The sequence below is a fragment of the Hyalella azteca genome, unplaced genomic scaffold (assembly GCF_000764305.2).
Source record: "Hyalella azteca isolate HAZT.00-mixed unplaced genomic scaffold, Hazt_2.0.2 contig6555, whole genome shotgun sequence".
Taxonomy (NCBI): domain Eukaryota; kingdom Metazoa; phylum Arthropoda; class Malacostraca; order Amphipoda; family Hyalellidae; genus Hyalella; species Hyalella azteca.
In genome coordinates, this window is record NW_025936713.1 from 10,476 (window position 1) to 154,654 (window position 144,179).

Consider the following 144,179-nt stretch of genomic DNA (forward strand, 5'->3'; position numbering starts at 1 on the left):
GAGTTCTCGTGCCATAATTACTTGAGTAAAGAGATAAATCATTAACATTGGTTCGTAGAGATTGTTGATCACTAATGGGAGTGACATCTTCTTTGGGAGATGACAGAAAAATATTCATGAGATCTCCTACACTAGCACTGTGTTGTAGGCTTCTTTTCCCCTTATCAGTATTATTATCAGAAAATAAACCCGAAGGCTGAATAACCATGTTGAAGCTTTTGTGGCTAAGAGACGGAGAGAGAGACTTTGAGACTAATCGTTGAGGGGATTGGGAGAGCGACTGAGAGTTTGATCGCGTATGACATGGTGAGCGAGAACAGCTCAAATTTTTGGGTTGCTGGCCTTGGAGAGATTGAGGAGCATTCTTGTTGGCACTCAAGTTCGGTTGCGGAGGGCCGTTGGAGTTCATGAAAGGAGTTAAGATATCTGTCAAGAGCCCAGGGTTGTTGCTGTTGAGCAGCGGCTGACATCTCGCATCAGGCAGAGATTTAGTTGCTGGCTCATCTTTCCTGAAAATACAAGCATAGAAGTTCAACTGAAGCACAAGGACAGATTGAATCGAGGCTTGGCAAGTACACTACAAGCTCTGCCCACGTCAAAGAAAATACCTACTTGAATGCATCCAAAAGTCACACTAATGCATCCATTTTAATGGCAGGCAAGAAAGGACGGATATGATCGAAATTAAATAATGATTCAGTGAAACTGCTCGCGTTCTTTGTCACGGGCGCCACAAGTGTACAATGGAAGTCTGTACGTAAAAAATATCATGTACCAGGAATCCAGAATGGACAGGGAGCGTAATGTACCAGGAGAGCGTGATGGACAGGGTGGAGGATGCCGTACCTGGAGAGCGTGATCCAGATACTTTCGTACCTGGATAGCATGATGAGGGCGCTATGGAGGTTGGGGAGCGTGGCCGCTGTGGAGGACAGCTTGGAGCGCCCCAGGTAGTGGAGCAGCTCCACGATGTTCTTGTTGAGGAGGAAAACAGCGTAGCTGAAGTGCAGCCGCTCGCGCTCCTTGTCGCGGGTGCCGCGAGTGTACAATGGAAGTCTGGATAGAGTATCAGATATTAGGTATAAATGCAGAATGACGACAAGAAAGTTTGATAAAGCTCTAGTGGGATGGATGTTGAATTCGTAACAAAGAGTTCCACCGTAAAGCAAGCGTCAACACTAAACGCAAGTAGCTTCAACTATTAAATCAAACTTCGATACCATAAATTATGCTATATGTATATTTTTCCGACATTTGTTTAAATAAAGTTTCTTCCTAAAGTTTGGACTGCCATTTATTTTTTTTTTTTGTCGTGATAACCTTATCTCTTATACTGATCATAAAGATCTTATCTACTTATACTGATCATAACGATCTTATCTATTATACTGATCATGATCTTATCTCTTGTACTAATCTTAAATAAAATGTTGCGCACTTCCTGGAATCCTCTGGCAGTTGCGTGGAAGCCAAGTCAGTGATGGTGGCCATGGATCCAGAAGGCGTGATGGGGTAGCGCAGGGGCAACTGCAGCAAACCTGACACAAGACACAGCAGGTGCGCAGTAAGACCAAGTCCTGCACTGAGGCTCTCAGGCGTGTGCGGTAGCGCCTCCATTGATTGCGTTAAAATATTCGGGTTTGGGTGGAATGGCGGATGCACTTGCAATGAACGCGAGGACTCAGGAAGCTTCTTTGATGAAGAAGACCTGGCTGCATTTAACTGTTGGGGCACGGTGATGGGAGATGATGAAGAGAGAATTGCTTGCTTGGGGCTTGCCTTTGAACTGCCGTCACCTTCAGATGTGTTACCAAGAAGAGGACTTGACTCCCGACTGTTATTTTTGGTGGTAGAGGCTCGGGTGGTCTTGTTGCATGAGCTGTTGCTAGCAGGTTTGTGAGGAGGTTTATTACGGTGGTGAATTGACTGGAAACTTGGCGTGCACAAGTTGTTGTCTTTTAGAAGTGTAGCATCAGGCACCCAAATGTCGCAGATTGAAAAGTCATCTTTTGCACTTATCTGGGATCAAAATTAAATATGAGATTAAATAAACATACAAAATGAAATAAATGTGAGAATTTTTTCTGCTCTGGATTATTCGCTTGAAACAAAAAAAAATTATTTCATTCAAGTGAGAAAGAATTAAAGCATTGAAAATGGGGAAAAACTTATTCCGGAATTTAAGCAAGATGATAGCAGCAGTAACACTCTACCAACCCTAAGAATTTCTGTATAAGATAAAGTTGGACATTTCAAAAAAACGAAATTGGAAGTGAATTAAAAATGGAATTTTCCCGATGCGTGACATAATTATTATGAAAAGCGAATCATACAGTAAGCTGTGCTGGGAAGTATTTGGTAAAGGGGCGTTCAACAACCCCAACATCTACCTACATCTGCATGAATGCAGCCAAAGATCCTACACAAAAAAAAAACAATATCCAAGCATTCTGCTACTGTAACTCCCACAATTGAATAAACGCGGGCTGAGATACCACACAAAATTATATAAATATTCCCAATCGTTCAAGAGAAATTACCTGTACAATTGGGTAGACTTGGGCAAGTTCCCTGATGAGGCAGGACCGCCTGTGCGCCAGCAAAGACTTGGTTTTCTCGAGCTGCTGCAGCTGATGCTCGCTCTGACTGCACACGCTGCGTAGGTGCTGTCTCTCCCGCCCCAGCTGCTGCAGCAGCGTCAGCAGCTGCATGCCTGTCGTGAAGTTTGCAGCTAACTGACAAGGCTTGTAACCAGTACAAAATGCCACGAGTTAACTGTACATGGTCATGTGATTGGAAGTTAGCATTTTTCTTCAGTGCTAATAACGTAACATTGGCACATAAGTAGCAAATAAATAATATAGCCGTTGTCAAAATAGCGCTCGAAGAAAAACCAGTTTCTTCTACTTGACAATTTTTTCTGCTAATATATCATAGAAATAAACGATCTGAAATACGAGAGTTTAGTTAGTAGAGTATTCATTTTTCGAATTGTCTTCTTCATCAACAATGGTAACCCAATTTCAAAGGACTATCTCAAAGCAATAATTCAATAAATAACTCATGAAGACTGGCTCATAACATGAAAATTGGCAGTCAATGGGCACAAATTCAGTAATCAATTTATCATAAAGACTTGGTCCAGGTTAACAATCTCACCCTTCTCCTGGTTGGAGCTCTCAGCTTGCTCCACTTTGCGCTGCAATTTCTCCAGCTTGTGACGCTCTCGCTGCACCACAGCGCGAGTCACAGCGAGGCGTGACTTAAGAGCCTGCACCTGTGAAAGCAACAAGGATGACCATAACCTCGTAATTGACTGATATTGATCAAAGTATGGTAGAAGTTAATTACTACGTATCAGAGTCAACAACTAGTAGGTAATTATTATAAAAACGCTGGAGCAAGTGAAAGCAGTTGGGGAATAAGAATAATTAGCATATTACTATAGATATTGTATGGAAATCGACAGCAGCTGTAAAAGAAACATAGTGTCCATGAACACCCACAGCACCACACCTGATTATTGAGGAGCCTCTCTCGGGAGTCTGCAGAAAGTTTGCCAACATACCGCAAGCTCACTTTCCGCTGCTCACACTCCTCTTCAAAGGAACTGATGTCTCGCTCGTACTGGTGCAGTCTGCAGGACAAGAAATCTTGAATAACAACTTTCAGGGGCACATTTTGTCGTATGTTACAGCCGTTTTCTTAGATACGTTTAGGTCAACCCTTTGAAAACTGCCTACTATTGGACAGAAATACAGGCACGAGCTAAGAGACAACGAGCTTCTATTAAACATGCATAACAAATTTTTAAAAAGTAGTAATCACTATATTTGGTACCTACTTATATTCATAATTTTTTAAATCCATGGTAGAAAAGAACATCAGTTGATCAACTTAAGTTAGAGAACATCAAGACTCAATTAATACAAATAAAAATGAACTTCAGACACAGCAAGACTTACTTGTTGAGGACATTAGGGGAGTAGCTACGTTTGGTTTGAGACATGGGCAAACTGATGTCATGCCACACTTGTCTCAAGCTCGGGTTATCGTCTCCAGGCAACGGTGAAATAATGGCGTCAGCAGAAGAATAAAGCATAGAGCCTGACATGAATTGGAAAACCAAAGTGTTCTTGGCAAGGCTAGTAGAAGTTTGAGATAAATTTGTTCCTATAGGAACAAGACCAGATAATCGGACAGCCCAAGAACATAAAAGAATTGCAGGGGTTTTGTTCGCACAGTCTGGGGGTTCAGGTGGTAGAATACAAACTTTATTTGAATTACTGGCCACAATTTGCGGAGGTAATTTAGACGAGGAAGAAGAGTTGTTCTTAATATGAGTAATTGAATCAGGATTATGACTAGACTCATCATCTTTGGTGGTGCTGGTAGATGAGGAAATAACCGTATCACTTTGTAACTGGGAACTGGTGGACTCCGATGTGCTCAGAGTTCCCATGTTTGGTGATGCACAGGGTGTTGAATGAAATACATGCCTGTCATTTCTTTCACTTGAGCAGTAACTGGCAGGAGGTTTGTACCACACACGTACCACCAAGCCTGCAATGAGAATCTAATTCAAAACATGCAAAATACATAGGTAGCATTGAATGATGCCAAGTTAACAATGAGCATTTCTGCTAATGAGAAAAAATCAGAGCTTGATAAATTGCACAAACTTGTGAAGTTAATTTACACTTCAAAACTCAACTGTGAATTCTAAGATGAGTTCAATAATCCATGTGCTGTTTGAATGTCATCCAATCAGGTTTTCCCTCCCAATAACCAAGTCATCACAGACACATAATGCAACTATTTGCAGATACATTGTAAATTCTCAGTTAATGAGGGCCAATTACGGTACCAGGTTAAAATACCTTTAGCAGTTTGCAGTGTCTTTGGAATGGAGCTGACAAGATTTAGCTCTTGCCACTGAGGATGTGACAAGCAACTGAGCTCTGAAACCAGGAATGCTGGCACATTTGGATGCCAAGACAGGTGCAGGCTCAAAAAGTACCTGTAGAAGAAGAAATTAAATTGAAATTTAATGAAATAATATTAATTATTTAGGAAATAAATACACATAAGAAAGGAAGTATCATAGAGTAAATTATCAAATAAATAAATGTATAAAAGAAACATAAATGGCATGAAGTGATAATTGCAATGCCTTTATTAACAAAATGAGGATTGATAGCATCAGCAAAGAAAGCTGATCTATACTATACTAAAATGCTCGAATGGTCACAGAGATAAATGTTTCAAGCTAACCCTTGTTGTAGAGGAGGATGCCTCAGGATAGTAGGGAGACATGGCGGGGGCACAGGGCAAGGGAAGTCACTAGGGGGCTGAAAATTGCATCCCATAATTCGCTTCAGGTGTCGCAGCTTCAACACGCTCAGCTGGTGCAGGAGCATGGCATTGCCACCACTGCCACTGAAATTCAGGGTTTTGATTAAGGCAAAGTGTAATTTATTGAGCTATTTTATACAAATCTTGTGCACATCAATCATGTTCTTAGAGCCACATGTAAAGTTCTTTTTGAATAAAATATTGTGTATAATGTTGTTTAGCTTCAAAGCAACATATGAATTACAATATTTTGAAGAAACTTGGGACCATATAATATCATAGATATTATATGGACCCAGCGATTATATATATATACTACGTATCAGAGACACGGGCTAACTGATGTCATGCAATACAATAAAATTAAATATCTATAATATCATAGATATTATTTCTATACTGGTACCTGCATTCACAAAAATGCTCACCTCATTTCAGAAGAAGAATATAATCTTTATTAAAGCAAGATGATAAGGGGATCAACAGTCCATCAGATATATGTATACATTCATACATGCAACATTTAAGTTATTTGAGAAATTTCTTCTTGATCCTAGAGGGATAAGAATGAACAATTTCTTAGTAAATAGTAATTTCCACATTCATGATGAATCACATCAATTAAAATAACAGTTAAAGAAAATGCAAAGGTCTAACCAAGGACAATTTAAATGCAAATGATTTTTATTACCATTATAATGGTTCTTAAAAAAATGAATAACATTGCACTATGAATTGAATGACAATGCTTCTTTGTTTAAGTTTGCTCAAGCAACTAATGCAGGGATGCTAAAGTGTTCAGTAGTAGTAGTGTACGTCTGATAACAATGAGATTATAGATAATATATGCATACATCTAGTGCCAATTGGGAAATATTCATTTTTCATGCTACTGCTGGATTTGTGAAACCGTAAGAATATTGATTAGGTACCATAACTGAGAAAGCAAACATTTCTTGTACCATGATTTCATTATTAAGTACCTAATGCATCTCATGTCATATTTGCATTCAGGAAAATCCTGCTAAAGCTCCCCATGAATGAGATAAAATGCTTGGGCTTGCAGTCAAATTCACAGTGTTTAGGCCTTATTTATTGCATAGAAAATAAAAAAAAAGAGCATATTTCTGCCTAAAGTTTCAGAAAATTAGTAATAGAATGATGATAGTTTTTATTGGCAATTTTAGGAATGTCTGATAATCCAGATTGAATATGTCCCTAATTTTATGCTTGTTGAGGCAATTTAGCATGTGATATTGTATCATTTTGGCTATCATCAGATACATGTTGAAGTTGATATTAATATGTACCTTGAATTGCTCTTTGATATCAGAAACATGACTACAATCCAATTTGGAATAATGGCAGAAGTTTCCCAAAATCAGTAAATATGATTGTTTCACTAATGAGTTTCAAAAATTGCAATTTTTCTTGTTTTTCAGTAAAGAAAGTTTGAAATGGTCATTAGGAATGGGTAAATTTACCAGATTTACGATTTGATTTTTTTGTCTAATTTGCTAGTTGCTTCCACCCAATTTGATAGTTTGGACTAATACAACAGGGAATGACAAGGCAAAATATTTTGGATGCTGGAAATTTGGCAAATGTGTGATACCAAACTGCTGGCTTTTTAAGTGTCATGAAATGGCATGTTTGTTGACAGGCAAAGAATAAATATATGCATCTTATACGCTTCAACAAGAGCCATCACACCATTTTTAAGGCTATGAGGTTCCCCCTAGATGGAATAAATATCTCCTTTCAAATGGTAGTAAACAAAAATGAACAATAGGGCTACAATATTCCAAATGTATTGAAAATTTGGCACTTGAGAACCACGACTGATATTAGGTCAAAATGAATGAAAATTCTAATCCTGTTTAATCCATTGCCTGTATAATTCTTATGATCTCATTCTCAACCATAGTCTGTATCTATAATTTTTATCCATTACCTGTAAATCTGGCTAATTTAACCATCCCTGTCAACCACTAACCAGGAATTTCTAAATCTTCTATAAGCAGACTATTTTATTTTCACCCATGACTTTAGAAACATCTTCCCAATATCCCAAAATGAAATTTCTAGCAGTTGCCAACTTTTGGAAAATTCTGCCCAAAATTTTACTTACTTCTTAGTTTAATTTAGGCCAAAGTTACCTATGATTTTGCAAAAAAAATACCCAGAAATCTGGCCAATTTCATTTGTTTTTATTTGGTTTTCCCATTGTTAATTTATCGTCAATGAATGACAAAAAAACAGTACCTATTTTTACCTGCAATCATTACTTTTAACCACAATTTATGCTTTGAAATGGAAAAAATTGGCCAGGATAAAGGACATTTTAGTCCTATTCATGGGCTTAGGGCATACCCGGCATAGTGTAGTAAGTGTACTGTTGTATAATCAGATTTTTTAGATTCAGTTCATTTTTACTGTCTTCTACTCAAAAGTCATAATTTGAGCCAATTTCTTATGTATGATAATGCTAGTAGGGTAGTAGCCTACTAAGCCTAGTACTGGTATCCACTATCCATGACCATGACACCAGATACTATACTGGTCTTAGTAAGTTAGTGGTCTACTTATTATAGCTTATAGGACATACTGACATAGGACTCAAAAACAAACTTATGGTTGAGTATACAAAAAGCTCTGCTTGGCCCACACTCAGGAAGATGTATATAAACGGGGAAATTTCTTGCGTAAATCAATCTAATTATATTTTTTTCGCGCAGACGTTCGTGCAAATCACGGTCATCGATTCCGCGCCGCGCAGCACTCGGCGCGGGCCGCGGAGCCGTCCGACACAGTTCTGATTTAGACACAGTTTTCATCTGAATGGAATGGCAACATCATCTGTAGATGATTTCAAGTAAGGCTGAACCAGCATTGCCAGATGGTATATTTCTATACCAGATTTCACAAATCTGGTATTTTCAAAAGGTGTCTGGTATGAATATTTTAGATCTGGTATATATGCCTAAATCTGGTATTTTCTGACTTACTGCAAATTTACTGCATTTAGTTCCACCTCTGAAGTTTGAACTTCCTCCAGCGTAGGCGTGCATTAGATTATTATTTATATGAATTGCCTTCAGAGCGGCGCGATTAGAGCTTTCCCGCCATTTTTGGAACCGCAAGTTTACCGCAAGTTTTCATGTCAACCGGAACTGGAACACCACAGCAGAGAGTATTTTCTGCAGCTAATGAATTTTGCAAACTTTGCTGGAAGAGAGATTATTGAATTTTAGAAAAAGGCGGTATAATTCAATGAAGGCTGGTGGCAGAGCTGCAATCTTGATACTCTATTGTGATTTGTGCTATAATAACCTACGTAACAATTTTCATATGATAGTTATAATTTTTGCACATTCAAAGTACACATGACATAACATAACCATAACGCATCCAGATTTGGAAACCATTATTGCTCAAATGAAGCAAAAATAAACGACAGACCATTGACTTATCTTGCAAATATATATATATTCATATTATGTATCACTATCACATAGCATAATTACGCTCTGTAATTATGCCATATTGACCTAATTTGTATAGTCCATTTACGCGCATTGTTATTAGGTATTCATCGTGTCAATTTTGCCGGCCGGGAGGATGTCGGGACTCGGGAATGTAGTCCCAGCAATCATTGGCATGCAGGTTCGTACTGTTGACATACAGGTTCATACCCTACTTGCCGCAAGTCCGCAACCAGTCCAGTCATTCATTAGAAGGCACCAATGGCACATCTAAAGCCATGTTGCCTTCTTTAGTTCTGTAATTCATGTCCGATTGAATTGTGATCTATGAATGAATATTCATTACTGTGCTGACTCTTAGAACCTGAGTCCTGAGTTGACGCGTTAGCTGGTTCCTGGTTAGCAATCTAGTTAACTCGTTACTCGTATGATCCATAGTGGCAAAGCAGAGGGTTTTTTAGACTCTACCTCAAGTTCATTTTTGAGTCCTATTGGTAGACTAGTCTGGAAAAGTCCTATTTTTGTCTGAAATATCGCGGCTCTAATATCATATAATTTCAGTAGGTATGAAATCTCGTGGCTACTCGTAGAAATGGAATCGCGGCTGGCAAATCCATAAAACCACGGCTCGAAAAATTCAGTCGCGGCTCGCCAAGTAGATATATTCCATACTAGTTGGTAGACCAGTAAAGTATCCTGGATACCAGCATTATCACACTTAAGAAATTGTTTTAAATCTTGAGTAAATGAGGAAATTAAAAATGAACTGATTCTAAAAAAGCTCTGGTTTGCCACTATGCTTGTATCCAACCACAACACAATGCGGATACACGTTTGTCAGTTTGTGTGTACGGTCAGTGTGATTACGTAATTTGCATTGCCGCGCGTCCATATTTAAACTATTTTAGCTTTCTAAAAGTACGGCGCTGTCGGCGCACGGCGCATTTTTTTTACCGGCATAGTACGGCGCACCGCGCAGGTTGCTAAAATGACAATATAAATTCCCGCACACCTGGCACATCTTCCTGACCATGGTGCTTGGCTAGATACCAACATACCATGTTAAATCATTGGTGGTTTTTGCTTAATTTTCTAATTAGATTTGCCAGGGTTCAAAATAGGTATGGCAAGCGGCAACTGGCAAGACAAGCAAGTGAGTTGATGTTGAACTTTGAAGTTTGAAGTGACAACAAATCCTCTTTTGATGAGTGGGTGTCTGAGACTCTGAGTGATCTGTGTCCTGTGATGACATTTTGAGAATGTTTTCAAGTTCATGAATTGTTTAAACATAATTTTCAATTTCTTATACCTCCATACTATTACTCTGTCAGTCGGTCCGTTTGAATAAAATAAAATTCATATCTATAATCTACTAATTTGTGAAAGGTAAAGCAGGTTCATTGGTTCAACAACAGAAATCCGTATAAAAAGGCTAGGTGGAGAAATTGAGAATGAAGTCAAGCCATGCATACATCGTTTAAGATAAAATTTTGTATGAAAGTTATGTAGCTCTTCGTCGTCTCTTTAAACTGTAGAGTTCTGCCGTGACTCGGGGTCAACAGCCAACAAACAGCGACGCTTTTCTAATGTCTACCGTAGGCGTAAGAGTAGCATCTGATCTCGGATTCTGAATGACACTACGGTTAATCCAATATTTTACGCCTATAAGCCGGATAGAAAAAATAATTGACAAAGAAAATTAAAATTTCAACTATGCTTTTCAAATTGATCAAGGAGTTGGATAATATAATTTTTGGAAAGTCTTAAAAGCTAGCAACGAATTTGATACCGCAGTGTATTCCAAAAGATTATACCTTATCAGTGATCAATGCAATAAATTTTAAGTGACAAATATTTACTTGAAGTAATTAAAGGAGTAGACGAATAAAATTAAATGTATTTTTTTGCTCATCACATGATGTTCCATGATTTAATAATTTTAATAATTAAAATTTAATAATTAATAGCGGTTTCAGCGTCTATTAGACTGTAAACGCGACGCCCATTCTAAACATTGAAGAACATCCATGTGGAGGTCTCGGACAAATTTACGGCCGGACCCTCGGCCGGTCTTGCGGCCGGAAAGGTTTTCTTAGTATTTTTACGGGTTTTTCTAGTTTTTTTTTGTGTTTTTAATGGAGCCTGTTCCTAACTGAACCTAACCTGTGAGGTTTTCGTTGATTGGCTAGGTTTTTTCTATGTTTGGAGTCCGGCAGCCGCGAGACCGGCCGCGGGTCCGGCCGTAAATTTTTCCGAGACGTGCTTGTTGCGGGCTTGAACTCGCAATTCACTGTTTCACATTTTCTTTGCTTAACCGATCGGATTATTTGCCGATTCTGACCAGATACTGGCGCACAGAGCTGGGATCTAACCATCACCAATCTTGGTACTATGAACTTTAACCACTTGGTCACCCTCAATATTAAAATTGATTGAAACAAATTGTTCGTTCTACCACACACGTTCTACCACACAGTTCGTTCTCAGCCCTTTCGATCACATAATTTCGATTATGCGACCTTAACTTCGGAACACAATACGTGATTACAATATCGGACAGAATCTGTAATATATTTCTCATAACAATTAGTCATAGTAAAAGTGAATACGGAGGCATTCAGTTTAAATCATTCGAGCTAGTAACTGTCTGTATTGAACTTTATGATTCATGAACAGTATATTTCGAAATTAAATTTCATCTAATTCCACAAAATTCATATTCAATTATTCGATCAAGAGCAAGTGGACTATCTAATTCTGCTAAATTATATAAAATAGTAATCTAAACTGTTCATTGCGAATTCCAAAATTCACGAAGATTGTGTCATTTATCGACAACAATGAAGCGGACGCTTGAATTATCGTATGACATTGCTGTCACAACTCGGCAGCTACTGCATTTAACCCACCGCTCGTCAGTAGAAACCTTATAATATTGGTATAATGATTTAATAAAGCAATAACTGACAGAGTATCTCTGCTTAGTAACTCACGCAGTAACTGACAGAGTATCTCTGCTTAGTAACTAACGCAACAACTGACAGAGTAACTCTGCTTAGTAACTCACGCAGTAACTGGCAGAGTAACTCTGCTTAGTAACTCACGCAGTAACTGACAGAGTAACTCTGCTTAGTAACTCACGCAGTAACTGGCAGAGTAACTCTGCTTAGTAACTAACGCAGCGACTGACAGAGTAACTCTGCTTAGTAAATCACCCAGCAACAGAACTTGAATTCGATATTGACACTCTTAATTACTGAGAAAAATTTATGTGTCATGTTGTCCAAATTGTGATACACTTTCTAACCCACAGCAAGAACAGGGAGCGAATGTAGCACTGATACGCTCTTCTGATGTCCTAATTGTGTCAGGATGCCCCAAACATAGGCAAAAAGTGCATGGCTATTTAGAAGAAAGCATTAATAAAAGTCATTTAATCATTTCCCATTCGCACACATCCGCTCTTATTCTCAGTCACATACATTTAATCATATCTCATTCACACACATTCACTCATTTCCTCATTCACACACATTCACTCATATTCTCATTCACACATATTCACTCATATTCTCATTCAAACACATTAACTCATTTCTCAGTCGCACACATTCACTCATATTCTCATACACACATATTCACTCATTTCTCAGTCGCACACATTCACTCATATTCTCATTCACACACACACTCACCCATATATCTCTAAGTGAAGTGAAGATGAGGAGGTCGAAGCAACACCAGCAACCATTTTCCGTGTCTACATTTGCTGGCGCAACACGACTCCTTTTAAAGGCAACGCGATCCTGTATAAAATATCCTTGAGTGAAGGAAGGGATGATGGACAAGACGAGGGAGACTCGGGATGCGAGTGGTGAGTGGCATTGAAAGTAAATTACGTGACGCACTCACAGAAATTAAGAGAACTTGTTCAAATAGTTATGTAATTTCCTCCCTTGTGTGAGTCATCCTGACTCATTTTTGTAATTTAAAAGAGTGCAGAAATAATAATTATAATAATAATAATAATAATAAAAATAATAATAATTTTTAGTCATTTAAAAGGTAGAAGTGCTGCGTGCAGAAAGTGTGTCTTAATATGGAAGTTATAGCATTTTTTTAAGAATCTTGATTTTTTTAGCGCGAAGGCAGCGTAGTAATGCGCTTAATTCCAGTGACGGTTCAGAAATGCGCTCCTAGTAGTTCTAGGACGCGAGTAGAATAAGTGTTTAGTGAATAAAAGTGATAATTAAATAGCAAATATACCTTTAAGACGATATTCAGAGTAGAATTTATATACTGATTTGAAGTATATTAAATTACTATGAAGTAATTATAAAAGTAAATAAAAGCGCGTGTAATTGTATTTAATTGTAATAGTATTTGTAATTTTCGAGCCTCGCTGTCAGCGATGCAATCAGTGAATATAAGTATAAACAATTTTGTGATGTCGATGAAAAATTGCTGTCCAAGAAACGCAGCTTCTGGCGATATTAATAATTTTAGTTGTTAACCAGTCAATAAAGTAGAAAGGCGTAGTTCACCTACGTCAACACGTACGTCAAACACGTATGTCACACACGTATGTCACACTCGTACGTCACACACGTATGTCACACATGTATGTCACTCATCTTTAAATAGCTCCATGATAGAAAGAGCGTTTAATCCAACATCTCATTACCCTTTCATGTAAATGAGCATGTAAATGACTTGCTTCTAGCGCTTTTTAGTTCCTTGTCCGACAGTTTTTTTTCCCAAGCTATGCCTAAAAATATATGATCTTAGCCTCGTAATATACTTAATTTTAACCTCTTAATAGCCTCGTAAAATTACGTAAAAATATACGTAATTTCAGCCTCGGCAATAGGCCACGGCCATTGCGCTTCGATGTTTGCATTTAATTTATAGTCAAATGATAAGCGACGAGAATTATTGTTTGTCTAAAGTGCCGCCATATCAAGATATTTGAAATCATTCTTCATTAAATATTTGAATAGCCTTTTTCAACACCTCAGGAGTTTGAGTCAACTTTGTAAAATTCAGCGATGAGGTGGAGAAAATTGCGAGCTGAAAAAGAACTCATTTGCAATTTTTCCCTTAATTATGTCATTTATTCCTATGTCTACTTAGATATGACCAAGAATATTTAGCATCATTTATTCCCATGTCTACTTCAATATGAAAAAGAATATCAAACATCATTTATTCCCATGTCTACTTCAATATGACCAAGAATATCAAACATCATTTATTCCCATGTCTACTTCAATATGAACAAGAATGTCGGGCATCATTTTTTCCCATGTCTACTTCAATATGATCAAGAATATCGAGCATCATTTATTCCCATGTCTACTTCAATATGACCAAGAATATTTAGCATCATTTTTTCCCATGTCTACTTCAATATAATCAAGAATATCGAGCATCATTTTTTCCCATGTCTACTTCAATATGACCAAGAATATTTAGCATCATTTATTCCAATATCTACTTCAATTTGGCTATTACCAACGTTGGCTTTCACGCGGTATAAATTTTTAAATAGTTTATAGCGAGCATTACACGTAAATAAATAATGTCTGTCATAAGAGAACTTCACAATCATTAAGGATAATAAAACAGTAATGGCGATGTAATTAAGTAATGACTTTAATTTTTTCTAAGATAAAGCATACCGTTCAAGCGTGTACATAGAAGCAACGCGGTATATAAGGTATACATGTTTCAGGTTTCCATGGACATGCATGCTAATGAACTTTCTTTAAACCTCTTATTTCATCATTGCAGGAAATAGTTTATATAATGTGTCGCAATACACTGGGCTTAAAACATGAATAACAATTTATAACTTTGCATGGAACATTATTCAAGTGCATCCTCGTGTAAAGTATATGCTCAGTCCCATTCTTGACTTGCACAACATCAGAAGATCGGGTTCATATTGATCGCGAATCAGTTCTGTACGTAAGCACATTACTCAATCACTAGAAATTTAAAAGCGAAGAAAACACCACAAAAATTTAGCATATTTCTTTTGAAAACGTTATGGAAATCATGGATATTTACTCATGAGACGAACCCCGTGAAGCAATGAAGAAGGCAAGTGATCACGGTCTCGATTTTAAACCTATAATAAACCTTTTCTTGGATAAATCTGGCAAATCTTGGTTCCGCAACTGCTGCGTGTGATCCGCTCATTAGGTCACGATAATTAATTTACCATTATTATCATTAAATTAATTTAGGACACCAATAGCAAACACATGGCAATCCCTTTTAACTTTTCCTAAAGTTAAAAAGGTAAAGTTTTTTTCCACGCCTTTTAACCACATGGCAATCCCTTATAACTTTTCCTGAAGGCGTGGCGAAAGCATCAGATATTAATTTCCTGATAGCTTGTCTTCTGAAATAATTTCTAGATTATCCATTAAAATACATCCAATGCTTCGATTTTTAGACAAGCTTTACAAAGCCATTGAATGAGCTCCAGCATGAAACCGTCTTTAATATTTGGCCGTTCCTTTTGCTTAGTTTGTATTAATTTAATTATTTTAATCTCGGCAAATAAAACAACTTAGATCTTACAATATAAGCTTAGATTTCCTATAATAAAAAGCATAACAACAAAAGCTAACGAAAAACTGCAGCGTAAAGAGGACTTATTAAATATAATGCAATGATATGATGAGCCACAACTGCCACTACTTAATTAGACGCGCGGCCACTGGGAGAACTGGTCCTATGCTTTCAAAAAAAGTTAAGAGATCGTAAGTTCATCCGCCAATCATTGACGGCCTTTCAAGCCAAATCCACCAATCATAGACAAGAAAATAGAGCGTAAGTACTTACGTTCACTTAGCGAGTTTTGAAAGTATGGCCCCTGTCAGCAAAAGAACGCCTACAAAAGAATTTAATTAAGAAGTCACGAGCTATGTAGCAATTAGAGGAGCTACTTTTTCCTAATGAGACTCAGAATGATACTCGATCTCCTTAATAAGATTAACATGAACAGACAAATAACTAGAAAATTTCAAGCTACCGACAAACGCTATAAATGTCTTCTTACGCCCGATATTACACATATAAAAATTTTATACCATTCATTGCTTACATTCAGGAAATAACATATAACCGCAATGCTTCTTAAATTCTTAAATTTAGATATCAAATTTTAAGACAAATTCTGGACGTTATTTGCAACAGTGCGTTGCTATACCAAGAGAAAATAGCGGGACTTTGTCCAAATAGCGAAGAACTTTTTAGCTCATTTTCTCATTTATGGAAAAATGCACTATTGTGCTCGCCATGTCCGTCCCTCCGTCTGTCTGTCTGTCTGTCTGTCCGTCTGTCCGTCCGTGACCTCAAGTTTTCGTCGACGAGAAAATGCGCTCTCTGTCACTCACTGCAGTGAGTACCGAGTTATATTTTCTCATTTATGGAAAAAATGCACTATTGTGCTAGCCATGTCCGTCCGTCCGTCTGTCTGTCTGTCTGTCCGTCCGTCCGTCCGTCCGTGACCTCAAGTTTCTGTCGACGAGAAAATGCGCTCTCTGTCACTCACTGCAGTGAGTACTGAGTTATATTTTTTGTCCTTGTCTAGATGTCATCATGGTCGAGTTTGTCGCAGCGACGAGCGTATCATTGCTACGTGCAGAGAGTGCGTCACGACTTGGACAAAATGAAGTATTTATTTCTCAAACTGTATGCTATCAAGTGTTCAGTCCCTATTATTCAATTATGGTCACTGGAAACTGTAGGTTTTCGATGCCGGCAGGCCAAATAGAACTCAATGCAAGTTTTTTACCAGGCTGCAACACAGTCAGTAGGAAAAAACTAGACCCGTATATTATTTTAATAATCAATAGTCTCTTTAATTTACACTGTTCATTGGAATTTATAGTAGAACTTTCGTCTGAAGAGTAAACTTTTACATTATTTCGTTTTCGACAATAATATCTTGGATAGGTGTTATGTGCTGAAACATGATCAAATTCATCGAAAGAAAAATATTAGTATTTCCTTTAAGTACAATTAAACAAGGCATTTTAAAACGATTTGTGGTTGTATTCAATGTATAATTGTTGACGTAGTAACGTTTTCCTTGATTTTTTTGTGTATCTCTATTGGATTTAATCAGATTAGATGCAAGTTGATTTGGTTATGTTGATTGTTACTAACTCTACTTTAGCTATTGCCAACTCTAATTCTACTTCAGTGACTAAATTTAATTTACCGAATAATCATAAATAATTATGCTCATGCTACGAGGTTACAATAACTCCTTAGCATTCAATGCCCAATGCTTCAATCACGAATATTATGCTAATATTATATTCTTTATTAAAAAATGCATCGAGTAAAATGATAATATTCACATCGCACGCATCGACTCAAGTCACGAAAATATATTTTTATTTTTTGCTCTAGCTTCTAAGCTTATACGAAATAAATTCCGGATGGTGTGAATATTAAATATCAATAACATGTTTGAAACTTGTTAACAAACTGCACGTGTTTTGATTTTTTTTGGATGACTAACGGAGCTCGTATATCTGGGTTCATATCTTAATAATTTCGATTGTTCTATTTGTGCTTGAAGTGATAAGCTACGCCAAGGGAACATAAGACGATCACTTAAAAGTTACAAAAATGATATGTGGGAAGCTTCCTTGCATTAACTTTCTCTTGTCTAGAAGAGTAATAAAAAATGTCTAAACTCGCAATTACTACTGTTACAAAACTACAAGTATACCTTCAAACTATTTAATACAATTGTTTCAAGAGTCTATTTGCTTTAATGTTAACGTTCGTTCGACAATGTTTGAATCTTTTAAAATTTTGATAATTGCGTTTCGTGCGGAAAAGCACGTCACGCTGGGCTAAGCAGTTCCAAGAAAATAATTTATTCCTTATTTGAAGAATTAAACATCAAATAGTTTATAGCTTTGCCTCGATGAAAACCCAAACAATATTTTTGTAACATAATTGTCATCTGTAAATTGTTTCACACAGATTTTTATGCCACCGCACAGATTAGATTTTAATTTACAATGTCAAAGATGACAGTGATCCAGGGCAGAAAGTGAGTCATCATGACCTAGAACTTATTGACGACGTCAGTGATCCAAGGCAGGAAGTGAGTCATCCTGCTGTACACGCCAGGATACTCGCCCTTGCCACACCCGATGCCCCAGGACACAAGTCCAACCTGCGTCCACACGCCATCGATGCGCCGCACTATCGGACCTCCGCTGTCGCCCTGGCAAGTGTAGTCATAATACAGCCTTCATGTCTAGGTTTTGTACTATCAAAAATAGTGAAAATAGTTTCATAATACAGCCTTCATGTCTAGGTTCTGTACTATCGTAAATAGTAAAAATAGTTTCATAATACAGCCTTCATGTCTAGGCTCTGTACTATCAAAATAGTTTCATAATACAGCCTTCATGTCTAGGTTCTGTATATCAACAAAAAAAATAGTTTCATAATACAGCCTTCATGTCTAGGTTTTGTATCATCAAAAATAGTTTTGTAATACAGCCTCCATGTCTAGGTTCTGTACCATCAAAAATAGTTTCGTAATACAGCCTTCATGTTTAGGTGCCGTACTATCAAAAATAGTTACAAGTTCGTAACACAGTCAGCCTATCACTGACGGCAATAGGCATTAAATCAGCTCCTATGTTTCCAAAGGATGCTACATGTGCCTAAGCGAGTTTAGACTGTACGGCCTCTGCTCTATTATTATTTTCATTAATGTATTCACAAAATTTCTCGCAAAACTTTATTAAGAAATTAATAAATTTCATTTCATTTATTTTTAAATGCTATAATATATTTCTTTAATTACTGTAGCTTTTGTTGTTAGAATAATTTAATAACTTTATTGAGCATAACTCACTGAGCAGGAGTCTTTGCCGCCCCTGCCGGCACAGAGGTAGGAAGGCACGATACCGCCAGGCGCCGCGGGGCCATACTTCTGAGCACAGTTGTTGTTGTTCCAGAACTGGAGCTTCACTTCCCACAAGCTGCCTTGTTGTGGTCCACCTGTTCAGCGTAGAAAAAATCATGAGTTTTTTATGAAGAATGGGAACTTGTAATCTATTTTTTATATATAAGATGATCTTTTTCTCTCGATGTGGCTTGTTGCGGTCCACCTGCTCAGCGTAGAAAAAAATCATGAGTTTTTTATAAAGAATGGGAACTTGTAGTCTATTTTTTATATATAAGATGATCTTTTTTCTCTCAACAGTTGTGGTCCACCTGCTCAGCGTAGAAAAAATCATGAGTTATTTATAAGGCATTGTAACTAGTAGACTATTTTTTATATTATAGATGATCTTTTTCTCTCAATGTGCCTTGTTGTGGCCCACCTGCTCAGCGTAGAAAAAAATCATGAGTTATTTATGAAGAATGGGAACTTGTAGTCTATTTTTTATATATTAGATGATCTTTTTCTCTCAACGTGGCTTGTTGTGGTCCACCTGTTCAGCGTGGAAAAAATCATGAGTTATTTATAAAGAATGGGAACTTGTAGTCTAGTTTTTATATATAAGATGATCTTTTTCTCTCAACTTGGCTTGTTGCGGTCCACCTGTTCAGCGTGGAAAAAATCATGAGTTATTTATAAAGAATGGGAACTAGTATTCTATTTTTTATATATAAGATGATCTTTTTCTCTCGACGTGGCTTGTTGCGGTCCACCTGCTCAGCGTAGAAAAAATCATGAGTTATTTATAAAGAATGGGAACTTGAAGTCTATTTTTATATATAAGATGATCTTTTTCTCTCAACGTGGCTTGTTGTGGCACACCTGCTCAGCGTAGAAAAAATCATGAGTTATTTATAAAGAATGGCAACTTGTAGTCTATTTTTACCGCACTTCTCTTTAACTTCACTTCTATTTGTTAGTTTGTCTAATACAAATCTTATAATCGGTATTTAACATACTTCTACCTGTCCAATCGATCTGAAATTGTGCGCACTTGCGTAAAGTTGGAAACAATGCATGAATCAATTGACAGAATTACTAATTTTGAAAATTTAAAATTTGTTATTTATAAAAAAAGGAATTTTTTTTTATATTTGAAATTACGATTAGAAATTCATTGTACGTGTGTAACATCGGAGGCAATGGTTTCTTTAGAAGTGTTGTCTTTAAAAATGAATTTTTAAACGCATATCATTTATATTAAAGATGATCTCTTACTCTCAACGTGCCTTGTTGCGGCCCTACAGAATGTAGTAGTTTCTGCCCTAATATGTCCTGGGTATTAATGCACCTCAGCCTCCATGTAGTTCTGGGCCCATACTTTCAAAAAAAGTTAAGAGATCGTAAGTTCATCAGCCAATCATTGACGGCCACGCGAGCAAAATCCACCAATCATAGACAAGAAAATAGAGCGTAAGTACTTACGTTCACTTGGCGAATTTTGAAAGTATGGCCCCTGTGCTTTAATATATCCCAGCCCCGATACGGTGAGTGGCTGGTCAATAATCTAATTTCCCTAATATGAACATCACTGTGGGAGGTTGAAGACAAGCTGATCTTATTACCTTCCGCTTAAAGCCCAGCAATAAAGGCATTATTATTATTATTACCTTCCGCATAAAGCCCAGCAATAAAGGCATTATTATTATTATTACCTTCCGCTTAAAGCCCAGCAATAAAGGCATTATTGTTATTATTACCTTCCGCTTAAAGCCCAGCAATAAACACATTATTATTATTATTACCTTCCGCTTAAAGCCCAGCAATAAAGGCATTATTGTTATTATTACCTTCCGCTTAAAGCCCAGCAATAAAGACATTATTATTATTATTACCTTCCGCTTAAAGACCAGCAATAAAGACATTATTATTATTATTATTACCTTCCGCTTAAAGCCCAGCAATAAAGGCACTATGCCTAAAGTGTGTGAAGTTTTATCTAGAAAAAATTATGTTTACGGAGTATAAGCTGTTTCTCTGTTGATGGGTATTGTACAATGTACAACTCAACAGTTAAAAAGCATAATAAACAGGTTTTAACGAAGAAACGAAAACAATTCTGAATTTCGTCTATTGGAAAGTACTTTAAATATTTCCTACTTTAAATTTTCTATTGAAAAATAATTCAAACACAATTCTGATGCCTCTTTTCTTCTTTGCTAAAGCTTTTCTTATTATTATTATTATTATTAACTAAGCTGCACTAATGCTTCTAAATATGCTAATTAAGGGCAATGTGGCGGCCTCTCACAACTTTATTATATAGAATTATATTTATGTGATATGTCAAACTGCAGTCTGGGCGTGCAATGTGGCTACAAAATGCAACTTATATCTTGTATAGAATTCTTTTATAAAGAGGTATTCATGCGATCACAGTTTGTACAAAGTTCAGTAATAGTTCTTTGTTTTAATAAGTGCTTATAGCAAAAAATGAAAACTTTTTCAAGAATGGTACATTATTATTTCAAGAATAATTAACTCAAACAGACTTTTGTAGGATGATAAAAATACTCAGGGACTGCAGTAATTAGGGTAACAATTAACAATTAATAATTTACTAATTAATAAATACTAATTGTTAATTACTAATTAATTAGTAATTAACAATTAGACCTCGTCAAGAGGGCCCAACATGGTGATCAATCTCGTGGCTGATGAGGCCTTCAGAGGCCTCGTCTATTTTCACTCAGAAAAAGAAGTGAGACTTTGTCGAAATAGCCTCGCATATTTTGCCTTTGTATGGGTTTTTTTGCAAGCTTGGTCTGGCAAAAAGGCATATAAGTGCGACGTGCAAAAAGTGCGTCATTTAGTATATGTAAAATTGAGGCATATCATGATCCTTATTGTAATGCTTCATATCATGATGTATACTAATTAAAATTCGATGCAGGTATATTATTAATGATAAGCCAGCTGAAGTGCTAATAATGACTCTGCAATATCATTCTCATCATTTAGCATTTTCAAATAGTTGATGAGTGAATCGAACTTTGAGTAATTCAATCAAAGTATTTATTTATTTTGAATTTTTACAGTGTCCATTGCAATATTTCGTTATTTGAAGCAATAACAAAGGTATGATTTGTATTGCTTGGTCGTTTTTTATGTTATTTTAATCCTGCCGTCGTGTCGAAAAAATGTTCATGTCGTTATTGCATGTTCAACATCGTTGCAACTTGTGCCCAGTATTCGAGTAAGTAATATATTGTTGAAGAAAAATAAAAATTACATTTTTAAAAGTTCCCCTGAAATCTAATTGGTAGCGATAAGATTTTGCTGTGATTATATTCTATCTATTCATGTTCTATCTTTTCGCCAACAATAGTATTTTATCTTTATTCTGATATATTCGCTTGCAGCTGGCCGGAAATTCGTGAATTTCATCGTTATTTCCTGACGTCCGGAACCTCAAAATTTCCAGAAATTTTTTATTTCCTATTTTGCTTGCATGACGTCTTGTCGTTTACATAAAATCCTCAGAGAAATATTCGAGTAGCGAGGCCAAAAATATCTTTTTGATATTGAGCCGCGGCTGCGACGGCCAATATGGAGAACATGCACCGCATTTTGCTTGCTATGCTCGAGACGTAAATGCATTTTAGTTTTTAACTCCGCAACAATGAAATTTTTACTGGAATTTCAAAATAAATAATGTTACCTTGCAGAGCATGATGTGAAGGAAGACAAATATATACATATTTATTGCAGCAAATCGTGTTTACATGGTAAGTGAGGTTAGGGTGATGATTATAATGTAAAAAAAAAAAACTTTTTTTATCGCTAGGAAGGTAATATTAAAGATTATGACGTGCACAGACTAATTTTTAGCAATAGTAGAGGGCCATAACACATAACACGTTCGGTTGCAAATATGTTGTTTCTCATTGACAAATGTGAAAGATTTAAAATTGATGTTAAATATTTTGAATATCTACAAGAATTCTGTTTTACGGTTGTTGAGAAATATACGGACAAACCGACTAGTTTGGCTATGTCAACGTGAGGATACTTAGCAGCTCCAACAAAACTCTCGGGATATTGCACCCCAAATTTAACTTACTCTAAGTGCCTTTCACTGTCGCTATTTCGGTTCTAACGCATTCTCCGTAATAATACATAATACGACCGTTTTTACAGTGGGACAAACTTTCATTAAATTAAATAAGATATTGACAAAATTATAACTATTCTCCTGAATTATTCACCTTCTGAAATTCGAATAAAAATGGTATGTGCGATCCAATTAAATGAGAAGTGGTTTGAGCTGACTGTAATGTAGTCAAGTTTAGAAAGATTTACAATCGCCAGAAATGCCAGTCAGTCCAAAACTCACATATTTTCGACAAAATCACATTATCAGAAGAATTTAAATGGTAAACTTGCTTGAAATGTCATAGAGCAGTTCATCAAAGACCAGATGGACGTGTATTGTCGTAGCATACCATAAGATTACCCTTTGCAATATTTTTCTGACCATCAGATATTTATGAATAAGCCTTTGAAAATCATAAAATGTCAACAAAAATACGTCCTGCATGCTTGTCACCAGCATCCTATAGCTCACGGTGTCAAGTTTGTAGGGTTAGGGGTGTTAAGTTATTGTTCAAGTTAGTTTTCCTGATCAGTTAAATAAGTCTTGACTCCTCTCTTCGAGTGAGGCGAGTTTAATGCATTGTTTAGGTTAGTTCTGTAAACCAGTTAGATAAGTTTAGACTCCAACCTTCGAATGAGGCGAGTTTAATGCATGTTTAGGTTTTTTTTGTATGCCAGTTAGATTAGTTTAGACTCGAACCTTCAAGTTCGGCTAGTTTAATGCATCGTTTAGGTTAGTTTTAAAAGCCAGTTACATTAATTTAGAGTCCAACCTTCGAATTAGGCGAGTTAATGCATTGTTTAGGTTTATTTTGTATGCCAGTTTGATTAGTTTAGACTTGAACCTTCAAGTTCGGCTAGTTTAATGCATCGTTTAGGTTAGTTTTAAAAGCCAGTTAGATAAGTTTAGACTCCAAACTTCGAGTTAGGCGAGTTTAATGCATCGTTTAGGTTTATTTTATAAGCCAGTTACATTAATTTAGACTCCAACCTTCGAAAAGCGACCCCCAGCCTGCGACTGTGCCTATGCTTTCCTCGAGAGGCACAGGGTTAGAGTTGAGGCAGATGGGACGCACGAACTGCGTGATCTCGGCAGGCTGATCCAGCGTGATCACCGCAACGTCGTTCATCTGAAAAAAAAATATAACTCAGTACTCACTGCAGTGAGTGACAGAGAGCGCATTTTCTCGTCGACGAAAACTTGAGGTCACGGACAGACGGACAGACAGACAGACAGACAGACAGACAGATAGACAGACAGACTGACAGACAGACAGACGGACATGGCGAGCACAATAGTACATTTTTTCCATAAATGAGAAAATACGCTAAATGACAAATGGGCAAATATCTTCTGCACTCGCTCTGGAAATGTGGATTAGTGTGGAATATCTGTTTCTGTTAAAAAATTGTGATAATTTTGATGATTTTGTGATAAAACTTAGCCGATTTGTAGAGATTATATTATAACAATTCGTCTAATCGGACAGCGGAAAATGTCGTACGTCTGTTAATCTTAATAGAACTTGAAACTTACGTTTAATTGTTTACAAGATTGATCCCATTCGAGATATCAACAAATTTCAACGACACCGTCACTCATGTGAAAACAGGGCACATTTCTGGTAACAGTGACAGTTCGAATATCGAAATGATAAGATGAAACTTATGTGCTCGATATGGAAAAGAAGATTAGATCAAGATTGCAAATTTATTTGGAAGCAAGTCCAAAATGCATATATAAATAAATGCAATCATATATACATAAATATATATGATTGCATACATATATATGACACATATATAATGCGAATAAGGCTATAGCTGCAACGAAAATGTATGCCCAAAAGGGGATAATATATATCCCGTTCATTAAAATGCAGTGCTGAAATATTAAAAAACTAACTACAATGCAAGTTCCTCAGGCCTCAAGATAGATTTTGATTCAAATATTTGCTTTGATTGTCGGCATAGGCGTATTGAACACATAGAAGCCGTTTGATTTGCTCGTTGAATGTCAGCCTTTCATATAAAGAGATCATCACTCTCGAAATGCATTCACCTTTCAATAATTCTGTCATTTTTAAGAATTGGAATTTATGCAGTTTTACAGGGATCTGAACATACGTCAGACATGATGCCTCTCCCTGGTACGTTATGGGTGAACAGCGCTGAAAAAACATCATGAAAGCTAATAATCTTTACGCTGGAATTTTTGTTCTCATTTTGTCACCGAGTGCAAACAGAGGGTATCAGCTTGTGTGTGCTTCCATACGTGACCGATTTTAATAAAAAATTCAAATTTCCATTGTTTGTTTTGTCACCTCAATTTCCCCATTGTATTTACTTCTAAACAAAGACCCAATTTTAGTAAAAAAATCAAATTTTCATTGGGTGTTTTGTCACCTCAATTTCCCAATTGTACTTATTTCCAAACAAAGGCGCATTCTTAGCATGGTCGAATTTATCTGAGCTATTGGCGATTTTTGTGGACCTTGCATTAGTAGAAGATTGAATGGTAACTGAACTAAAATTTTTGTACCTTCTTGTGTCTGCAGTTGCAGTTCGGTCATTTTACCAAAGATCACTTGAGGTTTATTAGTAATTTTTACGAATTTGATATTATTACTAACTTACAATAGAATAAACTGCAAGTTCATCAACCGAATTGTTCTTCGACAGAAGCTGGTGAGCAATACCGTTGGGCTGCTGCAAATCTGTAAAGTTGAAACAACTCGATCTTGCCGAGCTGTCCCGCATGTCGAAAAAATGCGTTCCCGGAAACTTTTGCAGACTGTGTGATACGCTTGGCTATTTTCCTGCTGATTTAGTGCCAACGTTTTTCACTTTATGGTCGAATTTCAGAAAAAGGTTAAAGAAAGCACTGCTGTGATAAACGATAATAATCGTATTTAAATTTCGTGTTCAAGCAGAGAAAATTCTTAAGTAACTTCATAAATATTTATTTTTTCTAAGACAAGTTCCATCTTGACGTTAAAAAATTTATATTCTGAATGCTCTTCGCCATAAAATCTTTTGAATATAATCCAAGTTTCACGACGAGAGAAAAATGAAGCGTGTTGCATATTAGCGTTCAATTAACTGAGTATTTTTTTATTCAGAATTGCATGGATTAATTTCTATTAACAATGCAGGACAACGTGCTGATTTCACCTTACATATGTTATCGTGCATAAGTCTCCACAAGTAACTACTTCCATTTAGTTTGCAAATGATACAAATATCATCGAAATAGTGAGTGAGAAGCCATCAATGTCATCAATTACATTATATCACTACTCTTATTTCATATCACAATAATTAAATCGCTCTAATTATATCGTTACTCCATTCATATCCTCACCAGCCTGACAGGATCGTAGTTTCTGTGCCGCACGACCTTCTTGGCACTGAAACTTTGAGACGAGCTTTCGCGCTGAAAAATGTTGTGCGCTCCCAGCACGATACGCAGCCGGGACAGCTCTGCTTGTCCCAGCCTGTGGACAAATGCATTGTAATGTTGTGACAGCTCTGCTTGTCCCAGCCTGTGGACAAATGCATTGTAATATTGTGGGCTCCCAGCACGATATGCAGCCGGGACAACTCTGCTTGGCCCAGCCTGTAGACAAAGGCATTGTCAAGAAGATGTTAAAGAAATTTTTTTACTTCTATTCAAATATCACTACAAAAGAGTCCCAAAGTAGCGGACCAGACTGCTGCTCATGTAAGGTGAAACAATAATATGAGCAACGATAAAAACAATCTGATAAACTAATTAGACTTAAAAATTATTTTGTTTTTAGTGATCAGTTCTCATAAAATATTGCTAAACATGATGAATCGAAACTTTAAGCTTAAGTTTTTGGATGGGAGATTCATTTTCATTTATTTCATGACACGTAGCAACTAACGTATTTTCTTGCATCATATTATTTATTGCACTCATATCCGTGCTTTTCAGCTTTGAAGTTCAAAATAAATTGGCATTCTCAGTTTATGCGTCGTTGTGCCATCAATATCCGGAAAAACATGTCGGATTCGTATTGATTGTTTTCCGAATTATGAAGCTTCGAGCCGTGCAAAATATTTATTACGCATTTCTATTCTAAATTATTTCAGAATTTCAGTTGCTGTTGATGAGCGTAAATCTTCACTGGCCCGTCGATCAAAGATTTGCTGCAGGACGCTTGCGATGCTTCTTGAATTGGCCCAGTTTGTACCCAAGGGCTTTGATCCGACATCTCCTTCAGCTCACACTTTGACTCCAGGGTCTTGCAATACTCTGCGGGTCTCTAAATATAGCCATTCTTTACAGGTAGCTCAATAATTCAAAGCACCAGGGGCCATACTTTCAAAACTCGCTGAGTGAACGTAAGTACTTACGCTCTATTTTCTTGTCCATGATTGGTAGATTTTGCTTGAAAGGCCGTCAATGATTGGTTCATGGACATACGATCTCCTAACTTTTTTTGAAAGTATAGGCCCGGGTCTCTAAATATAGCCATTCTTAACAAAGAGCTCAATAATTCAATGCTCCAGAACGTCTTTTTCAGCAACATTTTTCTACAGAACTGCACGGTACCTGATATACGATTCTTAGATACCTGATCCATCGGGCCTTAGTCGTGATACTGCAATTAATAATTACGGGATTCCTATGGGATACCTTGTTCATTCGGCTTTGCCTGAGGAAATTCGTCATTTGTGTTCAAAGAAGTTATCGTAATTGTTCTTTGTAAGGACACGGCTACCATGTGCGCTAAAAACGACCCGTTTTGCTGAAGAGCTAATAAGAAGATTTTATTTGAACGTTGAAAAATGAGCGCGCACTTTCCTTTACTTTCGCAATTGTCAGAAATTTTCAATTATACTGAACACTTTATAGAGCCTAAAAGTGTATATTCTTTTGAGGCTTTTATAGTTAAAAGTTTGTTGGCGACTATGTTTTCTAACGATTTTTAAAAATAGACCTAAATCCCGATATTCAATTAAAAAGTAGACATAAGCCAAAATTTAATTATGTATTTTACATTATTATGTCTAGGGAACTTATTGATAATATTAAATTAAGGAAATTCACGGATGCATACTTACGTAGCAACGCAGTGGGCGGCCGTGAGCACGTGTGTAGAGTCTATCAGTGAGCCTCCGCAGAACTGCTTGGGACCGTTGAATAGAACTGCCTGCACGTTAACAGAGTGAAGAAAAAGTAAATTTAATGAGGAATATTGCCGGCAGCCATTAAATGTGTTGATAAGATTATTTTTGGGGCCGTTGAATAGAACTGCCTGCACGTTAACAGAGTGAAGAAAAAGTAAATTTAATGAGGAATATTGCCGGCAGGCATTTAAATGTGTTGATAAGATTATATACAAGACTGGATTTCGCTAACAAATATAATATACAAAGAAGACTTCAATGGTGACTTTAAGCTCACTATGAAAGATTAGCTATACTGACTGACGCCATGTACACTGTTAGAAAAATTACCGTTAACTGTATTACCGGCGTTTCAGTGGCCGGTCGGCACGTGAAAAGAAACACCGTGTCGCCGTTTTTTTATTCTAATTTAACACTAGAAATCCGAAAAACATCTGATAAAAACGGCGAAACAGTTTATTTTCACGGGGCGACCGGCCACTAGAATGCCAGTGGGACCGTTTTTTCACCGTTTTTTCACCGTTTTTTCTAACAGTGTAGCACAGTACTCAATCTCCCGCCTCACCAGCCAAGGGTACGCGTGGGGAGCAGCGGGCTTTCCCCCCACAACTCTACCGTCCTCGTTAGCATTAGGAACTTGTTGGCCTTGTTCGGGCGACTTCTGCACCAACGGGACTCTGTTCTGCTCATTGGCGCGATCATAGTACGTGTTGCTTGGGTAAATCGTCTTGGGATCACTGACGTCGTAGGTCATTCTTCTCCCAATACCGTACGTATATGGTAATTTGGAATCGCTGTTCCCGATCCTGATATTTCTGTAACTCGGCGACATGTATTCACTTCCGTGATGCTTAATCCTGTTTATACCCAAGTGAGCGTTTATCCTGTCTCGATCGATGACATCTTCATGCACTCCATCTTCAGCAATGCTATTGAAGTCATGTGCCCTGAAACTGCCTGGAGAATAGCTGGCACTGCAGGCGGACTGGAAGGTGCCTGGGTCGCTGGTCTGGGGTGGCGTTGTTGAGGGCGACGGGGAAGTGGTCGCTGGAAAACAAATAATCATTCAGTGAGAATTTTAGTTGGTCATAACCGGTGTGATTCGCGTACAATTTGGTAGTATATTAGTTTAATTAAAACTGTTTGATCTCAAAACTGTAGGACATTTACGAAGCACACCAGGAATTATAAAAGTTTTATGTTTGAATATAGTTCGATGTTTAATAATGTGTTTAATTAGTTGTTTTTAACTGTGTAGGCAAGTTTTAAAGTCACTTTAAGATAAAATATCGCGTTTTTCAATGGAAAACTTATAAATTTATGAATAATTAAGGAGTTTCAAGCTTTACTCGTGGTTGGAGCGGCAGGAATTGGAGGCTCTGGTGTCCACCACTGGAATGGACCCGCGGGCTGGTGTTGCGGCAACCACCAAGACGAGGTAGTTGGGGGTGTAACCACTGGGGTTTGTTGAGGCCACCAAGGGTTAACAAAAGGTGGCGGGGTGCTTGGTGGTGTCCACCAAGGACTGGTTGTTGTTGGTGTATCAGGAGTTGGCTGAGGCCACGACGGTTCCGTTGTACGCTGAGGAGGAAGGGTTGTTGTCACCCACCAAGGTTTGTTAGTGTGGCTAGGAGGGTGAGTAGGGATAGGCGGAGGCCAGTCACGCAGGTTTTCCCAGCTTCCCCTGAAGTGTACGGAGGATTTCTTGTCACTGCCTTCAGAAGCCACTGGATGGGACGACCTGCTGTCGTCGAAGAGACCTGACTGAAAGAGATTGCCGTCGAGTCGCTCGTCATACGCGGGACGACTCATCACGTGACTGCGGTCCAAAACGCCGTCGTGATCCTCAGCTGCGTATAAAATAACCTCAGGTACTGACAAACCAGGAGTGTACCCAGCCGAAATTGGGGTTTGTCCCTCGTGATTGGGGCCACGTCTGGCAGCGCCCCAATAATTAAAGTCCGATTCACTTGGTCCAGCGTACATGTCGTCATAATTAATTCCATTTGAATTAATGTCTTTATAGCGATTTGCTGAAGACGAGTTCAGTGACCGAGGATCAGCGGGGAGGCAGCAATCTCTGAGGTACTGTTCAGAGAGATATAGAATAACTTTAGTTTATACAAGCTGAAAATCAACAATTTATTGTTATTTACTGTGCACGTGTTCCATGGATGGAAAACCTTAGATATTTTAATTTGAATTTGTAGATATTTGAACACCTCATGGCTGAAAAATCATGTAAACTTTGCACGAATTCAAATAAAATTTTCCGTAGACCAGTACATTCATGCATCAAATTTGAAAAATATATCATATTATTCCACAATTGAATGAATGAACTTCATAATAATTCTGTATTCTTTGAAGAGTATATCTGTTTTGAAACAAGTTTTATAGCTAAATCATTTAAAAAATTTCTCACCAAGTTGTCATCATAGACGTAAGCGCATCCAGTAGGCATATACTTAGGCAGGGGAGCCGTGAAGTCGTGAAGCGTGGAGATCGAACCTGGAGTAGGTGCCACGTGATACCCGCTTGCTGGGCCCACAGAAACTCCAGGGTTAGGGTACGAGTTAAGAACTTTCAGGGGATCAATCATATTGCTCGACGACCGTCCATGGATGGCGTCATTGGAAACTCTGAAGGAACTAGGGAATTTGCCCGAGTTTGAGGGGAAATTCGAAGCTTGTGAAGGAACTATCGAGTTTCTGGATGACCAGCCAGGGGCAGCGTCATTAGAAACTCTGAAGGAACTACCGAATTTGCCCGAGTTTGAGTAGAAATTCGAAGCTTGTGAAGGAACTATCGAGTTTCTGGATGACCGGTCAAGGGGACTGTGAGCAACTCGATATGCGAACTTATGAGGATCAGAGCCTGTGGACATGCGGGTTGAGCCCTGTGCGACGGAACCTTTGATGAATTCTGGTGCAGCGGCTGGGCATTCCATGGAGTAGCTGCATTCACCAATGGTTCTGTAAAATTTTTGAATGTGTTTGTTAATGAAATATTTATATCAAATTCTCATATGAATGAAAAATTTAAGGGTTCAATTTTTAATTGGTGTAGGAAATTTTGCAGAACTAATTTACAGTGAACCTCGTGGGATTGAAAACTCTTCTAATAATTTCAATATTCAAAGTTTTTTTTCCTTCCGGTGTCGTATTAGTTTATATTCAATTTACTACCGAGTCCTCCGCTATTTTATTACCTTGGCTTTAAACAACAGTTGCCTTATTTTGGTTCCTGTTATGAAAACTTTTAATTGAAGCTGTTAGTTGATGTTACATTCTCTGAAATTATTGAAAGCTTGATATCAGTTATCGACAGGGTGATATTGAGGTCTGAATTTTTGAATGACCGTTCGTTTCATTGCCCAACAAATATCAAAGTGGTTAGGACATTAGTTCCCTAATTCAAGCGCGGTTATTTTTTGCACAGTAAATAAATTATTTAGGACATTAAGTCCGTGATTTAAGTGCAGCATTTTCCACACAATAAATATTTGACTGATTAAGACTTTCAGTCTGCGATTCAAGCGCCGAATTTTCCATTTAATAAATATTTGAATGATTAGGAAATTAATTCGGTGATTCAAGCGCCAAAAATTTTCTCGCAATATATATCTGATGGAAAAAGATATTAAATCCACGATTTAAACGTCGCATTTTCCACATAATACATGTTTGAATGACTAGGACATTCAATCCGTGATTCAAGCGCCGAATTTTCCAGTTAATAAATATTTGAATGATTAGGACATTCAGTCCGTGATTCAAGCGCCGAATTTTCCAGTTAATAATGAATGATTAGGACATTCAGTCCGTGATTCAAGCGCCGAATTTTCCAGTTAATAAATATTTGAATGATTAGGACATTCATTCCGTGATTCAAGCGCCGTGTTTTTCATGGAAAGTCAAGCGGCGACCCTCGGCAATTTAGGTGCTGAGATTCCATAGACGACGAGAACTTCATCTGATTAATGGCGGCTCGTATGGATGATGTATAAGCGGCCACCTCCGCCACAAACATAGACGAAATTAAGTTGTTATTACACCTCGACGCACGCAGAGGATGTTTGTTAACTTCATAGGCCTGGATAGGCGTTTTGTTAGATAATTTGTTCATTGTTCTTCTTTGGTGAATTTATATAGAACTTTTACATAGAAACGCTATCGAAGGAATTTGTTTTGGAATATGATTTGTATAATGACATTGTATTCTTTACCAAATGAATATAACATCATAGTTCAGTTCTGCTCAGCTATTCAACAAAGCATCCTAAATTATTTTGGCATGGTTAACGTTAGGTTTCTATTTATAATTATATTCAAAAGATCAGCTACGAAAAATTTGCTATGCGAACGAAAATATTTTTCTTCGATAAAAAGACAAGCGTTGCTTTCATCGATTATGTTAAATGCAGGGGCTTGAATTTTTGAGATTACGCTCGGTTAGTTTTGCTTCTTATATTTTAGCAGCCAATATACCTAAAATTATTTTTAAATTTTACATGATTCAGGAAACGAAACAGTTGTGCGATATGCATAAACTAGATTTTCATTGGCTATTTCTTCAAACCTCCACAAATCGCCCCATTATATGACCACACACATCTAATTATACGAGTAGCGAATAGTTCACCTGGAGCTTGTAATACAATAGTAGTTTAAGCTGCTCGTCGCAGTACCTCAACGTTATTATTGACATAGTCAATAAATAACCACAAATTGTGATATTAAATGACCATAAACCTCTCATTCAGTAGTTTAAGCTGCTGGTCACATTTTGATAAGGACCTCAACATGGTCTATAAATAACCACAAATCTCCCATAATATGAGGACAATATTTTCTGTACAAGAGCAGAGAATCTCTCACCTGAAATTCGTATTCCAGCAATAATTGAAGCTGCTCGTCGCAATACCTTAACATTATCATACATTATCATTTACATGGTCTACACATAACCACAAATCTCCCTATATATGACCACAACATTATGAGCAGAGAATCTCTCACCTGAAGTTCGTATTCCAGCAATAGTTGAAGCTGCTCGTCGAAATACCTCAACATTATCATACGTTATCATTGGCGTGGTCTACAGATAACCACAAATCTCCCGATATATGACGACAATATTACGAGCTGAGAATCACTTACCTGAAGTTCGTGTTCCAGCAATAGTTGAAGCTGCTCGTCGTAGTACCTCAACTTTATCATTGGCATGATCAACAAATAACCACAAATCTCCCTATATATGACCACAATATTATGAGCAGAGAATTTCTCACCTGAAGTTCGTGTTCCAGCAATAGTTTAAACTGCTCGTCGTCGTACCTCAATATTATCATTGGCGTGGTCTATAAATAACCACAAATCTCCCTATATAAATGACCACAATATTATAAGTAGAGAATCTCTCACCTAAAGTTCGTATTCCAGCAATAGTTGAAGCGGTTGGTGGCAGGACCAGCTTGCAGCAGAGCTCTGTACTTAGGATCCTGCAGAGCCTGCGGGTGTAGCTGTGTGGGCGAGCCCCGCAGGTGGGGCGAGGGCTCAGTGTGCAGCACCTGCAGCAGCGAGTGGTGGGGCGCCCACCGCAGACTTGAGAGCTTCTGGAGTGTGCTCAGGTGGTGGTGGCGGGAGGGAGACGCAGGTGAAGTGTGCTCAGTGTTGCGGAAGTCTTCTGTTGACAAAAGATTCTTGTCAGTGACAAGCCACAATGAAGTATTGGTTCGGCCTCTCCAGGCGACCGAGTCCGTGTTCCAGTCTCTGTCTCGAATGCGAATGCGTTGTATTCAAGGCTTTTATGATAAATATTCAAATTGTTGTACAGTTTGTTAGTTAAAATTCTAATAATTAAGTTAATATCATATTTGCATGTGCTTAAATTACAGGGGAAGGTTCAATGCTGGTAAAAATGCGTCAATGCTTTTCAATTTCTATTCAAAATCAAGCGATGGATGACCGGTCACGTATTGCAAGCGTATACTCTATATGTTAATTATGTTGATAACAGCTATAAAATTTATTTATATTATTCACTTTCAGTTATACAAATGATTTTAAGTCGTACACGCTTCGTTAATTTTAATCGAAAACATGAAAAGCTGCATATTTTTATTCATTAGCAATCCATATGTTGGCGTTGCGTTGCAAACAAAGATATTCTCATACCAGATATTTGTTTTATCGTGTGCAGGAAGGCCAGTGTTGGAATTTATTTACATGTAAATTGAAATTTTTTATTGTTGAGGATTACACTTATATATACAGAAAGGACATATATATATATGTAATCTCTATGTATTTAATATATGTAATTTCCGGTTTGACGCCAACAACACATTCACTTTACGTGTTGCGCATGTAATTTCACTTGATTAACATTGAAACATATTCACTTGAATAACATTTTGCGATGTATGTAATTGGCGGCGAAGACACGATATATAAAACTGTCTAGCTGCAGAAGGTTATCATTACTAAGATGAATTTCTTATTCACTGGCCTAAGTTTGGGCTCTTTCATGAGTGGTCTCATGTTTGTAGAAGGAGAAAGCATCCTCCTTGTTGCCGACCTGCAAGAACCTGTTATGTACGTGGGTTGAACCTCAATAAACCTGCGCAATTCCGTTTCTTATTAAAAAAGTTACGAGAGCGATGACCTCTGCCTCATTGCCTTCCATTCATCTTCTCATTCATTAAATGAATGATCACGGTGATACACAAAACCAGGATAGAGAGTCGGACTCATTTAACCTATTGGTGTCGAGGAATTTGCAATCATGTGTTTCAGTGTGTCATACTTCTATGGTTTACTCGAACTTTTAAGTGGGATTTTTCTATGATTGATATTATATCAGGACAAACTTCCTCGGTCCTCAATAGTAATTCAGTCCCCGCTTCATAGTCGTTATTTGTACTTACATTGATCTTAAGAAAAGCGGTGATGCTTTCTCCGCTTAATAAAAATCAGAAGTTGGTCAGCGCAATTTATATTTATTTAGTTATAGGGAAGATTTAAATTTTAGTCTCTAATATTTTAGCATAGATTAGATATGAGAAAAAGGTTATCCTATTTATATTGGTAATTTTATGCACCGAGAAGTTCAAATAATTGCATAAATAATGACTGTTGATGCTGATCAATAATTAGACTCTTATGCTAAACCCTGCCGTCCTGGCATATAATGTTGAAATAACGTTTAAACCTAATTTAAACGTTTAGAAATTAAATTATCGGATGTCTGGCGGGAAAGATTATTTTATAATAGTGTTGTGTGATACTGTGATCCATCAGACTTATACCAGCATCTAATCGACTAACCTTCACAGCATCTCTTTACAAATAGCAACTTATACCAGCTCATTCTAATATTCACTTCAATGCTCTCATTAGATTGAATATTATCAAAAAAATTTTTAACCTTCCAGTTCCAGCAGAATTATTTATTTCTTATTTCCATAATAATTTCTCCCAATATAAAATATTAAATATTGTATCATTTACTATCACTATTTTGAGAAAATTATAGCCCAATTTCAACAGAAGTTCCAGCAGAATTAATTATTTCTTATTTCCATAATAATTTCTCCCAATATAAAATATTAAATATTGTATCATTTACTATCATTATTTTGAGAAAATTACAGCTCAATTTCAAGTGAAGAATATAATATATCTATATTATATTCTTCACAATATATTCTGAGATATATTGTGTATAATTATATATATTATATACAATATATCTCAATTTCGACCCTGCGAAACTGCCAGCGTCGTCTGGTGCCCGCGTGTCTGCCGTGGACACAACCCAACAAAAAGTGTGCGCTAAAAAAGCGCCCGCCCTGACCGGCGGAACAGTTCTTACTGAATGTCGATGAACTGCGGTTATTGTGTCCTTAAAAAAGCAAGGCCCTCAGAGAAAATACCTGCATCGGCCTGGAACGTCGACCTGTTACGCTTAAGTGGTTTCTTTTTTTTATGCAGTGCCCTACGAATGCTCACTGAATATTGAAAAATGTATGGGCCAGATAGTTCAAATAGTATCACATTTTCCGCACGTTTTTTTTTTGCCGGGTCAAACTGTGGTGACCCAAAAAATGGCAAAAAGTACATCACGATTTGGAAAAAATCTCACTCATTTTCTGAATGCATGCGGCAACCTACATATGCATTTAGAAGAAGAGGTGCATTCATGCACTTTATTCTTCCACTTTATTCTTCCACTTTATTCATCCACTTAATTATTCCACTTAATTCTTACACTTTATTCTTCCACTTTGTTCTTCCACTTTATTCTTCCACTTTATTCTTCCACTTTATTCTTCCACTTTATTCTTCTACTTTAATCTTCCACTTTTTTCTTCCACTTAATTCTTCCACTTTATTCTTCCACTTTTTTCTTCCTCTTTTGTCTTCCACTTTGTTCTTCCACTTAATTCTTCCACTTTATTCATACACTTTATACTTCCACTTTATTCTTACACTTTATTCTTTCACTTTATACTTCCACTTTATTCTTACACTTTATTCTTATACTTTACTCCTACGCTTTATTCTAGCACATTACCTACAGGCATTTCGATCGCCGCCTGTGCTACGGGTGTCTATATGCCTGGGCCCATACTTTCAAAAAAAGTTAAGAGATCGTAAGTTCATCAGCCAATCATTGACGGCCTTTCAAAAGTTAAGAGATCGTAAGTTCATCAGCCAATCATTGACGGCCTTTCAAGCAAAATCCACCAATCATAGACAAGAAAATAGAGCGTAAGTACTTACGTTCACTTAGCGAGTTTTTAAAGTATGGCCCCTGGTAACGAGCGATACCGTTCACAACTTTATAGACAAGAGGTGCTGAATCGGATGAGGTCTAGTATATGTGGATGAGTAATAAAGTCTATTTTCAGGCCTATGCACTTATGCGTAATTTTTTTCTTCTAAAAATAAAGATAAATAAATCAAAATAAAAAACTTAATGTTCTCATTCTGTACTCATAGTCGTTTTTGAACGAATGACGTACGTACTATGACTCACAATTAATTTATTTAGAATTTTTATCTTCCTAAATTTTATGGATTTACCCTAAATTTTCTTTTAAGTTATATTTGCTGCATCATGTCATTTGTAGGGGGAGATAAGATGCACTTATGCGTACATAGGCCTGATAAAAATACAGAAATGATAATAATAAAAGATATTTATTATAATATTTTCTGTTAAAGATACAGAAATTATAATTAATAAATAATAAAAAAAGATACAGAAATTAAAATTTAAAAACAAATAATCTCACTGTGTACTCATATTCGTTTTCAACGGATGGCGTACGATGATTCACATATGATTTATTTAGAAGTTTTTCCCTTTTAGATCTTATTGAAATAACCTAAATTTTCTTTTAAGTTATAGTTGCTTCATCATATCATTTGTAGGGGGAGACATGACTAGCCACTAAACCGTAACGGAATAACTGAACTTGGAGATCGTCGTGTTGGAGCATCATTATGTTCTTCAAACGAACAATTAGTTGCTTAGTCCACATTTTCTGCCGAGCCAGTGCGTGCATGGAATGCTGCTGACTTTCAAATCCACTAAATAGTGCGATTTTGTATGGAACGAGTTTTTTGTTTCAGTTATTAAACTTTATGATTAAACTTCAGTGACCATTGTTATGAGATTGAGTTGCTTGATTGATTTTTTTCGTGATAGTCTCATTGCAATGTGTAATGATACATTGCATTATACAATGTATGTATAATTACACATTGTATTTACAATGTAATTATACATTGTAAATCTATCTCTTTCGAGCTTGAAGTGTCTCGATGGCAAACAGTAAATTTATAAATGATATACAGTTACTGTAGTTTGAAATAATTACATTGATTATTAAAGTGGAAATTCGCATGCATTTTTACATAGATACAGAAATGAAAAAATGGTTTGTTCGTTTAATTTTGAAAAATAATTTTGAGGATGTCATTGAAAGCTCGAATGGTTTTACTTCTTATCCTACTTTCATTATAAAATCGCATTCAAATTTTTACTTTCATGCTTGAACTGGTGATGAAATATCCCGGTTTAAGACTAGCATAATTTATTTTGACCTCGTCAGACATAGATGAGCAAGAGCCTAACTTCGAACAAAGTATGCTAACAATAGCTATCATAGATACGGTCCTGGGGCCATACTTTCAAAACTCGCTAAGTGAACGTAAGTACTTACGCTCTATTTTCTTGTCTATGATTGGTGGATTTGGCTTGAAAGGCCGTCAATGATTGGCTGATGAACTTACGATCTCTTAACTTTTTTTGGAAGTATAGGCTCTGATCATAACCTTTAGTAAATATTTTATAGGGTGCAGTCCTGAGATTATTTTATAGGGTGTGTCTTCTTATTTTGTATAGGGTGTCTTCTCATTACTAGCATCGGATGAGTGTGGCTTTTAATTATTAAATTTCACCTCTTAACATCCAATTTTAATTTGTTATTTAAAATTGGTTAAATTAACACTTGAGATAACTTTATACAAGTTACATTCATATTTAATGTTAAATACATCACTTTATTATAGAGTTCGCCTTTCCCGCTGTCGCCTCCATCGGATAGCTTGCACGCTGGTTGAATAATCAAATAGGTTACTCAAAATTAATGAATTCACTAGACACGCAAATGCACTTAACAGCAAGAGAATTTTTTTCTTCGACTCTGAGCTTAAATATCAAACTCTGAAGGGAATTTTTGCACCAACTTTTATATTATTTTATACCAACTTACTTGTCTGAGTGCACGGGAGCTCAGCTCTTGGTAACAATTGCCATTTGGCAATTTATTTATTTTAAATTTAAATGTTAGTGTCTTTTTACCACTGAAGTATCCCCGATCTGATCACAGGAGATAATCAAGTCTAAGCTGAAGTTGCAAGCAAAATTTGAACCCGTTTTTATCTTGTTTCTGGTCATCTCATTATGCTGCAGCGACGAAATTTTGTTCTCTTCACCTAACAAAAGTTTTGTGCAGATTTCAGACTGAAAATTTTCAACTTGTCGTTCAGGTGTATGGGCAGATATTGCCGTGTGCACGAAAAATCATGATTGTCAATATTTTTGTCTATTCTGGTAACTTTCTCACTGATGACGATGATAAATTAACACTGTTTTTGAAATGACGAAAATTAATGCTGTATTGCTAAAGTGCCGAAAAAGCAGATTCCTCATTTTTTTCTGCCATGCATTACAGAGCGCTAGTTTGATTCCTATTCGTCAGAAGAATGCTTACTCGTCTCTTTTTGGCCATAGATTTATAAATGAATGTTTGTTCCATATCTTTACTATTCGTTTCCAACCTGGCAATCCTCATGTCTCTTCAACCATGCATGAGCTTCAGGCAAGCGGTACTACGGCATGTGGCTGTTTGTAAGACAGCTCATGTAACAGTAACATGGCATGGGGCTGTTTGTTAGACAGAGCACGTAGCAATAACATGGCATGGAGCTGTTTATTTGACAGACCATGTAGCAGTAACAAGGCATGGAGCTGTTTGTAAGACAGCCCATGTAGCAGTTACATGGCATGGAGCTGTTTGTAAGACAGCCCTTGTAGCAGTTACATGGCATGGAGCTGTTTATTTGACAGACCATGTAGCAGTAACATGGCATGGAGCTGTTTGTCAGATAACCCTTGTAGCAGTTACATGGCATGGAGCTGTTTATTAGACAGCCCAGCTAAGGGCTATAACATGGTACTGGGTTTGTTTATAAGACAGCCCAGCTAAGGGCTATAACATGGCACTGGAGCAGTTTATAAGACAGCCCAGCTAAGGGCTATAACACGGCACTGGAGCAGTTTATAAGACAGCCCAGCTAAGGGCTATAACATGACATTGGGGCTGTTCAAAAGACTAAGTCAGCAGACTATGTCAGAGACAGACAGCAGACCCAGTATTCAGCCCAGCAAAGGGCTGGAACATGGCACTCGGGCTGTATATAAGACAGTCCAGCTAAGGGCTATACCATGACATTAGGGCTGTTCATAAGACTAAGTCAGCAGACTAAGTCAGAGACAGACAAGCAGACCCAGTATTCAGCCCAGAAAAGGGCTGGAACAGCCCTATGCTTGATTATAGATCGATTGCCCGGGGCACTTGGGGGTTGGCCGCAGCGCCAGTCCTGCAAATGAGGAACAAGTTCCTCAAGTAACCTTTACGGAAAGAGGACGAGCTGCAAATATTTCAGGTTCCGCTGAACACTCCTGCAGAAATTCCTGCAAGTTGTTCATCGTTATTCCATGCCCGGTCTGCTCTCTTTGTAGGTATGGCGTGCTTAAAGAAAATACCTTTTCGCTATGCGTGGACTACGGTTAGCTGGAATAATGGACTCGCTACAATGCTGGTATAGTAAAGGAGTCACTACATGCAACGCCGGTCTAATTAATGCAGGTAGTAGTAATCTTAACTAGAGTGATCCAATATGAACTGAAATAAATCTTGAACCCTTCGCTGAGGAAATCCCGCCGGTGTTCGTAATTATTTAAGAAATCTGTAAGTATATATTCCTGAAACCAATATCGATGAATGTATTATGTCCCCGAATCTACATGTCCCCGAATCTACATGAATTATGTCCCCGAATTAATTGAATGTACGTGTCCCCGAATCTACATTAGTGCTAAACCACTGCCAGAGTAAGAGGGGCACAGAAGCCCTGTCATTGCAAGGAAGCATGCATGCCCTCCATGGAACGTACAAAAGAGGATATAGTGACGAAAAGAGGATTGTCCAAATAGTGACATACTCTCTGCACATTGCACTGTTACGCCTATTTTCGCAGGGCACAATAGTTTTCTGAATGACTCACACTAGGGGAGGGAGAGAATCGCTATTTGGACAAAGTCTCCCTTATTTCTCTGAGTGGACGCTGGATAACAATCGGTTGAATCTGGATCCGTGTGCATTTAAACGGGTAGCCCCTGTGAATTTCCTTCCTTGATTATAAAGATAATTTTTAGATGTTTTGAGTTGGCTACCATCAATTTAAAGTATCAGCATTTCATTATACTGATTAACAATTCAAATGCTTTTGAGCTTTTTTCTCCCTTGAGAATGTACTCGTACTTCTTTAACTAACTTGTAGGTCTTTTTTTCTGATTGAATTGTTCCGAAAATATCGATACCACAGAAATTCCCCACTAACTCAGATCTTTTATTAAATAACTCGAAATTTTTACACTACTGTTCGCTTCGCAGATTATTTAATTCTGAGCAGCCGTGACTACATTATATTGGTGCACCTAATAAACAATCAAGCAACCGACAACTATTCCATTTACTAACTTAACTAATCGGTGGTGAGCATCTGTATTACTAATTAACCCAGTATTCCAAGATGAACATGGGATGATATAGTCGATACTTCATGACGCTGAAATGGAAAAAGGTCGCAGACTAAGTCAGAGACAGACAAGCTCGTTGCAGCAGACAGGACTCTGCAGTTACCAGAGGCAGCAGACTAAGTCAGAGACAGACAAGCTCGCTGCGGCAGACAGGACTCTGCAGTGATCAGAGGCAGCAGACTAAGTCAGAGATAGACAAACTCGCTGCGGCAGACAGGACTCTGCAGTTATCAGAGGCAGCAGACTAAGTCAGAGACAGACAAGCTCGCAGCGGCAGACAGGACTCTGCAGTTATCAGAGGTAGCCGACTAAGTCAGAGACAGACAAGCCCGCTTAAGCAGACAGGACTCTGCAGTTATCAGAGGTAGCAGACTAAGTCAGAGAAGACAAGCCCGCTTAAGCAGACAGGACTCTGCAGTGATCAGAGGTAGCAGACTAAGTCAGAGACAGACAAGCTCGCAGCGGCAGACAGGACTCTGCAGTGATCAGAGGTAGCAGACTAAGTCAGAGACAGACAAGCTCGCAGCGGCAGACAAGACTCTGCAGTGATCAAAGGAAGCAGACTAAGTCAGAGATAGAGGACAGACAATGATAAACAGCATCCTCTGTATCCTCGGAGCGGTTGCTGAAAGGAAATTCCTTTTGAATCAGGATTCTGCCGCAATCTGCATCGGGCTGGCAACCCCCCTACCCTTTATGGCCGTGCTGCGATCATCATTTCTTATCATCGTATCATCACCGTGATGATACGATGTGCGGGTGATTGGTGATGGTAGTGTGTGCTGTGTGAGTGATTGGCGAAGATTCTGCGTGATGGGTGAGAGATTACTCGCTCGCAAATTGTTCTTCGCTCTTCTTGTTAATTCCACAAAAAGCAACTTTTTGCTTGACAGATTTTGCAATCATTCATTCACAATGATTTCTTCATGTCATCACAATAGTTGCTGCATGCAATCACGAAAATTTTGACATTACCTGCCGCATGTTCAATGTAGAAATTAATTACTATTATCTGCTGTAAGTGTCAGCTTTAGCGTCGCGGCTTTATTTTCGCATCACTTTCAGGGATTTTTAGTATGAAAACTTAAATACTCTAAATCTCTGCTCTCCGTACCTCCTCTAAATCTCTGGTCTTTGTACCTCCTCTAAATCTCTGCACTCCGTACCTCATCTAAATCTCTGCTCTCCGTATCTCCTCTAAATCCCTGCTCTCCGTACCTCCTCTAAATCTCTGGTCTTTGTACCTCCTCTAAATCTCTGCACTCCGTACCTCATCTAAATCTCTGCTCTACGTACCTCCTCTAAATCTCTGGTCTCCGTACCTCTTCTATATCTCTGCTCTTCGTACTTCCTTCAAATCTCTGTTCTCCATACCTCCTTTAAATCTCTATTCTCTGCATCTCCTCTAAATCTCTGCTCTCCATACCTCCTCTAAATCTCTGGTCTCCGTACCTCCTCTAAATCTCTGCTCTGCGTACCTCCTCTAAATCTCTGCTCTCCGTACCTCCTCTAAATCTCGGCTTTTCGTACCTCCTCTAAATTGACCGAAAGAAGCTGATATCCTAGCCTTTCTTGGTGCGTACATCTCCATTCTTCTCAATGAAAATGTCATTCGTGGCCATGAATTTTGCCGCAATTGCTTCGTCTGAGCATATTTCCAAGAAGATATTCATTGGGTTTTTGTTGTTTTATTTTCCCTCTATAATCGTTTTTGTATAATATTATCAAAAGCTAGAGCTACTTTCAAACAACCAAGAAACGTGTTTTTTTGGTTGTAATAAAAAAATAAATAAATAAAACAAAGGCAAACGACTGCATAGATGTCCGGTTTATCTGATGATATTACCTGCCAAATACAGTGAGCGATAAAAAAGCTACTGTTTTTATTACTAAAAGAACACTCAATAATTCCAGCCACTGGCGTCAACAGGTCGTAAGAGCTTAGTGAACAGGAGCGTCGAAAGTTTTTCTTCTTTTAGAAGATAACCAAGAAAATTGGGGTCTCAGCCTATGCAAAATTTTGGTGTCAACTCAACTACCAATTTATGGATATACACTCATAGATATGAGTGAGGCTTTGTCCAAATTGCGATGCACTTTATTCACTTAAGTGGGTCTTTCTGACCTAGTTTGGCCCGGTAAAAGAACGGATCATGCGCAGAAAATGAGCCACTATTTATGACATATTGGCCATCGTTTTATTTATTTTTTATTTGTTTACACAGATTCACAATTCCTCCCATTACGTCATGTTCCGTTGTTTTAACTCGGATTTTTAGTTAGAATTTATAGAATCTCCACTTCAGAGATTTCAACTGACAAGTGCGCAGAAACACGAGGACGATTCGAGCAAATGGAAGGGTTTGAATAATACTTTAAAGTGATTTATAATACATTAAAGTCCACTGCAAATTATTCTCTATTTCAATATATCTGGTAAGAAAATTCCTGGTCAATCTGATGTGCGATTAATTTTTAACAGAATTTGGACTGGGTCGAAACTTACTATGATTAAGCCAGAAGAAAAGCTAAATTTGCCTTTCATGATTCGATCGCACCGGCAGAAATAACGAAGTTCATAACACTATTTCATGCCGACATGGCGGGGCTTTCCCATGGGGCTACCATGCAATACATTCAAATTTAAACTTTTGTGAGTTAATTCATTAGCGAAAATTTATACTCAATAATTTTAATAATAATAATTTTACTTACGCGGGTTACAGCGGCCGGAGTGCAGCATGACGATGGGCAGCTCGTACGTCAGCGAGACGAAAGCTAAGTCGCACTCGTTCCTGTGTACATATTAAATACATTTCACCATACAGAGAGACGATTCATACAAATACACGTTACCACACAGGGAGACGGAGTACTCAGATACACGTTACCATGCAGGTGAACGAAGTATACAAATACGCGCCATCACACAGGGAGACGAAGTATACAAATACACGCTACCATACAGGGAGACGAATTATACAAATACACGCTACCATACAGTGGGACGAATTATACAAATACACGCTACCATACAGTGGGACGAATTATACAAATACACGCTACCATACAGGGAGACGAATTATACAAAAAACACGCTACCATACAGGGGGACGAATTATACAAATACACGCTATCATACAGTGGGACGAGGTATTCAAGTACACATCACCTTACATTATTCATAAAACCTTTATGTTGCTGTTAATGAGTCCGAGGTAATGTGCTCTATGAATTTCTTCAGTTAATGATAAGTAATCTCAAATTAGTTCTGCTCGTTTAATATAAAAGAAATTTATCATCTGCTTATTGTTATATAATTAATAATATACGTTGGTGCTCGGAATGCACTTTATGATGGCGATAGCGTGCTAATGAGAAATTCCTACAATAATGAGCATCATGCTGAATATATTTCCGTATATTCTATACCGTTGTGGACTGTGCAGTACGAAAGCTGTAATAATTTAAATAGAGTTTAAAAATAATACCCTACTCGTTATATCACAGAATAAAATAAAGAACAATTCTATCTCGAAATTCTTAACAAATTAAATGAAAATCGACGAAATTTATCTATAGGTAGAATGTACAAGAAGAAAAACATAATAATAAAATGAAATGAAATTTTGAGCAATTTTTAGCGCATTTTCTCATTTATGGAATAAATGCACTATTGTGCTCGCCATGTCCGTCCGTCCGTCCGTGACTTCACGCTGGCGTAGACAAGAAAATGCGCGCTCTGTCACTCACTGCAGTGAGTACTGAGTTATATTTATAATAGTTTACAATGTATAAATGTTATGATTCAGTGCAGCAGACTAGAAATAATTCACAAGAGCTAAAAAATTCGGCAGAATCAAAGCAACTGGCGGGGAAGATAAGAAAGAACCTGTCCGTTGACCTCGTGTGGGAGCCCTGCTAATTAAAGTGTCATCGCAGGGCTGATTGCGACTTAGAAAAAGTTCAGAGGCTCACTTCCTTCTCAAGTTTGTGTAACTTATTTCACAGGAACTTCAGTTGTTCAAATCAAAGAACGCTTCAACTTGGGAAAGAATGTGAACCCTTCTGATACCTGCGCTTGTAAAAGAACGGAAAATTTTAAGGCCTGTGTTGCTCACAGAATTTATGAATTTTTTATTGTGAGAAGGAATGTGTCATGATAATTATTTTATTATCGTGACCTCATGTTCCGTTCCTGAACTCATATTTCATCCGTTGCCTCATTTTTTTCGTTCCTAACGACTTCATATTTCGTTTGTGATCTCATGTTCCATTCTTGACCTCATGTTCCCTTGGTGATCTCAAGTTTCGTTCGCAAACTAAAGTTTCGTTCGTGACTTAAAGATTCGTTCGTAACCTAAAGTTTCGTTCGTAACCTAAAGTTTCTTTCGTAACTTAAAGATTCGTTCGTAACCTAAAGTTTCGTTCGGAACCTAAGGTTTCTTTCAGAACCTAAAGTTTCGTTCGTAACCTAAGGTTTCGTTCTTGACCTAAAAACTCGTTCGGGACCTAAAGTTCCATTCGTAACAAAAAGTTTCGTTCGTGACCTAAAGTTTCATTCGTAACCTAAAGTTTCGTTCGTAACCTTAAGTTTCGTTCGTGACCTAAAGTTTCGTTCGTAACCTAAAGTTTCGTTCGTAACCTAAAGTTTCTTTCGTAACTTAAAGTTTCGTTCGTGACCTGAAGTTTCGTTCGTAACCTAAAGTTTCGTTCGTGACCTATAGTTTAGTTCGTAACCTAAAGTTTCGTTCGTAACCTAAAGTTTCGTTCGTAACCTAAAATCTAATTCGTAACCTAAAGTTTCATTCGTGACCTATAGTTTCGTTCGTGACCTATAGTTTCGTTCGTGACCTATAGCTTCGGTCGTAACTTAAGGGGACCGACCTAGCATACGGAAAACTTCTACAGTTATTATCCGATTGTCATGAAACTTCACATACATACGTAAAATGTAAAAAAACATTTTGCTCCTATGAATTTTTCGAAAAAATTGATAGAAAACGTGAAATTCATAGAAAACGGCTAAAAAGGGGTACTTCAGAAAATCTATCTCCTCCCACAAATATCATCCTACAACATCGAGACACGTATCATTCGATTCGTAAAGACCATATCTATCGACTCTAACATCACTTTTTTCATTTTCCACCTAGTTTTTTTTTTATGACGTTTTTTCCCATTTATTACATTTTTCACCCTTCCCCCCCCTTCTTCCCCATATAAAAAACGAACCAGACCGAAATTCAAAAAAGTGATGTTAGAGTCGATAGGCCTGGTCTTTACGAATCGAACGGTATATGTCTCATTGCTGTAGCTTAAAAACTGTAGGAGGAGATAGGTTTTCCGTGACAGTAAGTTGAACTTTTAAAATTTTTCAGGACGGCGCGACAAAGTCCCGTGCGCCTCGAAATAGGCATTCAATGTAGCATGGATACCAAAGTACAGGCTTCTGTAGCTTAGTCCACTCAAGGATGCAAGCAGCAACTTGTAGCGCACCTCTCCGTTCAAAGCTAGGAGGGTAACTGAGCTCAGATGACAGATGCACCCAGATATGTAGTCTTGCTGATGTAATTATCTCTCGTCTATTTACTTGAGAACTTCACCCCCCGCCCCCAAATAAAGGCGGGCCATCTGCGTCAATATTGCCGTATATAGATGGCAGTAGTATCGTTGGAAAGCTCAGAATGTCAGCTTTAAGATGAGACTAAGCATGTAACTGCAGCACAACTCAAGTAGAAACTATATTCAAAGATTTCAGCAGCTAATTAATTTATATCTAATTTCTTAAAGAACTCTCCCTTCCGCTTCCCTTTAAAGAGACGTCATTAACGTAAATATTGGCGTACAGCGATGGCAGTGGTACCATTGGAAAGAGCAGAATTCCAGCTTTCAGATGAGCACAAAAACCGAAAAACGTCAAAATTGAAAATTTTAGCTAGGTCGGTCCCCTTAAAGTTTCGTTCCTAACCTAAATTTTCGTTCGTAACCTAAAGTTTTGTTCATAACCTAAAGTTTCGTTCGTGACCTAAAGTTTCCTTCGTAATCTAAAGTTTCGTTCGTGAACTAAAGTTCCGTGCGTAACCTAAAGTTTCGTTCCTAACCTAAACTTTCGTTCGTAACCTAAAGTTTCGTTTTTAACATAAAGTTTAGTTCGTAACCCAAAGCTTCGTTCGTAATCTAAAGTTTCGTTCGTAACCTAAAGTTTCGTTCGAAACCTAAAGTTTCGTTCGTGACCTACACTTTCGTTCTTGACCTATAGTCTCGTTTTTGACCTAAAGTCTCGTTCGTAACCCAAACTTTCGTTCGTAACCTAAGCTTTCGTTCGTAACCTAAAGTTTCGTTCGTGACCTCACTCAATGACTATGTTTTCACCGATATTTGGTGAGTAAACAAGTGTCGCTCTCGGGGAAGACGCTTTTGTTTACGACGGAACCACGCGCTTAGGAAACGATCGCTCTGCGGCCGCGGACTCAACTACCCTGACTCGTCGATAGCGAGCGTCAACGTAAAATAAGGATTTCTTTTCGCAATGATGATTATCATGGTTGAATCGACTGAGTTTTCCATTTTGAGAGTAGGTTGTCATAGTTGAGTCACCTACATTTTCCAGGTTGCGGTTTAGTTGGCATGGCATGGTCGGTCAGGTTCTCCATGTTGAGAGAAGGTTGTCATGGTTGAGTCACCTAGATTTTCCAGGTTGCGGTTTAGTTGGCATGGCAGTGCCGGTCAGCTTTTCCATGTTGAAGGATGATTGCACTGGTTAAGACGTCTAGGTTTTCCATGTTGAGGTTTATTTGCAATAGCTTAGTCACCTATATGTTTCAATCAATACACAATAGGCTAATAGCTAGTCACCTTAGTCACCTATATATATGTTTCCAGGTTTTGAGTTCGTAAATCTATAAATCAGCAGTTGAGTTAACTCTTAATCAGTAACTGACGTGCCTCCAAATCAGCAGCTGGGTGACTTTAAATCAGCGGCTTGGTGGATTTAATTCAGCGACTTTAAATCTTAAGCAGCGCCTCCAAATCAGCAGCTGTAGGCGTCGTTAAATCAGCTGCTAGAAGCGACTCTAAATCAGCAACTAGGGCAGCTCTAAAGTAACAGCTTGGGCAGCTTTAAAGTAGCAGCTCGTGCAGCTTTAAAGTAGCAGCTTGGGCAACTTTAAAGTAGCAGCTGGGGCGACTCTAAATCAGCAGCTCAGCGGCCTTCTGTTTTGGTGGAGGGTGAAATCTGTCGACCCTCATTTACGAGACATTACGAGGCGAAATTCCATTCCAAACAAATCCCGGCCGCTTTCCTAAGTCATTTTGTGAATTTTTTGTTGATTCTTCGCTAGGCTACTTTCTTTCATTCATGGGATATAATTTTTTTAATTCATACGATATTCAAGCTTCTTTATAATTTTTTACATCCTATGTCTTTTTAGTCCTGTTCGGGGAAATGCGGCGGCTAATAACTTATTGCATGCAGAGCATTATAAGCGCGACCATAAGTTTTCCATCTACACAATCTCATTTTATCAGTTCTCTCAAGCAAGCTGAGATCATTCTCAGAATAATTCCCGAGATTTTTAGCGCATTTTCTCATTTATGGAAAAAAGGCGCTATTGTGCTCGTCATGTCCGTCCGTCAGTGACTTCACTTCACGGACGGACGAGAAAATGCGCTCTCTGTCACTCACTGCATTGAGTACTGATCTAATTTTTTTAACCCTCAGTGGTCTATTCCGTACTTAGTTGAGGCTACTGCATTAAGGATTAAATTTAGAGATTAACATTATAAATAAAGTTATTAGCCACGGAATATTTATTTAGCATGGCAAGGCAGATGCCAGCGCTCACGCACATGCTGTTATGACTGTCGTAATTGCTTGCAGGCTTCCAAATTAGAGACGACAGATTCTCCAAAACAATTTATAACAGCCCCTATGAATCGCAAAAAAATGAGCTGTCATGTGATTTCAGAAGAATTGAATATTTTTTACATATGGTTCCCGTTCTATGTATTTGAATAAATTTTTATCATTTATTCTGTAGTTTTTAGAAAGAAACTTTCCACAATCAACAAATTTATCTTATGTACAACAGTTCATATATAAATTTTTATTGAAAACATGCAAACTCAAAATTTATTAAATTCCTTGGCCAAGTTCTGAGTAATCAACGGAAGGTGAGTAAGCAACGGAATCAGGATCTTTTATCCAATCTCTAACCTTAGATTCATCCTTTATTCCTTCCTACACAGCAGTTTTGTATAATAATCTAAACACTTTCAATATGGTTTGTAAATCATTATATATTAAATACAGGATTATTTCACTGTAGAGGAGGGAAATACACCGTTTATTGATATATTTTATAATAATCCGTTGTAATCAAAACGAGTCGTAATTCCGTGCGATGTTGCCGGATCGCCTCTGTAGTGCGGAATAGTGGCTCTCTATAATCACTATGTATAATCACTATTTATCTATGGCGTAGATCACTCGATCTACGTCACCATACGGGAAATGTGCGTACTGCGCACTGTATCATTTGATATTTATTAATAGGACCAATATCGTTGTGATTTATTGTAACCTGTAATATATTAGTGTGATGTTGACCTGTATGGCTATAGATGTGAAGAGGTTCGTTTTAGTTTTCATGATATCATTTTATGCATGAACCAGTGTTCAAGTTTGGTGTCTGTAATGGCTTTATCACTCGTACAGTGAGACCTCCGAAGCTTGACCTGACGTCAACCCAATCTCTGTTCACCTTGTCGTTGTTAAATGAATGAAAAATTCGTATTAATTGCCTTTATTCTCCTGTCACGCGGTGTTGAACTGCAAGTAGTGTGAGGAACCTTTGTTGGGTTAATGTATATTGCACAAAGTTTCACAGTATGCCCAGTGGATACTGGCCCCTGTAAAAACACAAACCATTCATGCGCGTCCCACTATACTTTTCACTATATTTTCGCTAAAGATTTATTTCGTTTCAGATATCAGCTGGGTTTTGGTACACGAGTTCATAATTTCTCTCAGTAATTTGTGACCAACAACCTGGAAAAATTTATCAGCTAGAATTCGTTACATATATAAGAATTCAATTTTTCTCGATATATTGCGTAATCCAGTCTTGGAAAATATCTATCTTCTATCTGCTGAATTAAAGAGAATTGGAAAAATGGAGTCATTCACAGTTACTCCTCTAGAATTTATTTGACTAGCGCCAAGCAGGGCATTGTCCGGTCCTGGTAAATTGCGACCACCTGAGCAAATGACTTCCATTTGCGACTCAAGTCATACTCCCTCAAGCGGAAAATTCAAAGTGGGGCAATTCAAATTCGAAATTCAAATATATATATATTTTTGAATCGCTGCATGGCTATCTTTTTAGCGCATTTTCTCATTTATGGAAAAAGGCGCTATTGTGCTCGTCATGTCTGTCCGTCTGTCTGTCCGTCTGTCCGTGACCACGTTTTCATCGACGAAAAAATGCGCTCTCTGTCACTCACTGCAGTGAGTACTGAGTTATATTTTTTCTGTTCTCGTGAGTTGAATATGATCTATATTTTTCAATTATATCATCGTTTTATATTTAATTTACACGTCTAATTAGTTTATTTCCTTGAATGTCCTTTATTCATTCATTTAGGATATTTGTTCCTTTAATTCATTTGATGAAAGATATTGGATATTGCAGTTGCTGTCGTCCGCTGATGTCTTGCAGCAATAATTGTCGTAATATAAAAAATTCTTCGTGTAGATTAATTTTAAGTGATGTCTAGGAATTTTGTATTGGAGCAAATCCCAATCTCTTCGTGTTTATCAAAAATCACAAAATTTATAGTAGAAGAACTTGTCATTTATGAAAATGAACTACGAGCGTACAGGGATAACTGTAATATTTCGACTTTAGTCCGAATCCTGCACCGATTACATCATTGTGTAGATAAGACTTATCCTCAATCCCTGCCAACAATTTATAAAGCCTCTATTTATAAAGCAAAGGAAATTAAGGAAATCTAGTTTATACTTCACCATCAGAAGTTTGATAATATTATAATTATAATTACCCAGAAGCACATGTGTAAAACATGTGTGCACTCACATGTACGTACGGCCGTCGGAGCCACACACGTCACCAACACGACTGCACGCCCCGAGGTTGTCTGTTGGACAAGAAGTCAATTATTTTTATTTTTAAAGTCTGTTTTATCCCTAATTTTAGAGATACTAATCACCAAAAAATTAGTAACTTAAGATCGTTCTAATCGAGCTTGTAATTTGAAACGTCTATATTTCAAATCTTGAGCTTGCATAATCGATGTTACATAACCTTATGGGTCGAACCATATTAATTCTCAGTCAATAATTGAATCGTGTAATTTTCACGTTTTGCGAACATAATTTCACAAGTGAGGTGATTTGGGATATTTCATTTTAATTTGCACTTTTCGATTCCACTTCATGGGTTGCCTTGAATTAACGCTCACTACCCAATTAATTTCTCAATCTACTTCGAAACATTTTGATTTTTAAAGTTATAACAAACATAATTATAGTTGATCGTGCCGCTAATTCCTATGTCTAAATGCCTAATCAAGGGTTTAGTTATGACAATGATGAAAGGGTTAAACAGCAATGCTGAAAGGGTTAAATATAACAATGATGAAAGGGTTAAATATGGCAATGATGAATGGGTTAAACAGCAATGCTGAAAGGGTTAAATATGGCAATGATGAAAGTGTTAAAAGATTCTTCTAATAGTTTTGGGAGGAAAATTATTGTACCTTCAGTGAACGGATGCGATTTGTGCATTCAAATTTCACTTCTGTAATAATAAAAGCATGAATAATTTGAATTAAAACGTTGACTTCAAAAATTAAGTATATATATGTGGCTGGCCTTTCATTATTTTAATAAAAAACTCAAGAGAAAGCGGTAGATCTGCCGTTCAAACCTATTAAATTTAACTATTTATAAACTTTATTTAGTGAAAGTACACTTGCATCATTTTCCTTAGCCTATCTTCTTGGTTTTTCCAGTTTGTACGTCAGACTTGAATTTTAATTCCATTCAAATCCGATTTGTTTTGATAATTAAATACAATGTTTAAATTGTTAGACCTATAATTGTTGAAGAATGAATTACTTGCCATCATTCCAGAGGCTCCAATCACTGAATTAACAACTTCTCAACAACATGAAGCTTCGAATTTAGAACTAAAATCCAAACGTCCGCTCATCTCATTACAAACTTCCCTAAAGTTCGCTAAATCTGAACTCGTTAGAACTCCAGACTCATATGCAGGCTGGTAAGTTTATTCGTTATGGAAGATGTCTCGTCTGTCTTCGAGAACGGCATAGTAAATCTCGGTTATTTGTGATTGCAAATGTTTGTGATTGCGAATCTCTACAGCGATTCGCAATCACAAACATTTCATTGAGTTCGAATTTTGTGTGTGTGTGTCTCCACGATATGCTCTATACACGTGCTCTAGTCTTATTTTAATATTCTAAACTGTTTTTAGTATAGGGCATTAATGTATGCATATGAAGAGCATTAACTTATAGAGCATCGCTTTAAAGAGTACTGTGGTATTGAATATAGCTGTATAAAACATTAATATACAGAGGATGCATAGCTAGACTATTGATGTGTAATAGGCTAAAGGTTCGGCTCCGTTATGAGCAAAATCTAACGCTATTTGAACGAGAATATTAGCCGAGGAGACGCTTGTGAGTAAAATGTGTATTGAGCGTGTACGTAAGTTGCATGCTTAAGTTGCACCTGTAGAATGAATGAAATACTGTAGTACTATATAATTGTAGAATAGTACGATATACAAGGAGATATTACACATCAGAGGAACAATTAAAAGAGCTATGATAGTCTTACCCCAAACATCGGTGGATAAGGCTGAAGTGAGTTTACAGTTAACTGAACAAACAAGGAGAAAAAAACAATTTAAAGGCAGTTCGGGTGGTTTAAATAACGTTCGATGTTTCAGAAAAATTGAAAAAATTTTCTTTTTGCTATACTTATAACAAAGTTGAATATTGGATATACCTTTATCAGTAGATCAATTGTGATTGGGACATTCATATGAAAATCATTAATGTATAGACCATTGATGTATAGAGCATTCTAATCCATTATCTAGTCCATAATCTTATATCCATCCTTTATTCTACCATGCAACGCAGTTTCAAATAATAATCAATATATTTTATTATTGTTCGGCATCATTTTCATTCAATACAGGATTATTACTCAAACCAATCATACACGCTCCACTGAATTGTTCACTACATTTGTTCTACGTTTGCGCTAAGTGATCTTTGGTTCTCGGTTGGCCGTATGGTTGCCGTATGGTATAATTGGCCGGGTAGTTGCCGTATGGTTGGCCGGGTGGTTGCCGTATTTATTTTCATCATACGAAAAATATCGATCAGTAATTTGTATGGATGTCCATTACGATCGTCACCTGGGCCTATACTTTTAAAAAAAGTTAAGAGATCGTAAGTTCATCAGCCAATCATTGTCGGCCTTTCAAGCAAAATCCACCAATCATAGACAAGAAAATAGAGCGTAAGTACTTACGTTCACTTAGCGAGTTTTGAAAGTATGGCCCCTGCATTGCTGTTCTGTCACTAACATTAGCATGCAATGCCTAGTGTTAAATTGAATTTTGATATTCAGATTAGACGAGTCTGGCAGTTAGCAGTAAAGTGTATATAGATATATAAAGAGAGCATAAATAATATGCATAAATGCTGGTAGTTACATTCACAATTTTTACTATATTTAGTCAGCCTGAAAGTTGAATAATGTTACTGAGCAGGTTAAATAATGAGCGAGTAAACGTTGGTAAAACATTATTTTGTCCCAATGATTAAACGATCAGCAGCTAACGAATGTTACAGCAACATTATTTGGTCCCAATGATCAAATGATGCAAAAGCTAATGCTGCAGCAACATTAGCTTACTAATTAATTGATCTTTGGGACAAAATAATGCTATTAATATTATATTGTTATTAGTTATTATGTGTTATATTATATTATTATATTACATTACTATTATTTTTAACGACATTATTTTGTCCCATGTTCCAGCAACACTAGCTTGCTCATTCTTTGATCATTGGGACAAAATAATATTATTATTATTATATTTTTATTATTATTCATTATATTATTATATTATATTATTATTATTATTTTTAACAACATTATTCTGTCCCAATGATCAAATGACGAGGAAGCTGCAACATTAGCAGCTTTGCAGCAACATTATAAGCTGGGTTGTCACAGGAGGCTCAAGAAGCAGGTTGCCAGCTTAAAAAAGGCGTTGGCCTTGGCAGTCAAGCTCTGCTCCTGGACGTTACCCTGAGTCGCCACCACGCCCTATGATATTATATTTATTTCTTGCTACTTTCAGGGTAATAGATTTTTTCATTGTTAAATCTCGGGTAATATTTTCATTTCTTGCTACTTTCAGGGTAATTTTTTTCATTGTAAAATCTCGGGTAATATTTTCATTTCTTGCTACTTCTTGGGTTATATCTTTATTTCTTGCTACTTTCAGGGTAATTTTTTTATTGTTAAATTTCTCGGGTAATATTTTAATTTTTGGTACTTTTAGGGTGATGTCTTTATTTCTTGCTACTTTCAGGGTAACATATTTTTTTATTGTTAAATCTCGGCTTATATTTTTGTTTCTTGTTACTTCTAGGGTGATATCTTTATTTATTGCTACTTTTCTGGTAATATTAATATTTATTGCTAAATCTCGGGTAATATAAGAATTTTTTGCTATTTCTAGGGTGATATCTTCATTTATTGGTACTTCTAGGGTAATATTATTTGCTATTTTTCGGGTAATATCTTTATTTACAGCTCTAGCTTCCCTGCATACTTTATATCTTAATTTCTTCCTTCTTCTCGGATGGACTGGAATTTTAGTCGCCAGTGTGGGTTAAAAGAAAAGTCTTCACATTGCACACTTCTTAAAATTTTCTTCCAGTGAACATTGATCAATCCTGTACATTGCCATTCAATGTAACTTTCCTAGCTACATTCTCCACTCGGTGAGAGGAAAAACTGACCTCGTTTTCATACCTGTGAGTATTTTAACAACCTAGATTTAAGTTCTCTTATACGTTTTGTACGTACATTTGTAAATGTTGATACTCATAAAATTATGAAATAATTGAAACGCGAAATCAATTAATATTTGGTGATGTGATTTGGCTGGACACAAACTGAAGATAAACTCAATTTCAGGAACAAATGTGATCAAACTCTGTGCCTGTAACGTATCCAATTTAGGACGGACGTGTCGCCTCTGAAGAATCGAATTGCGACCAGCGCTTGTGTTGAATATTGAACAGATCGGTGGGCTGGAGGCGGCAGCGAGTTGCCACTGAATTGATAATATTTTTTCTTGTGGTAAACTGAAAATGCAGAGTATTATGGTACAGAATTTCTTGAAAATTTAATGATGCAACCAGATTTTCAGAATTTTACTTTTTATGTCTATTTCAGTTTGAAGGACTTTAATTGCCTATGTCTATAAAAGGCCATTATTGAATTGTTAAATGTTAAACTCCTCCCACTTTACCTGTTAACTCAAAATGCAGAGTATTATGGTACACACTGTTGGGAAAATTACCGTTAACGGTATTACAGGCGTTTCAGCGGCCGGTCGGCACGTGAAAAGAAACACCGTGTCGCCGTTTTTAATTCTAATTTAACACTAGAAATCTGTAAAACATCTGATAAAAACGGCGGAACAGTTTATTTTTACGGGGCGACCGGCCACTAGAATGCCAGTGGGACCGTTTTTCACCGTTTTTTCTAACAGTGCAGAATTTCTTTAAAGTTTAATGATGCAACCAAATTTTCAGAATTTTACATTTTCATGTCTATCGCAGCTTGAGGGACTTTAATTGTCTCTGTCTAAAAGGCCATTTTTGAATTGTAAAATGTTAAACTCCTCTCACTTTACCGAGCCGAATTGAGTGACATTGCATTATTATCTTTTGTTAGATCTTGAATAAAGAAACACGCACAGCAAGAATTTTCAGTCTTCCACAGGAAATTACAAGCAGGCTTCAACCAAGCAGACACCGTGGAATTCATGCGAAATTCTTCTGTCTTAAAAAAATTTTCGTTCAAAGCTTCGTCTGTGCCGCTTTTCTGCCGCAGAGCTGCAAGAGAATTTCCGAGTATATTTATGAAAGAACATTTTCGCTCGAGATGGAAAGCTAAAATAAGTATGGTTAAATCCAGGAAAACTTTAAATTTGTTTTTCTTTTTATAAGAAAAATTCTGTTCATGAGCATCTTTTCCAATTATCCTGATTATCCACATTATATGCAGATTTCGGTTGTCATCCATATTGATTAAAAGTAATCTTCATGACAGGCGACTAAGTTTATCTCTCACAGGCCGTCTTCTGGAATGTCGGTCTAATTTGCCGGAAATCTATTTTCCTTAGAACTTATCATAAATTAACTATGATAAATTCGTTTGAAATAATTAAATATATAATTAAAAAATAATTTTTTGAATACCGTTTAAAAAATTAAATATATAGATGTAGGAAATTAATTTTACAAATGAAAAGTAACAGGTTCATAATTTTATTGAAGCATTGCTCCATATTGCATTAAAAATCATGGCAATTTTTTTACTTTTCTTCGAAGACTGTAAGGTAACCAGCTTCTTAGTTCAAACCTAAATTCAAATTTATTTCGAACACTTTTCCCGTGTGGTTTCCACTCCAAAACCAAAGACACGAAGCCGGCGGGTGAACCGCTTCTTCGATCAGAACTTGTACAAAGTTTAGTTAGATCAGCGCTGCAGGCCTCGCAGTAATGACGAAACTTGTTCGTCAGGGCCTATACTTTAAAAAAAAAGTTAAGAGATCGTAAGTTCATCAGCCAATCATTGACGGCCTTTCAAGCAAAATCCACCAATCATAGACAAGAAAATAGAGCGTAAGTACTTACGTTGACTTAGCGACCTGTGCTACGGCCTGGGCCTATACTTTCAAAAAAGTTAAGAGATCGCAAGTTCATCAGCCAATCATTGACGGCCTTTCAAGCAAAATCCACCAATCATAGACAAGAAAATTGAGCGTAAGTACTTACGCTCACTTAGCGAGTTTTGAAAGTATGGCGCCTGATCAGCTTCTTCCCCTATTATATCAGCATATACACCTCAGGCTTCAGTAGTTCTACTCAAGTCTTCCATCGTTCACTCAAACTCAAACAAGGATGTCGTCCTTCAGACCGACTTCTGGAATCTCGAGCTATGTGGGAAGTTCGGTGAGCGCTGGATTGAAGTAGAGTTAACTTAGTAGAGTTAAATTAGTAGAGTTAACTGAATTTACGAACTTGATGCTTCTGAATTGAAGCTGGTGCATTGAAACTCTGAAATGTGACCGACAGTGTGGTGAATTTAACCCAGTTCTTAACCCTATGTAAAATTATGGAATGAAAAAATTATGACACAAGCACAGGAACGGCATAGACAGTGCATTTAATTATTTAAGTGCTACACTGAACTTATGATACAACTTCATAGACCATTTTTCAATCTCAAAGTTGAACGGTCATTGTCTCTATGTCAGTGTCACCGAGTTAATGTCGACAGGCTAATTAGTATTGAATGTGACGCAAGAGTTCACAAGTCAGCAGTGACCGCAAATAGGTTGATGTCTTCCTCATTATTATTCATTGGGGCTTCAAGAAGAGTGAGATTCTAATTTTTTGTATCCTGAATAAAGGCTAGAACTACCATGAATTATTTCTCTCAGCCTGAGTATTTCTCCCAGCCTGTCGTTCGATCTCCTGCCTTCAGGTGCCTGGGTTGTGATGAGACTCATTCAGGCGTGAAATTTATAAGTCCATCTTATTCATTCGTAATAAAATATAACCAGAGTAGTTTAGTCGGGACTTGAACTTTAGCTTCATCACGACCGGAGAATTATTGCAATACACTCACCGGGCTCCCAGACACCGATGAATAGCTGCTAATTTATCCAACATTCAACTCTCTTGAATAATTCTGATTCTTACTCAGGCAGTGGTAAAGAAATATTATTTACTTCACCACTGTACTTTCTGTTATACTGCTGGCTCAAGCATCGACGATATTTTCTTGACAATCAATTGTCATTTTCTAGATCAAAGGTTACATTTTCCCGGAGTATTGCAAGCACCTCTCCTAGCACAATGCCTTGATACTTCGTCCATGCATGGATACATTAACCGTATTCAATGCTATTCATATCAACAAGCAAGGTAACGAGAAATATCGTTGGTGAACAATTCGGTAATTTATTATTTATTTTTAATATAGTACCTTCTTATGATGGTGCTCAGTGAGTTGCTCTGTCCCTGAACTTGTAAATTCTCCGAGTGAACGCGGAGATTAGACCGTTTCGTCCGTACGTATGCCAACGGGGCTTCAGTGCGCTGCTCTCGGTCAGCCATTTATCATAAGCGTGTTCACAAACCCGTGAACCAATTCAAGAAGAGGACTAGAACCGGAAAGGACTCGACCATGCCGTTGAATTGATTCCATGAATTCTAGGCGGTTCTAGAAAATAAGCTACTGATACTGCATTCAAATTTGGACTCCTGAACCTGTGAACCCGGCCCACGATGTGGACATGATAACCGGTAATAACCAGACCCAAACTGTCAGTCATTTTCCCCATATTAAATCGTAGCCTTTTTATTATTGGCAAAAATGGAGCGTAAACGCAGCCACCATTCGTCCTCTTTGATAAACCAATGCGGTTCTTCACGCGTTGGCTTTGCATTCATGCGTAAAAAAGTATCCTTGCTTTGATCTTGGCCTTTGAAGTCCTTGCGGCCACCTCACCTGTTGGCCTTGACGACCAACATGGCCTTGGCCTTGCTGGGCTTGCGAGGAGAATTTATTGAACTGGGCGTCGGTTAGGACACTGCAGGATTCAAGTGCAGGATTTAATAGACGATATATTATAATATTATTCGATTCCTTAAATTGCAAATTTAGTAGGAATTCATGGTTAAATAAAATACAGAGAAAAATACTCGTATTTCTAATGGAAACAAAGTGAATCGTCTGTCGTACACAATATTCAACAAATATGAATTAATTGTATACATTTGGAATGTAATATTAATAAGTTATGCCGTTATTGCATTTCAATTATCATTGAATTTGAGCCCAAAGAGCAATTAAAAGAGAATTTCTTGTCGTATAACATCAATTAAAATTACCGTGGATGAGGAACTATGATCTTCGCTAAACCTCGTTTGGAATTAACGCGCAGTGAAACGCTCACAAAATTTATAATTTATCTCGAGTACAGCTTCTGCATACGAGGCTCCATGTCCATGCAGAGCAGAAGGATATTCCGAGCTAACCTTATTTTAACTAAATATATTGATTTCTGATACCAATAAACTAATGCTGAACTAAATATCAGGGGCCATACTTTCAAAACTCGCTAAGTGAACGTAAGTACTTACGCTCTATTTTCTTGTCTATGATTGGTGGATTTTGCTTTAAAGGCCGTCAATGATTGGCTGATGAACTTACGATCTCTTAACTTTTTTGAAAGTATAGGCCCAGGTTACATATGCCACCGCAGTGATCGGATACAAAAGCAGTATTCACGTGCAACCTCATATGGACTACGGCCCAAAAATGTCTGTAATTGCCTTCGTGTTGCAGGCGTTCTCAATGAATCTGCAATTCGCCGGACCTGAGCCGCTTCCCCGAAGAGTTTGAGCGCAATTTATTGAAGCTGAACTTGGGCTTACGGAGAAGTCCAGGCATAATTGCGGTGCTCGGGCTGTGTGATTCATTGCCAGCTCGTTTGACTCCATTGCTGGAGTTTACTTTCTACTCGAATTCTCTTCTTTGCTTTTTAAACAGGCATAGTATCGGTGATTATTGTGAAAGAATCGGTGATTGTAATGTAAGAATCGGTGATATCATAAAAGAATCGGTTATTATCATGAAAGAATCGGTTATTATCGTGAAATAATCGATGATTGTAATGTAAGAATCGGTGATTATCGTAAAAAGAACAGTGATTATAATGTAAGAGTTTTTACACGCTCCGATAATCGCTGATAATTTTACGTGACGAATGATCAAAAAAAATAACAAAGAGTTTGGTAACGAATTATTGGTCACTCTTAAGTCCAAGTTCCGATAATTCACTCATTAAATAACGGACTTCATAATCGAAAACAATTTCCCAAAATGAGGCGAATTGGATTCCTGATAATATGGTAACATTAGGATTTGGTTCTAATAATTTAAGATGATAGTAATTGTCAACTATCATGGTAGCTTCGATTTTTTGTATACATTTTATATTCACACATATGCAAAAAAATTTTCACTTTGACACTACACTCCAATTTTATTGCCCGAATAGTTTAAGTCTAAAATGTCATGGGTAATCACGGTGTCCATTTCATTTGTAGTTCCTACGCAACTGACTTTTATATATTTTAACTATCCCATTCCCGTATTCATAAATGTCATACAAAAAATCAGAAATTATCAAAATGTTGAACTGCGGACGAAGTCAAACATTTTCCTCGTAACCGCTCCAGCTTTATCATCGCTATCATCCTTCAATTCCCAGCCTTCATAGAGCGATGTTGATCAAGCTCAATGCGGAACAAAGATCCTGAAAGATGAATGCCCATTGAAAGCCTTGAGCTTGTGGGCCTATAGCTAGAATTTCCCTCGAGGATGTGAAGGAACTCGAAGATATCCTGCAGATTATTACGAGAATTCGTTAGGATTCGTTCATAGCAGTAGGATTTAGCTGATATAGGAACACTCTATGGAAATTTTGTGGACGGGCAATCCTTGGTACTTTCAGAATTTAACATTGAGTGAAATGATCACAATAAGACAGGCTTTATAATTATGTAGTTGCATAGTTGTAAAACCTATGGTTTTGTTGTAGTCATTGTTGACATCAGAATTATTTTCCACTTTTTCATGTATGTTTATATCGTATTTATACGTTATAAATGATCGTGAAAAATTGAAAAAATTCCAGTGCCAACAGTGACTACAACAAAACTATAGGTTTTACAACTATACGCCTGTCTTATTGTCTACAGCGCCTGTCTTATTGTCTACAGCGCCTGTCTTATTGACTACAGCGCCTGTCTTATTGTCTACAGCGCCTGTCTTATTGTCTACAGCGCCTTTCTTATTGTCTACAACGACTGTCTTATTGTAAACAGCGCCTGTCTTATTGTCTACAGCGCCTGTCTTATTGCCTACAACGATTGTCTTATTGTCTGTAGCGCCTGTCTTATTGTCTACAACGACGGTCTTATTGTCTACCACGACTGTCTTATTGTCTACAGCGCCTTTCTTATTGTCTACAACGACTGTCTTATTGTCTACAGCGCCTGTCTTATTGTCTACAATGACTGTCTTATTGTCTACAGCGCCTGTCTTATTGTCTACAACGACTGTCTTATTGTCCGCAGCGCCTGTCTTATTTTCTACAGCGCCTGTCTTATTTTCTACAGCGCCTGTCTTATTGTCTACAGCGCCTGTCTTATTGTCTACAGCGCCTGTCTTATTATCTACAGCGCCTGTCTTATTGTCTACAGCGCCTGTCTTATTGTCTACAGCGCCTGTCTTATTGTCTAAAGCGCCTGTCTTATTGTCTACAGCGCCTGTCTTATTGTCTACAGCGCCTGTCTTATTGTCTAAAGCGCCTGTCTTATTGTCTACAGCGCCTGTCTATAGTTTTATCGTGCTGGTAGCAGCAGTCGGTCGAGAAATACAATGTGTATATGCAAAAAAAAAGCTCTTCGCAGTTTAATGTCATCACCAAAAATTATTTACGCACCACACATCAATTAAATTAGTTATAAACGCGCGCATTAGCTGATTTTCCCGCGAGATTTCGCTCACATTTGCTATTTATGTCTCTGATGTTTGCCCTGATGCGACATTATTGTCTCGACCTTGCATCTCTAATGGAGGAACTTTGACGTCAGCCTGAATAAGTTTAAACTCAAGCTTACACACACTAAAATAAAGCAAACGCGACATAGCTGGAGTTATTTTTACAATTGATGAAAAAGTGGTTGATTTCAAGAAAATTTTGTTTAAGTAGACACAACTGAAATTAGTATTAACTGTAATACTGTTTATTTCAGTATTTAGAAGAAGATTTGCCGATGATATAAATGTAACTCGGATACCCTTGAGTTGGCACTACATAGGCCGTAATAGTTAACATAGTTAATAACTATACATAGGTAATAGGTAATAACTATTAGTAGTTATTTATAAGATTATAAGTTTATAAGTTATAGTTTATAGTTATTTATAAGATTATAGGCTATAGTTTATTTAATTATAAGAATTAAATGAGATGCTGACGTCTTCAGTAATAATTTAATTCGTCGGCATGGGACTATTATTTATTTATTGCAGAAATTCTTGATTGCATTTCACTCATTCATTGCAATAATATTCAAATTTTCGATGCGTTGGGCGCTGCTGCAGGAAGCTGCCGAATGACGATGTTAACAAAACACTACGATAAATAATAATCCACATATTATTTAAACATTTGATCACAATTTCTTGTGAATCATGGAAGTGGTCACCAGTTTCTGTTTAAACCTAAGATTCTCTCCTTATATTTACTTAAAATTGAGAAAAACACGTGGCGTAAATCTTTTTATAAATAGAAATATAATAAAAATATTTATTTTCTCTCGAGCTAGTCTTGCATTGATTAAATGCAAAGGTAGCTTTTATCTAATTAGTTACAGCTCAGCTCTGTTAACTCATGTTAAACTTTTCACGATTCATTAGGCCTTCATGGTATTCTAAACATTGCCAGCGAACAGGCAGGTTAATCTCTACCCTAAAGCCAGTGAGAAAAATCACCAAAGTGTACAAGGTGTCTAAATATTACAGAATTCATTAATTAACTCTTTATGAATTCACCGCGACTGGTTGAACTGTTCGTCGTGGCTGTTCTCATTATCTTACTTAATGAGCGGCGCGAATTCCCGGAGCGTCTTCTGCTCATTAAAAGTGCTCACTCGTTCTCAGAGTTTTCGGTGCTAATTAATTCGTTAAACAGAAAAGAATTCATTGACGGTCGCAGATTTAGGCTTGAAGTTAATGTATTCTGATTTAATACTAGAAAAATCTAGAGCACATGTAGGATGCGACTGGCATTGAGGTATTCCTAATAAGAAGTAAATAACTAATTTAAAGAGAAAAACTTTAATCTTTGTTTTATTTATCAGTGAAATTAAAATTAAGTTAAAGTCTGCATGAATAATTTATATGAAAATCTTGTCGTACAGGCACTTCCTGTTTCGAAAAATTAAAGATTGCTCGTACATAGCGAACAAAGGGTTCTAATGCTTCGCACTCATACAGCTACCGTACTAAACGGCAAGAATCGTTACTATTCATTGCTATAGATTATAGAACATAATAGAAAATTCAAGCTGTGGTGTCTGCAGTTTAAACCCATAAATATTTTATGAGCTTTAGTAGGCAATTACTTGTAACTCAAACTTGGTTTGACTTAAAGCAATAATAACAGCAAAAAAAACTGCGGAAATGTAACAATGCTTGACCCTCAACATCTAAGAACTTTCATTTCGATTATTGAAAGAGCTGGATGACTTGGATGCATCGTTGAATCGTTGAGGAGTGTTTTAAGTTGTACGCTGAACATGCTTTTGTACGTTCTAACTTTGAACAGCCATTTTGCACAACGCTGTTCCAACATGCGTGTGTAGGTACTGTAGATAACTGTCAATTGACAATGAATGCAATATTAATATTATGACTAAATGGATGTAATGTACAGCTCGGTTTTTAGTTCATTAACTATCGTTTGTTAAAGAAATCGTTTTTTCATTTCGCTAACTCCATACATAAAGTGATGCTGTCCGTTTAATCATTAATGCAAAATATTTATATTAGAGCTAAAAACGCAGTAGACCATAGCCAAAAAAATATAACTCAGTACACACTGCAGTGAGTGACAGAGAGCGCATTTTCTCGTCGACGAAAACTTGAGGTCACGGACGGACGGACAGACGGTCGGAAAGACAGACAGACGGACATGGCGAGCACAATAGTGCATTTTTTCCATAAATGAGAAAATGCGCTAAATATGATGGACTTGCCAATAATTTCCTCTAATAATTTCCTGGCAATAGCAGAAATTCCAAAGCATATTCTTCATGACTTGAAAGACACATAATTCCACCACGCGCTTCTGGTCTTAAATTAGATTCGAGTTAGTGTAAGGGAAACAACATTATTATGACACATAATTCTACTACGCGCATCTGGTCTTAAATTAGATTCGAGTTAGTGTAAGAGAAACAACATTATTATGACACATAATTCCACTGCGCGCTTCTGGTCTTAAATTATATTCGAGTTAGTGTAAGGGAAAGGACATTATTATCAACCAACACCTCGAGCCAGCTGGGCTTACAGAGAACTCCGTAGGTATTTATGAACGGTCTTTAGTTACGTCAGTTACAAACCTGACTAAGCATCGCCCGCGAGAATTTAGGACACCGAAATGGCTTGGAATCTTCTTTCCTAACCCATTCCATGATTGCACATCCATACCGAGATGTCGTCTAGCACCACTAGAAATTTTTTATGGGAATAGTTTCGCAATAATTTATGACTGGCATGCAAGTTCCAATCCTAAAGTTAGATCGGCTTTTCTATTTATCGGTTGAGATGTTCTGGGTAGAACAATTAAAGGTAGGTGCAGTGGCAGAAACGTAGATATGGGAGGGAACACGATGGAAACTCGAGTATAAAAATATCAATTAAATTAAATTATGCATTCATGGTAATTTTAGAGTCGAAAAGCGACTGTGTTATTTGGAGGTTGAAAAGCTATCATCTTATTTTATACATATAATCATTCAACGTTGGAAGAAACTAAATTCATTCTCTAAATTAGTTTACATCTTTCACTTTAACTCATATAATAATCTTTTAAATAAACTAGTTATTAAAGTTATTGAAGAAAGAATATACTGAATTGAAATAGTTCTCACAAATGTTTTTTAATTGGTGCCTTTACTGATATGCGCGGTGCTTCTACTGAGAAAATTAGCGTCCACTCAAGTCATTCGTTTCAAGTCTCAAGGCAAGGGTAAAGTCCTGCAGAATTCCAGCACGTGTTCTGTCAAAGTAAGAACGCAATATAATATCTTATCCTGTCCTCTCACATTGCAAGGGCTGGAGTTGCGAACAGCTGCTGCTGATTGTACATTAATGCCTTGCTGGAGCTGTACATTAATGGCTGGAATTTCTGACTGATGTTAGACGCGTTTTTTGCTCGAAGAGCTTCTGGGAGACACTGAATGGCGATCCAGGAAAGCCAGGCACGCTTGTCTTCTTGAATGAACTTCGTCCTCTTCCATTGACCGGCTGCTGGTTCACCCGTCGACCGGTCAAGACGGTGGAACCGGTTATAGGAATACGTAGCGTTATGCATAGCATCGCAGTGCAGGGATTACAACCGCGGGGCACTGTCAGAAATATGAATGAGTCAAATTGTCTAAAATAAAAACACACTTGCTGGCCAATATCACGTACAGAGAGCGGACGTATCACTGATACGCTTTTTAGGGCATTTTCTCATTTATGGAAAAATGCACTATTGTGCTCGCCATGTCCGTCTGTCTGTCCGTCCGTGACCTCAAGTTTTCGTCGACGAGAAAATGCGCTCTCTGTCACTCACTGCAGTGAGTACTGAGTTACATTTTTTTCACAGGGTAAATTAGGTCTAGATAACCAACACAAATTAAGACATTCATTTTTATGACTGCACTTTTGAATGCAAATGCGGAAGAGAACGGAAGAAAACCTGAGGCCGGCTAAACTATTTTGAACCAAAATTATCATAATGCTAATTATTGCCTTCAATATTTATTTATCCACGTGAATATTGAGCCGAATATGTTGGCTTTTTGAGGCAGCTTTATTTTTAATAGTTCCAGTTGATAGACTACACGTGGAAAATGGAAGAATCCAGCATCAACGATCTCGAGGTGATTCAATATTTATTTCATACCGTTATCTTCCTCCTGCTAACGATAATAACTGTTGCTCTTGAATAGGATAAAATAAGGTAAAAGGAATATATATAATAAATAAAAGGAATAAATGACGATCATAAGATCGTCATTTATTATAATTACGATGGTATTAGTGAATGCGTTTTTTCTGTTTATCTTCACGTACAAAAAATTTGAAGCTAAATTAATATTTTTTCACTTTTTGGCGATTGAATTTTTATACCATTAAGAACATTTTTCACGCTTCCATGCGCTAATGAGACATTAACTCAGGGAAATCTCATAATATTCTCAATATTATTCGGCCAATATAATGAAAAAATAAATTCCTTTTAAATATTCCAAATTATGATTCTAGACGAAAAATTTTTTAAATTCAAAGTCGTGCAAATACGAGCATAATTTTCATATTATTTTTTATTTCAGTAGAATTATTTGTCGAGCGTCAGTAATTAAGGTCATGTTTAAGGGCATGTTTTGGCTTCATAAACTAGAGCTGCTAGTAATTAAATTAGCCGCGTATAACCAAATTATTACACGTGCGTATTATACACGGTATAACACGTGCGTATAACAGATCATCAGCATAACGGCGTTAGTGAGGCACAAACACGGAAGTTTGTGGTGACATAACGGCGTTAGTGAGGCACAAACACGGAAGTTTGTGGTGACATAAAGGCGTTAGTGAGGCACAAACACGGTAGTTTGTGGTGACATAATGGCGCTAGTGAGACACAAACACGGTAGTTTGTGGTGACATAACGGCGTTAGTGAAGCACAACACGGTAGTTTGTGGTGACATAACGGCGTTAGTGAGACAAGCACAAACACGGTAGTTTGTGGTGACATAACGGCGTTAGTGAAGCACAAACACGGTAGTTTGTGGTGACATGACGGCGTTAGTGAGGCATAAACACGGTAGTTTGTGGTGACATGACGGCGTTAGTGAGGCACAAACACGGTAGTTTGTGGTGACATAACGGCGTTAGTGAGGCACAAACACGGTAGTTTGTGGCGACATAACGGTGTTAGTGAGGCACAAACACGGTAGTTTGTGACGAGGGTAGCACAAGTAACAAAGTAATATGTGGTAGGAATAACATAGAATTTTCCTCCTTAAAAATCCATAAATGAGATCTGCCAATACATCTTCTCAGTCGGACGGTCTGACAAATATTTGCGATGTCAGCATTAGGAAATATTTTTGAAGAATAAAATGGTTATCAGGAATGTTTGATGAGTTAAAGAAGGAGCGGCATTTGAGGAAAGTCCTAAGAAGAGTAGCAGCATGAAATAAAGATGTCAAGTCATACCTATGCGATGTTCAAGGAAGGATCGAAGAATGAAATTCCTTAGTAATACATAATTGAGTTTTTAGAGACACTTTATTGTTAATTATAGTAGATTCTTCCTAAATACCGATGAAAACTGAGAGTGGAATTGTGAAGTATGTTAATGAATGATTCATGATGATTCACTCCGTACGAAATATTTCAACATGCCGAATGCCACGTCTTTACACACCATTCAGACCACGATTTATTGACGTGTTTTGTTTTTATCCGTTGTATATTTTGTCTCAATTTTATTTTGTTCATAATTAATATCGTGAATCATCATGAGTTATATATTCTGTCTCAGTTTCATTTAATCTTAATTAATATTGTAAAAAATCATGTTTTTCAATACGATGTGCTCATGTGCCTCATTATAATTAATTACAATACTGACACGTTGCACTCACTATCATACAGGACAAGTAATTATGAATCTCGAAGTTGTGTACACAATTACACTCATTTTCCATTTGCCCAAACTACGCCGTTGTTCTGGAAATCGACACCTGCTTTGATGCCGGCAATTGAAACGAACCATCATTGCTACCTGCAGCTAATAAATTGAACGGTGCTCCATGGAGCTGAGGATATGGTTAGGCAGGCCTGGTGCTGCTGCTCCTAGTGAACTAATATCAATAAACGGGCCTCCATAAAATCGAGTGTTGAATTAGGCTGAATTGGCAATTTTCGCCGTTAAGAATTTCCAATCGGTTTTGGCTCGCCGAGCTTGGAATATCGAATTAGGCGTGTTAACGCCGGGGATTTTTGTCGGGAATTTTTTTCATAAAAATCTGGCGGGTTGGTTGGTAGTACGGTTACTTGATGGTTCCTGGAATACTGGATTCCCCGGAATCCTGGATCAGGGAATAAATGAAATAAATTTAAACGACGAGCCTGAAATGTCAACATCAATGTTGCTGTGCAAATAACACTTCTGGCGAATTCAAGAGCAGGATCGCTATTTCTAAAACTAATACAGTTTCATTTTTCTTGCATAACGAAAAACAGTACATTTTTAATTTATTTAAGACCTCGGAATGGCCAAAATTCATTTGATGCAACTAAAATTTTGTAAGAAAAAATTTTTAGCCAGCCAGCTGAGGCTCTTTCATACATGATTCGTAAGAATATTTATTACTGAATACTTAAATGCTTTCTCATGGTTCCCCCTGCAATTAGTGAACACATCGTCTAGTGAAGCAGACAGCAGCGAAGCAGAGCGTTTCATCTATAGACTTCCATCGGTACAAATATATCGTACTATATAAAAAATATAGATAGTTTCATCTATAGACTCCATCAGTGCAAATCAAATTCACGACACTTTGTACGTTACTACGAAGGTGAGATACAGCGTGGCCTGGGGCTACTACATTATAGGCATACTAAGCATAGTATAGAGCGGATGCGCGGTGGAGCAACCTACACGCAGAGAAATAAGAAAAAATTTGTTCAAATGTCGATTCACTTTTTCCCCCTAGTATAAACAATATTGCACAGATTTGCCCGGAAAAAAAGGGGCATCAGTGATTCGTGCAGAAAGTGTATCACTAATTAGACAGCGCGACTCAACGATTTTTCTAAGTGTAACACAAGAAGATGCTGGAATTTACTATAAACTCTTTTGAGCCATCACAAGTATTTTTATCATTTTTTTCAAACAATTCTCAAGGTTTTTTGGATTACTTCTACAGGCAGGATTTTCAATGTGATTGAATTGTCCTCCTATGAAACCTGCATGATGAAACGTCTTCGGCATTAAAGAATCGTTCCTTTCACACTGCACTAGAAAACACAGGACAAAAAACTGTATGAATCGCATAAAATTTAGTACATACGAATATTTATTTCGATTTACATAATATTTCTTTCGTTATTCAAAGTTCTCCTTGAATTTTATCTGAAATTTCTTGATCAAATGAACGCTATGATTGCAAACGCAGCCGTCTCATGACCCGGGGTCATACTTTCAGAACTCGCTAAGTGAACGTAAGTACTTACGATCTATTTTCTTGTCTATGATTGGTGCATTTTGCTTGAGAGGACGTCAATGATTGGCTGATGAACTTACGATCTCTTAACTTTTTTTGAAAGTATAGGCCCGGAATCCAGAGGCTATTCCACGTAGCGCTCGCAATCTGGGCTCGCATCTCGCTGCTTTTGTGCCAGCATTTTGTGCGCTCCAATCCCAGCCATGCAATATGAACTGCAGGCAATACCGAACTTTTTTAACCTTCCATAACTGCAGTAACGACATGAATTCTATTCAGCCAGTCCTTTAAATAACTACACAACCTTTATATATCTGCACAAGTCCACCAGTCTTTCAAAAAGCTGCACAAGTCCACCAGTCCTTCAAATATCTCCAAGGTCCACCAGTCCTTCGTATGGCTGCACAAGTCCACCAGTCCTTCAAATGACTGCACAAGTCCACCAGTCCTTCAAATGGTTGCACAAGTCCACCAGTCCTTCAAATGACTGCACAAGTCCACCAGTCCTTCAAATAACTGCACAAGTCAACCAGCTGNGTATAACTGCTGTGGACCTAACACTCTTGTAAATGGTCATCAGTATAATTGTTGTGGACCTAACACTCTTGTAAATGTCATCAGTATAACTGCTGTGGACCTAACACTCTTGTAAACGTCATCAGTATAACTGCTGTGGACTTAACACTATTGTAAATGTCATCAGTATAACTGCTGTGGACCTACCACTAGAGCTTCCGAGATGTGGATCACTAATTAAAAAAATGACTAACTAAACTCCCTCACTAAAATTATGTGTCTTACTCCAGCGTTTTAGGTAGCTAAAGCATTTTTTAATTTTTCTTGATGTACGAAAAAGTTCACTCCATATACTAAATTTTTACAAGAGGATTTGAATCAGAGGCACATAATAAATCTATTTTTTTCTTTAGAAATAATTGATTATATAATAATTATTGAATGTTTATGGCCGCAAGTCTTGCGATCATTGGTGCACGCTGACTTCTTAATGATGATACAAATAAACAAAATACAATCAAAATAAAAAGTAAGCCTCCGAACTAAAATATTCCGCCCACTATAATGCAGCCTATCGCTGCTGCGTAGTTTTTTTCTAAAATAATTTAAACTTTTTTTCAAATGAAACACGGATTAAGATCACGACTCAGTCACATTTTGCTCAGAGAAGCTATAACAAACACGTATAAATGCTATCTAATATTAATTTAGTAATCCTTCTATTAGTAGTGCTTAGCAATCCTTTGCGCTAATCCTGCATTAATGGATCTTTGGTGTATAAAGTCATATATATCGAGCTGCACCCACAGAAATACATCCATGGTTGTTGCCAGATTATGTTACAAACATCATCTCTCTAGATTAATAATTAATGTCTACATCACGCAATTCGAATTTCATAAATCTAACCAACATAACTGGAGGGAGATTACGGCGCTCAGGATTACGCTGCGTTTCGAGATATTTCAAATAATATTATGTTCATATTAAGGTATTATTACATTAGTTATGATGCCCTTCAAATCCATGAAGCATATGAAACCGACATCGTAATGTTTAATAAGGATATATTGTTGAGGTCTTGAAGTCATGTCACTGAGATGGCGCTTCGTATTTCAAAGAGATCTTCAAAAGCACTAGATGGACCAGGTCAGTCATATACATTGTACATACAATGAGTTTTTTTAACGACGGAGATGTTAACGACTTGTAACATACCAAAATATTTTATGCCATTATCAAGAAGAAGCTTGAAATTTCCGATTTGAAACATAGCTAATCAATCGTCAGTTATGGAAAGGTCGGATTCCAAAGGCCGGATCCCTTGTGAATCAAGTCACGAAAAGTACACGAATCGGCAACAGGCCATGGGCTTATTTTTTCAATGCCGACACTTCTATTCTACTCTATTCTATAGCTAATTGGTCCCATTTAATTATTTGGACTTGAATATAGATTAAAATTTAGTCTGGAAATACCCTCACTTTACACTTGCTTGGGTATAAATGTTTTAGTAAACTTTTCCGATTTTGCAGCGCTCGTTGAGTTATAGTTTTGAATTTAAGGTAAAAATATAAATCGAAAGATCGGAACGTTTGCTTTTTTTTCCAAGCAGTCGAAAATTGTGATTCCATAATTTTTTTCAGAATATCCTTGCATCAGAAGTGCACTATCCTTGCATCAGAAGTGCATTATCCTTGCATCAGAAGTGCAGTATCCTTCCAGCAGAGTTTCAGTATCCTTCCATCAGAGGTTCACTATCCCTGCTTCAGAGGTTCACTATCCTTGCATCAGAAGTTCATTTTCCTTCTAGCAGAGGTTCACTATCCTTGCTTCAGAGGTTCACTATCCCTGCAGCAACGGAGCAGGTTTTTTCTGCGCCGTTTCAGCGCCGGAAGAGGGAAGGTGTGGCGCAAGCAGAGGTTAAAGTTTAAGAGCTTAGCTAAGGTTAGAGTTCATCGAACACGCGGCACTTATGGTAATGTTTTACTTGCATAATAATATTCATGGGATGGATTAGTAGCGCTAGAATAAACTTTAAACTTTTTCAGGTGACGTGCTTTCTTTCGGAAAAAAATACAGATACAGTCGAGTATAGAATTCATTGAGTGATGTTCCTGTTCAAACGAAATTTATGTTTGGAGTCGCTCTTCAGAATGTGTAGTATGCATGTACGTAGTATGCATGCCCGTAGTATTTATATGTACGTAGTATGCACGTACGTGGTAAGCAAGTATGTAGTATGTATGCATGTACACATGTACGTAGTTTGTATGGTTAAATATGTAAATTATTTAACCATATCATATTTTAATCATAATATCATATGATTAAAATATGATCATATTTTAATCATTTAAATTATGAACCCACCTAACCCCGAGTTGCACCAAAAAATAATATAATAGATAAATAAAAATTTAGTTACACACAATAAAAAAAAATAGCTGGACGGCAGGGTGTCTATAATAGCGCCCACTCGTGTCCACAAACAAGACATGAAACAACAAACAAAAATAATTATTTTTGTTTACCTCGTTACAAGCCTTCAGCCGGCGTTATACCTGACAAATGGCGGTCACAATCATTATAGAATATACCTATAATTTATAATATGTATAAATTGCAGGAGAAGAATTGCTCCTAATTCGATAGAATTTTTCTGTTGACGTTACATGACTATTTTTTAAAATAATAAGTCGTTTAGAATTTGGTAGTTCCGTCTGCAGGATTTGTCAGTCATCATCACCGGCATCATTTATACCATCATCGTCAGGTAGATATTATCAAGATCATTATTAAATAAATAGCATGATCATTATTCGGTAATTATCATTGTTATCCTATTTTTCCTAGTCATTTCCGCACGTACGGCCTCATCGCAGCAGAGACGCTCCGCTACAGCAGTGTAATTAAGGGGAGCGTCTCCCGAAAAATCGAAAATTTTCACTTTTTGGGTTTTTACACTCGTTTTAAAGCTTAGAAAATTACGCTTCTAACGAGACTAAACTTGTCTCTCTACGTCGTCTGGTTCTCGTACACCAGCCAACAGAAGCAAGCCGGTACCGCAAGCTCAGTGCATCGACAGCGGTCGTAGTACCCCTTTTTTTCGTTTTCTAAGAATTTCACGTTTTCTTTCAATTTTTTTCGAAAAAATCACATGAACAAAAATGTCTTAGAATTCTGTTTTACATATGTGTACCAAATTTCAGATTGATCCCTCTGTAAATTACTGAGATAAATTTTTAGGGAGACGCTCCCCTTAAAGTCGCCGTGTGATGTCACGGCAACTCTGGAATGTCAATATAACTGTCAGTAGTAGCTATTTAATTGTATTGAATAGCACACAATTCCCCGACAAGCGAAGTATCAATTGCATTTCCTATAATTTTCAAAAGGAACCTTGACTGTCAAGATCTGAAATATGTGAAAATATCAGCGCACGTTGTAGTCAAGGCCATAATATAGTAATAAATCGTTCTGAACGCATTCATTTACTTAATTCGGAGTTTGTATCATTTTACTTTGTTTACGGTTTTTTCATCAAGCATTACAAATAATTGACAATTTGACATACCATAATACAATATTGAGTAAAGGAGCTAATAATTATTTATTCTTTGTCAATTTTGTATTTTTTAGAGTACGTGAAAAATTACAACGTGGCAATCTCAGCAAAGTTTTGTAATAATTTTTGAGAGTCCTGATCCAAATCCAGTCTCTTATTCCCGGAGCAGGTCATATGTATTGCTCACATTACTATTTAAAAGTCTGACCAGGTCTGCTACGTCAATATATTAGTCTTTTTGTGGGACCCCGACCCCGTATCCGGCCATTGACGGGGGTTTAGAATAAGATCCCGACCCCCAATTGCATGCAGGCGGGGCTCATGAATGAGACCCCGACCCTAACTGTGAGCAGGCAAGAATCATATATAAGACCCCGACCCTAAAAAGTGAGAACGGGGATCATGAATAAGACCCCGACCCGAACTGCGTGCAAGCGGGGGTCGTAAAAATTTTCCACACTTATTGACTCTACTATACACTTAGGAGTAAAGAAACAACATCAATAGAAACATAGGACAGCGAAACATCAATAAGGACAACTACAGGAAGGGTGGGTTTTGCAGTAGTCCCACCTTTTTTTAAAGAAAAAATATAACTCAGTACTCACTGCAGTGAGTGACAGAGAGCGCATTTTCTCGTCGACGAAAACTTGAGGTCACGGACAGACGAACGGACAGACGGACAGACAGACAGACAGACAGACAGACGGACATTTTGTCAGACAGACGGACATGGCGAGCACAATAGTGCATTTTTTCCATAAATGAGAAAATGCGCTAAAAAGAAACGACCCGACTGCGGGCAGGGTGCGCGTGACCTAAGGAGGTGATGGAGGCAAGATTATGCAGGCATTGACATAAATCACTGCATTTAGGAATCAGCAAATTACGATCTGAAAATTTGACTTTCGTTGAAAGTGAATTTGTCATGACGACAATTTTTTTTCTTGCTGAATTGTGCCATTAAGCTGGTCACATTTAAGTAACGAGCCAAAGACTTCGTTCGATAGCAGAATCCGGTGAAACATCATAATAATCCTGGGCACGATGATTCATATTTAATTGGTGTGATGGTTAGGACTTGGATTCAGTTTCGCTAGGTGATTAACTTCTGGAAATTGTCTTTAAATGCAATTATTAATTAAAAAAATTAATTAAAAAATGCATTAAAATAATTTAATTATTAATAATTAATATTAAATTAATTAAAATGCAAAACCGGTATGTTTTCGACCTATTGCCATTACTTCAGTGTCCAGGATTTCACACAGCGCGAGTGCAATCAGCTTAAGAAGAGCCGCTAGTTCTCCGTCGTGAACGCTTATCGTGACTCATCGTATCTCCCAGTCAATGGCCGGCCTTAAATTCTTAGACTAATTTTCTCTTCCCTTTTTCTTATAAGAGTAGCAATAATTCGGGCTGAATTATATGCTATAAATAAATATTAAATGTAGGAAAAATATAAACATTTTATAGTTATAAATAATAATTATTGTAATGTATCAGGTAGTGGGTGTACCTTAGTGGTTCCTTTTTGCATACAAGGAAGTTGGGCTGAATTAAAATAAGTGAATAAATATAAAGTGTAGGATAAATATAAACATTTTATAGTTATAAATTGTGATGTATCAGGTAGTATGTGTACCTGAATAGTTCCATTTTGCATACAAGGAAATTGCAGGAGCAAGTGTCCTACGCTGACCAAGAGCTGTTGGAATTTATGCGGGTGTGGAGAGACCGCCATTTAAATTTAAAGACCCGATAGACTGGTTTTATTGAATAGAGAATCTTGGTCATATGTTATTTAATCTCGGAAGTATTGTGAAAATGAAAAAAAAATCTAACTCAGTACTCACTGCGGTGAGTGACAGAGAGCGCATTTTCTCGTCGACGAAAACTTGAGGTCACGGACAGACGAACGGACAGACGGACAGACAGACAGACAAACGGACATAGCGAGCACAATAGTGCATTTTTTCCATAAATGAGAAAATGCGCTAAAAATCTTGTCTTCTTCTAAATTTTTTGCTTTTAAATTCCTTGTAAACTTGCGATATAAGCAGACTGCTAATATAAGTACTTATCTATTAATTATTCAATCATATAACAATGACGAAGGATATTTAATATTTCACGTTGAATAAACCACAAAGTTCATTCGTTAGATTTAATTATTATACAAGCCACCATTTAATGCTGAAAATTTTTCAAGGGGAATTGCTTAAATTACATTAAATTAAAAATGTAATGAAAAAAATTGCTTAAATTACAATTATTTTATTATTAAAAATGACTATCGATTGATTGATGCAACGGTAAGAGTATCGCTAAATGCTTTTGATATCAAGCGGACACTTAATAAGGACGCTTAAAACGTATATGTTTAAATAAAATAATGCAGTTCTGCTTTAAATTTAGTTGTAATTCAATTTCTCTATATAAATATATGTTAGTATAGGTTGGCAGAATTTCTTCTTTCAAGCAGGTTTCATTGAAGACCAGAGAATTTGTTTTATTCGCAATTTTCTTATTAGTTTTTTCCATATATCGAACAATATTTTTAGTTTGAACTGGCAAATCGAAAATCAGGTTACCGATGGACATTTTTATTTCGTTAACGACGTTTCGAATGTTTCTATCATTCATTATCAAGTTAAAAGGCGCATTGAGTGATGAAATTAGCGTCGACATAAGTACAAAGTCAAGTAAATAGGATAACTCCGAAAACAGTCTCAAGGTTCTGACAAATCCAGTAGTTTGAAGGTTGATGGCTGGGGTCCTATCCTTAATGATGAGGGCCTCAGCTATCATGAGTCGGTTGGCGTCGGGGAAAGTGCATTATCCTGGTCTTCAATGAAACCTGCTTGAAAAAATAAATATATGTATATATATCCCGCAAGATAAGTACATTTGACACAAAGTTTAATCAACTTTTATTCAACATAAAAACGTTTAATTTAGCCTTGATTCAACGCAAGTATATCTTGGATGAGTATCACGAGACACTCTTCTGCAAGGATAAACTCTCCGTATTCAAATTATGCAAAATTTTATTAAAAAAAATCGCAATTCTTTCGCCGAAGGAGCAAAAATCGTTCATTCTAACCTCAATTTGTTTAGTTTACTACCTGAGAATCTGTAAGGTGAAATCAGTATTGCCTTTGGACTCTCGTAAAAAGGTTTAAAGCTCATTAATAGAGTATAGTTTTATTGCAAAAATATCTTGTTTGCTCCCACGTGTTTCATTATGATGATTTTAGTGAAAAATTAAAAGGCTTTGATGCCAAGTACGAGAACAAGCAATGAATACCATCGGAAATTGCTTTATAATATTATTAGGTTCATCTTATGATTCATGTACAAGTTAGTTCATTATAAGACGTTAAGATAAATAAGATAAATATTAGGACGTTAACATAAATATTCCGCTTTTCGACAATAATTTTCCTTATTATTACCGAGAAATATCAGCTAAAAGTTTTCATGCCAAATAAATAAATTTGAAAGCTGAAATCGATATTAACATGGGTTGTACCATATAAAAATGTATATGTACCATATAAAAATGTATAAAACAATCGGTTTGGCTTCTATTGGTAAAAGACGAACCATTCAACAGTTTCTTAAATCACTTTGAGAAAGTCACCCATAATATCGCCCTCCATGTATCATCAATAACAAAACTCGTGGACCTCAGTATAATGTGTTTTTATTTCATATTAAGAGATCCAGCATTTGATGTTCAACCTCGTCTTGATGATAAAGCTAATCTACCAACCGCCGGCTCCTGGAGTTCTAAGGGACACGCGTGTTGATGGCATGTGCGTGTTGATGTCTTGTGCGTGTTGATGTCATGTGTGTGTTGATGGAATGTGCGTGTTGATGGCATGTGCGTGTTGATGTCATGTGCGTGTTGATGTCATGTGCGTATTGATGTCATGTGCGTGTTGATGTCATGTGCGTGTTGATGTCATGTGCGTGTTGATGTCATGTGCGTGTTGATGTCATGTACGTGTTGATGGCACGTGCATGTGCATGTTGATGGCATGTGCGTGTTGATGTCATGTGCATGTTGATGTCATGTGCGTGTTGATGGAATGTGCGTGTTGATGTCATGTACGTGTTAATGTTATGTGCGTATTGATGTCATGTGCGTGTTGATGTCATATGCGTGTTGATGTCATGTGCGTGTTGATGTCATGTGCGTGTTGATGGCATGTGCGTGTTGATGGCATGTGGATATTGATGTCACACGACAAGCCGGTACGACAAGGTGCCACCATCCTCAATGTGATTTCAACTCTTCAGTGCGATGTCAATGCCGGATGGCATGATGCCTCCTTGCACAGTGATGCATGATGTCGTCTTTACATCAGAAAAGAATTAAACGCTAAGTCTAGAAGACATCATGTCTTCATCAATTATAAGTCTAGAAGACATGATGATGGCTGTTGAACTATTATTCTTTGCTTCCACCATCAATTGTTTCGTTCATTACCTGTTTTATACATCAATCTTTCAACAGTTAAAACTGACTAGAACTTTCTTCATTATTATTCAGTTAATTAATTTTTTTGGAATGGATGCTGAAAATTGATTATCCAGATTCATTTAATGATTATCCAGATTCTGTATTATATTTCGAAATACTTTGTAAAATTTAAGGCTATTTTTCATGAAGAGAGTTCAGGTTTATTCAATATAACAACTAGCGGCTGCAGTATAAGGGACGTTGGAATCTGATCGGGAAGTGGATTTTATATGGCGGGTGAACGCAACCAACAGGATGAAAAATGGATGAATGCATTCGTTGAGAAAGTCTTAGGCGAGCAGGAGTCGCTAAATTGGATACACGTACAATTAATTATACACTGAATCTAATTAGCATTAATTCCGGAAATTGAGGTAACGCACTAAAAAAATAAACCTGCGGCACGAGGCAAGCAGTTTCTCTGCGAGGTTTAACTGGAATATGAGACCGGAGGCTGGGTGCGTTCGAAAGCAGGTGAGTTTAATGGCAGAGATAAAGATAATTCGAAACCGTCCTCCCGTATATTGCAAGATAATTCGAAACCGTCCTCCCGTATATTGCAAGATAATTCGAAATCGTCCTCCCGTATAAACCGTCCTCCCGTATATTGCAAGATAATTCGAAACCGTCCTCCCGTATATTGCAAGATAATTCGAAACCGTCCTCCCGTATATTGCAAGATAATGCGAAACGTCCTCCCGTATATTGCAACTGCTGTGCCATGGCGGCTGCTGGAAGAATTTCTGCGCAGATGTCCGATGTGGTTGAATTGATTATTTGTAATGTATATGAATGTTAGTGGAGTGCGATAACTGCCGATGGTCGATGAGGCTAAAATAATTCATTGTATTGTTATTCTTTTGCTCATGCGTGTTTGACTTAGAAAAAAATTTAGGCGGAGTCAAAAAAAGTTAAACGCTCGTATACAATTATTTTTTGTGGCCGAATTGATTAACTAATTCTGAAATTATTTTCTTGAACGCAAGTTTGGTACGTTTGTTTATCATAGGGAAAATTTTCAGCGCTATCCGGCAGTTTGACAATGAATTCCACATGCAATTCATTAACAATTAATAACGAGCGAGTGAAGGTCAGGATAAAACTCAGTGTTTAATTTTTTTCTTGTCGAAAATTGGCGTTAAGTCGAGGTCTAAATTCGAATCTTATTCGCAGTCGTTGACAAAATTCTTGAGTCGAGCAGCGGCCGGACCAAGTCAACGTCCTCAATTAAAGATGCAGGCATTTTATCTTTTGATGCCAAGACCCGAGGGCTTAGCAATGAGTTAGCAAAAATTTATTTACACAGTACATTATCTTAATTATCTTTACTGGATTATTTCTACAGTTTCACCATGATCTTAGATAGGTTCGTTTTTCTGGTGGGAAATCTGGTATAATAGGGTCGAATATAATAGGGTCGAAAGCAGAATAATTGATTTCATTATTTTTTACGAAGTTATTATTTAAAACTAAATCCTGTTCACAAGATCTCACCAGAGTCTAAACAAAGTTCTAAGAACACTAGTTCGCATTAATATTGTTCAAATAGTGACACACTTCCTTATTCACAGAGCGAGCAGTTTAATATTTTTTCTTTTTGCTTGACTACACTGCGTCATCATAATCTACACTAGTGCACAAAGTGCATCACGAATTAGGACAAAGTCTCATTTCTTTCTCTGAGCGATATTTCCCTTAGAACTCGCGAAGTAGAGTGTTTGCCCATATCGTTAAGAAACGGCCGACTCGAGTCATTTCCGGTCCTAGAACATTTTCTTAACATTCGTTGCATTTTCTTAACATTCGTCTTATATGTTGCAGTGTCAACAACCTTACTTTATTGTTCTCATGAACATCTTTTCTTTACCTTCATGAACTTTTTCAACGCAATCCTCGTTGACGATATGACGAGAGCTTCCGTCATCCAGTAACAATTTCGTCGCCTCAGCCAAACTCAGGGAATTGAATTCGTTACTTTACTCCCTGGAGCTTCTTAGACGACCTCTGTGACATGCAAGCTGTACGCTTTAAAGCTTCAAGTGTCACTTGCAAGGATTTTTTTCAAGTATCGGTAAGTTGCAATAGACACTCCTACGTTCTTATATAACAGTTTTATTTCTACCGTGAAGCAGTGCCGACTTATAGGCACTTCACTTCTATTTTACGCCTTCCATCAAAATATAAGCACAATTTATGCAGATAAATTTCTCATTTGCATTGACTTGCATTTATAATTAGTAAGATTATTATTATAATCAAGCAATGAAGAGATGAAAAAACTATGACCGCTATGAAAGTTACCAAGCCTATTGAATCTTGAATTCCAATTATACGTCATTGTAAGGAGCGATCGATAAGAAGCCCAGTCTGGAACCTGCAAAAAACTTGTTCAAGGAAGTTGAGTTTCTAGAGCGTAAAATCGAGAGAATAATTAATGTCCCTGCGCTAAGCTCTCGAAAACTCGAATTCACCGAAATTTAATTGGAGGGCAAATTGTGGTCGTAATCTCTGGGCACAAAAGCCGGCAAGATACCTGCCAACAATTTACTGTATCCTCGACCTCACCTCTTAATGGGGTGAATTAATAGTTATGCATTAACAGGACATATTCTTGCAGGTCAATCAATCATTTTAACTGAGATTTTCAATATTATTACGGAAAATTATCTTTCATTTCACGCATTTTGTATTTCTCTGAAAACAAACTCATCCCGAATAATATCATCAATCCAGGTCTCTATTTGGTGTTAATATAGTTAATAGTTCGAGCTATGGCATGAAGTTATTAGAAGCGTTTACCGTCATAAGAGATATAATCATGGAAAATACACGGCAGACACAAGACTGTATACGGCTACTTATAACTCAGAACCTCCATGTTTTTATTCCCCAGGTCCCAAGTGTCTCAGCCCCTCCCCCCCCCCTCGGATTCGTACTTTCACCCACCTCTCGGGTCCTCATATTTACACACCCCTCAGCCCTCATGTCTTCATTCCTTCTGACCCTCATGTCTTCACCTATCAAGGCTCCCTATGTCTTTGCCCCTCAAGACCCTCATGCTTTCATCTCCTTTGGACCAGCATGTCTTCACCCCACAGGACCCCCATGTTTTAGTATCCAAGATCCTAATATCTTCACCCTCCATAATATTCATGTCTTCACCCCCCGGACCCTCGTGTCTCTACCCTAAGACCCTCATGTCTTCACCTGCTAAGACCCTCATGTCCTCACCCACCGGACCGCCATGTCTCTACCCTAAGACACTCATGTCTTCAATTCCTAGGACCCTCATGTCTTCATCTCCTACCTACGACCCTCATGTCTTCACCTCCTACGTTGTCTTCCATGGCAAATTTCGCGGCCGCTGCTGTGCTGGCGGAGACGGACCACCATCGCACACGCCTGTAAATCTTTAGCAATTTCACTCGACCACCGCCATCTTGCCTCATCAAATATCGCACTAAATATTACATGAAATATTGTATCAAATAATGCATAAAATATTGCATCAAATATTGCACGAAATATTGTATGAAATATTGCATGAAATATTGCATCAAACATGCACCAAATGTTGCATCAAGTTTTGCATCCAAAATCGCATCAAATTTCGCCGTTACAAGCTTCAGCTGTGCGAGATTAGGGCAGGAAGCCGATGATATTCTGATATTCCCTCGCCGATAATGTGATGCCGAAGCAGCAGCAGGTGGTGTCCGTGGGACGAAACTTTTGCAGGGCGGCTTGGATAACTGAAAAATTTACGAAATATTTCGACGATACCTGAATTATTGAACACCTTAAGTTCAGGAAGTAGTTTAATGAACATGGTACGCCGAGAGGGCTTAAAACTAAATCAATATTAGATCTTATGTTCCATTTAATAAATTTTGTGAATAAACAAAGTTTTGCAAGAATTATGCCACTGATTTTCAAAAATCATATCAATTTAAAATTTTGTTATGAACGGCATTAGGTAAAACTTCACCCGCTTGCGACGCACGCAAGCGGGTGAAGTTCCCGGAATATTTTGACAAGGCGCCAAATAAACCGTTGCTCCGCCGCCTTCGCATGATAGGCGCAGGCTTTCACCGTTCGTCGCTCGCAAGATTGCACGCATGAAATTCACAAGAATATCGGCGGATGGCGTCGAAGCGGCTGTCTTCCGTCATCGACATTCAGTATTGGTTTTCGATCGCCTCTTGGCCGCTTGACAGCAAATTCGTGTAGACACAATACGAGGCACATTCTAATAAAAACCCACACTGCTGCAGTGGTGAGATAAACACACAGGATGAAAGATGTAATTTCAAGCTCGCGATTTCATTCACAACTAATCGGAAGTTTTATTAGCTAAATGTTTCTAAATTCATATCACTTGTTTGCTTAAATCGCATATTAACTAAGAATTGAAAAACAAAGAAAAGTCCACAAAAATTCATATTTTTATAGAAAACGTATCGGAGACCAGCTCCATCGTCAGTTCGTAGAATCTAGAATCACAAATCAGAAGTCACAAATTAATACATTGAAAGCACAGAACGAAATTAAAAACCTAAATTTACAAGTAATAGACGGAGCAAAAAAAGAACTATCTATTAACAATTTCAAGGGGATAGGAGCTAGCAGCTGAATTCAAGCTGGGCCTAAGTTTAAAGATGTACAGCGATTCTAAAATGCGCAAATCGGTAGTCCCGGAGGTGGAAGCTAACACCCTAAAGTCACTGTCAGAAATAGGGACATCACACTGCTCGGCGTGAGCGCGCACAGCCGAATGAGGTGGGCGCGATACTGTGCGCGCTCACGCCGAGCAGTGTGATGTCCCTATTTCTGACAGTGACTTTAGGGTGTTAGCTTCCACCTCCGGGACTTCCGATTTGCGCATTTTAGCGGAAGCGGATGCGCATTCCGATTTGCGCGCATTTGTACATCTTTAAACTTAGGCCCAGTTTGAATTCCGCTGCTATGCTCCTATCCCCTTGAAATTGTTAAGAGATAGTTCCTTTTTTGCTCCGTCTATTACTTGGAAATTTAGGTTTTTAATTTCGTTTTGTGCTTTCAATGTATTAATTTGTGACTTCTGATTTGTGATTCTAGATTCTACGAACTGACGATGGAGCTGGTCTCCGAAACGTTTTCTATAAAGATATGAATTTTTGTGGACTTTCCTTTTAAATGCTTACTAAATGTTTCTTTCATAGTTATAGTGCTATTTAAATTTAAATTTACATTTAAATTTATTGACTTCTAAAAGAATTAAATTATTTTTTACCTTTTAAAACAATTTTTGCAGCTGAAAAATGTATCTAGCATCCTTCCATGCATCCAAGTTTATTCTATTCATAGAATTTATCGAGTAGCTTTTCAATCTGAATGTTGATGCAATATCGGCTTCGACTTTTTAATACTGGAAATGCTTCTTACTTCCTTAAAATTTGTCCATAAACTCAAAAAGGCAATCTGCGATGCACAACACAGGCTTGCTAAAGTATGCCGGCTCCATACCAAGCTTTAAATCGAACTTAATGCTCGTAATTTAGTAACTTGAAGGCCACGCAACTTCACGAAAAATTGTCTGTGGAGTTACGATTTTTTCAGGCTAGAACTTAGTCAGGAAATTTTCAGGTGAAAACAATCAGTGAATGTTACGGCCATTTCCATGTAGGTGAGAACGTTCACAGGAAGTAACTACGGCCATTATCAGGCGGGAACTTTCACAGACGAGAACTTTTACAGGAAGCTACGTCCATTATGAGGCGAGAACTTTAATAAAAGGTTTGAAAGGTTGTCACGCCGGATATTAGAACAGGGGCCATACTTTAAAAACTCGCTAAGTGAACGTAAGTACTTACGCTCTATTTTCTTGTCTATGATTGGTGGATTTTGCTTGAAAGGCCGTCAATGATTTGCTGATGAACTTACGATCACTTAAATGTTTTTGAAATTATAGGCACAGGTGTCGTGAGCAACCAGCTGACGATATGAACGTCATGTCAAGTTATGAACTGTCGGTTGGGATTTTAATGGCTCTCTCATTGCCATGTCTGTAGTGTTTAGGCAAGCAACTCGCTTGAAGTTCTCCATGTTGTCTATATTATTGAAGCTGTGCTTCTACGATTAGAATGTTTGTAAACTGCTACTCAATATTTAAGGTTATGCAAAAAATATTGAAAATGCTAGTGAAGTATGGTAAAAAAAACCATCCCAAAATATTTGCCTTGTTTGTTTTATAATTAATACTTCATGAAAATTAGTAAAAGAAAATCGATAGAAAACAGCCAGAAAATGAATAACTCTGTTAGGAAATGTTAATTAAACGTGTTCTAAAAATTTTTATAGAGAGCGATATGACCAATGTAGGCCTGTAGCCGTTATAAGTTGCCATATCTTGCACGCATGAGTGTCACTCGAGGCGGCGGCAGGCTAGGCATCAGTAAAGTGGGCCAAACAATCGCGGCAACCGGTAAACCGGCCTATGGTGTCCGCACTTTTTGTCGTCCGGTTTCTCATAAAATATTTTATACTTTTGATGCGCAATTGTTGTAGATTTGCGGATGAAAAATCTTCGTGCTGAATTGCTTTCGGTTAGTGGGTATTCATAAAATACTTAACACTTTTTATACTTATGATGCGTAATTGCTTTAGATTTGCGGAAGAAATATCTTCATTCTGAATTGGTTACGGTTTGGGTACAAATTTGATCCAGGTGCACAATTTCACTAGACTCAATTATGAAAAACTTTTGGTACATAATTTTTTAAGTGTACGGATAAGTTAATTTAGGTAAGCAATATTAATGTTTTAGGTTCGCGCACAAAATAATTTCCGCAATGACTTGTTTCAATTTTGCAAATGGAATACTTTAGGTGAAACTTTTTTGGGTTCGCTCATGAAATAATTTTTTGCCCAACTGACTCAAGTTTACATTTGAAAATGCAAGACGGCTGCTTCAATCTCTTTTGAATGTTTATGAGTAGAAAAATTCCCTTAAAAGCTCGACATTAACGTGTATTGTTGAATGTCTATGCATTGCTGCTCATTAATTGGTTGTTTCAAGATAAGCATTTAGAGTAGTTTAAGTATTTAGGAACAATGAATATTAAGAGCGCCGCTTTTGTCCAGGATACAGTATGTACTAACTTATAAAAATATAACTCAGTACTCACTGCAGTGAGTGACATATAGAGCGTATTTTCTCGCCGATGAAAACGTGAAGTCACGGACGGACAGACAGACGGACGGACAGACGGACAAACGGACGGACAGACGGACATGGCGAGCACAATAGTGCATTTTTTCCACAAATGAGAAAATGCGTAAAAAACAGCAAAACAAATTTTAAAAGCAAGTGTTCATATACAAGTACTCTGAGTAAAATCAAACATTTAAAAAAGTCAATCCCTCTTTCAATTTACCAATAAATATAATGAGAGACTCAGAAATTTCTTCATACATTCCAAAAATTCTTGCTGCCTCAGAGTTTATCTGGTAGGCTGTTAATAAAATTGAGGGCTCTTGCAAGGATGATAGCAGCTTTTGCTAAATTATGTGATGAATTTGACGCGAACTGCATGGAATAAATGAAAGCAATTTGGATTACAATTTATTTAAGTGCAACTCTTAACATTTTTCCTGCAACCTTTGCACTTGCATCAACACTATTTACTTGAAATAATCATAGTGACTTGAACACCGTTGAAAGTGTGTAATTTATTACTAAAAAATCCAAACGATACACACTTACCACAAAGTTAGAGAAAATCTTGAGACCCAATTTAATTTTAATTGCCTCTCACTGCTCATACCCAGCCTTCACGTGTCGTAAATATGAATTTCATTAGAGTTTGTCAATTAAAGCAGACTGCGTTGACGACAAGAACAGTTCATTGATCCTGAGCTCTCTATCTCTAATTGGAACCTCGGTTTCATTTGAACCAAACTTGATGATCCTCACACGGAGTAAATCCAGTTTTCATAGCCATGTTTCTAAATTCTCCCTTCAAAATAAACTTTAGAATAAATAAATCATCGGGGAAAACGACATTCAATAATAAAAATTCTGCGTTCGGTTCAATGAGTTCCCTGACCACTAACATCGTTCGATAGCCGAGCAAGCTGCGGATTTTTTTGCGGATTTTTTTTTTGGGCTGCTAATTATACAGTCTTTTTGGTCAGTATATTTGCGTCGAAAACAGCTCACTAAAGCCTTAATGAAGCTAATCTTATTTTCAATTGCAGCCTCACTGACCAGGAGCCATACTTTCAAAACTCGCTAAGTGAACGTAAGTACTTACGCTCTATTTTCTTGTCTATGATTGGTGGATTTTGCTTGAAAGGCCGTCAATGATTGGCTGATGAACTTACGATCTCTTAACTTTTTTTGAAAGTATAGGCCCTGGCTTCGTGGTCACCGGATTTTAGCTTTCAATCAACCAGATTAAAGATGCCAATCAACCTCGATAACAACCCAGCGGTGAGCGGCACATGAAAAACTGCATAAAATTTTATTGGATTTTTACGTGAGCTTCTCAGCTGCAGTCGATTAAAAATTGAGTCAATTTCATGACACGAGCCTCAGCTACGTTAAATTTTGCTAAATTTATAAAATTATAAAATTTGCGTGTGTTCGATGTTTGTCCTTAGAAATAGATAAAGGTTCTACGTATTCACAATACCGAGAGTATTAGAACACCATCTTCATACTCGTGAATGCCATCCAGGTCTGAATTTAGGAATTTTAATTTTCGTAGGCAGAGAAAATAAACAAATGAAATCTTAAATACCATATCACAACCCAATTTGCAGAACCACGTTGGCGTTACATGGCGCTCGAGCTATAACCTGTCGACCCAGGTTAACCAGTAACTTGCCATAGATGGGCTAAGCCAGAGAAAATTATTGGAAAATATAATATTCAGTGACATTTTTATTGAGTTTTTTAGAACTCAGCGATCATACAACATAAACGATGCCAAGTTAACCTGTAGGTCTGACACGTATTTTTAGTAAATACTTCAATTTCTTGTGTTTAGAGTTTGGTATCATGAATCATGTTGTACTACGCATCATGTTGAGGTATCATGAATCATGTTGTACCATGTATCATGTTGAGGTATCATGAATCATGTTGTGCCATGTATCATGTTGAGGTATCATGAATCATGTTGTACCATGTATCATNTCCGTCTGTCCGTCCGTCCGTGACCTCAAGTTTTCGTCGACGAGAAAATGCGCTCTCTGTCACTCACTGCAGTGAGTACTGAGTTATATTTTTTTTTTAAGTTTATAGCACGAAGTTATTAGGAGACTTGTCTCTCGGTCCGTCTTGCGCTTAGCTCCTCCTGCGCTGTCAAGAATTTTGTTCTAAATCCCGTCTCGGGCCAAGTTTGATACCAGCCAACTTCATGCAATGCTTTGACGTTCAGCTGCGGTCGCCAAGCTCCCGAGCTGCTGGGTCGTCATATAAAATTTTCGCCGAAATGTACTTTTTAAAATTCCAAGTTTTCGGAAATTTTCGGAAAACAACTATTGGGAAATTTGTTTTTACTTTATGTCTTGACTTAAAAGTTTTTTTTTTTTGTAATGTCGTTCTTTGTTTAAAAGATTATAATTTCACGCGACCTCAAGTGCCTTTCCTTGAGTCGCTCTCTACGAATCATTGACTTAATTTCGACAACTTCGAAGGTCAGGAAAGTTAAGCGCAACTCAGTTTGTGCTGGACCGCGTATCACACAAGCGTCGGCTCATGCTGATGCCTTTAACATACAGGGTCTGTAGAAAGTTTGGAATAATCCACCCATGCTGCCAGAATTGGAATTCTTTGAGCTTTGGCTTCGGGAGGGAGTTTGAACGCTTCTTCTCTAGCCACACTCTGGGTATTTGCACTCAACGGAACTTCTGAGCCTCTGTCGCCGCGTGCTACTGAACTCTGAAGTTCTAAAAGTAACTTCTGAGTCTAGCGCCACGCGACTCTGAGCTATGAAGTTCTCTGTGGAACTTCTGAATCTCTGTCGCTGCATGACACTGAGCTCTGACATTCTCAGGGGAACTTCTGAACCTCTGTCGCTGCATGACACTGAGCTCTGACATTCTCAGGGGAACTTCTGATTCTCTGTCGCTGCAATGCTGCATGACACTGAGCTCTGACATTCTCAGGGGAACTTCTGAATCTCTGTCGTCGCATGACATTGAGCTCTGACATTCCCAGGGAACTTCTGAATCTCTTTCGCCGCATGACTCCGAGCTCTGACATTCTCAGTGGAACTTCTGAATCTCTGTCGCTGCATGACTCTGAGCTCTGACATTCTCAGGGGAACTTCTGAATCTCTTTCGCTGCATGACTCTGAGCTCTGACATTCTCAGGGGAACTTCTGAATCTCTGTCGCTGCATGACTCTGAGCTCTGACATTCTCAGGGGAACTTCTGAATCTCTGTCGCTGCATGACACTGAGCTCTGAAATTCTACCCGTGAAATCCATTCTGGAAAATTAACGTCGTAATCTCAAGACCGAGTGGCGGTGATTTTGCATAAATTAACTCGTTTGCATAACAATTTTTTTCATTTCGTTGTCCTGAATTTTTATATCTGAGTTTGATTGATGGTTTTAACCCGGCCGGTTGGAATTTGGTAAATGTTCTTAGTATTACCATGAGCCTTGAGTGGTATTTTTTTCTTAGTTTACCATGAACCAAAAAAATAAATGTTCTTAGTATTACAATGAGCCTTGAGTGGTAAATTTTTACGCATTCATCATACTACGCAATGACAGCAGAAACGTTTGATTCATTTTTCTCCTAAGATTTGAATGGATTTTTTTATTTTCCTGCTTCTTTTATTAAGGTTACGTTTTTGACTTAGTTCTGGATTGGCTTTGTCTGAATCCAATATTATTATTATTGAACAAAAGAATATGTAGAAAAATCGCTATTTCTGTTGCTTCACTATTCCTCCAACGTATGCACACAGAAAGATGAGTCGGTCATATTGTACAAATATTGACTGATTTTCTTACCCGCAGTACGAACAGAAGACGGACGTAGCACTGATGCACTCTATATTCAGAACATTAACATGACAGAGACTCGTTCGATCAGAACATTAACATGACAGAGACGCGTTCAGAACATTAACATGACAGAGACGCGTTCAGAACATTAACATGACAGAGACGTGTTCAGAACATTATATATATATAATATAATATTATATATATATATAATATCATTATCTGAGTTTGATTGATGGTTTCAACCCGGTTGGAATTTGTTAAATGATTGTAGTATTACAATGAACTTTGAGCTATATTATTTGCTATTGAAATTTTCTGTAAACATTAATTATGAAGATGTCACTTCAACACAACGCGATTGCTTCAATGCAATTACGAGTAATGCACATGGAAGGAATTTCTCCAGCACTTGAACGTAATTGTTATTTACTCCTTGATTAAAATAAAATTTTTGATTCCACGTTGTTTATTTAATGTTGACTTTCTTGGTTTAATTTCAATGCTAGCAAGTTTCTATCTCAAATTGTTATGCATACATTTTACTAAGCAACGCCAGCAAATATAATAAATTTCTCTTATCTTATTTAAGTTTTGGAGGAAATTTGTAATTTTCCCACTTCTTTTATTAAGGTTACGTTTTTTAAGTTAGTTCTGAATTTGCTCTATCTGAATACAATATTGAACAGAATAATATGCAGGATAATTGCTATTTCTCTTGCTTTTCTATTCCTCACACATATGTACTCAGATAAGCCACTTGGTCATATTGTTCAAATATTGACTGATTTTCTTACCCGCAGTACGAGCAGAAGACGGACGTAGCACTGATGCACTCTATCTATGCGGGCCAAAAGGTGTCAAGATGACTCACTCAAGGAAATAAGTGTATCGCTCTTAGGACAAAGTTTAACTTATTTCTCTGAATGTAGTTCTGCATTGGCCTTGTGTTCAGTTGAACTCGAGTGGCGCGAGAGTGAAGAGTAAACTTCACACTCAAGTGAGTGTTATCAGCGAGTGAAATTCAAATGAAGAATATTCGCCGGACTTCTAAATTTACACATACAGTTATTCCATATAATGTTTAAAGCAATTAGTACATCAAGCATTCATTCGACCTGAAATATTCGTTATTATTTATAAAATTTCTATTTTACGCCCCCAATTAAGTCATTTATGAGCTAGGATTTCAATCCCATTTGCTGCCCGAGATTTGAATAAAATTTTCATGGGTTAGAGTTGAAATTACGCGTTGAATCATCTTCATAAATCGTAAAAATTCCTACAAATGACGACCATCGACTCCAAAATGTCACTTTTTCTCGACATGAGTTGAAAAAATTCCTCTGAAGTTTCAATCAAAGTTCGAGCAAAGGACTAGAGTTGATGGTCGGTTAAGAGTTGAATGTATCATCGGGACTCGTAAATTCAAGAGACGCCAATACATTTCAACGCGGCCTAAATCCCGGCCATCATCAAATTACGGTCTTTCGTGTTCCGAAAATTCTTGTCTGAAAAGTGCCGCGAGTCTTCGAAATTTTGGCAATTTACCTCGAGTCAAGTTGCCATTTTTCAGGGTTTGTGAACAGGCCATTTCGGCGGTGCCCTTTTTTAGGGCCTTTTCGGCCTTTTTTTAGGGACTGAATTGCTTGGATGCGAATGCCTTCTTCGCTTCGCTTTCCTCTCTGAAAATGCGGTCTCCGAATTCTCAGGGTAAGTGTCAGGGTAAATGATTCTAGATCGTTTGCTCTGACGATAACAAATGACAGTTCATGGGAGCCATCGAACAGAGAAAAAAAAAGGGGATTTTTCTATTCCACTGGAAAAAAAATTCGAATTGCCAACTGAAGTGCATACGATGAGGCACGGGAACATGTTAAGCAATATGCAGATATGAGCGTTCACTTGTGATATATTTTCCTTGTAAGGACTTGGCAATAAACACCAGCGTTTCATATATGTAGGATGTGTCACAGGCCACGCAATTGCACAACTTAGATGATATATTGGAATCAATTACTAGTGGTAGATTTCAAAGATAATATCAAAAATAAAATTCAAATGAAAAAGATCTGCCTTTTTGTTTTTATTTTGTTTTGTTTGTACAAGACGTTGAAAATGCAGACTGATTTTATTTATAATTCAGAATGAACCGCCCGGAATATAAATTATATTCATTCATATTCAATTGCGAAATCTCGTGCCAAAAATTCTCACATTTCATTTCCTGTAATGAGATTGCAGAAATTCATCTGAATCTCAGCTTGCAACTCTAGAACTTATGGCTGTAGGCGTTAGCTAATAAGCAAGTGATATATTGACAAGTGATATATAATCAAACCTTACCGTCAAACTTGCTGAGCTGCGCCCGTGCAAAACTGTCGTAATCTTCTGCTTCTCGTTTAACAAGCACACGTAAATTCTCCTCAGGTCCTCCATCTTCATGCTCAATATTCCAGACATTAATACGTTTCTTGTGCAAGTTAGCGTTGTCACCATCGGTATCAATACACGTCCCTAAGGTGCACACCAAGCACAGCACCATTAGCACCTCACTGATTGGTGCGCACGCACCGCCCCGCAGCACCGACCTGTTCGCCCGACGTCTCATGGTCGACTGACCTGCCCTGGCAACCGCGACCATGCGCCGCGGGCGGCAGCTCGTTGGTTCAGGGGCCATACTTTCAAAACTCGCTAAGTGAACGTAAGTACTTATGCTCTATTTTCTTGTCTTTCATTTGTGGATTTTGATTGAAAGGCCGTCAATGATTGGCTGATGAACTTACGATCTCTTAACTTTTTTGAAAGTATAGGCCCAGGTTTGTGGGAGTCAATAATTAGGGCTTGGCAGTGTCGTTGCTTAAGATTAATAATTATTATTTGTTATATGTTTGATTTCCGTACGTGGTCGTGGTGTCGATAGATAATTTTCATTTGGGCATCGATATTGCAATCAGCCCGTTTGTCTGTGTCGTAATGCAAAAAAATATAACTCATGTACTCACTGCAGTGAGTGACAGAGAGCGCATTTTCTCCTCGACGAAAACGTGAAGTCACGGACGGACAGACAAACGGACAGACGGACACGGCGATCGCAATAGTACATTTTTTCATGCATGAGAAAATGCGCTAAAAAGAGAAAAATCGAGTGCTGTCACGCACATTGCTCTGATTTGAGGAGAATGTTATGTAATCGAAAACCAAGATTTACGATCGAAAATAAATGGCCTTTGCTCGGTACTGAAGTAAATATTAGGTAAGTTGTTACTGACCTTGCAGTTCACAAACAGTAATTCTGAATTATTATTTAACAAATCGAATTTCATCGAGTTTCAAATATGATATTCCACTCATTAAATCTCTACGTTTAGAACAAATATTACTAGCGCATAAGGATTTACTCTTGCCTCGCTGTGCATAGTGAATGACGGTCCAACTCACTTATCTTGTCAATTATTCTAATTACATAATTGTACAGGGTGCGCCACAGAAACTTACTTATTTGAAAGGTCAATAAAAACTAAAGTACTTCAGTTATTGTTTTAAATTTTTTTTTATTCGAGAAAACAGTATACCAAATTTTTTTTCATACAGTTTTGAAAATTAAATCTCATAAATGACGGCCTCCATTGCGCATAAACTAATGAAGTCGCTTTCTTCATAATGGTTTCCACTCTATGCAGCATATCAATCGGTATTTTGGCAATGACGTCGCGAATGTTGTTCTTGAGGTGTGCTATGGTCCGTGGTCGATCGACATAAACCGGAAATTTCAAATATCCCCATAAAAAGAAATCGCATGGAGTCAAACCTGGAGAGCGTGGCGGCCATTGGAGATCGCCTCTGAGAGAGATGAGGCGGTCGGGGAAATGATGTCACAAGAAATTCATCGAGTCTCGTGCTGTATGTGCTGTGGCTCCATCTTGCTGAAACTACACGTTCCTAAAGTTCATTTCTTCGAGTTTTGGAAGAAAAAATTCCTAGATCATGTACCTGTAACGAGCTCCATTAACGGTAACTGCGCGTTCGTTTTCTTAAAAAATAAGGACCAATTATTCCCATTACCGACGTCGCACACCAGACAGTAACTCGCTCACGTTAAGTGGCTTCTGGTGAAACTCACGTGGATTTACACCACACCAATAACGCATGTTTAGCTTGTTAACGCAGCCGGAAATAAGGAAGTGAGCCTCGTCACTGAAAAAAACGACCGCGTCTTCAGGCAGGTTGTCAACCAGCATTTTACATGCATTTTGACGGGCAACAAAATCGCGTTCAGTTAATTCTTGCACTACAGAAAATTTATTTGAGAAACTTTGAGAAACAAACTTGGGAAATTTCCCCTTCAGATGCACCCCCTTTCGCCCCTCTACCCGACCAACTAACCGCACAGGAATTTTTTCAAATAAGTAAGTTTCTGTGGCGCACCCTTTATTTCCATTTAACCATACCTCCAGCATGTTTGAGGTCTAGTTAAAGTTTTATACTATTTACTTTACCGAGCAGAGAGAAATATGCCTAAACTCTATGTATGAACAATGCAATTTGTCGTTATAACAACAGTCTTGTGTGTCAATAGTGTATTGCTATTGTACCGATATATACATCGTTATAACTTGTGAAATGATTATTCTACATGATATCTAATAATTAATGTTACGCTGATATCTCGATCCGACTTTATCCGAATCAATTTATCTCAGTATTATTATGGAAATCCGAAAGAGACGACATTTATACCACACTGTACTTTATACCACATTCGTTCGCCGATAAGTAGATACAAAAACAGATTCATCAGAATGAATTCATCAATCCACTATAAATGTTATTTGGTTCACGTACTGCATCATATTTACGAATGCTCGAGAAAATAACTCGAACATAAAAGGAGACAGTCAAGAAAAGTCATAAAAGAAAGTCAAGAAGTCTTTTTGTATGTATCCAATTATTTTTAAAATAACTTTTTTCATTCTTGACATGAAATTCTCCTAAAGACAAAACGGCCATACGCCACACATCTCGTCATTTTCAAGGAAACATCTTCATGTTTTAATTTTTTAAGCTTTTTCATTTTTTTCTGCCAGCAGCCAAGATCCTGGCATAAGACATCAGATGTTCATCAGTGAACCCATGCACTGCAATTTCCTGTTAGCGACCTCACAGTTTCGTTGCAAGTCTTCCTAAAACCCAGGCTATGATACCAGCCACCGCTAATTTCCTGTGCCTCTATAGCTTCAATATTCTTTATTCTAATGTCCTGCGCCCTTAGCTTCAATATTCTTTATTATAATTTTCTGCGCCCATAGCTTCAATATTCTTTATTCTAATTTCCTGCGCCCATTGCTTCAATATTCTTTATTCTAATTTCCTGCGCCCATTGCTTCAATATTCTTTATTCTAATTTCGTGCGCCTTTAGCTTCAATATTCTTTATTCTAATTTCCTGCGCCCATTGCTTCAATATTCTTTATTCTAAATTCCTGCGCCCTTAGCTTCAATATCTAATTCCCAGCGCCCTTAGCTTCAACAGTCTTTATTCTAATTTTCTACTCCTTAGCTTCAATATTCTTTATTCTAACTTTCTGCGCCTTTAACTTCAATATTCTTTATTCTAATTTCTCGCGATTTTAGCCTCAATATTCTTTATTCTAATTTCCTGCGTCCATAGCTTCAATGTTCTTTTTCTAATTTCATGCGCCCTTAGCTTCAACATTATTTATTATAATTTCCTGCGCCTTAGCTTCAATATTTTGTGATATCAGCCAATTTTATTGTTGAACAAAGTGAGTGTTGAAACTGGAATCGTTATGTAAAATTGTTTTTGAAGCTCATTCTATAATTTAAATGTTATTATGAATCTAAAATGTTGAACAAGTGTGTTACTGTGAAAACCGCAAAGCTTCTATTTGGCAATCGGAACTCAGTGTCAGATAATTTTTATGTCCATCCTCCACTTGCTAAAAATTCCTCTCCTGGTTTCGGTGTAAAATGTGTCGTTTCGATCTGGCCAATTCTCTTTGCATTTAATTCGCTCATTTAACAGTAGTTTTTTGTCTATATATGTTATTATTTTAATTATCTAATGGTCATTTAATGAACGTTCATACATCATGGCTCCGTGGATCTTCAACTTCACCTAAGTTTTCTATTCCTCAATTTCATTCTTGTCTGCAATTTTTTTACTTCTTCCTGTTACTGATAAATTTCTGTCACTCAGCCATCGTGCAACATTTCTTTTCCAGTTCCTCTTGCATGGAACGCCGGTGGGAACTGACCTCATCGATCTCCAGTTCTCGGTGACCCGAGCACAACAAACATGGAGCAACAAAAAATTGTGTTTCGTGCGTTGTTATAACCTACAATAGCTAAATTAATTAATATTGTGTTCTCTCTATTTTTCCTTGAATTGTGGAGGAATCAATAATTACTTCTCAATTTAAAAACAATTAAACAATAATACCCTATTGCTCACTTACAGTTATAAATGAATTCAATTGTCATGTTTAAATTATTTTGAAATTCCAATGTCTGTAAAGAAGCTAAATTGAAGTGTAAAATTGAAAGCATGGTGGCTATGTTGGTATAAACAGACAATTTTAATTCGTTTGAATCCAGCACATGGGCCGATAGCTGCGCTAGATTGTAAACTTGGAGTTAATTTTTTTTTATGCGAATCATTTTCTCACTTCATTAATTATATACTATATCAGTAATAATTAATATACTAATTATATATTAATTAGTATATTATATAATATAATTATATAATATACTAAAAAATTATATAATATATACTAATTATATATTAATTATATATAATTATAACTATATCAGTAAATATGTTTTGTCGAGCCATCTGTTGCTATTGGACGGCAATGTTCCACCAAGAATATCGACCTATTTTGAAAATTGGTTCTATTTTATACACGCATATTCCGGGCAAGAGAGGATGCTTTAGCCGCCACAGCGCTCGTATTGCATCGTTCTTCGCGACCGTGGCTACAGTTCTGGGCAATCGGAGGTTAAATGGAAGGTTGAGAGGCGAGTCAAAGGGTAAGTCAGAAAACAGGTCAAACGGCGGGTCAAAAGGCAAGTCAAACGGCGGGTCAAAAGGCAAGTCAAACGGCGAGTCAAAAGGCAAGTCAAACGGCGGGTTAAAAGGCAAGTCAAACGGCGGGTCAAAAAACAAGTCAAAAGGCAAGTCAAGAGGCGGGTCAAAAGGCAAGTTAAAAGGCAAGTCAAACGGCGGGTCAAAAGGCAAGTCAAAAGGCGAGTCAAGAAACAAGTCACACGGCGGGTCAAAAGGCAAGTAAAAAGGCCTATAGGATTTACTGTCGCTTCCGTCGCCCCACACGTCTTGTCAAGCCGAGGTGAATTAGGCCATTATTGTGTACAACGTAAGTTCATTGACATCAAAACTGGATCTATTTGTTCATATTGTAGGCAATAGTCAGCATAAATTGATATTGTGTTCTTTCTTTTTTTCCTTTAATTGCGGAGGAATCAATAATTACTTCCTAATTTAAAAACAATTAAACAATAAAACCCAATTGCTCACTTCCAGTTATAAATGAATTCAATTGTCATGTTTAAATAATTTTGAAATTCCAATGTCTGGAAAGAAACTGTTTCAATGTTGAACGTATTTTAATTAGAACAAATCTATTATTAGTATTAAGCTTTTGGTTGATAAGCCATCAAGCTATACTGAATTTAGTGTTCTGATGCTTCAGAGTTTGATCCAGCATTGATTTTAATTTCTAAATTGCATCAGAGGTTTATCCAGCAGAGAATGAATTATTCTGTTGTATCTAGGAACTATTTGGCATTGAATTCATTATTTCGTTGCATCTAGGAACTATTTAGAATAGAATAGAAGTGTCGGCACTGAAGAAATAGGCCCATGGCCTGTTGCCGATTCTTGAATTTTTCGTGACTTGATTCACAAGGGATCCGGCCTTTGGAACCCGATCTTTCCATAACTGACGATTGATTGAGATAGCTGCTGGACTTATTGCCTGGTCCGTAATTTGCTAGGCATTTTAAGACTGAATATATGCTCCTGCATAGCTTCGTCTAGTCTGTTCTTGAAGGCGTTCACACTCAGAGCGTCAACTACGCTATTTAGTATTGAGTTAATTATTCTGTTGCATCTACGAACTATCCTGAACCGAATTCTTTATTCTTCAGGTTCTATAAATTATCCTACGCTGAATTTATTATTCTACTGTTACAGAAGTTAATCCTGCATTGAATGTATTATTATGCCACGCAGGATTATCCTGCATTCTCATGAGTGTTACCCGGGACTGTCGCCGTGCGTGTCGCCCCCATGGGAGATGCTGCGTGACTGTATCCGATATTCTCCATTATAGAATATCTTTGTATTAGAAACATTTTTTTTTCTAATACAACAAAATTGTTTTGAAATTTTGTTGTGTTAGAAATATATGAGTGAGTTGGAGGGAATCTTGAATGATTTTTGATGAGAATGTATTATTTTTAGGACCTTTAGTTTTTTTAACGCAACAAATTCTTGCCAATATAAAGTAATTGCGTTATTGCTGTGAATTTAGCTCATTTTCTAAAATTGGTGTCCTACTGGTTTGAGATTAGGAATGCTTCTCGCTTGATTAAAATTGGATTTTTATTGACGCACGTTAGAATTAATAAGTCCTAGTATGTGTAGTAGTCTAATATAATGAATACTTCTATTACTCTAGGAGCATTAGTAGTATTACTCTAAGAGTGCATGTGTGTTTAAGATGATGAATACGGAATAAAGCATTAGACTGGTCCGCGGTCGGTCTGAACGTTCTACAACTGATCAGTAAGCGAAAAATTTAGGTGTGCGGGTTAAGTCGTTTATAGATTAAGTAAATAACTGATAAATGCCAAAATTGAATTTGAATCTTCTTAAAACTCGTGATAAGAATGAATTTTACGCCTTCGCAGAAATTTTAAAATTTTCTGGTATGTGCGATTCAAGAATTAGGTAATTAATCAGTAACTGTTCAAAATTAAATTGGATTTCGAGCAAACTCAAGAAATAAGTGAATTTTGCAACTACGCCTTGTTTGTGAACATTTCAATCATGTATGTTATAGGTGGTATAATATCCTCTCCCAGGTCATGCCTCATTTGTGCAATACATTACTTTTGGTCAGGATTAAAAATAATAATAAAAATAAAATTAATAATAATTATACTAATAATATTAATAATAATAATAATAATACTATTAATCATAATAATAATACTAATAATTATAATAATAATTCATGTGTTTAATATTTGGATATTATATATAAATATTATTGAGGCGAGCAAATCATCTATGCCAACGCCACTATATCTGCTCCTAAAATGTTATGTTAACTCTTACTGCTCATGTTGTGATGTCTTAGAGCTCTATGCAACATATGTGGTATAATAAAATTCTATTAACTTTACTGTTTATTTCAGACACTTTAATTACGGGAGGTTATCACAACGATGATATAAATAAGAATTTTTCTTACGATAAAATACGGGGATGCGGGAGCTATACGCTGCACTCGTTCATTTTCTTCACTGCAATTCATGCGAAGTTAATGCGTTTAATATTAACATTTGCTTCATAAAAGGTTTTGTTATTATTTCAAATAATAAAACAATAGATGTTTTAAAAGTTATCTATTACTTTACGTATCTTCACTTTCTGTTGCGGCACTTTATCTTAAAAAAATTATAACATCGCAAAGGCCTAATAAAAAAGCTAAGCAATTCAATAGATATTTCAACTTTCCAAGTGATAATTAACGCATTCCAAAACCTGTTCGATTCTCAGATTTGTTTTAAATATATTATAAAATATCTTTTATTATTAAGAAGACGTAATATCTTGCAACATTACGTCTTCTTATCGTTTAATTCCCGCTGAAAATCCATAATATATAGAATAGATTTTCTCCTTTTTAGAAAGTCGCTGGAATTTTCATCGCAACGTAGTCGTCCTGCACCAGCTACAGTGATCACACATTCGGCTTAAAATATTACTAATATTATAGGTTTCATCTTTCTTATGTACATTCATCCAATTATTTTGATGTGCTAACATCTTTGTTTTGCCTTTCCTTATTCACATTTAGAGCAGCATCAGTGCTGGGCCTATACTTTCAAAAAAGTTAAGAGATCGTAAGTTCATCAGCCAATCATTGACGGCCTTTCAAGCAAAATCCAACAATCACAGACAAGAAAATAGAGCGTAAGTACTTACGTTTACTTAGCGAGTTTTGAAAGTATGGCCCCTAGTCTCTTCTTGTACATTTATTCGCTCTCTTTGAATCAATCATGATTTTCAACTAATTCATCTTTTTTAGTTACATAACTGATATGTAACATAATTGTATAAGCAGTTTACGTATTCTGTAATATCACCAAATTTAACCTTTGTCCCCAAACTCTGCATTAATCTTGAATTTTAGATGATTAATTCATTCTTTTTTTAATGAGACCTTAAACACCTATGAATATTTAATATTGAATACATGAATATTGAATTTCTACTAAAAACCGTTCATTGTAATAACTGAGATTGAACACAAGCCTCCTATTTTTTAATCATTTTTGGATTTTGACGATTATACCGTTTCCTTGTAAGACATTCACGACTTTGCTGAAATTCTGTACGATATCAACCACTTCAATGAAATAAGTTGCTGTAACGACACAAACTGATACAAGTTTTTCATTTTTAAACGTCTTGTATCACTCAAATGTCGCATATTCCTTATAGAATAGCCATTATTTTGAAGCTAAAACGCACAATAAACGATGCAATGAAAGTCTACTTATTTCTATACATAGAGCAACATTATTCATATAACATGGAAAATCCCTGTAGGTTGATATGCTTCAACTTCTTATCTATTGAGAGCACTATTTTCCACGTAAAATCTTTACTTTATTATATGATATATCAGTGGTGCAGACATGATTCAATATTCTCATATTAAAATGAACAACAACCATGTTCAAGTTGGTTACTATGAATTTTTCATAGTAACAACTCATACCATGAAAAATTCATAGTAACAACTATTAATGCCTTCAGGCAGTTAAGGAGCGTAGACTGGTTTCTATAAAGACATTTGCAAGTCATGCGTAAGGTCATGGAATGTTAATTCATATTAAACTTAATGGTGTATTTGATCACTATTGTTATACTGCACATAGTTTTTTTTTTTTTTTTGCTGTCACAAGTAATGGTGGTTTCGTTTTTTTGAATTATTAATTGTCCTTTACACAAGGAGCGAAGTATATATAATAATTCTATCTGTACACGTAGAATAAAGTTTCAAGTACAACGATACATTCGAATTGTATGAAATATTTTAATTCAGTTTTCGGTATATGATCATGCTCAAAATATTTCAATAAAAATTTTTATATAAATTTACGTATATATCATTGCGAATATTAATCCTTTTCGGATTTTCAATGACAAGTCAATTTACTATTAAAATGCTATACATTACAGATTAGTTAACTGAAACTGAACATTAGTTCAGTTTTAAATTAGAAATGTATCATTGCCTTATCATCCTCGAATTCGTTATCAAACATTCAAGATTCAAGAATGAAGAAGACGATTCAAGATGTAGAAGGCCCTAGTATAACGGGTAAAATAACGGGTTAACGATACAACGCTACATAAACGGTATAACTCTACAACGCTAAATAAACGTGATAACTTATTAGTGTTCTCATCAAATTATGGAGCCTAATAATATTCTACCGACCGACGACGTCACTTACACTGACGCCAAATGCGTGGCAACATGGCCAGATCTTTCCTCGAGCAGCACCACCTCCAGATCCAGGGAATCTTTTATAGCTGTCCGCTGTGATGAAGCAGCTTCTCGGACAGACTTCAGTTGGCTCGAGGATGGTCGATCCGCCTTCGAGTCCTTCGAGTAATCAGGGAATTTATTTGGGTCCACGCTGGACTCGGTAGCCTTTTTTGGCACGTTGTCTGTGAGGTTTGCATGTTGGGTGGCGTCTTCGTCTTTTGTTTTTTCTATCTCAGTTGATTTAACTTCGCATTTCTCGTCTGGTGATACTGAATGATGAAGTTTTGAGAACATTGCGACTTTATCTTCTTGAGTCAAAGGAGTCGAAAGCTTCATGTCCACATCCTGCTCGTTCTTGACTGCAGAGTCCATAGGAGCTTTAGACTTGTTTTTCTGGGGATTAAACTCTTTTATTTGCTCACCATTAATTTTGGATAATATATTTCCGTTTATTTCTGGGCTACTAATTTTTAAAAGACGTTGAGACTCATGAACAGGAGTCGCTGTTTCTTTCTGAATGAAAGAACTCGTGTGACTAGGAGGCATGGAGATAAGATGAACGGTCCTGCCGTGGGCGTTTTCCATCTTAGACACACTCAGATCTGAGCAAACTTTGCAAGACTTGACATGGTTCGAAAGAAAGCTATCGGAAGTGGAATTTTTCAAAGATGATGGACCATTGTTTCCGGAGTTCGATGGCATTGTAAGTCGATGGCCAGGAGGGCTCTCGTATGAAGATGCCCATCGATTGAGTTGCGTCGTTACCGAATGCCGCCGGCTTGCTAGAGTCCGCGTATCTGCCGTATCTTGCTGCAAAAATCTACGCGATGTTGTGAAGTTATCGCACTTTTCATATTTAGTGTTGTTTTCAGCACCTTTTATGCCTTTAGTTTCACTGCAAGTGACGCACAAATCGTCACAAAGTCCGCAATTGCGGCTTTGTTTGTAGACGAACTCATTTCGATTTGTATTCACAGGGCCGTACTTTTTAGGATGTCCAATATAGGTGTCTGTGTGGAGCAAAGTAGTGCATTTGCAAACCATGCTATGGGACTCCAGGTAATTTGGCCGATTGTGCGGCGGATAATGAACCTGTGCCAACGACTCATTGAGCTTTGGTGCTCTCATTGCCCTAGATGGCATGCCTAATTTGCTGCGCAAATGGCCAGACATTTTGTCGCTGGCGCTCGACGATCGGGGCAATGCATGCAAACATTCACAACTGACTTTTTCGCGATGGATTTCAGTAGGATTCTCTTCAAAGGGAACAGGCCGGCTATGGGCTCGCAGTTGCTGCTCGAGGTTACGTAATTTTTCTTGTCGTATTGCCATGGTTTCCTGGTTCTCAATGCGGTATAAATTTTTGTAGCGATTGTAGTCTTGTTGTCCGCCGACGATCTCAGCGTAGCGCGGTTCTACGCATCGACACTGCCTAACATCTGATGAATAATTTCCTTGAGGATCGCTACGAACATTCCAGTTTATTTCGTCGATGTCATTGCACTGTTTCTTATAGTAACTTATCGAATATTCCCCTTTTCTGTCGACCACTAGAGTGTCATCGTAACTGTAATCCTCATCATCGTCGCTATCATCGGTGTCCACAAATTCATCGGATTCGATTGCTTCTTGCTGGCACATCTTGCAAGTTTCCACGTGACTCACATTGGACCCGAAATCATCCTCTGCATCTATGGAACAATAGTCGTACTTTAATCCTGAATTTCTATTTCCCCTGTATATTTTCGAAGATGCAGCTCTCTCTGAATTTTCACCGAATTCATTTCCTACATTTCTATTTTCACCTTCAAGTGTGGGGTGACCCCTTTCTATGTCGATGCAGGTGTCACAATCACTGTGATTGTTTTCTACTGTTTCTGCACCTGCCTTCTTCACGGCAGGTGAAGAAGGAAACAAACTTCGTGGGCACGCCAGGTTGCTTCCAAAGAGCAGCAAAATCACAGTTAGGTAGAACACCACCAGCACCTGAAAAACATGGGACTTTAAACAGACTCTGTAATGCAGGCGTTGCTATAATAATATATTTATTTATTAGATGTCTGCATCATCAAGCTGAAAAATCTAGTCAATAATTGAAGGAAGGTGTTGGCTCTAGGCCCTTTAGGTACGAATATCATTGACGTGAGACATTCCAAGTGAAGGTTAATTAGTTAAACTCATGATTATTATATGGCATATTATCGCAATATCGGCTAATGGGCCAATATAGCGATTAATGGATGTCACCACAATAGGACATAGGACTGTCACATTTAGGTTCAGGCTTGACGATGCAGGGAATGCAAGATAATAATATTTTTAAAACATTTTCTTATATTCTATTAAATATGATACAATTCAAATGATCGCACCGAATGCGCACAGCACGCGTTAAGTATGAGTTTCGTATTTCGTTTTCCGTCAACGCGCGTCAGGGACGCCGTGTCCATTGGTCAGCCCATCAGGGGGATGACAACCTCCCACCTACGAATAACTGTGACGCATAACTGTGACAATGCAAGATGATGCATGACTTTGACAAGGCAATGTAACGCATAACTGTGACAAGGCAAGGTAACGCATAACTGTGACAAGGTAAGGTAACGAAGAACTGTGACAATGCAAGATGATGCATGACTGTGACAAAGGCAAGATGATGCATGACTGTGACAAGGCAAGATGATGCATGACTGTGAAAAGGCAAGATGATGCATGACTGTGACAAGGCAAGATGATGCATGACTGTGACAAGGCAAGATGAGGCACGACTGTGACAAGGCAATATGTACATGACTGTGACAATGCAAAGTAACGCATAACTGTAACAATGCAAGGTAACGAACGACTGTAACAAGGCAAAGTAACGCATAACTGTGACAATGTAAAGTAACGCATAACTGTGACAATGTAAAGTAACGCATAACTGAAACAATGCAAGGTAACGCAGGGCAAAACTGTGACAAGACAAGATGAAGCACAACTGCAACAAGGCAAGATAACGCATAACTGTAACAATGCAAGGTATTGAATAACTGTTACAAGGCAAGGTAACGCATAACTTTAACAAGGCAAGATAAAGCACAACTCTCACAAAGAAAGATGACGCATGACTGTTACAAGACAAGATGAAGCACAACTGCAACAGGGCTAGGTGCCGCATAACTGTAACAATGCAAGGTATTGAATAATTGTAAGAAGGCAAGGACGAGAGAAGAGGTAGCGGGCCGCAATACAGGGTCTGGCGAGCAAGTTTCAGTGTGTGCCTGAGGAGATTAAGACGCAGCGCTTGTTGACGCTGTAGCTCAGCAGCACGGAGGTTCTATAGGCTCTTGCTTCTTTAAAGCCTTTGAAGCCTCATCGTCGTCTAATGACCGCTTCCACATGACCTCCAGCCATTTCTCATTTCATACAAGGATGCAAAAGATGAGAGCTTCATCAACAGGGCAATGAATTGAAGTAATTTATATGATTTTATCCATTATTTCATTGTCGTTTAAATCTGTGTTAAAATTGTGTGCTAGAAAACGCAATCGCGACATAAAATTCTTGACATTGATGCACTGTAGAACGTAACTATTTAACTATATTACGCTGTGCAAATGAATGAGTGATAATGACCAAATAGAAACAAAGTCTGCCCGTTGTTCTGAAACGCTCTTTTACCGTGCCTTTGATGAGCATCGATATTTGGACGAGGTCTCACTCATTTATGTGAGTGAATAGATAGGCTCCTAACAAACAGTAGATAGGCTACTATAACAAACATCCGAGCGAGAGAATTGATGTCCCTGATCCGGAAGTTAAATGCACAATGGCCGTGGGATCGTATAAATTATAAATTACAGTTATTGTTGAGCAGCTTGGGTCGAATTCCACTTATAAAATATAATAGATTTATTAGTCCATATTTGAAGAGCTTTTGCGTTTGAAGGCCACAAATTAACGTTTATAATAATCAATCTTTTCTGATGAGAACTCTAAATTTTAAATTGCTAGAAAACATGTGGACTTCAGATAGTACTTAAGGGATTAGGCTTCTTGAAAAAAGTTTTAAAGTAAGCCAAAGCCGCTAGGATTCAGTCAGGTTTGATTGAAATTTCCTCTTCTATAACAATGTTCCTGACGCAGATAGATAAAATATAGAGTCTTCATGATGTAAAGGTTTACTAGTATTACTGTTTTATTTATATGACCTATTATGATAGTAGGACAGTTTCTGACTACTTGACGTCTCCCTTAAGGCACGGAAGTCCTATGCGCGACCACTCATAATCCTGCCAAGAATTGCAAAAATCGTTGTTTGTAATTCAGAGACGAGGAACTACAAGTGCAAATTTCATCGATTTTTTACATGATGAAAATAAATCAGGCAAAGACGACTAAAAATTATTTGGGTAAATTATATGAAATTTACTTATTCAGATGTACATGAATTGAAAGATGCGGAATTTCTTGTGAAAATATTGAATCCAATAAATTAAGGTAGAACAACTTATCTTAATATATTGAATATTTTGAACTGATTCATTGCGGTTTTATTATTTATGAATTTCAATAGATGCTGCAAAGATTGAATATATTGTCTAGATGTGGACCGTGAATTATCGCGGGAACTTATCAAGTCATTTTAGACATGGATTTGCATGTCTATCCTCTCTAAACTTGCCCATCTGCCGTTGGAATCTCTCTTCTGTTATCTTTTCATGATGAGAAAGCCTACAAAGTTTTTAACCTTCATCTTGTAAGTGGAAATTTCCCGTCAATGACGAGGCGAGCGGCAGTAAAGGCTTGCGTGTTGCTCGTAAAAAACCAACTTCGCTGTCGTGCCTTCGCCAGCACCTCAATTTTGGCCGCGTTTTCAGTCTCATGATGAACGCGTCACCTTAAGGCGGGTATTCAATTTTGTCGGCGAAATTGGCCGTAGACATTAACCTGATTTCAGCCAAATATGATGCGGAACTTTATCGCTTTCGAGGCCATATTTTCCACAAATAACTTGTAAATACTTACTCCGTGTTGAGGTTATTTTATACCAATTACCCAATTGGTATTTTATACCAATTATTTTATACCAATTACCAAGTTTATACCCCGGATGAGTAAATTGACAATATTTTGGAAAAGTTCCAATTGTGTGTGTTGTATAATCAACTTTCTGTTTATTTTCGTTGAAAAATGATTTTGTAAAAATAAAAAAGTACAACATATGCCAATACTTATCACCCCATTTGTTGTTCTATTTCCCATTAAGAGCAAAATCCAATGAATATCTTAACAAATACGCTGATCAAATCTCAGGAGAAATTCTTTAATTCCCACATAAGCCTTACTTTAACTTCCACTATATTATTTCTTCAACCTTCATCAGATCAATTCTTCACCACCCGTTAGATCAATTCTTCGCCTACCACCAGATCAATTATTCAACACCCACTTCCCAAACAGACTTATTTTCACGTCAAAGCAACAGTAATCACGGATATTTTGGTTTATTCTTTATGAAAACTTTAGACATTTCGCCAGTGGCGAAATTGTAAGATTCTTATAGGCCTAAATATTCCTATTTAATCATTATTGTATTTTCGCCAGTGATCAAATTGTAAGATTCATATAGGTTTAAATAATCCTAAATAATCATTATTATACTCACCCCGACAAGGATGGTGGCCTCAGCCGTGACGTAGTCGTGGACCGGCGAGGGTAAGGGGAGCGACGTGTGCTGGAAAGGGGGCGCTATATCCACCCCCATCGTGGCTAATGGGGCGCTTGCCCCCGCTTAAGATGTTCCGCCCAAACTAGTCTTGGATTTCGGTGCGAGGAGAGACCGGCTCAAAAATGATTATTTTTATCTAGAATTGCTGCGTCAAGAAGAAAGGTAATGTTTCTAAGCTTGACCGAGGCAATTGTGTATTGTCAATGGCTAAAATTTTTATGGGCTTATGGCAAAGAGTTGTATATATTGGAGGATAGTATTTTTTCTACGAAACGCTGCTCACATAAAAAAACAGTCTGTAATTCTTGAAACAATACACTTTCATAATCCACACTTTGCAAAGAATTATGAATATTTTTCTTTGGAAAGAATTAGCATATGATATTTTTACTTTTCTCCGATGTAAAAGCACAGTAAAATGCCCGCAGGATCAAACATTTCCTTAAACGATATGCAGATCGTCTTAGACAAATTCCAAAATGCCTTCTTTCCCAGCGCGCGTGCGTTCTGGAATGACGCTCAACGTCTAGTCCATTTCCATGTTGTTTGGAACCCGCCTAGAAATGACCGCCGTTTCCGTTCCAGCTTCGACCGCTCCGCTGTACTTTCGCTGAAATTTTATGTACGTTTAGAGCAGGAGGAAATTGAACGAAAAGCCCGTGGCAAGAAGAATGGTGCCTTCATGCCAGCCGCGTTGACAGGGCATTTGGGTCCTGGAAATACGGACTCTTGAACAGCTTCCTCTGTATTCGTTGCTGTTCAGTGGCTGTAAAATGGAAATTTCATAGTTTTTCTCTGTAATTTAGTGGGCTAGGTTTTCAGCTGAAATGACAATTTCCAATCTCAATCTTCCACGTAGAATAAGTTATTTGACTATTTTAGTGGCTGTAATACAACACAGTTCTTGTTGAAATGGCCAATAAAATTTTGGGGCATTTCAATGCTACGGAAAATAAATAACCATCGTTTTGGAACGAACCTGAGCCGGAATTTTGGCTATTGCATTCCTGAAAAATTTCAATTGCTGATGTTGTGATGTGGACTTAAGAAAAGCAGAAGTTATTCAGTTCTTGGAGTCAGCATGAATTTTAAAGCGAAGGTTGAGTGACGTGCCTCGTGTTGCGTCCAGAACTGGTCAGATGAGACCACAAGTTCCGGGTAAGTTTCCCGCTGCTTCTGAAACGAAGAGAAATAAAATATTTATTGGTTGGCATAGAATCATGTGATAATTATATAATTAATTAGTTTTTACATTATTTTTCCAAATCAGGATTGTCTCATTGAATAATCGAAATCCGTCGTGAAATTAATCCAATACCGGGCACCCCTTCCTTAATCAATGTGTATATGTATAGCTACTTAACCATATTTTATAAAACTACTGAAATTTAGACTCATAGGCAAAGTGTCTTGATTTATTTAAATTTTGAGGCAGATTGTAAAAAAACCATGACTATTATTTTGTATTCGAGAATTTCTAAAAATTTTATACCTGAAAATCGAAACGATTTTTATATTCGATTCTATACGATTCTATACGATTCGTTTCTATATTAGCTTCACCACCACGCCATCCACAAATACTGATAACTGTTATAATTTTTCTCGATGGTCAGATTGCCCTTAATTTTTATTTCATATGCTTCACGGTTGTGGACCTGGCACAATTTCGCAAGATTAATTCTTATACATTCATTTCGTTAGCAATCGTTATTTTTAGCGCATTTTCACAATGCGCAGAACAATAGCGCATTTATGGAAAAAATGCGCTATTGTTCTCGTCATGTCCGTCCGTCTGTCCGTCCGTTCGTCCGTCCGTCCGTGACCACGTTTTGGTCGACGAGAAAATGCGCTCTCTGGCACTCACTGCAGTGAGTACTGATCGAGTTATATTTTTTGAACTTATAGGTGACATCGTAATTAATGCTTGAGCTCTCTTTTTTGACATCGCCATCTGGCCCCTTATATCTAGGGTTGCATGGCAAACAGTCTTTAACTTCATTATGAGCTTCGTGATCTCTTCTCTACATTATGAGGAAGGTGAACGATGACAGCTGAATATAATAGGTTTATTTCCAGATATTAAATTCCAGTCAGTCAAAACAAAGACTCTTTAACAATAGCTTGGTTGCAATAGGGTTTTGTACGTGTCCAGCGCACCAGCGCCGTCCAGCGATGTTGAGGCAATTCCGCCTGCCATTTACGGTTTTGTCAACTTGAAATTTAACAGAAAATGTGACGTGTCATGAACGAGTGGCAACGCTGCTGTGCGATGCGATATTGACTCCAACTTCTCTTCGGCAGTTTTTCTGGAGTTTTCGCGCAACCTTGTACACAACCTTGTATACAGTTCGAAAAACGGTGAAAAAACGGTAGGATGGCGTTTTAGTAGCCGACCGTGCCGTGAAAGTCGACCATGATGGTTCGGGTTTCATATATGTACTTCCCTATAATTAAGGCAATGCGGTGTTATTGCACCAGTAGGCGGGGCACTAAAACGCCGGTCTGACCGTTTTTTTTTTTTTTGTGCAGTGTATTTGTTGAAATTGACAGGCATCAATGATCAATTCACTTGTAAATTTTTTTCGTATCAATTGGAGAAAATTAGAAAAAAAATTAAAATAAATTAGACATAAAGGGAACACGGGAGTAATGCTGGGATCATAACTTTACTTATTCACCTTCCTTTTAATACAAACATGTTCGCGCTGGAAAATCTATTATTAAAAGAGTAGGAATAATTCAAACCTCGAATATCCTGTGAAATATCAGTATGCAAGATGGTATGAGTACAGCCGCCCTCGCATATCTTTATAGTAACATAACTATTAAAGACATAAAGGTCAATGCGCCCGCAAATATGTCGCTCCTCCCAAGACTCAGAAAAGGATAAGTGCTTCAGGTCACGCGTGGGCCGCTCTATAAATTACAGCTGGGATCCTGACCGCTTTCCGCGGCTACATTGGATCGACCATATGCTTATGGTTCTGAGTAGCATGCATCAAGGAATAAGTTAAATTCTGTTTAGTTTATGTAGTGCCGCAAACTAAAAGTACTTATTGTATAGTGCACTATAGTCGCTACACATGCAGACTACTTTGGCTCACCACAGCATCAACACCCACCGGCTGTTAACAATAACATCTCCTTCATAACATAAGTACCCCACCGGCCGTTATCAACAACATTTCAGCCACAACATCACCACCCACCGGCTGTTATCAACAACATTGCCATAACATCACCAACCCAATGGCTGTTATCAATAACATTTCCTCCACAACATCACCACCCACCGGCCGTTATCAACAACATTGCCGCAACAACATCACCACCCACCGGCCGTTATCAACAACATTGCCACAACAACATCACCAACCCAATGGCTGTTATCAATAACATCTCCTCCACAACATCACCACCCACCAGCTGTTATCAACAACATTTCCTCTACAACATCACCACCACCAGCTGTTATCATCAACATTTCCTCCACAACATCACCGCCCACAGGCTGTTATCGGTACCACATCTACCACTTCACCACCCACCGGCTGTTATCGGTACCACATTTACCACTTTACTGCCCTACCGGCTGTTATTAATAACATTTTCACCACAACATCACCACCCACCGGCTGTTATCAACACTTCCGCAACAACATCACCAACCCAATGGCTGTTATCAATAACATTTCCTTCACAACATCACCTCCCACCGGCTGTTATCGGTATCACATCTACCACTTCACCACCCCACTGTGCCAGCAATCAGAGGCTTGAACATTTGCCGCCAATTTCCACGTTTAGACCTCAGAGCACATCCATGGTCGCCATCTGTTGTACTTAGAGCTTCAAGATAACGGTCTGCATTTGATGTTTCCTTTGACAGCAGGCTGAAATGAAATGAAGCATTTGATGCTTCATTTGTGATGCGAAACGGTCAAAAGCCTTGGATGGGTGGAACGACCACCCTAGGGTACATTTATATTTTATGCATAATTGAAGTTACTCCGTTACTTGTTGGGAGAATAGTTGTCATTTTAACTTTGCTTATTTTGCTGAATAGTTTACACGCTTTGAAGAGGAGTTACACGCTTTAGAGTTTTGCGTACGTTTTGAATTAATTTCTAGCCCATATGATGGTTAAATTATTTATTTTCCTTAACTTGACTGTCTCTGATATTTATTTTATTTTGAACCGTGTTGAAAGATTAAGTAGGATCCTCTTTATGGTGTATGATTTAAAAGTAATTTATATCGCTGTTTTTACTAAATCTTGCGACGACTTGCGCTAGGCTCCCTTAATGACCGTTGCTGGCTTTGTTGTTTTGCTCTATCACGCAAACTCGTGGCCTTATTTCCTTCGTAGCTCTGTACTGCTTTACATGTTCAGAGATCCGCTTCTTTGTAGCTCTGTCCTGCTTTACGTGTTCAGAGATCCGCTTCCTTTGTAGCTCTGTACTGCTTTAAGTGTTCAGAGATCCGCTTCTTTTCCTGTGCAACTCTATTAATTTGCATGTTCAGAGATCCGCAATCTTTCCTTTACAACTCTGAAGTCCTTTACATGCTAAGAGATCCTTGCTACCTTGCCTTTGCAACTCTGTACTGTTTTACATGTTCAGAGATCCGCTTCTTTTACTTAGCATCTCTGTACTGTTTACATGTTCAGAGATCCGCTTCCTTTCCTTTGTATCTCTGTACGTTTTTATAAGAAGCATTGATTTAACATTATACGTTCAGAGATCCGCTTTTATTCGTATTGTTTTCATCGGCTTTTTATTCGTATTGTTTTATTCATTTTTCACCCTAATCATTTCCATTAAAAATGTCGGACGAATGTACCTCCTCCAATAACCCGCAACATAAATTGCTTCTATCACGAGCGCTTTTAGCTTCCTTTGTAGCTCTGTACTGCTTTACATGTTCAGAGATCTGCTTCCTTTGTAGCTCTGTTTTGCTTTACGTGTTCAGAGATCCGTTTCGTTTGTAGCTCTGTACTGCTTTACATGTTCAGAGGTTAATTTTTTATTCGTATTGTTTTAATTGGTAAAAAGTAATTGTGTTAATATTTTTATTGTCGGTAGGTAACTTAATGATCGAAAATTTGTTAACTCGTCTCTTACAACAGCTCGTTTGGTCACGTGTATGTGCAACCTTCTTCCCACGTGAATTTCTGTCATTGTAGACTATACATCTATTTGATAATTTTCGATGTTCCTTTCTTCTTTTCGCTACAAAACACAATTTATTTCTATTAAAAATGTCGGTCGAATTTACCCACTCCAATAACCCGCAACATAAATTGCTTCTATCACGAGCGCTTTTGACCGCCATTATTTCCGAACATAAACGTTGAGGTCAGGACTTCAAAGTGGTTTTGCCCAGCGACATTGGAGAGCAGCAAGCGTCTGAAAATATTCGCGTTTCACTTCACTTTTTCCCTTCACGTTGAATNCTGTCTCTTATACACATCTAGATGTGTATAAGAGACAGGTACTGAACCGTTCACTTTATGATGGACGTTTTAACGTTCAAAGCAGTACTGAACCGTTCACTTTATGATGGACGTTTTGACGTTCAAAGCAGTACTGAACCGTTCACTTTATGATGGACGTTTTTACGTTCAAAGCAGTACTGAACCGTTCACTTTATGATGGACGTTTTGACGTTCAAAGCGACCTCCCTGCGTTTGAATCGATTTCCTCATATCCAAATGAGTGCACTGAACTTTCTAGAATCGAGCTGCCTCGCCTAGTTTCAGGACGTTAAAAAAAATTCCCATTGTTTCAATTTCATTCGTTTTGGTTATATTAACATCTAGAAATTTTGGTCAGCATCTGTTTAAACAAAATCGTTTTGAATTTCTAATGTTAAAAAGATCTAGCTTGCATAGTTTTTTGGAATTTTAAGAAAAGAGATCACCAAAACGAAACCGACCTACCATGCTGGATGAGCATGCATCTATTGAGAGTTTACCAAGTTGTTTTTGAATGAAATTTTTTATTGCACTGGTTTATTGTTGCGCATAATTACTCTACCTGTCAGCAGCACATCAGATCAATTACAATAACTGAATACATTTAGTTGCATTAAATTGAATTGAATTTTATCAATTTCTCCTCTGAAATCTCCAAGTTTATTCGGCAAAGGTTCTGTAAATACCTCTTATAACCGTAGAGAACACCAGGCCTCTAATATTCATGATAGACAGGAGCTTCTCATATTGATCTTCAATTAATCTCTGCATTTTATGTACAATAATAGTTTTTCAATTATTCGGATATTGTGTTTAATCGTAACAAGTTCAACCAGCCGTTTCAGTCAACAAATTCTGATTTAATATTTCATCCATTAAACGTCCCTTTTTGATGTCTTTGAAGCTATCAGACTTTTCTGACATCGCCTAAAAAATTTTTTCGGATTTCAGGCCACTTTTGAAGTGCCCGGTAAAGTCTACGCTCCGGCCAAGCGTGTAGCGGCGGCTCTCTTCACTCAGAAAAATACATAGATCTTCTTGTACAAATATTGACAAACTTTTCTGCACGGATCACTGAAAAGTCGTTTCGCCCGAGGCAAATTGAGTCAGGATGACCCACATAAATGCAAAATGCACATCGTTATTCGGACAAGGTCTCCTTATTTTTCTGAGTGCTTCAAGAAGTTCTATGACTTAAATACAACGCCTGTCAAGAATATCTTGCGCATGAACAAGGCAGATAATAATTGCAAAATATGATAATAAAATAGTGGGAGTGAGACAAAGTCGTATTGTTGCCCTGATCATAAATTTATTTTATTTTATTTTAAAATACTCTATCGACATTATTTGAACTCTATTTCAACAAGAGCGGTGACTTGGAAGAATCAAACCAGAAAACCATTACATGTCATTTATGGCAGAAAACCATTGCATTTTTGGATAATTGGTCACGTTTACATATTCTGGTCACGTTCAATATTATTGGTCACGTTCAATATTTTAATCATCGGAAAATGCCGCTATTGACCGAAACCTAGGAAAACGTTCCCGATTAAAGCTTTGTTAAACCTTCAATGTTAGAAAAAAAAATTCGACCCAACACGTCGTCCATTGATCTTGCGCTCGCTCGGCAGCGTCGAATTTCCAGACTGTGATTTGCATCTTCAATGGCGGCGCCTCTTGAACATTGCTTCTAAAATCAGCATGTTTTTTTCCCTGAGATACTCAAAAAATCCCTAGAAGTTACCAAAATTATTTAATTTATTTTCCATCTGATAAAAATCCTACATGAGTGTGTTTTCGCCTAATTGTAAATTTATTCAATTCATAGTTATATCGTTTGTGTTAAACAAACTTTTCACCGTTGTATTACAACGTTGAAAAATTACATTCATTTTTTTAAGCGTTATCAAGTCATCATATGACTCGCGGGTCACTGCAAGAGTAAAATACTCAACTTTAAACTAAACTTCTTCCTGGCTCATGTGATCACCGACATCGTTAATTAAATTTCATTTTTTCGCATTAGCTTCCGCGGTGGTAAAATGTGCGTCACCAAAACGTGAAGCTAAACTCGTGTACTTTGAATTTTAAATTAACCCACTTATTGTAAAAAAAATAAAGCAATTTCTGTTGCAAGTAGCATTATTCACAAAAAGTCCTACACAAGCACCAATAAAAAATCTACTAATCAGATGACAGAAAGTATAATTAGAGTTAGAGTTGACTACAGAAGATGCAATTGATTTATATAGATAGACAAGGCTCCACCTCGTAACGCTGCGCTCCATAATAACGTGCGTATAGTTGTTAATATTCTATTAATAATATCAATTAGAAAACTTCCAGGCTCGTTGAAAACCAAGGCACTCGCGCAGGAGTCGAGTCACTGCAAAAAATACTCTATCTACATTATTTGAACTCTATTTCAACAGGAGCGGTGAGTTGGAAGAATTAAACCAGAAAACCATTACATGTCATTTGTGGCAAAAACCATTACATTTTTGGATAATAGGTCACATTTACATTTTCTGGTAATATTTGTTGTGATTCAGGCCACAAAAATTTTCTGTGACCGCAGAAGCGCGCGTCTTATACCCGCACAGCACTCTACTGTTTATGCGTTCATGTTTTCAATAACATATTTCCACGCGCTGTTTTTACATTGCCCCCGAGCGGAGCACTAGAAAAAGTTTCGTCCTGTGTTTGCACTCTAATTTTCTGATGTTTCTGTTGGCAATATTCGATATTTTTCTTACGTGAAAGGTTACAAAGTTTGATGCTTATATTGAAAGCTCAACAAATATATATAATATCGGAAGAAGGTTGCTCGCCAAGAAAACTTCTCCAAAATATTTGGAAAACTTGGAGGATGTTTAGACCGCGCTCCCCCTACCCGCCTCGTTGCTCCACATAGAATGTATCTTTCTTATGCATTGTATTCGAATCTTATTAAATATCAAGAAGTTTCCTAAATTTGAATGGTTTTTGACATCTTTGTTTGCCATTGTACAGTAACTTGCTACGACCATTTTACCGCTTTGTTGAAGTTTACACTATAGCCATCTCATGCCTAGTATTCCATCACCACACTCACAATCTGTAAATATCACAGCAAATTTTTTCCTCCGCAGTTAACCATATGGTTTTTCATCTTTTATCTCCTGTATCATATCTTGATATACTCGTTTGATTAAGAGGCGCAGGCTCAAGCTTTTTGTCGACTCCCGCGTCCAAAGCCACCGCCTCTAGAGCCCCGGGCCTATACTTTCAAAAAAGTTAAGAGATCGTAAGTTCATCAGCCAATCATTGACGACCTTTCAAGCAAAATCTACCAATCATAGACAAGAAAATAGAGCGTAAGTACTTACGTTCACTTAGCGAGTTTTGAAAGTATGGCCCCTGCATGGACTCTTTCCTTGACGGATCTCAACACAAGAAGCTATTGCAGTTCGTGGCTTGAAAAAAAGGGCAAAACAATGTTTTGCGTTACAGCTTCTCTTGTTTCTCCCTGCCACTCTTCATCAGGATTGCCTTGGGCGTTGGTTTTGTCTGGTGAGGGAAATTTCTTTAAAATATTTACTCGCATTTCTTCCCCTGGCCCAGTGAGTCAGGTTACTCACTAACGAACTTGTTCAATGCGAGTTGTTCAAATTTCATAACTTTCAGCTTTCTCTCAACGTCAAAAAAATTGGAAAAACAATATCAAAGTTCGAGAATTCATTGAAATTGAGAATAAATTTATCCATGTAAATGGAGCCTATTTAGTCTCTTAAGGAAGTTTGCAATAAGTTATTCAAGAATTGCCAACTAGATCCTTTAACGACATTGGAAAACATCTAACCAACACGGTATAAACTAAAATCATGAAAAGGGACTGCCTGAAGAGAACTTTCAGAAGTTGAGTAACTAATATTATTGGATCTTGAACACGTAATGTTATTCAAAACAAAATAGGTAATATTGTTTATCAACACATAGATAAAAAGAAGTCTACAACACCTCAGAGGCGAATCACTAACTTGATAACAACATTAAAGGCCTCAGGGTCAGCTTCCTGCAAAGGTAACAGTAGCTTGATCAACGAAGACAAAACGTTTCATTGATGTAAAATATAAACTAATATATTTTTTAAAGAATGAAACGCAACGTGAACAGAGACAAACCGGCTGCAACCATTTGATGTATCTGGTACCATGGAAAAAACATGAATTGCTGAGTCGATAATACTCGACATCATACTTTGTGCTCAACAGTATCAGCAACAGTATACTGTGTTTCTAACAGTCTCAGCAGCAGTATACGTTGTTTCTAACAGTATCAGCAACAGTAAAAGTTGTTTCTAACAGCAACAGTATACGTTGTTTCTAACAGTATCAGTAACAGTATAGGTTGTTTCTAACATTATCAGCAACAGCATAAGTTGTTACTAACAGTATCAGAAACAGAATACGTAGTTTCTAACAGTATCAGCAACAGTATACGTTGTTTCTAACAGTATCAGCAACAGTAAAAGTTGTTTCTAACAGCAACAGTATACGTTGTTTCTAACAGTATCAGCAACAAATCAGCAACAGTATACGTTGTTTTTAACAGTTTCAGCAACAGTATACGTTGTTTCTAACAGTATCAGCAACAGTAAACTTTGTTTCTAACAGTATCAGCAACAGTATACGTTATTTCTAACAGCATCAGCAACAGTATACGTTGTTTCTAACAGCATCAGCAACAGTAAACGTTGTTTCTAACAGTATCAGTAACGAGCAATAAATATGTTGGTGCAACACAACAAAAGTTCTATAAGACAGCGTAACGAGGGTAACATGAGGGTAAACGAAGCCCTCAGCCGCCTGGTCCTGACTGATGACGCGCGTCGGTAAAGTTTCGTCTTGGAAATTAAACTCATTTTTGCTAGTGTGGGCCATTTGAGCAGAACGTGCACGTACACTCATAACAATAAGTGAGACTTTTTTCTAATAGCGATGCATTTTTTGAGTCAACCTGGACCAGTTCGGTCTGACAATATTATGATATATCAGGTCCGTGTTCAGAAAGTGTATCACTATTAAGATAGCTCGATCCATTCACTTTTCTGTGTGTAATGGACACTAACACGAAATATTCTTTTTGGTGCGATCTTTCCTTAGGTTCAGTTGCTGGGAAATGTTTGGGCTGCTTTAATCGGATATTATTATGAATAACTCGAATCGTAAATGCTCAGACATATCACGTGATAATAATTAAAATCATTTTCAGAAAAAGATTGTTGAGGCTGAAATTAGATTGTCATTTGCGAATGTTGTCTTGTAAATTTTGTTAAATGTGCGAAACATTTTTCTGTACTGTGTATTTCATGCAGAATTGAAACAAATGTTAGTGTTCCTGAGAACAACGAAGTTTTTTAGTCACTTAAGACAGCTTGAAAAAATAATGTCAGTGTTTCAAGTCTAGAATTTTGCCCCCACATTTCCATTCCCTGCAAAGCATAGCCCCTTGGGGGACTCACGGCGACTGCTTTAGCGTCCTCTTGGGGAACCCAGCTCCCTTTCCTTTCCCACTACCCATAGCGTGATGTAATAACTTACTTTTATTAATTATTAAGTCTCATTAATTGCACCCTCAACTCACAGCTTCGATATAATTATTTAACATCAAGTGAAACTAAGAGATAACAATAAATTATTTTGCCTTTCGCTATTTAGAAGTTACTTCTTTTCGACCATGAAAACAGAAAATAAAATATTATTATTATTCTCTCATCAGCGGCTTATTTCACTTACGCTCCGCCACAGGAAAAATAATTTGTGAAAAAACAGTCAAGAAAAAACGAAAGAAAATGAGCTACATATTAAGGCAATTGTCATTGTCAGCGACTTTCATTCTACGACATTTCTTCTGACGTTTGATTGCATTCTTTTCTGCTGTAGGGTAAGAAATAATACCAGCTATCTGACACAGCCTTAACCGTCGCTCGTCTCACAGAGCCACAGTTCCGGCCGTACAACCGTCGCTCGTCTCACAGAGCCGCAGTTCCTGCCGTACAACCGTCGCTCGTCTCACGGAGCCATAGGTCTGGCCGTACAACCGTCGCTCGTCTCACAGAGCCACAGTTCCGGCCGTACAACCGTCGCTCGTCTCACAGAGCCGCAGTTCCAGCCGTACAACCGTCGCTCGTCTCACGGAGCCATAGGTCTGGCCGTACAACCGTCGCTCGTCTCACAGAGCCGCATTTCTGGCCGTACAACCGTCGCTCGTCTCACAGAGCCGCAGTTCCGGCCGTACAGCCGTTGCTCGTCTCACAGAGCCGCAGTTCCGGCCGTACAGCCGTTGCTCGTCTCACAGAGCCACAGTTCCGGCCGTACAACCGTCACTCGTCTCACAGAGCCACAGTTCCGGCCGTACAACCGTCGCTCGTCTCACAGAGCCACCGTTCCGGCAGTACAACCATCGCTCGTCTCACAGAGCCACAGTTCCGGCCGTACAAAATTAAGCAGTTTCCCCGCTCCTGTTAATGCCTTTGTCCGTGTACCTGGACTGATGCTGATATTCGAGGCGATATTAAAGCCTGTTAGGCATGCGGCAGCCGTGGCAGCTCTGACGGCTATTAAACTCTGTGACAGTCGCTGCTCTGAAATATGTCAGAGTGAAATACACAGCGCTGCTCTGTGACAGTCGCTGCTCTGAAATACGTCAGAGGTTGCTGCCTCGGCCGCTGGTGTGTAGCATCAGGTACAGTCAGTTATGTATCTATATTAAACAAACAACATTTTACTGTGGAATTGGAAGAACAGGAGTTTTATTTATACGTTGAATTTTCCTTTTAATTTTTACTTAGTTTCATTATAATTCATGATGGCGCAATCGCCATAATTTTAAATTACCTTAATCGTCTGTGTTACCACAGAAAAAAACGATAAGAAAAGAAACTTAATAGTTAAATCTTTCTTTGCTAATCATTTGGGCGGATGAGAACTGCATTCACACCCAGTGTCACAGCAACGAGTGTTATTTCTGAAAAACAATGAAGCTTCTCGTCTTTTATGAGAACATAAAATTATATCACAATTAAAATTCTTTTAGCTTAGTGCCTCCGTCGGAGTCTCTTCTGACGCGGATTTTGTCAGCATTTTAAGGACAAATTTGTATGAGGCAGATCATATAAGCTTGAACATATAAGGTTATGCAGCGCCACGACATTTTGAAGTCCCAAGATGAGCGTTCCAGTAAGAAAATGTCACGTTTTTCTGCCTAAAGTAATTTACCTTGAATTATGTTTTTGCAAACCCTATGTTTTTTGCAAACAACTAGTCGTATTGTCCTTAGGTTTTGTAGCTGTTCTTTTATGAATATTATAGCAGTTCCATTAACATTAACTTCAAGTGGTTGCCTTCGGCCAAACAGATAAGTCGTCACTGTCTATTGTGCCAACCGAAGAGAGGTGAATTGTCTTGTAAATATCTGAATATAAAACATGCGTTAATTTCCATGAATAAAATTGGTGAATTTTTTCTGAAACTGTTTGGGTTATCTGGAGAGTGAGCCGATTTGATCATTCGGTTAAACTTCGAATGAGGATGATACGCAAGATTGTCTTATCAGTTTTTGAACTTCAATTTGATTGATTGCATAAGTAATAATCATACGTATTGTTATTGAGTGCGCACGATTCAGCTTGTTCTGCCGTTATTCATATAATCATAACTAATAACATCTTTCTTATTGCATCATTGATTTAGTTACTAAAAAGTTAAAATGTAGTTTTTAGAGTATCTAAATCCTTTAAGCTTCGCTGGTAAGCTGGAAATTTTTTTACTCCCACGGGTTATCTTGTGATCTGCTAAAACTATGATTAACTTAATGGAGTACTATCTTATACTGTTTATTAATAATATCTTCATCACTTATCTTTTCCTCCACTAAATTTATTGTTCGCTTTTAAGTGAATTATTCACTTTATTTCGCACAAGATCACAACTTCATCACGAGACTCTCCATCTCACGAACGATCGTCCGGTGAGTGATGTCTATCCGTCCCTTCACAGGCGGATCAACGGGATATTTGATCCAAGATCCATGATATATTTTTGCCCTGGTGCTGGTGGAACGAAAGTAAAAATCTTACATGAACAATTTCTGACCGTGATATCTGATAGAAAGCCAATGAAGTGCTCAGCTCGCAATATACATCGCAAATTTCCCAAGAAATATAATTTGAGTCTGGAATCCACTGCTGAAAAAGAATAAAGGGAAATCTGAGTGCAAAGTTGTATCCAGTTATATAAGGAAAATATGAAATTTTATAATATTACAGTTTGTGACATAAGCGAGAGATATATACGTATATAGTGGGGCCTAAATTAAGGGAAAAAATTCATGTGGCACTAAGAGTGTTGAAAAACAGAAATATCAGAACAGAATTTTTCTCCATCGTCACGGATAAGAATAATTTTAATTAAGCAGGCAGAAAATATATCCATATGTTTTGGAAGAAATACCTTTGTATTTTGAAAGAGATAACTTGAAATTGGCTTGCCACATGCAAGAAATGTACAGATCAAGTCCTATTTTAACCATCGGCTTCTTTGCTAGGCTAAATTTTTCTGGCTACCTGCAGTCTTTTGCTGTGCTCTACTAGTAATTTTTATCTGTTACACGTCCAGCCAATATACAATGTCGATCGTCGTACTGGAGCTAACTTCAAATCTCTTATGGGGTTTAATAAATTTATCTCTCTGGAGAAAATCCATATTATGGGGTATATTGGCAAGTTTTTACACAAAAAATAACAGATCTGTGTTACGTATTTAGAATAACAGATAACAGATTTCTAGATTTTACGAACTGACGATGGAGCTGGTCTCCGAAACGTTTTCTATAGAGATATGAATTTTTGTGGACTTTTCTTTGCTTTTAAATTCTTAAATAACAGCAATTATTATTTAGAATGGTATTTAATTTGGCTGCAGCCAAATTTGGCGAGCATTGCCAAAGGTTTTAAATTTGCCTTGGAACTCTGCGATTGGCAATATAAGTTCAGGAAACATTTCATGATGTCTTAACGATTATGTCATAATTTATTCAATAATTCTAATCAATGTTCATAAAACTATTTACCTGTCTACTCGGTCCCATTTTATTGACGAAGGCAACAGAAACATTGAATGTTCCGCGCCTCTAACAGGGCGACATTAACAATAATGATTATAATAGCAATAAATTAATACAATAATTAACAAAACAATAATAATGCAATCAATAGTGATAGCAAATAACAAGTTGACGAAAGTTGGTGAGATATTATTAGTGACAAGGTTTAGAGTTTATAATTAAGAGATTCGTAAAATTCTGCTTATAATTATATTTTGGAAAATAAATTCTCTCATTCTCTATGAATTGATGAATGTGTATAAGGTTTTCCTTTTTTCACGGAAGACGAGCTAACCATTGTTTACATCCCGACTCTTCAACAACTAAGTAAATAATAATAAAGGTAATAAATAGAGTTAATAATAAAGTGAAGTTAATAAAATTAACTTCACATTTCAAATTTACAGGTGATGATTCATTTCTATTCTACGAGTCATTTCAATTCAATCAACATAAATTTTGCATTAAACCATCACATGGCTGCGAATAAACTACAAAATAGCTCCAATTGAAACTAAAAATTGTCAAAGAACTTGAAACTTCTGCAGTCTTTTTTATCCTCCTGAAGAAAACTTCGCGACGTTGCAGCAAACAATAAAAACTTTGGGATGAGCGTTTCTTCTTTCTTTAGCCTTCGTGTACATAAAAAGCAACCCATGGGATTTAGAGATTATTTCCCCTGGTAGAGAATTCGACATATTTCCAGTGTAAAAATATATTTTTATTTACATTTCCATAGATTTATTTTGATTTTCAGCAGTTCACTCGCTTCCTGTGTCTTCTAAGAAATATTTCATGTTGTAATTTTCTGTTTCATATAGTAATGTGCTGTTTCATATAGTAATGTGCTGTTTCATATTGTAATTTTTTGTTTCATATAGTAATGTACTGTTTCATATTGTAATTTTTATCTACTGACATACTAATCATAATGATAATTTCTCAACATTTATTTTTTGGATGAATTAATGGTGGTAATATTAGGTGTCTTGTTGTAATTTTAACTATTTTTATCTAAGTTTTTTATCAAATTAATACTACTTAATTACTCCTTATTTAATTAATTACTCCTTATCAGTAATACTCCTTAATTAATTAATTACTACTTATTAATAATCCGCAACAACACCCCCATGCTAGGCACACATGGGAAGGTCAATAATAATGGATGCATATTCAAAATTCATGCGCTTCACAAAAAAAATTCAGAGCCGCTTCAGTAGTTAGTTGCCGACGCTCCTAGATGAATTAAGTTTATCTTCTTATTGTCGAACGACAATAAGAATTGTTGAACAATATTTTATATTGTTACAATACAACAATATATTGTTACAATACGACAATATTTCATAGTTGAATTAGATAAAATACCACTTTGAAGAAGTGACGTGCATATAAGGTGAGTGATGTTCAATGTTAGTACAATATGACGAAACTCACCGTACATCTTTGTTCAAATCAATGGCTATAAAACCCTAGCAAAATATATATTCAAAGTATATTTATTATTATATAGCAACAATATATAAAATTCAATTCTAACTTAACATCTAACAGCCAATCAACTTTGGGTGCATTTTTATGACAAACGAAACTCGTATTTTGAGTGAAAAGCCGCTCTAAATTCCGCAGTAAAATATTAATTGCTGAATGGCAAGTAGCTCTGGGTTTGCGGTTTATTCATGCAAGTTATTAAGTTTAATTAAGTAAGTTAAGTATTAAGTTAACAGTTAATTAAGTTAAGTATTAAGTTAACAAACCATTGCCTTTCGATCTAGAACGTCTCTCAGATCGTAGAGTTTTGAGTGGCTTTGTCAGTACTAAGCTTGCGCAACACGAACCAATTACACAATTGCAATTTACAATTTAAATTATAAAAAAATTGCATAAAAATCCAATTACACAATTGCAATTTATTCTCCAAAATATTTCATTTTTCTTCGGCAGAAAAGCTACGGCTTTATGCAAGTCTTATTTTTTTAACTCGTACAAGAACTCCATTGTTAATATGTTTTCTTTTAAGAGATTTGAAATTCTGAGAATTATCTACGGAACGCAAATAATGTATTTAGAAGATCGATCAAAATGTATTGATTGTATTTATTTCAATACAACTGCTGGTGATCAATTTATTTCGTCGTATTCACCACAGACTTCTTAGTATTGCATATGACCATTCATCGAGAACATCTTATAGGCTATTTTCATGAACTTGAATGAATAGGTTTGTTATGACCAATAGAGTTTTATAAGATCTGATGCTTCGAGACGAGCCTATACAAATACAAATAGGTCTCGTTGGGAAAGACCACCCACGCAATATGCAGGACAAAAGTCATCAATGTCAACTTTATGCCAGTACAGAAACGTAATTATTGTCCTTAGAACTCTGGAAAAATTTATCACTGATAATCATAATAGAGTTTTTATGAAGGACGATTGAAGAGAGGTGTATTATTGACAAATTTCAAAGCAAGTCCTCAGATCTAATTTCTTTTATGGACGTTGCAATACGGACGTCCGACTCTAGGTTTCTCGTGAACATGAATTGCATCACCGTAACTCATTTCAACTATTTGATTGCAGGATTGCAAATGTCTTCGAGGATTGCGATGCTTCTCAATTACACAATTGCAATTTATTCTCAACACGAACCAATTACACAATTGCAATTTATTCTCTATTACACAATTGCAATTTATTCTCAACACGAATCAATTACACAATTGCAATTTATTCTCTATTACACAATTTCAATTTATTCTCAACACGAACCAATTACACAATTGCAATTTATTCTCTAAAGTGTTTAGTTTTTCTTCGAATGAAAAGCTACGGCTTTCTGCAATTTTTTTTAACTCGTACAAGACCTTCATTGTTAATCTGTTTTTTCTTTAGAGATTTGAAATTTTGAGAATATTCTACTGAACGTGAATAATGTATTTGAAAGATCGATCAAAATGTATTGATTGTGTTGATTTCAATACAGCTGCTGGTAATCAATTTATTTCGTCGCATTCACCAGAGACTTCTTAGTATTGAAAACTACCATTCATCGACAACATCCTATAGGCTATTTTCATGCTCTTGCATGAATAGGTTTGTTATGACCAATAGAGTTTTATAAGATCTGATGCTTCGAGACGAGCCTATACAAATAGGTCTCGTTAGGAAGGACCACCCACGCCATATGCAGGACAAAAGCCATCAATGTCAGCGTCATGCCAGTACAGAATCGTAATTAATGTCCTTAGAACTCTGGACAAATTTATCACGGATAATCAGAATAGAGTTTTTATGGAGGACGTTTACTCACTTATAAGTCAACTGAATGAAAGATTGTTGTGAGTATGAAAGATTGTTCTCTGGGCAGAATGTTGTTCTCCTGTTCCCCATGTATGAATTATAAGTTAACAGAACATGTCAGAGACATCGGTGAGTATGAAAGATTGTTCTCTGAACAGAATGTTGTTCTACATGTAAGAATTATAAGTCAATAGAACATTACAAATTTAATTTCAGATTTAATTTCTTTTATGGACTTTGCAATACGGACGTCCGACTCTAGGTTTCTCGTGAACCTGAATCGTACCACCGTAACTCATTTCAACTATTTGATTGCAGGATTGAAAATGTTTCCGAGGATTGCGATGCTTCTCGATGGCAATCGGTCTTTGAGAACCAGCCATTCAGGATCGATTGGAGCAATCCTCAGAAACCTGACGCACGCACCGACAGATCTTTGCAATTACTGGACCAGCGTTGCGGCCAGACTTATTGTGTCACACGCAGCCACCGAGCCTCCCTTGCTGCCCGTGCGGTCAGACTTATTGTGTCACACGCAGCCACCGAGCCTCCCTTGCTGCCCGTGCGGCCAGACTTATTGTGTCACACGCAGCCACCGAGCCTCACTCACTGCCTGTGCGGTCAAATGCCGCAAATGCTATGGTATTGCTACCAAATACTTGGGATCAGGACTTTTGTTTGAGACTTTTATCTGGAGGTTCCTCATATAATAGTCGAGTAACTTACATACAATATCGTCATTATCCTAAATAAGAAATAAGAGATGCAACGGCGCTTATGAAGGTTTTTAGATTTGAGAGCTTGAATTGAATAATGACTTACACGAAGGGTATTAAGTGAGAATTTGTCCAAATATCGATTCAGTTTTGCTCTTGTGTGGGTCGTTCTAACCCAGTTTGGACAGGTACACGCGTGCATTAGTGTTACGTTACGCTCAGCTCGTGCTTTAGGTGAGAAAATGCGTCACCATTTGAATAATATGACCCAATAATTTTTCCTAAGTGTATCCACGAGAACAATTCGTTCATTGATGTTCTTGCCAGTATAACATCGAGCATATAGTTAGGCCTCTCTGTCAAATATATCGAATGTTGTTTAGTTCTCACAAGGCTGATGCTTATATCAGCCTAAATTGTATCGCCACGTTCGAATATTTTTTTTATTAATTTCACTAGTTGCTTCAATCAAACGTTCACTGCATTCCTTCTATGGCTGGTCATCATTTATATATTCATAGATCAATTTGATATCTTTGCTCTTATGTGCAAACAGCGACATTTTCAAGCCAATGTGACATCAGGTAGCACAGGCAATTCTACTTGTACCGCGCACTTCTCCCTTCCTTGTCTCTAGTGCATGATGCTTTCCATGCATAATATATAACTGTGTCATCGGGACGTAGCAGAGACATCAGTGAGTATGAATGATTGTTCTCTGAACAGAATTTTGTTCTCCTGTTCCCCATGTATGAATTATAAGTCAACAGAACATGTCAGAGACATCGGTGAGTATGAAAGATTGTTCTCTGAATTGAAGGTTGTTCTACATCAATGAATTTGTGTCAACAGAACATGTCAAAGAAATCGGTGTTTATGAAAGGTAGTTCTCTGAACAGAATGTTGTTCTACATGTATGAATTATAAGTCAACAGAACATGTCAGAGACATCGGTGAGTATGAAAGATTGTTCCCTGAACAGAATGTTGTTCTACATGTATGAATTTATGTCAACAGAACATGTCAGAGACATCAGTGAGTATGAAAGGTAGTTCTCTGAACAGAATGTTGTTCTACATGTATGAATTATAAGTCAACAGAACATGTCAGAGACATCGGTGAGTATGAAAGATTGTTCCCTGAACAGAATGTTGTTCTACATGTATGAATTTATGTCAACAGAACATGTCAGAGACATCGGTGAGTATGAAGCTCGTCATCTATATCGAATGTTTTTCCCAGGATCATATCCGAAACGTTTGATCAGTAAATCTGTCTCGTTATTTAGTTCAATTCAAAGCAAATCGTTGTCAATTGTGCGCGCTATTCAGCTCGCCGAAGAGAATCTAGCCTCCGAATTGAAATGGTCAATCAAGAGAATTGCAAAACACCAATTCATACAGATTTCACCCCGCCGTTTAATCGTATTTATTAATCTCTAAAAACATTTTAAAGTTTGTAATCTAAGCAAACAACACCTTATAATGCGATCCTGTTTTTTGTTTCAATGGAAAAACTGAGTCTTTCAGTTCACTTGATGTTTGTTGACTCTAATTGAGATCAACCTACGCACCACCGCTTGCCAGCTCCACAAAAACATCATATCATACTGAGGATTTGAATAATATCTTGTTTATTCCTTGCTTACTTAAATACTATCGCATTATTAGGCGAGGTCACCATATTTAGCATAATAATGCAATTTTTTTACTGCATATTTTTTTACTGCATATTTATTTTACTGTATATTTATTTTTTACTGCATATTTATTATTTTTTTTTACTCTAATTTTTTTTACTGCATATTTAGCCTAATATTTACGTATATCATCAATAAAGTCCTGGCTGAAGCTACAAACTAAATGTATGACTGACTGATGTTGAAAAATTAGGCACAAAATTTAATGCCACTTACATAACATGCTTATTTTAAATGAAAAGTTGAATTTATTTTTAAATAAGTATGTTTGCTTTAGCTTCACATCATTCAGGTATTTCTAGTCCATTTTGTATTGCGTTTTGAAAAGTTTGTTCGAGCATCGAACATTTAGGAACAATTTGTCTGACAAAGTACTCGAGCATCGCGCAGTATTGTTTCATTTGTGCTCTAAGAATTAAAAGTTCGATACGTAACTTTTAACAGGGGAAATGGAAATATCAATCATTATTATAAAATAATTTCTATTCCCCACGCATCAATCACGTAGGCGATTATTCTACTTTCAGATGTGCATGCACTCTGCATGGTTTCAGATGCGATGCCTAAAGTTTAAATAATGGTAAATAGAAAGTTTCGGGGAAAATAGATAATCGTACAAATTTGAATAGGATTAACTAATATTACATTTGATTCACTTGCATATGTCAGGTCCTAGGTCAAGCTGAAATTTCGAGTGCGTCACTTCGTAGTGCGATTTAGGACAAAATATCAATGAACACAGACCTCGTAAACATAATTATGTTTATAGAACTCGCTTTCGAAAACTTAGGTCATCTAATGTGATATAATCGCACCAAACTATCGTTAAAAAGCACACGACGAGCAGAGTTCACCCAAATAGAATGAAAACTAAATTGACTCGCTTCAATAATTTCTTAATAGAAGAAGAAGCTGCTTCCATAAGCCCTTCGTCTATATTGAAATNTGACACAGCCTTAACCGTCGCTCGTCTCACAGAGCCACAGTTCCGGCCGTACAACCGTCGCTCGTCTCACAGAGCCGCAGTTCCTGCCGTACAACCGTCGCTCGTCTCACGGAGCCATAGGTCTGGCCGTACAACCGTCGCTCGTCTCACAGAGCCGCAGTTCCGGCCGTACAACCGTCGCTCGTCTCACAGAGCCGCAGTTCCGGCCGTACAACCGTCGCTCGTCTCACAGAGCCACAGTTCCGGCCGTACAACCGTCGCTCGTCTCAATAAGACATTCAGTTCCAGACGTACGTCCAGACGTAAGAAACGTACGTCACAGTTCCAGACGTACTAAAGAAGCAGTTTCCCCGCTCCTGTTAATGCCTTTGTTCTTGTACCTGGAATTGCTCATTACTTCTTCGTCAAAGATAAGATGAGACGCCAGGCTGAGACGAGCTTGTCTCGCTGATGCTGATATTCGAGGCGATATTAAAGCCTGTTAGGCATGCGGCAGCCGTGGCAGCTCTGACGGCTATTAAACTCTGTGACAGTCGCTGCTCTGAAATATGTCAGAGTGAAATACACAGCGCTGCTCTGTGACAGTCGCTGCTCTGAAATACGTCAGAGGTTGCTGCCTCGGCCGCTGGTGTGTAGCATCAGGTACAGTCAGTTATGTATCTGTATTAAACTAACAACATTTTACTGTGGAATTGGAAGAACAGGAGTTTTATTTATACGTTAAACTTTCCTATTAATTTTTACTTAGTTTTATTATAATTCGCGATGGCGCTATGGCCATAATTTTACATTATCATAACCGTCTGTGGCACCACAGAAAAAGTTCCGATAAGAGAGTAAACTCCATAATTAAATCTCTCATTTTTAATCATATAGGCTAATGAGAAGTGCATTCCACACTCAGTGTCATCGCAACCAGTGTTATTTGTGAAAAACAATGAAGCTTCTCGTCGTTTATGAGAACATAAAATTATATCACAATTAAAATTCTTTTAGCTTTGTGCCTCCGTTGGAGTCTCTTCTAACGCGGATTTTGTCAGCATTTTAAAAGTTCTTCCTAGTAAAATTTCTCCAGCTCACTGCTCATCTGGGTCTGGTATTCAGAGCAATCTCCAGCTCACTGCTCATCTGGGTCTGGTATTCAGAGCAATCTCCAGCTCACTGCTCAGCTGCGTCGAGTATTCTGAGCAATTAAAAAAAAGCGGCCCAAGCGGCCAGGATTTTGCTCACGCTTCGTTAATAGAGTTGATTGGAGTCTGGCTTAAAGAGCGCGCTGCGCCAGTGCGGGCACCTAAAATCCTTTTAGATATTATGTTGAAATGAGGTTACTAAATTAAACATCGAGAAAGGGAAAATCTATAATTTAATGTTTGTAATTTAAACATAAAGAGGTGTATTCTTTCATAAACATGCTCGTTATGTCGGCGAAGTCATTTTCCGACACGATGAAGCTCGCACGTTGTGCCACAGACTTAATTAATTTCTTCGCTCTTTTCAGTAATTTCTTGCTTAAGTGTTGTCTTCTAATTAATGTTGTTTACCGCGTTAGCATGGAGCTCGGTAGTTTACTTTAAAATTTAATCTGTTGCTTGCACCTTAAAGACATGGTAATTTTATAGCCATAGCGCAGCTGGTTAACCAATAGTGAGAAACCTGGCCAAACATTTTTAATTGAATAGAATTTTAAATAAGTCTTCACTAATATTGGTTCTCTAGTCTATGAATAGAAGCCTTTGATATCATTTACACTCAATTTATCGTTCTTCACACGAATTGTGAGAGAGTTTGCAGTAAAAACCCTTTGAACTCTCCACGCAAGCCACTCATAACTTTTATCTTTCTAATAACAAACTTTCGTAAATCTTCCTTCACCATTCAATTCCTTTTAAGTTTCTCTACTGAATTATCAAAATAATTCAATAGTAGGTCTAAATTTTTGCGTTTAATTGGCGATTCCATAATAAATTAACAATTTAAAAGGTGGCCGAAATTTTGAGCTGAGTCAAGTAAACAGAATTTGAAATCAAATTAGTCTGAATACTTGAGTTAGATATTATCTGGTCCAGTATTTTACGATCAAAACAATTACTTACAGGAACGTCACGACACAGCAGTACAAATTACTAGCATTAATTGACTGTGCAATAGGCTCCATTACTTTTTTTAACATTTTAGGTTTAAAACCTCGACTTTTTCAAATAAATTTTTCACTCATTTTGTGCTTGTGATCACGTCAATTCTTAACCACTAAATTATTTGAAATAAACCTTTTTTGAGATTACAGTGAAGCAATAAATTTATTTTTTAAATATAGTATTAATGACAACATGAAGCGCCTCGATTCTTCAAATAAATTTCGAAATAAAATCATCATACAGCGTTTCAAGTATTCAAATAATTCTCGTAATAAGATCACAATGAAACTTTTCAATTCATTAACTCAATCTCATTATTGAGATCCGCGTGAAACATTAATATTGTTTAAGTAAAACTCTCGGTCTTTATTTCCCACAATCATTCAAGTAGAAATAGCTGAACATAAAAATGACAAATAAATCAGAAATAAGTACTAAAATATGAGCGAATTTCTGTTGAAAGAATTTTCCTAGAAGTCTAGAATTATGGAAAAACACTTGGGTAAGAAGTTTGTCTCAACTACATAAAATTATTATATAATGGTCTTAAATTTAGGGATATTTCGTGCACACTTATTCTAAATAGTACCCAAGACCTATCTTTAGCTTCACTCTGCTGCACTCATGAGCAGTAACTGCCGAAACATGGAGTGCCTAATATGAGCGAGGCGGAAACATCAGTGCATCAGCTCGCACAAATCCACGGAATTGCGAACCAGGATTTAATTATATCGCCCATTTATTTTAGGTTTAGCAGCCTCATCAAACTAAGCTACGAGACGACATCCTGCCAGTACGTCGTGCGGCTACAGGCGAACCATATGTTGCTCGGTACTGATCGAGACTGATCGAGCAGTTTCAGTTAGCCAGTTCAGAAGCAAACCTTAAAATTGCGTTCAACAAACTGGTACCAAATTTTATTTTTCATGCTCTCCAAATTAGCATGGCTTCCTTCTGCTGAATAAATTTGCGTAAGGGATATTAGTCTAGAATTAACACCCAGAAAATGGAGGCGCACCATTTAAATTTGTAATTTTTTGTCTGTTTTAAAATTTGTCATACAATAGCATCCTTCATGACACCATGTCTAATTTTAAATCAATAATCATTAATCACTAAAAAATTTGTCATGCAATTGGCATAGTATGGAATTGAAATTACAAGGCACATTTTCTAGGACTAAAGTTGTAAAATTAATTACGCACCTTTGACTGTTTGACGAGTCCGATCTTCTAATCTTCTGCTCTCCTAATATATCATTCGTGATGTGGAGACGTATTTGAAGAAAACAAGACTTGAGATAAGAAACTTTATAGATCTGGAGTTAAGTGCCACAAAATTCAGAGATAGAATCCCAAAATATCTGTAATTGATAGCGAAATATATTCTTTACCACGAATTTAACTCCAGATTTTATAAATTATCAGTATGGTATATTGGTTACACCCTAGAAAAGTTATCAACAGCTATCATCTTCTGAGCAGAATATTTCATCCAAAGTTGGCGCCGGTCTCCAGAATCTGCCGGTCACGGAGCAAGAGCACCAACGATGTGCACTCCAGCGTCGCAGCCCTCGCACTGAGCGCCAAGCTACACCCTCACCTGCGTCGCTTAAACTCCACGGAGTCCCTCGTCTCCTTTAACTGCTCAATACCGCTACACGATCCCAGACGGGTGTACGCGGCACCTAAGCAGCAAATTATTGAAGTTTACCAGAATATTATCTTCATTTCAGCATCAGGAAGACGCAATTTATTGAAGTTTATCATAACTTTATCTTCTTATCAACATTAGAAATGTTTACTATTGGTGTGTGTAGAAAACGTGTCAGATGCATCCATGCCATTAACTCTGATGCTTCTCCACCATCTTGCTTGTCTGGAATCTGTTAATGTGTGATGATATAGGGCATTATTGTCTATTGAGTATTTTTACAGTTCCATAAGGAATATGTCGAAGGAAGAAATATATCACGTATAATAAACCCAAATTTAATTTGAAAATATTAGAATGATTTCATCGGCAATTGCCTAGTGCAAATTGAATCAAACCCGTCTAGAGACTTTCAGAGTCTACCTCAGCCTCGTGGCCGAGAGAGCTGATCCCTTAACCCTCGACCGCCTGACATGAGTAACCAGAGCAATATTGTCACTAGCCTACTTCACAAAAAGGATAGGTTCTAGTGAGCGCAAAATGACTTGCACTGATGGTTGCCGCCACGTACGACAACTTTAAAATGTTCTCTGCTGCGTACAAACGTCCTCAGGTTGCTACACTCAATAGTTTACGTATAATTTAGGTTGAAAGTTATTTTCCGGGAGTGACATACGGCGGTAGAGGGTTAAACCACTTCGCTGGGCGAAGTGATTTCGCCCAGCAAAACAAATCACTCAATCAATAACAAATCAAGAACTGTCCACAAGACGTCTGCAGGAGACTTCTTCTGGATTTTTCATAGAACTAACTCACTATGCACGTGAGTAAAAAATCGTGTTCAGCTTTGTAATTGGAGTAATCTAAGATGAGTTTCCTGCGATCATGAAAGCAATCATATGAAGAAACCCATTCCTTTTCAAATGGTCTAAATAAGTTTTGAAATAATGCTAAATAATCGCCGGCTAATTCTTTACGTTCTAGCTTGTGGTTCGTTCAATGATCTGAGTCATCAAACTCGTGACCGGAAAATCATCTCTAGCTTCGTTATTTATGAAGCTTCAGATAAGCGGATGAGCGTGTAGTCTTTTTAGCGCATTTTCTTTTTTATGGAAAAAATGCCCTAGCGTGCTCGTCATGTCCGTCCGTCCGTCCGTGACTTCACGTTTTCGTCGACGAGAAAATGCACTTTCTGTCACTCACTGCAGTGAGTGCTGAGTTATATTTTTTTATAAAAAGGGACGGTTACTTCATATGTACAATTCATCACTTTTTTAATTACGCGTGAAGCACTGAAAAGTCAAACACTTAGCTCACCCCACTCATTTATGTTAGGCTTATTTACGTAGCCAATGAGTTTTTTTTTGAGACAAGACATAACTTGAACGAATTATTCGTGTGTTTCTCTTTGCTGAATTGAACAGCACTATATGGAAGTTAACAATCCAAGCTATGAATGTTTGGTTGTTATTTGAATCTAATATTTAGACATAATTTTGTCGAACAGATGAAGTGAATATAAATTAGGTTCTGACTGGCACAACATATAGGCAGTGCCGGATTTTCAAAGGTTAAAATCTGTCATGGAATCAAGAGCAATTCTTATTATTAGTGAAATAGTCCTAAATAAACCGAAATATTTAGCTCGATTATAGCACGACAGTGTACTGGGCGTATGTTAAGTATATATAATAGCCACGATTTAATACAAATGTATACACTTGATCAAGATGCAGATTCTGGGCTCGAGCATGTAGCGCAGTAATGTCGCCGTCGGACATCACCAGTTAGCATAGAGCTTAGCTTCTCTCGCAAGCTCCTATGCTTGCTAGTAATTAAGTACTTATAAGTTTTCGGAAAATAATGGCTATATTTTTCATTTTTGTGTTTGACTTGGCGAATATATTGCACATAGCACGATAATGTCTGCCAATATACCGTACACAGTTATCAGGTATTAAATCATATTAACATTCGTGGCTACGTAGGAGTGCAAACATTTAGATATAATTCTCACTGCGAGGTATAATATTTCCACAGACTATCAGACATATTTCCTACAGGTTTATTGCTTTGTTAAATAAATTTACTCGATCGACTGATCGCATGTATTACTTGTATCCTGCAGATGATCACAGTATTGATCGATATTCGGATTAAATAGTAGGAACCCGTAACCCACCAACACTGATAATGGATTCAAAATATTTAAGGAAGCAAGGGAAATTCCAGGCAGCACATAATGATATATTGTAAAATAAGTGAAAGAATAGATGCCGTGATGCTTATGTTGATGATGATACCGGCACGAGTGGCACAAGAAAGGAGCGCGATGCTGATACTACCTGCCATCTTTCGAATCCTTCAAAGAAATGAGTAATAAAATAGTTAATATAGCCAATTCCATCTTCTTCACTTAAAACTGCCGCAGGTATACCTATGAGACTGCGTATGGCTCGTCGATTTGCATTCTTCACAGTCACTGAATAATTCATCAGCCGTACATACTGCAATTTTTAAGTGATAAATTCTTCTAACCGCTACAAGCCCTCGAGGTGTTTCAAACAATTTTTTTGCGCGTGTTTCTCACAATTTCAAGACGTCAAGCATTTATTTTCTTTCAGCTGATGTGCATTACAACCCATGCGGTGCGTCGGGAAACAAAAAGTCTTCTCTCTCAAAAGGGAAAGGCACTAACCGACTCCATGGATTTCGAGACGCGCATAATTGCACCGATGACACCCTTGATAAATCTTTTCCAAAGTTTTATCCCTTGTGCCAACAGTTCTATAATACTAACTCTTTACCGATACACGAAAGCAGTTTGAAATTCTTACATAGTGATGTCGGCGCTGGAGTGTAGGCCTGATGTGGCCTGTACGATTTGGTCGAAGAGAAAAAAATACTTGGACACTACAGTTATACAAATCCTTCATGTATTTTATTACATGAAAATTTCCAGGGTTCTGTCACAATAATTATTGATTAAAAACTCCTTTTGAATTTATAAATGATCATCAAACAGTTTAGAAACTTTATTTTATCGTAAGCCTAAGCCCAGCATTTCTTTCCATAGAACCGGAAAGCGCATCCATTACATTCTCCCAAGGAAATAGAAACCCGCGTGTGAGAGCCAGGAATGTTATCCTTGGTCCCGCAGTATTCCCCCGAGCATTTAGACATTCCGCCGAAATATTTCCCCAGAATATTTGGCCCCCCGTCTGAGCCTAATACCATCCGCAGTCTGCGTTCACATTTATTTCCGGCCGCAGTCTGCGCTCACGTTTATTTCCTGCCGCAGTCTGCGCTCACGTTTATTTCCGGCCGCAGTCTGCGCTCACGTCTATTTCCGGCCGCAGTCTGCGCTCACATTTATTTACAAAAAGGAGCCAAGTTAAATATAATATATGTTTTTGGAAGCCAAGTTTATGAACTAGCCAAGATTTCCATGCCATCGAAATGATTGGCCGATATTTGCTTGTTGGCGATTGCAGTAATTTGAAAATTAGAAGGCTAAAAGAACGAAAAAATCGGGACTCGATAAAAAATACGATTAGGGGATCTGGTTTTTTTTTCGAACGTTTGTCATTAAAAAGTTACTCACACATTGGGGTGAAAATCAATGTAAAAGCAGCATGTATATAATTAACAACTGCAATGTATCGAAATAAATGGTTTCCACTTCACAGGACACACGCTATCATGATCAGATTCTTTACATGAGCGAATGTTGACTTTTCTAATGTAAATATTGAAAACACTACTCTAGCGTGAAGCAATTAATTGAGCAGTCTAACATGAATTAATGCAGAATTCATTTATTGAGTTCATGATAAGTCGGGGTAAATAATTTAAAATGATTAAATCAAGATAATCAACCTTGCCGCAGAATATTTAAGACAGAATTCATACTAATATTCTCTAAACGGCGAGAGTTATTATGTGATGAGAACATATTTCCTGGATAATGGTTCTCACTGTACACAACAAATCTTAAATAGAAAATCCTCTGCTTATATACGATTTTTAATATACATTCACCTAGACTCTAAATAAACAGTCAAATTGAATATCAAGTTTAATTTATCTGCAAGGAATTCTCGACATCTTTCGATTGCGACCAGGTTTTTTGAAAGCACAAAAAAGCGGAAATATTTTTAAACCAAGTAGTGTTCTATTTGCAGCTGGGTAAATAACATTCTATTAATATATCACTGCAGCCTGCGGGATAATCGACTGCATGACTATCTCGAAATTAAAAGTAGAGGATGAGATTTTATATTAGTTTTTTTTTCTTTTCTTTTTTTTTTGTTTCGCATGTGGGAAACATTTTTCATTTCACTGAGTTCGCTATCGAACTATACTCAAGAATCGAAGGATTCGGAATAAAACTCTCCCTCATAGTAACACGTGTCGAAATTTTTATTAGATGAAATGAACACTTGAAAGTCGATTAAACATGAAACTGAATAATCAGGAAACGTAGAAACTTAAACGAAGTCCGCACTGATTTTTTTCACAGCGCCCTGTTTAATATTCATCAAACGTACGTATATCCTTGAATAAATAAAACTTGACTCTCATTTACAAAGAAAATCATTCACATCAATATATCAATGAGTTGAATTTAAAATACGTCGTGAACTCCTTCACTTATGACTAACGGACTTAATTAAAATTCAATTTTCTCTCACTGAGTAACTGTGGTCAACTCCGCGGCTGCTGGAGTCGGTGAGGTTGTTCAGCGATCCTGCCTCGCTGAACTTTACCCACTTTGCTCTCCCACGCGGTGATAGGTTTGGGGCTCTGACTGGTGAACTGTAAAATCAACCAAAACTTCATTTAGTCAACCAGTATTCTTAATAAAATGGTAGAACTTTACCCACTTTACTCTCCCACGCGGTGAGAGGTTTGGGACTCTGACTGTTGAACTGTAAAATCAACCAAAACTTCATTTGGTCAACCATTATTCTTAATAAAATAGGTAGAATTTTGAATAATTTAAGTACAGTAATAATCGGACTTCATGGGTCTGTGAGGAGAATTAATAGTTTAAATACTGTAATAAAATCACAAGGATTTTTTAGCAATCCGACATCACGTGGCCCTTGACTCAACAATTATTTCAACACCGTCCTCTTCCGCAAGCTTAATAATAAATTTCTAATATTATTCCTATTTTTCTCATGACACTATAAATTTTCTTTCTCGAGCCACTTTATTGTCAGCTGAAATTCAAATTCAGCACAATAAACTCTGCATTTACTGTCAATATTTTTGCTCTCCCTAAGTTGCCCACAAAACCCTCACCTTCTTGTTAGCCACGATAACTTTGGTTGGGCTCGGGCTGGACCAAGTCAGATTCTCCTTTCGCTCCCTGCCTCTCTCCTCTCCAGCGCCGCTGCAATCGACGCGCATTTCGCAGAATTGCGTCGCAAGCAAAGGGGACGGAGCCCTGCTCCTCACAGAGCTGTTCAGCTCCAGCAGGGGCTGAGGGGACGGAGCCCTGCTCCTCACAGAGCTGTTCAGCCCCAAAAGAAGCTGAGGGGACGCTAAGGGGACGCAGAGAGGCAGAGGGGACGAAGCCCTGCTCTTTGCCGGGCTGTTCAGCGCCGCGCGACCGCCGTCCGTTGCGTCGCCGCGATGTTGATGAAGCAACACCGGCTCTTGGTCCTAGGAAATTATGGGCAGAGTTTTTATGTCTTCGGTTTTATCTCTTCGCAGAAATAATACTAAAAAAACATTAAATATCTCTCGAACTTCAATAGGAAATGATGGGCAGGGTTTTTATGTGTTCGGTTTTATCTCTTCGCAGAAATAATACAAAAAAAAACATGAAATATGTCTCGAACTACGATTCTGTCAACGGCTCGTTCTACCGTGACACGGTTAGAAAATAAATAATTGGATTTTTATTTCAACACAACAAACTTCTTTTTGCCGCACATTAGTTTCACCTTAACTAGCTATCGTGTTTATGAACAGTAAGATAATGAACTTCTAGACTCACTTTTGTCTGGGCTCTGTTGATTTTAACTATCTCAGCATTGTCGCTCATGGGGAGTGTAAAGAGAGCCTCGGAATATGACGAATTGACCCACGCAAACTTCTTCGTGGAGCCCTTTGGTCTGAGGACGGCTACTCCTAAGTTCTGTCCTTGAGTGGAAGGACAATTGAATCTGTGAGCGGACTCATTGATCTTGCCGGCAGTCTCGTTGAAATGACCGCCTGGAACCTTGTAGTTATCTCTGTTGTTGGGGCCGTTGTAATGTCTGTCCGTAGTACGGCTTGAGCTGCCCAGGGTTGGGACTGGAGACACGGCCGGACTCTGGTAAGTGGAAGAGCAGCAAGAGGTAGAAAATTATGGGAATTCGGGACATATTTTTCCAAAAGAAGATGTAACCATTTCTGAAGGAGGGATTACCTGGAAATAATATCGCAATGGTCAAAATTTCTGGAACCATCTAATGGAGGATTTATATTCGCATAGCTAGTCATCAGCTCTATGGATTACCAACGTTCATGAGTTAGAATCCATTTTAATAATCAATTATAATTTCTTTTGTAAGCTTTGGTTTTTTTTCATTTAGAATCGAAAGTGTTTTTAGCAAAACTTATCAAGGTAAATTTTTATCGGTCTAAAGGAATCTGGATTGGGAAACAGTGAGGTGGGCAACTCAAATTTTCGTGTAACATTAATGCCGCAAAACTTCAATATTTTGAAATTTTTTGTTGAGGTAAATACTTCGACAAACTAGAACCAACCAAGAACAAACAACAGGATAATATTAACAACACACCCTGGGCTGGAACCCGTTGCTAACAACCCTGTCGGGGTGACCGGGGATGAGAGGAGGTGTCGTGAAGGCTGATGACGTCACCTTGCCCCGCGACGCAATCTCTATGAATTACCAACATTCATGAATTAGCATCCATTTTAATAACAGCGTTAATATCTCCAGGAAGCTTCTGTTCTTCATTTAGAATCGAAAGTGCTTCCAGCAAAACATATCAAGGTAAGTTTTTATTGGCTTACTGGAATCTGGATAGGTAGACAGGTGAGAAAGTCAAGTTTTTGTGTGATATTACAGTAACGCCTCATAAATTTATTATATTGAAATTTTTCATTTAATTAAAACCTTTGACAAACAAGAACCAACCCAGAACAAACAACAGGATAAAATTAACAACACACCCTGGGCTGGAGCCCGTTGCTGACAACCCTTTCGGGGTGACCGGGGATGAGAGGAGGTGTCGTGAAGGCTGATGACGTCACCTTGCCCCGCGACGCTATGAATTTTTCCATGAGTCCTCGGGGAGGCTTCCCTACAGGTCCGCAGATCTGAAGTTCAAGATTCGAGTTAAAGATAATAATTGTTGATTAGCTTTTAATTCTCTATTATTTATATATTAATTATCTTTTTAGTCATAGAAATGATAAAATCAGAATACGTATACACGATGGCCCACTTTGATTAGCCAACGAGAAATATGGCGACGGTATAAACCAGTGCCAAATTAAGACTATAAAATCCAAAGAACTTCACAAATGTATTGTACAAGCCCAAAAATTGAATTCTTCGTCATGTAGACTGTAATTATGTGATGAATCTTCACGCCATGAAGCTGGGGCGTGGGAGCAATTATTTCAAAATTTTTTAATTGCATTCAACATCACTCAACGCTGTGCTATGTTGAAGGAAGGATAAACTAGATAAATTAGTATGGAATTTATCATAATTATAAACGGCTTACTCCCCGTTATTTGCACATTTTTACAGGCATGAAGGTATTTTAAATTGTATAACTTCATTTACCTTGCGATCGCCAGTGTCCTGTGAGAGCCCTAGGACCTTGTAGGCTCTCCGGGGTGGCCGCCCTCTCTCGCCCTCGTCTGCCGCCTTCCTCGGCGTCCTGCCAGAGGGCGGGAGTTGGTGTGAACCCCTGCTGCCGGTGCCCTCTGTGGGAGGAGGGCGACATGTACACGACTGCAGCAGGAGGGGAGACTTAAGTAGGAGGTGAAATAGAGGAATTCAGAGGCGAGGAGAAATAAAGGAATTCAGAGGCGAGGATAAATAGAGGAATTCAGAGGCGAGGTGAAATAGAGGAATTCAGAGGCGAGGCGAAATAGAGGATTTTAGAGGCGAGGAAAAATAGAGGAATTCAGAGGCGAGGTGAAATAGAGGAATTTAGAGGCGAGGAGAAATCGAGGAATTCAGAGGCGAGGAGAAATAGAGGAATTCAGAGGCGAGAAGAAAGAAAAATTTAGTAGGAGGCGAAATAAAGGATTTCACAGGAGAAGGAGAATAAAAATTTAGTTATAGTAATAAGATAAATTAGGAATTTCACAGGAGAAAATAGAAGGAAATTCAGTTGGAGGTTAAATCATTACCTGGGCAGGTTAATCATCATTACCTCGAGGCAGATGAAATGAAATTTAGAAGCGGGTAAAGTCCAACATAAACTTTAGAGATTAACGGCGTATAGACTAAACAGAAATTCGCAAGTGCATTATTCCAGTAAATATCGGGTTGGTAATACAGAAAAGTAGAAAATTTTCTGGAAAGTGGTTGCCAATGCAGCTGCCACCTGCGAAAGCTTCACCTCTTAAAATACTCGCAGATAAGTGCGACTGGTGACGGTCAAGTCACGGAGGAGCATTTCCAAACCAATTAGTGATTAGATAACATAAAACCGGGACATTTGCTGAGTATACAGATATGAACTCGAAAAACAGAAGAATTGATACTAAATTATTTTAATGATATATCTACAGCCATCGCGGAAGACCATTACCAACAATTCTAACTGACATAGTGAATTTGCCTGTAACTGAATTTGAATTCAACCAACTATTACGATTTTAAGATTTTAGCTAGCACTATTATTTTAGCTAATTAATTTTAGTATAAAATTACTCTATTAGCGAATTTCAACAATTCTATGATTACTATTTCAGCCAACAATTCTTATTTTAGGATTACTATTTATGTAATTAAAACAATTTAATAATCACTTTTTCAGCCAACTACTACTACTTAACGAATAATATTTTGCAAACTACTCTTATTTTCGGATTAAAAGAGTAGCCAAACGAAATATGGGATGGATTACACTAGCCAAACACTTACTTGTTTTAATGCAACTATTACAGCCAACTACCATTGCAGTGAGTTAGAAATTTTACCAAACTACCTGTACTACCATTTTAGAAATAGTTGGGTAAAACTACTACCCATTTTAGAAATACTACTTTAGCTAAGCATTTAAGGATTACTGAAGGATTAAGGACCATTTAAGGGTCACTGTTCTAGCCAACTCACGCGGGACAGGTGACAGGGATGCCGTTCGCTGATGAGACGTTTGTCTCGTGGGACCATTGGCGCTGTAGTGTCGACCTCTGGCGCTGTAGCTGTTATTATTACTTGTATTTTTGTTGCTACTATGGGTTGTGCTGGAGTAGGTATAATTACTAGTACTGTTGACAGTATTATTAATACCATTACTGGTTCTATAGCTCATAATTTTACCAGCATTGCCAGCACTATTGCTAGCATCACCGCTGGCGGAACAGCCAAAATAAAAACGGTTACTAGTCGTGGTATTACCGCCGGTGTTATAGCGGGTATTTTGCCTTGAATTATAGCTGGTATTGTTGCCGATATTACAGCCGGTATTACAGCCGGTATTACAGCCGGTATTACAGCCGGTATTACAGCCGGTATTACAGCCGGTATTACAGCCGGTATTACAGTCGGTATTACAGCCGGTATTACAGCCGGTATTAAAGCCGGTATTAGAGCTGGTATTATTACAAGTATCTCCGAAGGTTGCGGTGTTCGGTTTAGGTGAGGCCAGAGGACAACTCAGCAGCAGGCGCCTCTCCCTCCTGTGAGCCTCCTCCCGCTCCCAGGCCTCACGGATCTCCCTCTCCAGCACCGACTCCTTCAGCCTGAAGGAGTCGGAGTGAGGAGTGAGGGACGAGTGAACGAAGGTTGAATTAAAAATGACACTAGAATTTAAGTAGCAGACCAGTTCTAACATCGGATGATAGAACAACTAGATGAAAAATAGAACTGTAGTTGAATATCTGGGTTTTCGTCTGTAAGTGATATAGTTTTTCATCTCCAGAAAATTTAACTGATTGTTTTTCATCCGATAAATAATGAATGATACTAGCCAGAAGATGATAAATTAGAGCTATTAACACATGTCTGTAGACAACAAGAATCTTGCTTCAGAGCATTGACTTACGACCAATCGTAATCTTTGGCTTTTAAAGTATTTATTTATACTGAATAATATCATTATTGCTAATGCCAATGTAATTTAATGATAATTACGAAGTTGATGTAATGATGTTAACTACGCTAATGTTATCAGTGATATTTAATATGTCAATGTAATTTTATGATGTTAACGGTGCTAATGTAATGTAATGATGTTAACGATGGAATTTTATAATACGTTGAGTAGTGAAGATGTTCATCTAAATTATCTAAGGCGTTACCAAATAATAGTGAACTGGCAAAACTTGTACAGTTCAAGTTTACTGCTGCTGGACTACATGCAAACAACAGTTTCGATTATCTTTAATTCTTCTTTAAAATATTCAGGCATTTGATTTGCTTCGTTTCATTTAAGAGCAAAAGTACGATGTTGAGAAATCATTTTGGTCCGTTTAATTTTGTATTATTTGAGAGAAAATGACTGATATTCAGGATGTAGATTAGTTACAAAGGCCTCACATATATTTACGTGGTGGTGAATTCATTCCTATAATGAATAAAACTGCGAAGCATTCATCCTGATAAATACTCTATGAATTATGATGTTAACTAATACAACCAGAATATGTGATGCAAAATAAAATTCAATTTCAACTCTACTACTCTCTTCCGTTCAAAGACTTCTCTTAAATTCAGAATAGATCGAACATGAGTTGTTTGTACGTCTACAAACGAGCAAAAAATTACATTTCTAATCACAGTACTTACGTTGGTTTGCCAGACGAAACTGCCATCTTTATAAATTTAATAAACAGTTATTTATTATGATAAAATTCTTTAATGGGTTTTTCAGTTAACGTCAAAATTCCTCACTTGAATCACCGGATGTTTTCTGATCACTGGACGGAGGCAAACTGATTCTAGTTTGACTGTACGACGATCAACAGCTACGATATCTTGACGTGTGGTTCAGCTTAATCCCGACACACATTATCATAAATGATCTACATTGTCGATGCATTATCCTTCAAAGGAAGGTAATTTTGACCCACCCGAAAGGTGACTCTCTAGGGAAACGTCGACTCGAGATCTGTTATCTCAAATGAAGGTATTTTTAGTGGTGCATTAATTAAAACTGAATTGTAATGCATGTGGTCGGTCACATTGAGTATTAGGCTTAGATCACGGAAGTTCAAGCTCCGCTATGGGGAGTCTATGTATTTATAAGCAGAGTAATAATATCATACAATAATAAATAATATCATATAACTGTCCTATTTACAGTATCCTTTAGTATTAATTCCGTAAATTTCTGTATTGCTTATGTGTAAATATTGTGATAAGTAAATTATTTATAGAGCATAGGTGATTAAATGAAATTTTAATTGCAGCATTGACAGTTCGCTGAATGATATACATATTGTACGGAAACGCTGTGCTTAATATTACTTTAATTTAGTGCATTGGTTGTTTGTTATACATCAATTTGAACTCGTTCAAAACAAGAGACTAAGAGACTAGATACTGATCAGAGACGCGACAAATACGGTCCCGTGTGTATCCAGAACACGTACAAGGTTTCGGACATCCCGTCCAATTAGGGGGTTCTTTGTTAAATCAATTATTCCTCCTTCGCTTTGTTTTCATGATAAAACTGAAATCCCCACAACGAAAGAGTCGGTTTAAATTCTCTCCGATAGTCTTGTCTTCTTTCAGTTATTTTTTTAGAGGT

The 144,179-nt window shown here is 37.4% G+C and overlaps 3 protein-coding genes across 3 annotated transcripts in view; all 3 read right to left on the bottom strand.

Moving 5' to 3' along the window:
* LOC108681802 overlaps positions 1-5,993 on the bottom strand; it is a 7,862-nt gene extending 1,869 nt beyond the window's left edge. Inside the window, exons 1-10 of the mRNA XM_018170877.2 lie at positions 5,784-5,993; positions 5,275-5,439; positions 4,881-5,020; positions 3,966-4,563; positions 3,517-3,637; positions 3,160-3,277; positions 2,541-2,713; positions 1,439-2,019; positions 877-1,056; positions 1-509 (exon numbers count right to left, since the gene is read on the bottom strand). The exon at positions 1-509 is cut by the window's left edge and continues 1,869 nt beyond it. Of these exons, the coding sequence (XP_018026366.1) occupies positions 1-509; positions 877-1,056; positions 1,439-2,019; positions 2,541-2,713; positions 3,160-3,277; positions 3,517-3,637; positions 3,966-4,563; positions 4,881-5,020; positions 5,275-5,439; positions 5,784-5,788 (2,590 nt within the window). The 5' untranslated portion in view covers positions 5,789-5,993. The remainder of the gene's footprint in view (positions 510-876; positions 1,057-1,438; positions 2,020-2,540; positions 2,714-3,159; positions 3,278-3,516; positions 3,638-3,965; positions 4,564-4,880; positions 5,021-5,274; positions 5,440-5,783) is intronic.
* An 11,049-nt stretch (positions 5,994-17,042) lies between these two features.
* On the bottom strand, positions 17,043-92,189 carry LOC108681805. The gene is made up of 12 exons (XM_018170879.1): positions 91,932-92,189; positions 51,597-51,657; positions 44,209-44,288; positions 33,519-33,780; positions 30,518-31,067; positions 29,442-30,180; positions 28,658-29,139; positions 28,027-28,115; positions 26,297-26,429; positions 23,924-24,062; positions 18,748-18,893; positions 17,043-18,105 (listed from the first exon to the last, which is right to left on the bottom strand). Exons 1-12 carry the CDS (start codon positions 92,128-92,130, stop codon positions 17,944-17,946), a joined length of 3,042 nt encoding a protein of 1,013 aa, XP_018026368.1. The 5' UTR covers positions 92,131-92,189; the 3' UTR covers positions 17,043-17,943.
* An 8,606-nt stretch (positions 92,190-100,795) lies between these two features.
* Positions 100,796-107,454, bottom strand: LOC108681804. Its single transcript, XM_018170878.2, has 2 exons — positions 107,072-107,454; positions 100,796-103,407 (listed from the first exon to the last, which is right to left on the bottom strand). The coding sequence occupies exons 1-2, from the start codon at positions 107,168-107,170 to the stop codon at positions 101,383-101,385; spliced, it is 2,124 nt and encodes a 707-aa protein (XP_018026367.1). The 5' UTR covers positions 107,171-107,454; the 3' UTR covers positions 100,796-101,382.
* Between the last annotated feature and the right edge of the window lie 36,725 nt (positions 107,455-144,179).

Excerpts from the sequence above, each read along its gene's own strand:
- LOC108681805 (XM_018170879.1), bottom strand. The coding sequence starts at position 92,130 with ATGGTGCTGTGCTTGGTGTGCACCTTAGGGACGTGTATTGATACCGAT. Across the intron at positions 51,658-91,931 it reads GCAGCTCAGCAAGTTTGACG|ACAACCTCGGGGCGTGCAGT; the intron begins GTAAGGTTTGAT and ends CTTGTCCAACAG. Across the intron at positions 29,140-29,441 it reads TCCTGCCGCTCCAACCACGA|CGACCACTTCCCCGTCGCCC; the intron begins GTAAAGCTTGAA and ends TTTGTTTTCCAG.
- LOC108681804 (XM_018170878.2), bottom strand. The coding sequence starts at position 107,170 with ATGGGGGTGGATATAGCGCCCCCTTTCCAGCACACGTCGCTCCCCTTA. Across the intron at positions 103,408-107,071 it reads AGGCCACCATCCTTGTCGGG|GTGCTGGTGGTGTTCTACCT; the intron begins GTGAGTATAATA and ends CATGTTTTTCAG.